The 139,102-nt window shown below is 57.1% G+C and overlaps 3 protein-coding genes and 1 long non-coding RNA gene across 9 annotated transcripts in view; 2 read left to right on the top strand and 2 right to left on the bottom strand.

Annotated features, from left to right (window-relative positions):
- Positions 1–17,225, top strand: part of HTRA3 (HtrA serine peptidase 3) — a 31,314-nt gene extending 14,089 nt beyond the window's left edge. Inside the window, exons 3-9 of one of the 3 annotated variants that reach the window (XR_006408270.2) lie at positions 561–783; positions 3,184–3,378; positions 3,991–4,023; positions 5,344–5,458; positions 6,524–6,975; positions 12,624–12,672; positions 14,518–14,563. Coding sequence is in view for 2 of the 3 variants with exons in the window: in XM_026486057.4 (XP_026341842.2) it covers positions 561–783; positions 3,184–3,378; positions 3,991–4,023; positions 5,344–5,458; positions 12,624–12,672; positions 14,518–14,613; positions 16,068–16,233 (877 nt within the window). In the remaining variant the exon portion in view is untranslated. Of the gene's footprint in view, positions 1–560; positions 784–3,183; positions 3,379–3,990; positions 4,024–5,343; positions 5,459–6,523; positions 7,298–12,623; positions 12,673–14,517; positions 14,614–16,067 lie in introns of those variants that run through there. The other 2 variants (XM_026486057.4, XM_026486059.4) reach the window with 2 other exon arrangements.
- A 9,827-nt stretch (positions 17,226–27,052) lies between these two features.
- LOC130543275 (uncharacterized) lies at positions 27,053–39,264 on the bottom strand. Its single transcript, XR_008958503.1, has 4 exons — positions 39,153–39,264; positions 31,317–31,487; positions 30,833–30,866; positions 27,053–28,871 (listed from the first exon to the last, which is right to left on the bottom strand). It is a non-coding gene; the product is annotated as an uncharacterized LOC130543275 (long non-coding RNA).
- Positions 39,265–61,298: 22,034 nt separating this feature from the next.
- On the bottom strand, positions 61,299–98,340 carry ACOX3 (acyl-CoA oxidase 3, pristanoyl). 4 transcript variants are annotated; one of them, XM_026485894.4, is made up of 19 exons: positions 98,219–98,340; positions 96,405–96,562; positions 95,820–96,053; positions 94,908–94,982; positions 94,437–94,526; positions 91,794–91,937; positions 87,949–88,037; positions 84,941–85,037; positions 83,070–83,252; positions 81,163–81,285; positions 79,520–79,640; positions 76,833–76,955; positions 76,538–76,651; positions 71,582–71,697; positions 68,391–68,565; positions 67,198–67,265; positions 65,178–65,264; positions 62,398–62,544; positions 61,299–61,519 (listed from the first exon to the last, which is right to left on the bottom strand). In XM_026485894.4, exons 2-18 carry the CDS (start codon positions 96,546–96,548, stop codon positions 62,425–62,427), a joined length of 2,103 nt encoding a protein of 700 aa, XP_026341679.1. In that variant the 5' UTR covers positions 96,549–96,562; positions 98,219–98,340; the 3' UTR covers positions 61,299–61,519; positions 62,398–62,424. The 4 variants fall into 4 exon arrangements, with proteins under 4 accessions (XP_026341679.1, XP_057165901.1, XP_044235320.1 ...); XM_057309918.1 differs by having other exon boundaries at positions 61,299–62,544; XM_044379385.3 differs by lacking the exon at positions 81,163–81,285 and having other exon boundaries at positions 98,219–98,321.
- Positions 98,341–104,931: 6,591 nt separating this feature from the next.
- Positions 104,932–127,797, top strand: TRMT44 (tRNA methyltransferase 44 homolog). The gene is made up of 11 exons (XM_026485882.4): positions 104,932–105,559; positions 106,994–107,108; positions 109,401–109,620; positions 111,306–111,374; positions 112,121–112,228; positions 113,450–113,521; positions 115,999–116,105; positions 116,932–117,115; positions 118,886–119,294; positions 121,531–121,647; positions 126,827–127,797. The coding sequence occupies exons 1-11, from the start codon at positions 104,932–104,934 to the stop codon at positions 127,180–127,182; spliced, it is 2,385 nt and encodes a 794-aa protein (XP_026341667.2). The 3' UTR covers positions 127,183–127,797.
- The last annotated feature ends 11,305 nt before the right edge of the window (positions 127,798–139,102 follow it).

The raw sequence follows: 139,102 nt of genomic DNA, 5'->3' as shown, positions 1-139,102 counted from the left end.
CATCTGGAGGTGGTAGAGCTGGGGTTGTCCCTGGGCCCCGGGGACTCCACACCCGTGATCTTTCACCCCACGCTGGGCTCTGCTTCTCACCAGCTGGTGCGTGACTGCAGCCGGCCCTGCGTCTAGCCCCCAGTGTCCAGGCCCTCACGTCCAGGTTCCTACATCCAGCCCCCCACGTCCAGGCCCCTGTGTCCAGCCCCCTGTGTCCAGCCCCTTGCATCCACACCACATCCAGACCCCCATATCCAGGCCCCTGTGTCCAGCCCCCTGCAACCAGGCTCCTGCATCAGGCTCCTGCATCCAGGCCCCTATTTCCAGGCTCCCGTGTCCAGGTCCCCATGTCTAGGCCCCTGTGTCCGGCCCCCTGCATCAGGCCCCTGCATCCAGGCCCCCATTTCCAGGCTCCCACACCCAGGTCCCTGTGTCCAGGCCCCCATGTCCAGCCCCCCGTGTCCAGCCCCTGTGTCCAGCCCCCCATGTCCAGCCCCCGCGTCCAGCCCCTGTGTCCGGGTTCCTGCGTTCAGGTCCCTGACCGCCCGCCCGTGCTCACCTCCCCACAGACACCCTCTGTTTGGTCGTAACGTGCCCCTGTCCAGTGGCTCGGGCTTCATCATGTCGGAGGCCGGCTTAATCATCACCAACGCCCACGTGGTGTCCAGCACCAACGCCATCTCCGGCCGGCAGCAGCTCAAGGTGCAGCTACAGAACGGTGACAGCTACGAGGCCACCATCAAGGACATCGACAAGAAGTCGGACATCGCCACCATCAAGATCCACCCCAAAGTGAGTGGGGGGGGGCACCTTCCCAGACCCCAGATCCCGGAGCGGCGTTGGCCTGCCCTTCGTGTGGGGCGCTTAGAGGAACCAAGGCCTGGGGACCCTGGCAGTTTGCTCCCAGGCTTGGGTCAAGTCAGTCTAGAACTGGGGTGTCCAGACCCCCGTCCCGTGCTTCTGCGAGCTGCCAAGTGCAGACAGAGCTCGGCTGCCGTCCCACAGCCACTCCCACGGGGAGGCCCTCCAAGGCCCAAGGACGCCTGGTGTCCCTCCCGGACCCACTCCAGGAGATGCGGCTGTCCCTGAGCCGCCCACAGAACCTGTGGGGAGCACTGGGACACATGCCCCGGTCCCTCCACATCCGGTCGCCCCAGCTGGCCAGGCAACCCCCAGCGGGGCCGCCATCATGTCCTGTCACTGCCAGTGGCCGTGTCCTGGAGCCTCCCACAGCCCCTGGCAGAAGGGGTGTCAGTGTCCTCCTATTTCAGAGGGGAAACTAAGGCTCGGAGAGATCATGCTGACCTGGGGCAGGGCTTGTCCAGTGTTGTAGTTATGACTGTCACCGAGCGTTGCTGCGGGCCACCCCCACCGTGAGGTCAGCGACCCGTGGGGCCACCTGTGCGGGTGAGGCTGGCTTGGCTGACTCTGAACCGGCTTCTGTTCTTTCTGAATAGAAGCGTGTGGTTTTGGTGATAATGGGTCTGTTGTGAGGAGGCTCCTTCCTGCCCATCGAGGGAGAAGAGATTCACCCCAATGTGGACCCTTCCCCACGCGTGACCCTTTGACAGTAATTACCGAGCCTGGGGACACCACCTCCATTCTACAGATGAGGACACGCAGGCCAGGGGGACAGGGGCTGTGCTCAAGGACAGGGCTTGGCAGTGTTTGCGTGACATTGCGGGTGGTAAATACTTTGGGCTTTGTGGGGCCTGTGCATCCGTGGACACCTCCCCCCACCCGCTACAGCCGCGGGTGATACAAACACGTGGCTGGGTTCCAATAAAACTTTATTTAAAACAGGTGGCAGGGCAGATGTGGCCCGAGGGGTCTCTCCTGTTCCCGGGGCTGCAGCCGGATCCTAGAGCGGGCACACCCCGACGGCCCTCGGGGGCCACGGATACTGGTGGAATCAGTAAGGCCCGTGTGCCTGCGGGCACGGTCGGCACCTGCCGCTTCTCCCCCACAGCAGGAGCTGCCTCTCGGCCCCTGAGTCGTGTGCGTGGCAGCTCCCCCAGCTCTGGGGAGAGCCGCTGCCCCAGGCCGCTCAGGCGCAGTGAGGAAGAGCATCCCCGATGTTGGACGTTGTCATCCCTCCCTCTGTGGCCGGCCAGTGACGGAAATGTCGTCGCTGTGGGTCCTCACCCTCCGCCTGGGACCCTCTGTGCCAGGCGCCCCACCCTCTGACCAACTGGAATCGGGTGGTCAGAGGGTCGGAGGTCGGTCCTTGTCCAGAGCTAGAGTGAGGCCCCCGTGATCGGGGCATGGTGGTCACCAGCACCTTCTTAGAAAGCTTTGTGTCTGTAAGTCATTCCAGACCCCGGGAGCCAGGAGAGGTCGTGCCCCTCACCGGGCCGCCCCAGTGGTGGCAGCGGACATAAGCGGTAAGACACCAAATCCCCACATTCACGGGGATGCTGGCAAGAGAGCCTCGGCTCCCGTCGCCGTCATGGACACTGGCTCGTCCACTCAGCGCCTTACAGCGCTCGGGAGTGCCTGCTCTGAGCGTGCTCCCCACAGCTCCCGGACCATGGAGGCAAAGCCAACACGGCCAGCTCCCAGAGCTCCCATTCTGGCTGCAGAGTGGACAGACAGACGGGCTCCCCGGGCTCCACTGGAAATGGAGCGAGCAGCTGTCTCGGGGCGCAGACGGTGATGGCAGAGCTTGGCTAAGTCGCTTTATTGCTCCGGGCCGCAGTTTCCCTGTGCGTCTACACTGGGAGATCAGGTTGACCTGGATCAAGCTCCAGGCTTCCTGCAAGATTCTCGGCCGTACGCATCAGTTTGCGTGTGATGCATTTCCGATGGTATTCATAGCTCCTGTCAGATTTCAGACGGACCTGTGACTATCAAACCGCTGGGCTCCATGACCTTAGAGGCCATGCCCAGCTGGACCATCTGGGCATCCTCCCTGTGTGTGACCTCTGTAGCCACCTGGGAAACCTGTGTGCTCACAGAGCAGCTGAGCCTCTGTTGCAAGGAGTCCAGCCTGGGTCTCTCTTACTATGGGTTAGCCAGAGGCCAGCCTGGCCTCCATCTGAGTTGGCTACTTGCCTTGGCCTTTGCCCCTGACAGCTCTCTCCAGCTGCTCCTGCCTTCCTGGGACCACCCCGCTAGGGGCCTGGCTTCGATCTGGCTCCAGTCCCACCAAAGGCAGACAGCTGAGCCTCCCTCCCCGTGTTCCCCCTCCAGAAAAAGCTGCCGGCGCTGCTGCTGGGCCGCTCGGCAGACCTGCGGCCCGGCGAGTTCGTGGTGGCCATCGGCAGCCCCTTTGCCCTGCAGAACACCGTGACCACGGGCATCGTCAGCACGGCCCAGCGGGACGGCAGGGAGCTGGGCCTCCGGGACTCGGACATGGACTACATCCAGACAGACGCCATCATCAACGTGAGTCTCTGTCCCCAGAGCCCGCCCCATCACGCAGCACATCCGCTCTCTAGAAGGTTCCTTCTTTATGCTCCACGGAGCCTGGGCTCCCTGTGACTTCTGCACCTGGGTGCCAGGTCTGCCCTGGGGGTTAGAAGCTGCTGCCCTGAGCCGGGACAGCCCTTCAGAGACGCAGAGAGTCTCTCCCCAAGACACCCCTGCCACCAGCATTCCTTTTGCCGCTGTTAGTATTGCTGCTGTAGCAGAGGCCACCTCTCACGCTCGCAGCGCCCACCTTTGTGGGTTTGCCGTGCTTCGGGCCCTCTGGAAATATGAGTCTTTGTAGAGACCCCTCACAGCCGGTGGGATATGACCGAGCCGTGGAACAAGCCTGGAGGGAGCCTGTGGGTCTGTGCGGGGTGCATGGGTCATCCGACAGCCGTCCTTGTGGCCTCTGGGGCCTCAGCTCCCTTACCTGTGAAATGGGGGTACAATGAGGCCTTTCGGTGCCATTGGGGGTGAAGTTTGATGACCCATCTATGTGCTGGTTAGAACGAGGGTCTGAAGACAGATCTTCAGGGACCCTCGGGCGGGCTCAGGGCTCCGCTCACGTCACATCTCCTCCCCTTGCAGTACGGGAACTCCGGGGGACCACTGGTGAACCTGGTAAGTGTCCCCAAGGGCAGAAGTCTCTGGTTTTGGTACAGCCTCGAGGCAGGGATGGAACACCAAAGATGGGCCTTGAATCTTCACACCCGACGGCTGGGCTGACCCCAAGCCCATGCTGCCCTGCCCCCCCCATGCCCCCCAGAGATCCTGGGGAGTCCAAGGAATGAAGATGACCCGGACAGCGGTCAGGCAGGGGCCATGTGCCCAGCAAGGACTTGGGACAGGGGAGACACAGGTCAGGGCTGCTCACTGCTCTGGGTCCCCCATCCTTGCATTTACGTGTGAGGTGAGGGGTATCTTCATCCTCTCCCAGTCCCCTTGGGTCCCCTCCACCCCACGTCTGTCCTGGGACCCAGAGTCAGGCTCATTCTCATCCCAGGTGAGATTTCTAGAATAAACAGGACTTCAGGTCAGAAATCAGTTCAGGGCCCCGAAGTATTGGATGCCGTCCCCACCCTGGGAGCTCCCGTCCATGCTGCAGTGGGTCAGATGTGAGCACGCCCATGTGACATGAGGAGCAGTGAGGGGACTCTGGGGGAACGCAGGCAGGGAGGGCTTCCTGGAGGTGGGAGCATCTCATCTGGGCCATGGAGGCTGCGGGTTTGGGGTCGAGGGGACATGCAGGAGAAAGCTAGTCTGGGGAGAAGGCAGAGCAGAAGCAGGAGGGCTCAGAGGGAGCGTCCCCCCCCCCCCCCGCCCTGAGCAGCCCGGCAGGCGTTCAGCGGGATGGGAGCCACAGCACGTGCATTCATGAAAGCTCACGCGTGCGGGCTTTATGCTGGAGGCTGGAAAAGGAGGGGTACATGCCAGGCTGTGGGGAGGAGCGCCTTCCCAGGACAGTGTCAAGAATGAGGTGTCTGTAGCCCTGACGGGGTGCAGGGCAGGGGCGGGGTGGGAAGCCAGCTCCAGGGGGACAGAGAGGGCGGGGGGGAGCTGGGGAGCTGCCCTGGCCACATGCCCCAGCCCCACTTCTAGGACGGGAGACAGAGGCCCCAGTTCCATAGACCTCATCACCCCCCTCCCCAGGCTCCAGCCTCTCAGGCTGCTGCCGGGTGGGGGCTGTCCTCGGTGGGCAGCTTGAGGGGCAGACCGCGAGCTCCCTGAGCCAGGGGGAGGAGGGGCGGTTTTGGAGGGAGAGGTGGGGGGGTTCCCTGACCCGGAGGTGAACCCCAGAGGGCCTTTCTAGGACAGCTCGGGGCTGCCCTGGGAGCCTCCCCGCTGGGGGCAGTGATGGCCGGTCGGCCCTGGGAGCGGGGGGCGGATGCAGTACTTGGTACTCGGGCTCCCGGGTGACCGTCCTCTGACGGCCCTGCCCAGGATGGTGAGGTCATTGGCATCAACACGCTCAAGGTGGCAGCCGGCATCTCCTTCGCCATCCCCTCAGACCGCATCACGCGCTTCCTCGCCGAGTTCCAGGACAAGCACGTCAAAGGTACAGCGCTGCCCTGGGGGCTGCCAAGGCAGGGGACCCCGTCCTTCTGTCCTTCTCTGCTCACCTGTGCCCATCCTGAAGTCCCCAGAACCCGCACCCCTCAGCTGTGGCCTCTGTCTCCCTCCCCTTACCTCATGGCCACGTGCACCCCCGCCCTTCCTGATGCTGCTCACCCCCCCTCCCCCTCCCCCCCTCCTGCCTCCCCCTCCCCCCTCCTCCCCCCTCCCCCTCCCTCCTCCCCCCTCCCCCCTCCCCCTCCCTCCTCCCCCCTCCCCCCTCCCCCCCTCCCACCTCCCACCTCCAGTGGCTCCGGCCACCAGGCTCCACTTCTCTTGGCTGCTGCAGACAGAACTCACATGTCCTTTCTTCCTTCCTCCCTCTCTCCCTCCCTCCCTTTCTCCTTCCTCCCTTCCCTCCTGCCTCCCTCTCTCCCTCCTCCCTGCCTTCCCTCCTTCCTTCCTTCCATCCACTCACACACCACCTATCTACCCATCTGCCCTTTTATCCACCAGCCATCCACCCATCTACCCTCCCTCTGTCCCTACCATCTGCCCGAACCACCCACCCACCACTCCTCCTTCCTCCTTCCCTCCCAACTGCTCATCCCTAAGGACTCCCCCTTTCAGTCTCCTGGTCCTGTAGCCTGTCCGGGAGCGTAGTTTCTACTCCAGGGGAGTGGAGCCCAAGCCCCTGAGCCTTAGAAGGCACCTTCCTCTCGGCCCCGTCTCCCCATCCACACAGGGATGTCCAGTTCTCCCTAGCCACACCTGGATGGCCATGAGCTCCGACCTGGGGGAGGCCTTGGCCAGGCCCAGCTGACTCTCCCCATGAGGGCCTGCCCATCAGCTTCTTGAAGCTGGTGGTCACAGCTGCCTTCCAAAGGAGGGTCCTATATCTCCTGATCTCGGGAGCTTTCCTGGTACCCTCCGCTTTCCCACCTTTCATTTTAGCCCAAGCGAACGTCTCCCTCCCGCCATTTTGTCTCCCATGCCCCCCTTGCCAATGCCCAGACCTGCCTCGGCCCCACTAGTCACACCTTCAGACTGCTTCCATGTCTCCTCCCAGCCCCCTCACCAGCAGTTCACTGAGAGCAGGGGGATTCCTCATGCTTGCCCGATCCTCCACGATCCCACCAGCCAAGCACACGCAGCCCAGTGCAGCCAAGACTAGTGCCATGAAGACTGGTCACACGAAGAACGGCTGTTGAGGACTCCATTGGGTTCATCGGTGTCCCTCACGTGAAGATGGCCTGGAGCCAGGGCAGAGCCAGTCTTCCCTGGAGAAGCTGGATGCTTCTATTGGACGGGGGGCCGTCTAACCCCACATCTTTTCTCCCTGGCTGCTAGGAAGCTCAGAACTTACCCTGGGGTTGTACCTTCATACTTGTCATAGTCTTGGTCTTTCTCTAGCAGCTGAGCTTTTCTAGTGTGATTATCCTCCGCTCCAAGGGTGCCCTTGACGTTGGCTCCCTTCCTGGAAATGGGTGGATCTGCATCCCGCACAGACTGAGCTGTCAGGTGACTGTTAGAAATCGGATGATCGCGGCCCCTCACCTCTTGCCTCGCTCCCTCTCCTCTCCCAGAACCCACCAGGGGCCAGCAGGGTCCGTTCCTTTGTTGTGCAGAGACTGACGCTGTCAGTGCTGACCTCACCCCAGACACCCTGGGAAACTCTCGGCCCCTGTCCCCAGAGCTGTCACCTCCCCCAGGACATGTGGACTGATCAGAGAGCCCAACATATCCTAGCTGGGTGACTGAATCTATAATTTAAAGCCCTTCTAAAGTTGACTGGTGTTCACTCCTGCTGCTTTTTCTTAATAAAATTATCAAAATACTTAAACCCAGTTAATCTAAAGTTCTTTAAAATAAGGCATCCTTAAATTAAACCAAGGAGACATTAAGGTGCATTTCTTGTTCCTGTCTAGGGTATGGGGTGCAGAGGCCTCTGGGGGGCTCTCAAGGGAAGAGGGGCCACCATGCTGGCCCAAAGGAGCCTCAGCTTCAGGCCCCAGGAGTGTTTGGGGGTCCGGCCAGCCTTAAGACTAGAGCGTACCCCCAGGAGTGTTTGGGTCAGTGGGGCTGTGTGGTTATGGAGGTCGGCCCCTCTATGGACTGTGGGGTCCCATCCGGCCTGGGGAGTGGGAACATCACTCGTCTGCCCCGGGGGTCTCTGTGGCCTGTGCGCCCAGGGAGAGCTGCAAGGAGGCGCTGAGGGTTCCGGCAAGAAGAGACTAGATGCACATTCCCTGGCCTCCAGGTCACAGGCAGACTGGGGACACCTGCGGGCTAGTGTTTGCCCCCTAGACCAGGAGGCAGCCGGAGGCAGGGGTGTGGTGGGACAGCACCCGTGCTCTGGAACCTATTGGCCCTTCTTCAAGGTGCCGGAGGCTGTAGTGTCCCCAAAACCTCAGCTCAGCTCTCCCCAGCCCAGCAGCTAGGACCAGTGCTCAGCGTTCTGGGCTGCAGAGCGGGGCTCAGTGCAGAGGGGACCACAGTGCATGTGTGTCTGCACGGAGCCTGGACTCCTGTGGGCCAAGGGCCAAACACGGGGGCAGCCCTGAGATTTTGTTCCAGCCGGGGCGGTGGGCCACAGGACCCCCCATATGTCCTATGAGGTCAGAGTAGGAAAGCCGGCAGGGGGTAGGGAGAGGCGGTGCAGGGGTTGGGGGACATGCGCTGGCAGGCGGCAAGGGCAGGGAATCCACTGTGGGAAATCAGCAGGGGCCACGCGGCCTTCCTGGTGGCCTGGCTGGAGTGGCGGCGGCTGCAGGGGGAGGTGTGGTCGGGTCCTGGTCAGTGTTGCACTTGGAGCCAACAGGGCTTGCTGGAAGCCGGGATGCAGAGTGTGAGTGGGGTGCAGGGGCATTTCCTGGGATGGGGGTTCAGGGGGCAAATCAGGGACCAGCCCTGATGCCCGTGAATCCCCAGGCGGCAGCATCTCTCTGGCTTGGTTTGGGTTTTGTTGAGGTGAAACTCACGTTCCATACAGAACCCCTTTCAGTGCCCCGTCCAGCGGCATTAGTGTCCTCTCGGTATGGGGGGTTGCAAGTCTCTGAAGGGAGCGCTCCATACCCAAAGCCAGCTCTTTTCCCCTCCCCCCTCCCCCCTCCCCCTCCCTACCATTTCATTACTTTCACTGGCTTTCTTGCTGCACATGTGTCCAGAGTGGTTCCTTAATGTGTTTAGCAGGAAACAAAGTCAGGACCTCCAGCCCACCTCCATGTTCCCAGCACAGCGCACAGGACCCCCCGTATCTGGGTGATCTCCCCATGAAGGAGGAGACACAAAGTTGTCTGCTGACCCAGAAATTCAATCAGGCCACCCTGCACCAGCCCCACGGGCCCGGGTTTCTGGAGAAGCCCCAGCTGGCTGAGCCTACTGGCTCTGGGGTGGGCAGGGGGCTTCCAACCAAGGCCTTCCTCACAGGATGGCCTCTGCCTCTCCAGGGACAGGGTTGCACGCCTCCTCTCACTCAGGGCCACCCATTCCATCAATCTTCTGTGCGGAAATGTCAGTAGAGATATTTCGCCCACTTTAAAAAGTTGGGTTGTTTGTGTTCTTACGAGGTTTTGAGAGGGGCCTGGATGCATCTTGGATGGGAGGCTTTGTCAGAGAGACTAGCTGCAAATGTCTCCTCTTGCTGCTTAACTTTTCATTCCCCTGATGGCTCCTTTAAAGAGCGGACATTTTGTCAATTTTTATGAAGTCTCATTTGCCAATTTTTTTTTTAATGGATCGTCCGTGTGGAATTGTATCTAAGAAATCTTTGCTAACCGGAGGTCAGGTATATCTTCTCCCACATTTTCTTCTAGCAGTTCACTTTCCAAGGTCTTCGCGTTAGGGCAATGATGCATTTTGAATTAATTTTTTAAAAGAGTGCACAGTATGAATCAAAGTTCTTCTTTTTTTCCCCACTTCGGAGAGCCAGTTGTTCCAACATCCTGTGTTTTTCTCTGCTGAATTGCCTTTGCTCCTTTGTTGAAAATAAAATGAGTCCGTTCTGTCCCACTTGTCTGTCTCTCTGTCTACGCCAGTGTCACACTGCAGCTCTGATGCGTCTTCAAGTCAGGCGACGTCAGCCCTCCCGCTTTGTCCCGCCTCCAACGTCCTTCTGGTTTTGGGGGATCCTTTGCGTTTCCGAATGGATTTTAGAATCAGCTTGTCAATTTCTGATTTCATTTTCAATTGTTTCAATTGTTCAATTTTAATGTTCAATTTCTTGATTGTTCGTTACCAGAATATACAAGTAAAGTTGGTTTTCATATGTCGATGTATTACGAGAGATCCCGTGCCCTTGACAGTGGGGTTTCCTGTGGTTTCCACCAGATTTAGCACACAGATGATTCCGCAGTCTGTGCACGGAGTCAGTTTTGCTTCTTTCTCTCCAGCCTGGATGGATGCCTTTTCTTTTGTTCTTGCCTGGCTGGAGCCTCCATAAGGTATTGAATAAAAGTGGTGAGAGTGGAGGGGCTGGCATCGTTCTTGCCCTTGGAGAGAAGAGAAGTCTCCAGTCTCTCACCAGCAAGTAGGGTGCTCACTCAACGTCTCTTTCAGGTGTCCTTCATCAGGTGGAAAAAGTTCCCTTTCATTCGTAGTTTTTATTAGGAACAGATGTTAGAAGATTTTGTGAGATGCTTTTTCCACCTTTTGAGATGACGACTTTCCTTTGTAGTCTGTTCATGTGGTAAATTGTGTTGGCTGATTTTTGAATGGTAAGCCATCCTTGCATTCCTGGGATAAAGCTCCTTCCATCGTGATCCATTATCCTTGATACCAAGGATATCGTTGGATTTGATTTGCTGAAAATGTCTAAGGGTTTTTTGCAGCCATCTTCATGAGGGGTGTTGGTCTTGTTTTCTGTCCTGGTCTTGGTATCAGGATGATGGTTGGGAAGTTTTTAGGAAGAACACACGTCCTCTGCCTCTCGTCTGTCCTCCTTCCTCTGCTACGAGACTGCTTCACTTCTGACACCCCGGTGACCAAATGCGAGGGGCTTCCCCACACCAGCTGGCTGTCCTACCGTTTCACCCAAGTCTGACACTGTCTACGTGGAGATAGTGTGAGAACTCACGGTTAAGGTCGCACAAGATTGCCCCCAACTTCAGATCCTGATCACAAGGCCAGCCTGTCACCTGTGCTTCTGACCCACCGGCTAGAGATTGGGGTTCCCACAGCCCCCCTCCTTGGGTTTGATCATTTGCTGGACCAGTTCATAGAGCTCAGGAAAACAGTTCACCTGCTAGATTATCAGTTTGTATATAAAGAAGTATAATTCAAGAACAACAATAGGAGAGATGCACAGGGTAGGTCTGGGAAAGGATGAAGAGCACCTCCACGTCCACCAGCCTGGACTCCCTGGCCCCCTCTCTTGGAGCCTTCATCATGTAGGCATGACCGGATCAATCACTGCCATTGGTGATTATTTCCACCTCTAGCTCCTCACCTCTCCCCAGAGGTGGCATGGAGGTTGGGGCTGAAAGTTCAACCCCTGAATCACACTGTAGGTTTCCTGGCAACCAGCCACATCCTTAGGGCCTTCTCAAAATTCCCTTGGTAACATACACTTGGGAGTGGTTGAAAGGGGCTTGTGGTATGAGTAACAGAAGACGCCCTTTGCACATTTATCACTGTGAGGCTATTTCAGGGGCTGACAGCAAAAGATGTCCCCAGAGCGCTTGTCACAGGGAATTACAGAAGTTTTAGGGGCCATGTGCTGGGAACCATTAATGAAAAACCAAACCATGTATCTCTTATTATAAATCACAACATCACAGAGGTGTTCACCATTTTCAGTTTTCTAGAAGAGTTTGTGCAAGTTGGTACTATTTCTTTCCTATGCATTAGGTAGAATTCTCCTGTGGGACCATCTGGCCCTGATGTTTTCTTTGTGGGGAGATTTTTAACTACAAGATAGAGGTAGGGCTGCTGTGGTTTCCTGGTTCTTCTTGATGAGATCTGGCAGATGAGATCTTGAAGGAAACTTCAAGAAATGTGTGCATTGTATCAGAGTGGTCAAATGTGTTGGCATCTAGTTGTTCATAATTACATCTTACTACCCTTTCAATACCATAGGGTCTGTGGTGCTGTCCCCTCTCCTCTGACTGGTCCTGATATGGATAATTGTCTTGTCTTTTTCTTTTTCCTACTTTTGGCTGATCAGTCTGGCTGAAAGCTGATCGATTTTATGGATCTAGAAGAATAAGCTTTTGCTCTTCATTTATTTTCTGTATTGAATTTCTGTTTTCTAGTCTTTATTATTCCCTTTCTTCTGCTTACATTGGGTTTCATCTGGTCCTCTCTTTCTGGTTCTTAAGGTGAAAGCTGGAATCAGTGATATGAGACCTTTCTTCTTCTCTGATATTGGCACTCTCACCTGCACCTCGCAAATCCTGATATGCCGTTTTCCCATTTTTATTTAGTTTTAAATACTTTCTAATTTCCTTTTTGATTTCTTCTTTGAAGATGGGGTATTCAGAAGTGTGTTATTTAGTTTCTAAGTTATTGGACATTTTCTAGATACCCTCCTACTACTGATTTCTACTTTAATTCCATTGTGGTCAGAGAGCATGTTTTTATAAGACATTTTAATTGTGCTGAGACTTGTTTTATGGTTCCAAATAAGTAAATGTTATTTCTGGGGCTAAGACACCTTCTAACTCACAGACTGGTGCAGCCAAGAGATAGAGCTGCCACCTTGGCAAGTTGTGTGTTTAAGTCTCCAGCTGGAGGGCCTGGCACATGGCTAGTGCTCACTGGGCATTATTGGCTAATGTAATTTATGGGGAAGGCAGGAGAAGGTAACAAGTTCAGATCTGAGCAGGCCAGTTTGGGGAGACTGCGAGATGGAGGCTGGAGAGGAAAGCCCCATTGGCCATTGGGGTTTGTGTGTGGGGCTCAGTGGCAGAGAAGCTGTAGGAACTGATGTGATTGTATGGGGCCTGAAGGCAATGGTGGGCAAGAAGTCACCAGACTAGGCAGGACATCTCCCAGCTCCTCAACAGCAGCCTGGAGGAGAGAGGCGGCTCTAGGCCTGTGACCACAAGGGATGGATCTTGCTGCTTTTTGCTCCTGGGGGGGGGGGGGGATTTTGGCCCCGCCTGGCCCCTTAGGGAGGGCAGAGGCTTTCATAGTGGCTCTAACGGAGTCCCGTCATGTTTTGTTCCCAGACTGGAAGAAGCGATTCATCGGCATCCGGATGCGGACCATCACACCAAGGTGAGTGTCTGAGGATGCAGCCCTGCTGCCCCTCCATCCTCATACTTCTCCTCACCTCTCCGCCCAGACCCTGCCCAGCTGTGCCCAGTCACCTGCAGGTGTTCCCGAGGGCCAGACACACTCAGAGTCCCAAGCCTCTGCTCAGGCCAGCCCTCTGCCTGCAATGCCTTTACCCCCTCTGTCTGATAGGTTCCTTCAGCACCCTCAGGACTCCATTCAGGTGCCCCCTCCTCCAGGAAACAAGCCTCTGTGGCTACCATAACGAATTACCACAAACTGGGTGGCTTAAGATGATAAGAATCCATTCTCTTGCAGTTCTGGATGCCAGTAGTCCAAATCAGGGTGTCAGCAGGTCTGTGCTCCCACTGGAGGTTCTGTGGGGATGGTCCTTCTTTGCCTCTCCCCACTTCCGGGGGTTCCAGGGATTTCTTGGCTTATAGCCACATGACCTCAATCTCTGCCTCCATCCACATGTGGCCTCTGTGTCCAAATAGCCCTCTTCTTTCTCTTATAAAAACACCAGTCCTTGGATTTGGGTCCCACCCTAAGTTAGGATGACCCTACCTATAGATCCTTAACCAATTAGATCTTCAAAGATGCTATTTCTACACAAAATCACTTTCTGAAGTTCTGGGTGGACATAAATTTTTGGGAGACACTATTATACTCCCCGTGCCACTCAAGTGGGAGGAGTACCACCTCTTCCCCCTGCATAGCTGTGCTTCCCTTCCAAGCATTGCACTGGTCCCATGGGTTGGAATTGCCCGTTTGTGCCCTGCCCCCTCAACGTTGAATCTGAGCTCCTTGGGAGTGAAGACTGTGTTCTGCTCATCAGTACCATGTCTACAACAGAGTGGGTGGCTGAAAACACTGATAGTGAAATAAAGGGTGGAGTGGGTGAGGAAAAGGAGAGAAATGGGGAAGGAAGGGAAGCAGGGAGAGAAAAATATGCAGAGTCAAGTCCAAAGATTTAGAGAAGGAGGAGCATTGGGTGCTCTGAGGAGAGCTAAGGCATGCTCAACCTACTATACCCTCAAACCTGTACAGTCCCTAAAATGATCATTCTTCCCATTTCATCAACTGTTAATCTAGGGATTAAATCTGACAGCCATTTGTAATCAAGACCAATATACCAACTTATCTATTAAATGTGTTCTTTTTTCTGTCTTTTATCCACTCATCCATCACACCACTTGTCCATCCATCTATCACACCATCCACCCATCTATCCATCCATCACACCATCCCTCCCTCCTTCCCTCCATCCATCACACCATCCCTCCATCTATCACATCATCCATCCATCCATCATTCATCCGTTCCTCCTTCCATCCGTCACACCACTCCTCCATCTGTTCCTCACACCGTCCATCCATCCATCCATCCATCCATCCATCCATCCATCCATCCATCCATCACGCCATCTGTCCAGGCTTCTGTCTACTCAGCCCATGACTCACTCATTGCTCATCCTTCATCTATCTATTTATCCATCTTTCCTTCTTTCCATCCATCCATCTATTTGTTCACTTATCCTTCTACCTTCCTTCCTTTCTCTCATCTGTTCTCCCATCCACCCTCCCATCTATCCATCACCCTCCCCTGTCCACACTTCTAACCATCCACCTTCAGTACACTTTCTCTTGCAGAGCCCATGTCAAGTGGAGGACACTGAGAAGAACCAGTGTCAACCCAGAGGGGTCAGTGGTAGGAGAGAGCAGTTTCAGGGTCCAAAGGAGATACCTCTTCTGGCCTGGGTGGTGGGGGGAGTGAGGGCAGCATTGTGCCATGGAGTCAGTTTAGAGGCTCAGAAGAAGTGTGTTAATTGTGGAACTTCCTTTTCAGTTTGGTGGAAGAACTAAAGGCCAGCAACCCAGACTTCCCGTCGGTCAGCAGTGGGATTTACGTGCAAGAGGTTGCTCCAAACTCACCTTCTCAGAGGTACGCTGCACTCCGGGAAGCAGGGGCTGCACAGGAGGCAATCAGACATCCTGGAAGGTGGGGTTGGGTGGGTCACCCTCTCAGAGGTGCGCTGCACGCCGGGAAGCAGGGGGCTGCACAGGAGGACAATCAGACATCCTGGAAGGTGGGGTTGGGTGGGCATGAGGCCTAGGGTGGGCCCACTTCAGTGACCCTGCATGACCTTGAGCACCCCCGCCCCTGGTACATGACATGGCACGGAGTGGCGGGTGGGATTCTGGCCTAGCATCTAAGCCAGGGGCAGGCTGGAGAGATGAGGTACCCCTTAGAGCATTGGCAGTGCCCTTCCTCGGCCCAGTATGTCCTTTCCTTTGGGTCTGGAGAGACAGAGTAGGGGAGACCCCCCCTGAAGCTCAAACCCCAATCCAACCCAGCTCCCATCAGCCCGGTGAGCCAACCGGGGTCTTCCTGGGCCTGTTTCCTCATCTGCAAAATGGACACGATTCGGTCTACTCTTTCTCCCCTGAGGAGGCTTTGTCAAGATCCAATGAGACAAAGCACCGTTTTCTCTGAAACCACCGGGTACGGGAGAGCGGTCGACTGCAGCCCCGTGAGCTGCGGCAGCCTGTATAGCACGGGTGCCATAGGCTTGCACGGCCAGTCCGGGCCCCACAGGGGCTCTGAGCAAGCCCTTCCCTCCTCTGCCCCAGGTCTGGGTCTGAACGGTGGGGGGGCTGCATTCGGTCTGTGGCCTACACAGTAATCCCTGGAGCTGAGGTCGTGCTCAGGGGGTCTGTGAGGGGCAAGGGCAGGGTGTGGAGTGGAGAGGAGCCAGGCAGGCAGGCCTCCAGCCTCGCAGGGCCCCCTCTACCAAACAGGACCCCCTCCCTGTTTTCTGTCATGCTGCTTCACAGGGGCCATGTAGCCAGGTGCTCGGTCCACAGCTGGCCTGCAGTGGAAGTTGTTGAAACATGGGTCCGGGAAGCCAATGAGTAGCTGCCAGATTCAGACCCCTTATTCAGGGTTTCAGCAGTTAGCGGGAGGGGCCGTGGGCAGGCCTCCTCAAGAGCCAGAGCGGTGGGCTCGGTGGCAAGGGTGGCTGCTGCTGACGAGGCTGCCTAGTCAGTCAGACCTCATGCAGCCTGGACTTCGTAATCTGCACACGTGTTCCCACATGGGACTGCAGATGTAGAAACTGAGGCTCAAAGGGGCCTGGCCTGCGGCAGCCCAGCTAAGAAGGCTGCAGCCGGAAGCTGAACCCAGCACTCATCACACAGAGAAGAAGCAGGCTCACAAAGCACTAGCCCATCGCAGGACATCAGTTTCCATCTGGTGTAAGAACCTTGCGGTCAGGACGGTGTTCTTACCTGTCGAAATGATTTTTCTTAAACTACTGCTGTTAGACCGAATCGTCCCCTGAGCAGGGTCTGGGCCTCACAGGGATGTGCGGTGACTGCGTGTTTCTCCATTGGCAGAGGGGGCATCCAAGATGGCGACATCATTGTCAAGGTCAACGGGCGCCCTCTGGCGGACTCAAGCGAGCTGCAGGAGGCGGTCCTGACGGAGTCCCCTCTGCTGCTGGAGGTGCGGCGGGGGAATGATGACCTCCTGTTCAGCATCGCGCCCGAGGTGGTCCTGTGAGGGTGGTGCCCCTCCCCATGTCGCCGAGTACCAGAGCCTACAGCCCGGGACAGGTGCCAGCCGAGAGGTCCCGTCCAGAGCCGCTGCCTCCCACAGGGTCAGGACGAAGGACCACGGACGGTCCTCAGCAGAGCCAGTGGCCTCCTCCTGGCCGTCCAGGGGCAGAGCCACAGGCAGGGCTTGGACAGGGACCCACCTCAGCCTTCAGGAAGGCTGACTTCCACATCACAGTGCCATGGGGGCAGCCAGATGTCCCCCTCGTACAGATGCTTCTGAGGGCCACCTTCTAAGTGCCCGGGATATCCAGAACATTCCTCTGGAGCTCCCCACAGGTCCCACCCTCCCTTCTACAACCCCTGCCTTTACACCTGTCCAACCTCTGTCTAAATGTCCAACCTGCTGCTACCCCACCCTTCCCTCCGACTCTCCCGCTCAGGTCAGTTCCCCAGCCTGTCCACCCCGAGGAATGCCTCCCAGCCCCTGCACCGGATACCACAGTGCCCACCACACAGAATGACCAGGGCTGTGTCTCCACCAGCCTGGAGGCCCTGGAGGGCGGCCACGTCTGACCCCCTTGCAGAGTCAAGTGTGGGGACCTGGCCCAGAACAGGCCCCGAGGGGATGCCCGTGGCTTCCCAGCCACGCCCCGTGGCTGGTGATAGGCTTCACCTTCCCAGGCGGTAGAGAGACCGGCCAGGAGCAGAGTGTCTGACACCGTCTGGAAGGCCGCTTGTCCTCCTGGAGGTGACCATGGGGCTGTGGGCAGAGGACGCCTCCGGGGGGGTGGGTTGCAAGGACTGAGCCGGCTTGTCTCCCCTGTGCCGTTCTGCATGGGGCCATCGACTCACAGAACCGCCCCTAGCGCGGCTGGGGGTGCGCGTGTGTGCTGAGGTGTATTTGTGAGCTTTGCTGTACAATGGATTCCCCGTGTTGCTTGTACTGTATGTTTCTCTACTGTATGGGAATTAAAGTTTACAAGCACATGGTCCTCAGCCAGCAGGGGTGCTCCGGGCAGCCCACCGCACCAGCCACCACTTCTCTCGGGTCCCGAGCTGACCTGCCAGCCTAAGGCCTGGGAAACCACCCTGAGCGCGGGGGCATCGGGCCAGCCCCCCCTCCTCACTTACTCCTGGTCTGTGGTCTCAGGCAAGACGCTTCCCTGCCCCTGCCTTGTCCTCTCTCCGGGTGTAGGAGGGACACTGATACCACAGCTCCGAGGCGAGGGGCGGAGCACTTGGAAAGGTGCCTGGCTTACCGCAAGCCCCAGCTACGCGGAGCTCCGTGTCCCCTAAAGCTTCTCTGTATCGGCTCCAGGTCACCTCAGCACAGACCACCCAGTGATGGGGAAACGAGGCAGGACGAGACAAAGCAGATTGCCCAGGGACACAGCTGGGGCGGGGGCTGCAAGCAGGGCATTGAGAGCCAGGGCAAGCCCCCCGGGTAGCAAGTGGGGGCACCAGGGTGAGGGTGAGGGGCGCCCAGCAGGTCTGAGAGGGAGGGACCCAGACCTGGGTTCTGGACCACCAAACCCAGGAAGATAGAGACCCCTCTGGTCCAAGCCTTGCAGGGCGACAGGGTCTGCGTAACCACTGGCCACCTTCTCCTTAGGGAGAGGTGAACGACTGCAGGACTTCAAGCCTTTCCAAGCTCCGAGAGCCTGAGACTTGACAGGTCCAGATTTAAATGAGCCCCCCACGGGGCGGTTTGAGAAGGTGGCCTCAGCTGGTATGGCAGGGGCGGGGATTCTGTTCCGCACCTGGAGGGACTCCCGGGACATCCCTGGAGACAGGCATACCAGGCATCGGTGACGCTGGGTGCACCAGCTGTGTGCCCTGTGGGCGGCCAGCTAGATGGGGAGAATCAGACCCAAGAGCACCTGGCACCCACACCCAGAAAAGGACCAGAAACTCTCGCAAGTGGCTTTTAATGAGGACGCCGTGCTCTGGTTCAACACCCCAGTTTTGCAATCCTTGGCCTCCGATTACCACGTGCTCTGAGCTCTCCTCCCCACACCCAGGCCACATGTAGGCCACGGGTCTGCCCTGGGGCGAATGAGGTTCTGGCACCCGGCTGGCCTGCATGACGCTGAACTGCCAGAGAAAACCCTTGGGCTGAGGGGCAGAGGGCCACAGGCACCGAGCTACTGCTGATGGCGAGCCCAGAACTGTCACATGCAACTGCAGGAAGCCTCAAAGGTGGTGGGAGTGGGGGGTCATGGGTAGGGCACCCATGGCCCCTGCTGTTGGGGATCTTGGGCATTTCAGGGACTTTGCCCCAAGGTCTGGAACTGGGGCAGACCGCGGCTCCCTGAACATGGCCTCCCATGGCCTTAGTGGCAGCCAAACTGTCAGTATCACCCCTTCCCCTCCACCTCTCCCCCCGGAACCCTTGAGTTTGGAGGGGAGGGAAGGAAGGGGCAGGGGCAGGGCACAGCAAGGGGGTGGCTCCTGCCCAAGACAAGCGTGCTTGGCCGGAAGGCACCTGCGTTGCTGCAGTCAACGTTGAATTAATTGTCACCTAGAGCTCCTCACTCAGTGTCTGGCCCCAACGTGCCCCAAAATGTCACTTCACACTTCTCACTCCCTGCCATCAGCCCCCTGGATGACCAGGGCCATCCCCCCCAGCCTGTTTGTCTATCTGGGAAGTGGGAAGTGGGATGTGGGGTCTCTGAGCTCAGGAGTCAGCCAGGCCTGGGCTGTGGTCTTGGCTTTGCCCCTTTCTGGCTGACCCGTGTTGGGGACTCCAGCTCTGGGCTTCTGCACCCAGGGACGCCTGTGCATGCCGCTCTCCAGGGAGGACGGTGTCTGCTCCCTGACACTGGGGGCTGCAGCAGTGGGAGTGGGCTCTGTGGCGTTCAAGCCCTCTGGCCTCCACCAGCCACCCAGCCCTCTCCCCCACGCCCCCCCCAGCTGGGAGGAGCTGACTCCCCGATGCTCCTCCAGCTGCACCCGTGGAAAAACAACTTTTCCAGGGCCTGCCAGCTGCTGAGAGATGTTGCGTAACCTTCATGCTCCTGACGCAAGCCCCGATGGCTGGGTTTGCAGCCCACCCCTCCGCTATCTGTCCTGGAGCTGTAAACGGGGTGCTGACAAGGGCAGCGCCCTCAGGGAGGAGCACCCTGTTCAGCCCTGTGGGCCCTTGTAAACACCTGGAGTCCGGGAAGGACAGGACCGGAAGGAGCATCACGGGTCCCTGGCTCCAAATGCCCCATTGGATGGGGCGGGAACTGAGGCCCAGAGAGTAGGACCTGGGGTCGCATGTGAGCCCCTGGCTGGCCTCCAGAGGACCAGGGCTGGGCTGGAGCAGACAGCTGCGGCCACAGCTGCAGCAGGACACACATCCGCTGCCTGAGCTCGTGGGGCCGGCCCGGTTCACAGCCTCTTCCTCCTTCCAGGGCCCCTCCTCACCCCCAGGGGATCAGTGGATCCGGAACACAGGTGACCAAAAATGAAAGTTCGGGAATGGGTCAGACACCAGGAAAACAGCAGGGCACCTGCTGCTGTTACCCTGGCTTGAGCACTGCCTGGGGATACCTGCCCCAGCCCTGTGTCTATGTGGACACGCCTGTCCCCCGCTGCTCTGCTCTTGGTCCACATTCTTCAGGTCTTTTGGGCTCCAGCTCTGCACTCTTTCCCTCCAGTCCACCTGCTTCCTCCAGCCTTCGCCTGGACGCTGCCCAGCCTCCCTCATGCCTGCTCTGTTCTCTCTGACCATCTGCATCCTAACCCGGGAACCGCACACACAGCCGAGGAGACCTCGCAGCCAGGTCAAGTGAAGGCTCCCGACACGGGAGGTTGTCCTGGGTGATCCGGGCAGGCCCCGTTCGGAGAGAGGCAGGAGGGTCAAAGTGGAAGACGTAGGGACGGAAGCTAGGCCGGGGGGATATGAGGAAGGGGCTGGGGAACATAGGCAGCTTCTAGAAGCTGGAGGAAAGGGTTCTCCCATGGGGCCTCCGGGAGCCAGCCCTGCCCACAGTCTGACCTCGGCACAGCACACGTGTGTGTGCACACGGCACACATCCACGAAACTGCTCGGCTCTCAGTGGCACCAATTGTTGGCGTGATGCGTACTTGCGGACCTTTCTTTTCACACCACACATCAAGGTTACACCTACTCTTCCTGGATTCAATTTCTTCCTCTTTAATACATTTCTTTTTTCATTTTGGTTGAAATGCTTCCTCCAGGAAACGTTTTCACAAAGAAGTACGGGGGCGGGGTGGTGAGTGAAGCGCTGACATGCTTGAAAATCATTTTTATCGTGAAGTGTGACTCACATGCAGGAAAGTGCCCAAACCTAACACTTCGATGCACAGTTGACCCTTGGACGTTGCGGGCGCTCGGGGCGCTGACTCCCCCTGCAGCGTAACTACTACTAGTCTGCTGTTGACCAGAAGCCTCACCAATGACAAACAACGTTGACTAACACCTACTTTGTACGTTATACGCATCATGTGCTGTATCATACAGGAAGCTAGAGAAAAAAACTGTTACTGAGACAATGACAAGTGAAATGTGTTCACAGAGCTGCTCTGTACCCATCGAAGAAAATCCGCGTCTCGGCGGACCCTCGCAGCTCAGACCCGTGTCGTTAAGGGTCATCTGTATTCTCAGAACGCAAACACGCATCACCACTCCCAAGTCGAGAGCCAGAGCACGACAGCCCCCCACCCTTCTCATCCCCCCCAGGCTCCCGACAACCCCGCTCGGTGGTACCCACCCGTCCCGCTCCTCCGCGGCTCTAGCGCCGGTGGGCGCATCACCGCGCACGAGCTGGGGCTTGCCGCTTCTTTAACGCTGTAGATGGAATCACGCAGCGTGTACTCACTGGGGTCCAGCTTCTGGTGCAGACACGCCTTTGAGGTCCGTCCACGCTGCTGCATGTCGCTGTACCGTGTTGTTTTCATCAACGGTGACCCGTTGACAGACATCAGGCTGCTCCAGCCTGGGCTGTGGCCGCCGTGCAGACGTGTCCCTCTCTGCATGTGTCTCCAGGGGCACGTGTCTCCAGGGGCTTGTGTGAGCATTTCTGTTGGGTGCGTGCCTGGGACTGAAGCTGCCAGATCATTGGGTGTCTGCCTATTCAGTTTTGGTAGAAACACAAGCTTTTCAAAGTGGTTTTACTATCTGGCTGCAAGGTGTGTGGTCAGCCTTGAATTTGAGGGATTCTGTGGGCACGGAGCGGTGCAATTCCATGACCCCTCAGAGCTCGGGCGAGTTTTCAAATACTCATCAACCTGTAGGCATCCTTCCTTGTGCGTACCTTTGAGGTCAAGGTTATTCCCTTGATCGGCCTTTTCCTCATTGCTGGGTAGCTCTCTTACACACCACAGAAATGAGCTCTTCTCTGTTTTATTCACCAAAAATACCTTCCTCTCTACGGCTTCCATTTCACTCTCCAAATGGTGTCCTTTGGTGAACAGAGGGTTGGTTTTCATAGCCCAAAGAACCAATCTTTTCCTTTATAGCTCGTGTCTTCATGTCTGATCTAGAAAATGTCTTCCTGCCCCAGGTCCCTATTTGCCTGTTAGCCTCCTGACACTTGCTTATATCATGTTTTACACTAGGTGACTCTGTGCATGGAGCACAGGAGAGGTCAAGTGTCCCTTGTTCCATGTGGATATATGGGTATCTCATTGTCCCATCATCCATCTATTTGAAAGACACATCCTTCCTCCCATAGGCCTGTAGGTCTGTCTCTGGACTCCTTTTGCCCTGTTGACCTTTCTCTGTGTCCTTGCGCCAACCCCACCCCGTCCTCATCATTTCAGCTTTACAACAGAATTTGTGATCCAATGCAGTAAAGCCACCGTGCTGTACATTTCCTTCAAGGGTGCGTCACTATCCTTGATTCTTTGCTTTTCTGCATACGTTTCCGAACAAATTTACCAAGTTCCACCCCTTGTGAATTTGGTTAGAAATCCATTGGATCTATAGATCAATTCTGAGAGAGGTGATGCTTATGAGATTCAGGCTTCTAATACATGAACTTGGGTGTTCCCCAATTTATTTACATTTTCATTAATTTCTCCAAATGTATAGTTTTCTGTGTAAATAGCTTACATTTGATATTATAAATGGTATCCTTTAATTTTTGTTTTAATTTCCCACTTTGCTGTTATATTGAATTGTTTTTAAGATTTCTTCTTATTTTTCATCATGTTTTATACTGGCCTTAAAGACAACGTTCTTGCCAAAATCACTTGTTAATTCTCATAATTGATTATTTTGGATTTTCCACATAATCACATCACATACAAATAATGAATTTTATTTCTTCCTTTTCAATCCTAATACCTTTTACTTCTTCTTGCCCCACTGAGCTGGCTAAACCTCTAGTTCAATGTCATGCAGAAATAATGAGAACGGACATTTTAATCTTGTTCCTGATCTCAAAGGGAAATCTTTCAACATTTCACCATTAAAAATGACGTTTGCTGTAGGTTTGTTGTAGTTACCCTTTGTCAGCTTAAGAAAGTTCCCTTTCATTCCTAGTTGGCTAATGACTTCTACTATGCATGAATACTGATGTAAACAAAGCCTTTTCTGCTTCTACTAACATGATTAAATAATTTCCTCCCTTGTTCTGTTACTGTAGTGAAATGCATTGATTTAGAAATATTTTACCAACTTTGAATGACTGGACAAAACCGAATTTTATTATGATGTCTTATCCTTTTTTATATTCTTTTTTTTAAGATTTTATTTATTTATTCGACAGAGAGAGAGACAGCCAGTGAGAGAGGGAACACAAGCAGGGGGAGTGGGAGAGGAAGGAGCAGGCTCACAGCGGAGGAGCCTGATGTGGGGCTCGATCCCGGAACGCCAGGATCACGCCCTGAGCTGAAGGCAGATGCCTAACTGCTGTGCCACCCAGGTGCCCCCTTTTTTATATTCTTGCTAATATTTTGCTTGAGATTTTTGTGTTCATAACTGCACTAGGTCTGCAATCTCCCTTTTCCCCAAGGTTCACACTGGAGTTTGCTCCTGAAACAGTCTTATAGCATGACTTGGGCAGTTTCTACTCTCTTTCTCTTCTCTGGGAAAGTTGGCTTAAGATTGGCATTTCTCTCCTAAATGGTGATAGAATTTAAGAATAGGCGTCTATTCTTGGAGCTATGTTTGTGGGAAGGCTTAAATAATGGATTCATTTTCCTTAATAGCTACAGGACTATTTTGATATTCTATTTCTTCTTGTGTCAGCTTAGGTAAGTTGTATTTCTCTGGGAATGTGTTCATTTCCTCTAAATTTTCAAAGCACTGGCATAAAATCATTCATAATTTCCTCTTTTTATTTTTTTAAGTTTTACTTACTTTTTTTTAGTAATCTCTATACCCAACATGGGGCTCAAACTCATGACCGTGAGATCAAGGGTTAGATGCTCCGCCAACTGAGCCAGCCAGGCGCCCCTCCTCTTTTTATTTCTTGAATGTCTTCAGTTTCTACAGTTATGTCCCTATTTTTATTCTTGACATCACTATTTGTGTCTTCTCTCTTTTTCTTGCTTAGTCTTGCCAGGAGAATATAAATTTTATTACTCTTTAAAAAAAAAAAGCAAGATTTGGTTTTGTTGATCCTTTCCATTGTGTATCTGTTCTGTTTCCTACTTCATTCATTTCTGCTCTTACCCTTACTATTTCTTCTACTTTCTTTTCGGGGTTTAATCGACCTCCCTCTTTTTTCAGTATACGCACCGGAAGGTAGAACTCCCCCCACCCCCAACACCACTTCAGCTGCACTACCCAGGGTGTTTTTTCTGGAACTCCTTCTAGATGACGCTGAACATTGCGTTTTGAGGGCAGCCTGGGACCAGACCACCTGCATCTGAATTTCCACTTTACGACTTTCTAGCTGGGCAGCCGTGGCCAGGTGACTTCTCATTCCTCAGTTTTCTCATGTGTAAAATGGGGATAATCATAATTCCCATCTGGGGATTAAATAATTAAAACAGTTTACACAGTGCCTTGCACAGGGTATATACTCAAAACACATTGTTAGCTGTCTCTATTACCTCTATTACCCCCTGCTCTCCTTTTCTTTGTCTTTGGCTACCTGAACTCAGGAAGATCTGTTACTTTTCCTTCTATTTATTATTTTCAGTCTTCCAAAAATGCTTTCTTATTCTCAGATTTACTCTTTTTTTTTTTATAGTAAACAATTCTTATTTTATGGATGTCAAATCCCTCCAAGATAGTAATTACTATGTTTTTAGGTCAACCCGTCTGAAAACAGAGTGAACTCCATTTTCTTTGGCGTCAGCTCTGCTTCTCCTCCTCAATCCTTCTCCTGGTTGCTGCTGCTTCTCCTCTAGTATCAGCTTGTCCTGGTTTGTCCGCTGGAACATGTGACTTAGGGACTTGGCTAATTAATGGAAGTGCATTATAGCTGTGTTTCTCTGCTGAGAGAGAAGCAGGCCATGATCTGTGGGTCCCGGGTGCTGTGCCTCCTGGCAGGCTTCACTGAGGGTGTGCAGGATAGAGCAGTTGGGATCCTCTGCCCACTGACAAAACGAAGAGGCTTTCCTCTGGATTGCCCCCCTGCCCTTGGAGACCTCGCATCTGCAGAGGAGCTGGATGGTTTCCTCTGCCACCAGCTCGGCTCACCAGCAGGCATGGCTCCATCCCCTCACTTCCTCTTCCTCTTCTCTGCAAACCCAGGTGGCTCTCCTGGCACTTCAGGTCTCCCTTGGCCCATTGCCTCAGCTGTGACCCCTCTGCTCTCAGCAGAAATTGGTCTCCCAGAAACTTGTTAGAATCTTCCATCAGTTTGTGGCTACTGCTCGGGCTTAAACAGCTTTTTAAATTGCTTCACTCTGTACCTACCTCCTGTCATTTCACTGGGACTAGGAAACAGGGAGGGGAGTAAATGCACATGTGGGTCCAACACCTTGGATAAAAATGTCTTTAGTTTTGTTTCTAGATTTCTTTACTGAGGCCCCTCCCCAGGACCCCACATGAGACTGTGGGGGTCAGCACAGTGCAGGGAAGGAGCAGACTCCTGCTCAGACCTGGCTGCAAATCTTGATTCTGTCAAGCGTGGAAAACTCTCTGAGCCTCGGCAGATGGAGGCTGTTAATACACATGTCACGGAGTTGTCACAACAGCACCTGACCATTCCTTCCAGCCTCAGTGTGTCCTAGTGGAATTAGGAAAAGACTCCTGATCCTCCAGAAGCTTTACTGCTGCTTCCCAGGAAATACAGCCATAGGTAGACTAGTCGGTTCTGACCTTGGATTTGAGTGGCACTGTCTAGAGGTGGGTTAACCAGGGGAAGGTGTAGCACATAGATGGGTCCCAGAGTCCAGCCCACAGTGCACACCCAGAGCCACCAGTCTCATGTCTGGTTCTGAAAACAAACTTCCCAAATGGACCCAGCTCTGCCCCTCTCTCCTCCTTCTGCCAACAGGGCTCCCAGGAGCTCCTGGTCCCCATGTAGGCACTGGGACAGCATTCCTTCAGGTGGCAAGGGGATGCCTGAGTCTCAGTGGCCGAGCCTAGGCAGGTTCCTCACCACATACCAGTAAACTTGCACACATGGAGAATGGTCCGCACATGGCTTCCTCCCCACCTGCAAGGTCTGAGCTCTGCACAAACCTCTTAATAAAACAGGAGCTTAGTAAACTACAGGACACTCCAGGCAAGGGGGGGCAAACAGGGCCCTTTGTGTATTTTTGCATGCACTGAAATAAAACAGTAAAGACCGCCTTGTAGATAAATAGAATGTCCATGACCCAAATCACAGTGTTACTAAGAAACATAGAGTCTTTACAAACCCTGTCCTTTGTGTCTGCCTTCCCCCCAGCTCACCTGCTCTGCAGCTGGTCACACAGAGACCAGGCCTTCCTCTGTGCTTACTCCTCTGCAACCATCTGATACAGCCTTCCTCACCCCTGCTTCAGGCCCACCTGGGTCCTTGAGGCAATGCATGACTCCAGTGCTTGGGGTGCTGTAGGCAAATTCATCCCACATTTGGGCATCCCCCCCGGGCCTGGGCCCCCCTCCTGCAGCACCATCTGCCCAGTTCCCCTTAGCGCACCTGGAGGAACTGGTAGCTCCAGGACCCGGCTCACCTGCATGCTTCTCAGCCTCCTTGAGCTCTCCTGCAGCTTCCCAGCAAACCCTCTCTACTGCTGCCCTGCCATCAGCTTTACTTCTGAGTTCTGTCCCCACCTGGGACCCCCTTCTTCTACTCATCCTCGATGGTAATGACAGACTTGTCAGATGCCAAAAATTGAAATTATTGTCACTGAGGAACAGGTGTGCAAAAATAAATGCGTATCATGGAATGGTGACAAGAAGAGCTGGCAGGAGGTGAGGGCTGGAGGGACACCTACATGCAAGCATTTACACACCCAGGGCTGAGGCTGGGTCCCCAGAGGTAGGCCCAGAGACAAGGACGTGGGTGTGGGTGCTCTATTTGAGAGGTGACCCCTGGAAGCACTGTGATGAGTGGAGAGTTTAGACAGGGAAGGAAAGGAAGCCAAGGGGCAGTGAGCTGGTCATTGCCGTGGCACTCTGGGAGATAGTGTGAGCCACGCAGCACTGTCCACCGGAGGGGACAGGGAGCTGGGTGACTATGGTCCAGACCCCACTGTCACTGGCTAAGGGCTGCTCTGCAGGCCTGTCCTGGGTGAGCACAGCGGGAAGCACTTGAGCAGAGTGACAGTAGGACACATCTGGGCCCCAGGATGGTCATGAGAAGGGCATGTGAATGGCTATCCAGAGCATCTGTGGCATATGGACCCATCCACGGGATAGGCAGATGCATGAGATGCTGCAGGAGGTTAGAAATTTGGCACCCCTTAAAACATGTTTTAAATCCTTTTTGCTTTGTTGATATTTTTAATATGAAAAAGTTTTTAATTAGGAAATATTTCAAGTGCACAGCAAAGAATAGAAAATCTAATTAAACTGTGAGCCTTTAGCCCAGTGCTGGTACACTGCAGCATCCTGAGACGTGTGTTTCCGGCACTTTCTTCTGCATACATGAAACCCTCCCGTGCACTATAGGCAGCCCCTGCCCTGATTTCTAGTGGCACACGGGTCATCAGCTGGCCTGCAGGTTCTGCTGTTGCTGTGATGGACATGGGGGTCAGTATAGTTGCCACGCCTCCGTGGGTAACTGCCCTTTTCTCTCTAGAGGCTTTACGATCCTCTCTTTGTCTTTGGTCCTTGGGAGGAGGAAGAGGATAGAGGCTATAAATGGTGGGCAGTGTGGAACGCTTGCTGGCTGGCCCTTTGCAGAGGGGTGTGCAGACCCTCACCCTAGGGCTGCATAGACACCGTGATGGCACGTTGCGCGATGACACAGCTGTCTTCCTGTGAAGGCCTCTGGCAAATACCATTTTCTTGCTGTTGTTTCCTTTCCAGTGGTGCTTGAACACCTCTCATGCTTGGTGCCCCTACCTGTTGTCAGCTCGCGTCCACCCTTCTGTCCAGGTCTGTCCCCTCCCATAGACACCCGTACCCACTCCATACACATGCGTGTGCATGTGCGTGAATCTGTGTGCACACAGTTACCAACGCTGGGCCTCCACATGCTCAGTGTGAGCAGCTCCGATGGTGCACGTGCTCGTGGGGCAGGTGCTCAGTAAGTTTGGTGAGTGACCAGAGTCATGTATCATGACCTTTTCATGGATTGTTTCCAAAGTCAGAGGAGTGTTTTTCAGTCTTGACAAGGAAGGACGTTCTGACACCTGCTGCCCCAGGGAGGAACCTGGAGGACATTATGCTCAGTGAGATGAGTGGTCACTGAAGGACAAATCCTGTGTCATTCTGCTTAGAGGAGGCCCCTAGCAGAGTCGAATCCAAGATGTAGAAAGTAGATGGGGGAGGGGCGGGTCTGGCGGGGGGAGGAACGGGGAGGGGATGAGGGTGGGTTGGCTGCACAACACTGTGAATGCACTCAATGCCGCTGACCCGGACACTTGAAATGTAGTTGAGGTGGGCAGTCTTAGGTTACGTGTATTTTGCCTCAATAACATATTTTTAATGGGTAAAATGTTGAATTTTACGTTATATATGTTTTACCCCAATTTTTGAAAGTGAAGAAAGAATCCCCCCTCCCCCTGGCACATTGGTACTTTATGCGGGTAAAACAAGACAGTCTGCTTCCCCTAGCTTGTGTGGAATTGGCGTCTGGCTTTTCACACCAATGAACGTAGTTATCCATGGAGCCTGACCACGGGCCAGCTGCATGCCGGGCATGAGAGGCCTCGCCCACGGTTTGATGCACACACCAACCCCCAACGGGAGCACTGCCATCACCCCAAACACACGCGGGAAACCAAGGCTCCACATCAAATGTTTAAAAAGTGGCAGCACATAAATTAAATCCAGGTCCTTCTGACCAACACTGTCCTGCCCACTGGGCCTCAGCTCCCCACCCTGTGGAAAAGAACAGCTTCATTCATTCACTGCATTCTCCAATCTCTCTTGAGTGAGTTGTCTGGTCTGGGCTCAAGAGATAACAGGGATGATCACAGAGTCCGTGCCCTCCAGGGACGCCCAGTCTGGCCAGAATTGTGTCTCAGTGTGATCCCTGCAGATCAAGCACCCAACCTGGCCTGGTGAGCAAGGCATGCTTCCTTAAGGAGGTGACATTTGAGCTAGGCTTTGGAGATGAGTAGGAGGAGGAAGTTCTGCAAGACAGAGAAACAGTGTCATGGAGAAATTAAACCTGAGATCTTTGTGGTTCAACAGACCTAAATTCAAATCCAAAGCCTCCCACTTACTAGCTAGAAAAGCAAATAACTTACCCTCTCTAAGCCTCAATTTTTTTCATCTACGAAATGGGATAATAGTGCATTCATCATGGGTTGGTGATGTAGATTGAGATCAGACGCAGGTGAAGTATCAAGCATAGCTCCTTCCTATAATGGGCATGTGGTAAGCAAGCTGGGGCTGATACGGTCTCTGTATTACTAAGATGGTCCAAAAGGTCCTTCCAGCTCCCATCCAATGGTTTTCTAACTTAGAAGAGTAATGATAACAACTAACTCTCTCAAGCACGCTCACTTCAAGCAAGTAGGATTTGTACTCTCTCTCCCTGAAGTCGGCTGGCACGCTGGTCTGCCCGAGTAGAAAGCTGCCTTCTTACGAGATTAACATGCTTCTGCGTGCATTTTTATACTGTATTTGGGTAGGAAGCATTGACGTGTCAGGTCATCCAAGGGCTGGGCTGTAGTCTGGCCTCCGTCCGCTGGGAGTCAACACCTCTGCCAACGGTCCATGTCATCCACAAATAGAGCCATTTTCTATTTTGGTATCTCAGAGAGGGCCTGTTCATGGACAGGACCCAAGTTGGCCACTATCTTGACAATGTGTTTGCATTTAGAGCAGAATTGGATCTAAAAATATGTTTTGGAAAGGTAGCTGCTGAGGCCAGTATTCTGCACGGCCAGCAGCAGGTTTGGGGTTCAGGACAGAGCTTCCGCTGAGAATGTGGGGAGAGCATGTACAACCCTGCCTGCTACCTCCATGGGTCTGCTGTTTGAGCATGCCTCCCTGTCTCCAAATGCTGCCTCTTCTGGGAAGCCCTCCAGACCACCTGGCTGAGGGCAGCCTCCTTGCTCCTTCCCTGCTCTCAGTTTCCCTGCTATCAGTTTACTCTCCCAGGAGACTGAGCTCCTCTGATTCATCTTTGCCTTCCTAGCACTGACCTAGGTGCTTAGTGAAATCTTTGAGTTTGAACTGACCGAAGTCCTCACCTTGTCTCTGCTATCCCCAGCTCTCTGACCTCAGGAAAGTCACTCTCCCTCACTGGGACTCTGTTTTTGAACCTGGGAAGCAGAAGAGTAATCCCTCCTCACAGAGGTGATTATGAGGCTCAGAATATCCAGGTGCCCCCTCTCTTGCTGCCCTTAGACTCTTGTACCTACAAGAGAAGATCTTTTACCTAGAGCTACCTAGGCATGGGGTTCACACTGAGAATAAGAAAGGTAAACTTCAAAGAGGATTCATTAGGATTAATGGGATAATTCAGGTCAAATAAAATTAAACTTCTGTCTGGCACTTAGTAAGTGTCCTCAAAATATTAGCAGCCATCACCATCATTATCACCACATCACCATCACCACCATCACCATCACCATCAACAACACCATCATCATCATTATCATCACCATCATCACCACCATTACTACATCATTGGCATCACCACCATCATCATCATCACTACCATCACCACCAAGATCACCATCATCATCACCACCATCACCATCACCATCACCACCATCATCACTACCACCATCACTACAATCATCACCATCATCACCACCATCACCACCATCACCACCACCATCATCACCATCATCACCATCATCATCACTACCACCATTACTACAATCATCACCATCATCACCACCATCACCACTACCATCAGCACCATCACCACCACCATCAGCACCATCAGCACCACCACTACAATCATCACCATCATCACCACCATCACCACCATCACCATCACCATCACCACCATCATCACCACCATCACCACCATCACCATCACCACCATCATCATCACTACCATCATCACTACAATCATCACCACCATCACCACCATTACCACGATTACCACCACCATCACCACCATCATCTTTACCTTCATCAGTGTTCCTCAAGAAGAATCTATTTACCTAATGGTATAAGAGAAAAATGTTGAATTGCTGAAGATTTTCTTGGGAGCAGAGGAGGGAAAGCACATCACAGCTTTACAGTCCCACAGGAGGGTGGGTTCCTCCTGGAGCCCCAGCCCTCCCTGGAGGCAACTTCCCCTCTGACCCCGCTCCACTTGTTCTGTGTATGCTACTCCTTCCCCTTCCCAGGTGTCCCCAAAGAGCAGCAAGTCCCTTGCCCTGTTTTCCTGAGTCTCCCCCAGAGGCACTGGGCCCAGCAGACACCTTGGCCATGAAGGCCTTTCCTGACTCAAACGTGTCGAGGTGTCTTCCTCACAAAGCTTCCCAGGACAGTCAATGGCTTCCATATGTTCCTTCTGCGGTGTTACATAGAATACACATCCAGCCTTGTACTAGCACCTCATCAGAGGTTTCCAAGAAAAAACAGCTTGGAGATGTTCAAGAACTCACTCTGGTCAGGGGCGCCTGGGTGGCTCAGCGGTTAAGCGTCTGCCTTCGGCTCAGGGCGTGATCCCGGCGTTGTGGGATCAAGCCCCACATCGGGCTCCTCCACTGGGAGCCTGCTTCTTCCTCTCCCACTCCCGCTGCTTGTGTTCCCTCGCTCGCTGGCTGTCTCGCTCTCTGTCAAATAAATAAATAAAATCTTAAAAAAAAAAAAAAGAACTCACTCTGGTTACACAGGCCAGCAGTGGTGCTTCCCAGAGGGAAGCATGTGCCTGGCGTGCGCCCACCGTGGATGGCCAGCTCTTACGTGGTCAGTGCTCCTCGCTCAGTGGAACCAGCGTGGGAACGTGCTGTGTGGCCTTGAGCGAGGGACCACCTCTGAGCCTGTTTCTAATTCCCGTAAAATGGGGATCTCTGTCTCCAGTGTTTTGGAAGGAAGTATAACAGGCAGGCTGGAGACCGTGTCTACAAGCTCCTCTGAACAAAGTGGTCCCAGCTCAGATTTGCTGGGAACTGGGGGAAGTTGAGTGACGACAGCCACGAGATACCCTCCTACCCTCAAGGGGCAGACGAGACGGCTGTAGGTCTCCTGCAGGCCGGGGGTGGGGACACCGGCCGCTCACACGCCACGGGTGGGTGACCTTGCAGGGCAGTTTCGCTCCATTTATTAGAGGTTGACACACTCATACCCTTTGGCCCAGCAATGCCACTCCTCAAAACCCATCCTAGAGAAACACACCTTTGTGCAAAGATGTGTGCCCTCACGGAAGTCTCCATGTGGTCCAGGGCTCACAAGCCTCCTGCTGGCCGGGATCAGATTGGGGGGAGTGCAGGGGTGACCTGGGGAAAACTGTTGTTGCCTCCCCTGCCTCTGGCAGGTCACCCCGCTCAGACGCTCTCCCCGGGGACACTTGCCTGGCAGGAAGGCTCCTGGAGGCCCACATGGCGCCCAGTCTGGAATGTGGGCACTTCACCCACCACACTCGCCAAGGGCCAGTGCTCCCGACCCGGCTCCCTGCGCCCTGGTCTGCAAGCGAGCCAAGCAGGTCTGTGCAGGCTCGCACCGGGCTTGGGGGCTGCGCACACCCCTCCCCACCGGAGGTGGAGACACCAGGCTCAGCCAGCCCTCTCCTAAACACCCATCCTCCACTCTCTATCACATGCCCCGGAAGCAGGGGACGGCTAAGGTTGGTGTATCCAGCACCCCCAGGCACCCCTTCAGAGAGGGCTCTTTAGAAGGGGTGAGGAAGCAGCACCCTTTGCTCTCAGATGCACATTCTGGGCAGGGAGAGCCCGATCCAGATCACTGCAGCGCCGCTGCTGACCACGCCCCACGAGGAAGGCATCTGAGCCCCCCAGGATGTCATCTCGTGACTTTGTAAACGAGTCGTTTCCCACTTTGTGCAGACAAGGAGACGTGCTCGGAGAGGATAAGGGCTGTGCCTGGGCCATGCAGCACAAAGGTGGCCGTGCTGAATGTGGGCCTGGATCTATCTGATTTGGAAGCCACGCTGTGAGCTCCGCACGTGCCGCTCGCAAAGTCACCCCCGACCCCAGCCTTTGCCTGTTTTATGGGAACCGGGGGTCCTGCTTTTGAGTCTGGGTCTCTGAGCCACTGCCAGCCTCTGTGACAGGCTCAGGTTCTGGGCCAGGCAGATGCAGGACTGACGACAAGCATTTGTGGAATGAATGCTTTGTCGCACTCCAGGACTGAGTCAGAGCTGGCACGCACCCTCCTTGCTCTGTTTCCTTCATCAAACCTCCCCGAGCACTTGCTCGAGGCCCAAGGTAAGAAGGGCTCAGGGAAGAGGCAGGGGTGTCCCTGGGTCCTGGGCCCCTGCCGCTCACTCGTAGGTTGCTGTGTCTCGGCAGCTCATGGGGGGGCAGCCTCGAAGGTCCTGGCGGCCAGGTGGACACAGGAGTTGTGCGGTGGAGCCCGTCCGCTCACTGTGGCCAGCTCACCTGCAGACCATCCTGTCACTCTAGCCGAGGGCCACCGCTGTCTGCTTCTGCTGATCCCAGGCCAAGGAGCAGCCTGGGTGTGCAGCAGCCCCGTGCCAGAGAGGCCATGCCTGAGAGCAGCCCCCAGCCAGACAGGGACGGCTGCGTGGATAACACCAGCTTCCTTGTGCCTCTGTGGGACCACTCCAGGTGTGCGTCCTCCTTTCCCGGTCCTCTGCCGGGTCTGGCTGGGGTTGTCCAGCTTGGGGACCCGGCACAGGGCAGGTGAAGAGTGTTAGGACGGCAGGTGCGGGAGCAAGCACTGTGGGCCGAGGACATTGGGGAGGGTAGAGTGCTTCCTGGAGGAAGCAGCACCGGAGCCAGGCCTTGAAGGCTGAGCAGAGTGAGGGGCAAGCCTGTAACCGCCCTTGGGCCTCCTCAGGCCCTTCCACCGCGGGCTCTGAGGACGGGACTTGACCATGAGGAACTGCCCTTCATCTGTTTTGAAGGTCTTTTCAAAGGAAGGACCGCAGCTGGAGAAATCATCCCCTCTCGGCCCATCCAGACTGAAGAAAACGGGCTGCTTCCCAGGCGTCCCCCCAAGGCAGCTGTAAGAGCAGAGCGGCCCACACCCAGGCCAGCCGAGTCAGATTTCACGGCGGGCGCATCTCCCCTCGGAGCCTGCGGCCCAGGGCCGCCAGACGCCGGCCGGAGACGTATGACAGCAGGCCCCAGTGGCCTGGGGCCCCGGCCAGCCCGCTCCAGAAGACCCTGCTGCTAAACTCATCTGCGCCGGCCCCTGGTTGTTCCTTCTCTCTGCATTTCTTCCTTCAGAAAAGCAATAAGCCGACTGTCTTTTCCTTATGTTAAAAGTAACACAGTTCATAGCAGAAAAATCCGAAAAGCACAAAGAGAGACAATGCAAAGGCTCCCAGCGTCTCCCCGCAGAGACGGTGTGCACAGCTCTCCCTCTTCTCCCGCGTCCACTGAGGAACCTGCTGGCGGGGGGATGGGCTTGCTCGGAATCTGCAGATCCAGCCAGGGAACCCACATCCCGACAGCTTTGAGGCTACCCAGCCGCGGACACAGACGAGCTCCAATGCCCTGGTGTTCCCGCCGCCGGAGGCTTGCTGCCCTGGACTGTGTCCCGTCGGACCCGCAGGCCTGCTTTCCCACCCAGCCATGGGGAAGCGAAGCCCCTCTCCACACATAGGTGTTGCTTCCGCCTGTTCCAGGGGCGCCCCCCACCCAGCCGCGAGCTGCCCCGGGGCTGCTCCTCCAGGCTCGCTGTTCACTCCTGCAGGCTTATCTTTTGCTCACGAAAGCTCCCCCATCAGTGAGCCCGGTCCTCATTGCACCCCTCCTGATAGTGGTCAAGCCTAGGAGTCATGATGCACGAGCAATGCCACCCCGGTTTAGAGCCTGACACATTGGGGTGACGCTCCCCGGGGGATGGGACAGGTCACCAGGGCCTGATCTTTGTACGGGGCCTGGGTCCTCTCGGAAAATGGGAATGTTCTCTGCTAGAGATGCCATGCCAGCCCCCAAGTCAGGTTCTTGGAGGAGAAGGAGGACAAAGTGTCCCAACCTTGTGGGACAGAACAGCGACAATCCCAAGAGAGGAGGGTGGGAGTGCCTCCCATGCAGTTCTCTCCCACGCCTGGGACCCAGAGACAGACTGGGACTGACTATGCCCCTTCAGGAGCCCCTGCACTGAGACCGACCAGGAAACAGGACAGCTGGTAGACATTGGCACTGGCATTTGCGGCCAGTGGCTGGGGAGCAGCTGCAGGCGGATGGAGAGACAGGCAGAGGATCAGCCTGGGGGGAGGGCAGGAGGACTGGGGAGGCCCAGAGGAATGCGGAGGCACGTCCCATGCCTGAGCGCTCCGGCTGGGTCTGCTCAGGAAATCAGGAGGTTGGACGCAGGCGCTGGGAGGAGGGGTGCACTGGGCCTGGGAAGGTGGGCGTGTGGAACAGGGGCCCTGGCAAGCCCATGGTGTCTGGGTGAGCGGAAAGTCCTGGAAACTGCCCCAAGGCCAGGTGCCCACGGCTGGGTGTCCCCACTGGCGGGGGAGCTCCACGCACACTCACGGCAGACTGGAGGCTGGGCAGAGCAATCAGACCACAGGATGCCCAGTAGCCCAGGCCAGGGGGCTCTGCCCACCCTGGCCCTGCACCCCTGCGGCTCACAGCTGTTGCGACAGTCCCTGCGGGATGGGCATGAGGCAGCACCCCTGATGCCCAACACATGTCCCTGTACTTGCAGACCCCTGAAAGTAGACACCTGGGGAACTCTGTGCCTTGGGACCCACGGGGTCAGCACCTGCTCGGAAACCAGAACGGAGCAGATGGCCTGCCAACCCAGTCGGGCAGGAGAGAGGGTGTGTCTTTCTAGTCCACTGGGGTCTTGCAACAGAGCACCAGGGACGAGGGCTTCACCAACGGACCTCCATTCCTCACAGTTCTGGAGGCTGCCAGGCCGAGACCGAGGGGCCGGCCGGTTGGCTCCTCTGACCCCAGGTGTGCAGACGGCCACCTTCCTGCTGTGTCCCCACATGGCCCAGAGACATCGCCTCTCTCCGTCTCTTCCTATAAGGACACTAATCCCATCCTAGGGTCCCACTCTCATGACCTGATCCCCTCCCAAGGGTGATTCCCCACCTCCTACCACCTCTATGTTGGGGGTTAAGGCTTCGACATATATATTTTAGGGGAAACAATCATTCAGTCCATAGCACCCCTAAAACTCCCTAAAACAAAAACCACATTGAATTCTGGAACTCCGAAGCTTAGGATCTTCAATGTCTCAGGCCCCTCTCCCTGCGGCCTCGTACACAGCTGCACTCAGCTGGGGAGACTGAGGCATAGCATATCCAAAGCCCCACACTTGCTGGTGTCCAAGCCAGGAGAGGGACCGAGTGGCAGCCTCAGCACCCAGGCTCCCATTGATCCAGCGTGTTGGACGAGAATATGCTACTTTTATAATCGGAAAGAAATAAACTGTATTTAACCAAAAATAACAATGTGACAATGTGTCAACAATGCTGCCCGCTAGGGAGACCCACTCTTGGAACCACAGACCAGACTCCCTGGGCGAGGCTGGGTCAGCTCGCGGCGGCCCTCACATTCTGGTCAGGCCCCTACTTCCAGAGTCTTGCCCACCGCCTCTCCCCCAGCTCCCCACGCCCTGCCCCCGCTGCTGAAAACAGGTGGCTGGCCAGGGCCGGGACAGGCCGGGTAGAACGGCCCCGGGACACAGCAGTTAGGGAAGTGTCGGCGTGCCTCCCCCCAGGGCCTCTCTCTGGTCCCCCCTCTCCTCACCCAGCTCTGTCCTGGGCCTTGACCTTGGACTTCAAGACCACAGGAGACAGCTGACCTGAGGGTCACCCCCGGACCTCCTCACCACGCGAGGCTCTGCCAGGTTCCGCACAACCTGAGGCTCGTTGGCGGGGTTCCAGGAAGTCATCAGGTCATCCAGCCCTTAGGAAGTCCGCGTCACCTGGGGACATTGCTTTGCAGCCATATGGGCGTGGCCTGGCAGCCTGACACCCCCAGATCTGTGAGACCCTATGTTGGTCAGCTCACCTCTGGGGTCTCATCTGTCGAATGGGTCCCTGAGTCTCCCCCTCACAGAGTCGTATGAAGGGTCTCCGAGATGGCCAAGGTCACGTGGTCGAGCACTGTAGGAGCCCCTCCCCCTCTCTGCCTGGCGTGAGCAGCAGACATTCTAGAACGTCTGAGATGGGAAGGGCACACACTCACCCGTCCCACAGCCGGCGTGAGGCAGACTTAGGAAGTCCTGTCCCCTCTCCTGGACTGGCCGGCTGGCCATGGCCATGGTCCCACAGCTGGCAGAGCCGGGCGGGTGAGGTAGTGTCTGCCGGCCCCGGTCTGGTGCCCGTGCAGTGAGGCCACAAAAGCAGGGAGCCTGGAGGTGCAGAGAGCAGGCCTATGGGGAGACACTCTGCACAGCGAGCAGGGTGGAGGGCACCGGGCAGCCCTGCGCAGCCCCTTCCCCATTCAGGGCCGAGACCCGACCTGTGCCATGGGAAAGGGACCCTGGGCCATCCTGCTGGGGCTGAGTGAAGCCGGTGGAAGGTCCTCAGGCCCTGATAACACCCCTGGGGCCCCGGTTTGGGGGAGCCAAGGAAAGATGAGGTCACAGGTCAGAGGGCATCCCTTGCTTATAGACAAATGCCTACAGCCAGAGACACTGAGTGGAGGGGGACATGCAGCCCCGTGGATGGGCTGCCCCGGGGAGAGGGGCCTCCCCAGCCGCCCCAGGAGGGCCTAAGGCCCATGTACGCCAAAAGACCATGGCAAGGGGTCTTCGGTCCGAGGCTGGCAAGTGTGCAGAAGGCCCTGGACAGCGAGGACGTGACACACGGCCACGTGTGAGCAGCGGGGCACTGTTTAGGGTTTGAGCCACGTGGCCCCACGCAAGCTGGGGGCTGTGGCCCCCGCGAGGGTGCAGAGGGGGGTGACTTGCCCAGGGAGGCGCACAGGCAAAGGCCAGCCTGAGCTGCCTCCGACCCACAGACAGGGAAACCCCGAGGGCCACAGAGGGTGGGTGCTGAGTCGTGGACCACGGGCCTCTGTCTCCCCGTGGGCACCAAGGGGAGCAGGTAGTAGAGGCATCAACCCCTCCTGTTTTAAAGGCACCACTAACTCATGTTCAGTTGGAATGAGGAGTGGCCGGCAATGTGTCCTGTGGCCTGGGCTCGCCTCACGCCAGGAGAGGGATGGGTGGGGGCGGGGCCGGAGGTCATCCTCGCGTGCGGCCTCGCACACACATCGGGCAAACTCACACGTACACGCCGAGGGAGGAGCGAGCCCGTCTCAGAGCCGCGGAGGGGCCCGGGCCCTGACACCGCCGTCTGAGCCCTGGATCAAGCTGTCCCTGAGTCCTGACCTCACAGCCTGGTCAGTCCCTGAGTCCATCAGTGGCCCTTTTGGACCAGGCTGGTTTGAGTTGTGTTTTGACATCTCGTCACAAGAGGGTCCAGACGAGCCCAGTAAGGGTCTACTGCATCCGAAAGTCATAACCTGACGGCCTGTCTCCCAAGGACGCACGGGGACGCAAAGCTGTCACTACCAGGAAACCACCACCCTGCTACTGGGAATCAGCCCCGCGAGCACCCTGCATCCCCCTCAGCCTGACGCCTACTCTGTCCGTGTGACCCCAGGCCGAAAGGCGACTCCGTGGGCTTTTGGCCTGGTGCTTTCACGGACCACTCCCTCCATTCGAAACAAATCCTTCTTATTGTCTAGCTGTGCTGGGACAGAGGTGGACACGCTCTAGGCCGGATTCACGACTCTCTTCGCTTTTGCTTCTGATTTTAAAAGAACTTAAAGGCAAACGTTTGTAGGGTCCTTGGGCCTGTGTGTGCCCTTGCCTGCTGGAGACGCTGGCCCCAAGCGGGCCAGCCAGAGCCCCCGGCGCTGCCCCCACCCCCACCCCCACCCGCAGCATGCCCCAAATGCTGGGCCAAGTAGTCACTTGGAAAAGTGTTCAGGAAGAGCTGGGAACCTACTCGAACCTCCCGCAAAGGTGTCAGTACCCAAGGACCCTAGTCTAGTTAGACCCGTGGACTGCCCGGGAAGGGGATCCTGACCCAGGAGAGAGTGATCAGAGCACGCCATCATGCCCTGGGGACACAGGGAGCTCTCTTCCCTGCACCTGGCCAGGTGTCCAGTGACCTCCTAGATACCCCTACCCGTCAGCCCCACCTGCTCCTCCCAGCCCCCAGAAGTTGTTCCGACACCCCACCAACCCCACCTCCAGGGAAAGCACACCCTTTGGTGGCCCCTGGAGCCTTAGGGTAAGGGCCAGCTCCCCATCCTGCATCCCAGTCTCTGCCTCTGTCTCGGGGTTCCCCCGGGCCCAGCCATGCTCACCTGTCTACAAGGGAGCCCCCCGACCCAATCCTCACTCAGGTGCGAAGGCCCGCAGCCACCTGGTTCAGCATTCACGGCCTGCCTGGGCCTGGTTCATGGGCCTGCAGGCTGCAGTCTAGCTTTGTCCCACCTCCTTTCTGGAAGGCTCAGGGCCCCTGGCTTGACCCTGGTGAGCTGACGGGACTTGGGCCAAAAGGGTCCCAAGGGGACTGTGAGGAGGGATGCTGCCCAGCAGGGGGGGGGGTGCGTCCTAATGAGAACCAGAGAGAGAGCTGGCAGCCCAGTGCTTCCTGGCAGGAGTCCCTCAGATCCCAGAATGCTGCAGTCCCCGGGCCCCGGCCAAGGGGGCTGCAGTTTGCGTCATACAAGCCTGGGGCCTCTCCAGGCAGAGCCTCTGTGGGTCTGTCATGAGCATTTGAGCCATCCAAGGACCCCCCAGCTTTCTGGAAGACAGTTCTACAGCAAATATGAGTACCTACTGTGTGCTAGGTGTTTGTCAAACCACATCTTGTCACTGCTTTAATTTCCAAAGTAGCCCTCTTCTCCACAGTTTACAGATGGGGAAACTGAGCCCCAGAGGACCAAGCCCTTAACCTCGATTTATACAACTATGAAGCCAGCCCTGTGGTGTTATCCTTCTGACCTATGCTTGTAGCTGAGACAGTCCCACTTCGGCCCAAGGTAGGTGGGAGGAGGGCACAGTCTGCTCCCCCCAGAGGGTCACCCACAGCATGAGAAGCCTCTAGGGCCTGGGTGTCCCCACTCCACCCCGAGGTGGGAAGATGTGTACGGTCAACTCTTGTCAGCCGGGAGGGCTGCGGAGACCAGGGAGGGGCTGATGCAGGGGCAGCCGCGGCAGGTGTGTGCTGGGAAGAGCTCCAGCCCCAGTGGGTGGATGGGAAGCTGCAGGTGCCCTGTGCGGGGCTGATGCTGCTGGAAGCTCCCCATGGCAGGTCAGCTGGCGCCAGGCACACCCCTTGCTGTCCCTCAGCCAGCGTCCACAGCCCACAGAGCTAACGGGCAGGATTCCTGACAACAGTGAGCTGATGGCATTTTTCATTACCCTCCTGTGGCTCCAGGCTTGATGGGCTTGAGGAGAAAACAAAGCCATGATTGACTCCTTGGACTATTTCAGGATGTGCAGTCCTGCTTCCGTGACCGTAAGAAAAACCAAGACGGGCCTTTTTTTGTTTTGTTTTGTTTTCCAATTTGAAGGACACAAGAGTGAGGGCCAAATCAGACTGTTCAACAATGAACTTATTTTTATTTTTATTCTTCAACAGGTAATACAAGAAGGACAGGTCATTCATTCATAAAGAATTAACAATCAGAATGGCTTTGGACTTGACAATGGCTATTCTCACAATGAGGTAATGGAGCAGTTCCCTCACGGTTGGCTTTTGCCCACCCTTTTCTGCAGGAAAATGCTTTCCAAACAAGAATTCTATGCAGTGCTATAGACTGCATGTTTGTGCCCGACCCCCAGGGTCATATGTGGAAACCCTAACCCCCAATGTGATGGCATTAGGAGGTGGGGCCTTCGGTGGGTACTTAGGTCATGAGGGGGGAGCGCCATGAATGGGGACAGTACCCTTACAAAAGAGACCCCAGAGAGCTCCCTCACCCCCTCTACCTTGTGAGAAACAGGGAGAAGGCACCATCTATGAACCAGGAAGCAGGTCCTTACTAGACACTGAATCTGCCGGCACCTTGATCCTGGATTTCCAGCCTTCAGAGCCATGAAAAATAAGTTCCTATTGTCTGTAAGTCCTCTCAATCTGGGTACTGAAATACCCAGCCAAACTACCAACCAAGTGTGAGGACAGGATGGGGCATTTTCAGACAGTTGAGATCACAACATGTTTGCTTCCCCTGCACCCTAATTAGATAAGTCAAGCAGAGAAAGACAAATATCATATGGTTTCATTCATATGTGGAGCATAAGGAATAGCACAGAGGACCTCAGGGGAAGGGATGGAAAACTGAAGGGGGAGAAATCAGAGAGGGAGAAGAACCATGAAAGAGTCTAGACTCCAGCAAACAATCTGAGGGCTTCGGAGGGGAGGGAGGTGGAGGGATGGGGTAGCGAGGTGATGGGCATTAAGGAGGGACGTGTGGTGATGAGAACTGAGTGTTATATGCAACTAACGAATCATTGAACGCTACATCAAAAACTAATGATGTACTATACAGTGGCTACCTGAACATAATAAAAAAATTAAACATAAAAAAAAAAAAAAAGGCCAACAGAGGGCAAGCTCCACCAAACAGTCAGTGCAGCCCAAGCAAGATACAGAACACCTGTTGTGTCCAAAGGTCTGCAGATTTAGACAAGAGGCAAAGAGTTTGTTGTTGAATTAGAAATAAGCACATTAATTAAAAAAAAAAACATAAAATAACACAGCAAGTAATAACTGTAGGAGAAAAAAGGAAAGGCAGGTAAAGTGATCATAGTATATGACCTGGCTCTGCTGTGAGTTCCATTTATATGATGATGTGACTCTAGCTCAAACTACACTCTCTGTGATGGGGGGATGACGGGAAGGAGGTGCGTGGGGCGGGGGCAAGGATTAAGAGAAAGCTAGCGCCTCTCTTCCATAAAGGGAGTCAATAGTATCGACTAAGCTGAAAAAGCTAGAATCAGCAACACAAGAAGGCTATTTAGGAAAACAGACATAAATACCAAAAGAATTAGTTAAAAAAAAAAAAAGGAATCAGTTGCCTCTGGGGAAGAAGAGTTGGAGTGGGTGGGTGGAGGGCAGGGGACTGCTGGTTTTTATAACAGGCCTCGGGAATGATTTAACTCCTTAGATCACTAGCACATACAACTTTGATTTAAAGTGTGGCTTAAAGAAAGTGTTTCTGTGAGCCATGGAAAAAGGACAGCTTGGACAGTGGCCCAAGGGGAGTGTGCCCCAGGAAGGGGATGGAGACCTGTCCTAGCCAGAGGCAGGGAAGAGGGGGAGGCATGAGATCTCATGGCCACAGGCTCCTGGTGGAAGGACATAGACTTCAGTGTCCAGCAGGTGAGTCTGGGGGTTCCCACTGTGTGGTGTTGTGTTCACCTTCCCGTTGTTGCACGTTGCGCGGGAGGAAGGCACTTGGCCTCACGCCCTGAGATGCGCGGGGAAGTCACAGCAGCAGAGGCCATGTGGATGGGGGGCGAGTACCCGCACCTTACGCTTGCCTCCTCTTAGGTCCTTAGACACAGCCCTAGGGACCACCCAGTGCTCCGTGCTGTGAGCCCGTGTGGGCGGCCCTCCTGCCATCCTGGAGCTTCGTCCGCCTGCTTCCGCCACCAGATGGAGAGCCAACACGAATTTTTTTCCCATTTGAGGGACAACGAGTGAGGCCAAGGCTCATTTACATTCTGAGAAAAATACCATGTCTGGTCCCTCTGCCCCCAGTGTGGGAGCAAACAACTCCTCGCTCGGGGGAGAGGAGATCTGGGCCCACGCTCGCAGGCCCCATCTGTCATTTGTGCTTTGGGCCGGTTCTCTCCAGATTCTTGGCGAATTCTGCAGGCTGACAACAGCCATGCATGCTTTGCTTTCTCCCTGCGCACCCCACGCCGACGCAGAGGGTTCGGTCTGCCAATCCCTAAATCTGCCCCGAGCCTGGCGTGCCCGAGCGCCCCGGGCAGTGACATGGGTGGGGCTGGCTCAGGGGCCCCTGTGCTTGGCCCTGTGCCAGTCCTTGCTGCTCAGAGCTTGGGCCGCAGCGGGCAGCTTTGGTGTCCCCGAGAGCTGGGGTTGGGGTGAGTCTCACTGACTTGGGGTCTGCATTCAGTAGCTACGGGGGGGCGGTTATAGTTCAGGCACCACGGCTGACAAGACTGAATTCCCACCCCAGGCACACGAGGTTAGGGGAGCCAGTGAGTAAGGGGAGGCTCAGCGAGGTTGAGTGATTGGCCCCACGTGAGCCCAGGCATGAGTAGACACTCCGACCTCAAACCCAGGGCGGGCTGCGGGGGCTCAGGAAGGCTGCCATCTCCAGTCTGGACACAGCCTCTAAGGACATGCAAGGGATACACTGTCTGGGCCTCAGTTTCCCTCAGCCGGCAAGTGGAGAGAACATCTAATTCTGCACACTGTGATGAGCCCCCACTCCGTTGTGGGCAGACCGAGCTGAGCCTACTGGGGGTCAGAGCCAGCCCTGCCCGGGGCCGTGGGGAAGACAGGTGGGGGGCAGGCAAGGGTAGAAGGCAGTGCGGATGCCAGAGCCCAGCGCCACCCTTGCTGGCTGTGTGACCGCGGGCAAGCTACCTGCCCTCTCTGTGCTTGGGGCTTCCTCTTCCGGGAATGAGAGTGTAGCTGGGGGTGAAGGACGTTCTATCTGCTGGGAGTCTATGACGGGGCCTGTTCCAGGGGGAGCGCTCTAGATTTGTTTGTTGACCAGACATCAGAGAAAACAGAGTGCTAGGCCAGGTTCAGCTGGAGGGAGAAGGAGCAAGGGGTGGGGAAGGGGGCCCAGGGGAGGCTTCCCGGAGGACACTCCAGGCTGAGGGCCCGGTGGGGAGGAAGCAGACCAGGGGACCCTCAGGATGGGGTGCCCAGCACGCAGCTGGTCCCAGCGGGAGGGGTGTGGGGGAGATGCGGGAAGGCAGGGCCTGCTGGACCACCCCCCGCCCCACCTGCTGGACGAGATGGACGAGATGCCAGGTCCTCCACGTCTGAAATGATGCCAGAACCTTGAGGAGATGTTTCCAACCAGCTTATGTTGTCTTCTAGAAAGACCCGCGGGAAGGATGTGGCCGAGAAGTGAAGCCAGGCTTGGGCTCTGGCCGCTGAGGCCTCCAGCCTCATTCTCAGAGCATGGGCAGGATCCCAGGCCACTGCGGACACAGAACATTCCTCCCAGCACCTGTTCCTTACAGACCACCTCCTTCTCACGGGCATCCTGTCCTCAGGGATCAGCCCCTCAGACCCACCCTCACAGCAGTGAGGACCCATGCACAGACGTCCACGTGGACGTGGCCGCAGCTTTGGGATAAAGGGCTGGGGCTGCAGCCCGTGAAGCCCCAGGCAGAGAGGATGTGTGGGAGCCAGTGCGGCCGATGGCACCTGACCTGCCGACCCTGAAAGACTCCTGGGGGCTCCAGGAAGCAGGTGCCCAGGACCGGGGGACGGGCTTGTCTGCGGGAGAAGAGCGGCCACGCTGGACCCCGGAGGGAGGCTTCCTGCGTGCAGGCCAGGCTGCCCTCCCACAGCTGCCTGGTGGGGCTGCATCTGCCTTCCACGGGTGGGAAGCCGGACCAGCGACCTGTCACTTGTCCTGGGTCACGAGGCTTATACACGGCAGAGCGGGGCTCCGGGTCAGGCCCAGAGAGGGCCTTGCCCACTGCCTCCCTGCCACCTTCACAGTCAAACCTGTGCCTGGGGCCTCTGCCCTGGGGACTAGCCCCCACCCTTCCACTGACCACAGCTGTCACTCCTTTCTCCTGGCATGCGGAGCAACCCACCAGCAAGTCCTAAAGGGGCCCCCTCCACAACATCTAGAAAGTTCTCACCGCCTCTGCTGCTCCGAGCCACCAGCAGCTGCTGGGTCTCTGTGGGAGCCTCTGGCCGTCTCCCTGCGTCTGCCCTCGCTGCCCTTGGCCTGACCCTGCTCGTCTCCACTTTCCCCGCACTGCTTCTGCTGTCGGTATCTCACGTATGTGCTCATTGCTTTTCATTGCTGTGTGTTGTCCGAATCTACCTCTCCCACAGGGACGGCAGCACGCAGGAGCAGGGCCGTCTGCTTTGCTCCCTGGACACCCATATCCTAGAGCCGTCAGACAGACAGCAGACGCAGGGCGGGGGGCCACCCCGAGGGGTGCTCTGATGGGGCAAGCACGGAGCAGGGGTGCTGACCCAGGGGCTCAGGAGGGCTCCCTGGAAGAGGTGTGGCTGGGCTGAGTAGGCCTGGGGGTGCACATTCAGAAACCATTCGCTGCAGTGACTTGCACCCGCATGGGCTCTGTCAGGGTGTCTTCCCTCCTGCTGTTGGGATGAAGCTTTAAAGAAGCATTCCAGAGGGCAGAGGCCCTGGCGACACACTGCTGTGCCCCAGGAACCAGCAGGTACCCTGACCATTAAGGCCTTCATGCAACAAGTAGTAACTGGATCCTTGTCATCTGCATGCAAGGCTCTGGAGACCCAGAGGGGAACCACAGAGCCGTGGCCCAGCCCGCATCCACGAGGGAGCATGTCCGTGGACCAGAAGCGGATGAGTCACACAGATGGCTGAGAAGCAGGGAGTGAGGGTTGGTTGGGAACAGGGAGCTGCAGGGAGGACAATGAGGGAACAGTGTTAGAGGTAGGGGGAACTGCCTGTGCAGAGTCTCTGAGCAGAAGGGCCCAGCTGCCCCTCTGTTCTCCAAGGGGCCGGACGGGATCGTGGGTGGATGGTGCTTGGCCCCTCACACAACGACTTCAGCCAGAAGGGACAGAGCTCTTTTCAGCTGACGCTGGCCAGCACAGCTGTGCGTGTTGTTCACGTATCCGACAGCAGCCTGGCAAGCGTGCCACTGAAATCCCATTTCATTGTTTTGGTTTTGATTTGTGTTTTTCTTTTCAAGGAAAAACAGCTGTGAGGCCAAGAGAGAATGGGTATTTTGGAGCAACTTCTGATACCACAAGCCCAACTCCTAAACTTGGGGCCAGGTCCCAAACAACCCCTTCTGGCAGGACTGGCTACAGCGATCCCACGCACAGGCTGAACTGAGCTGACCCACCCAGGGGTCACAATCAGGGTGCAACCCTCACCTTCAGGCCTCAGACTCAGGCCAGCATGGCATCTACCCTCCTCCATCTTCCTATGACAGGAGCACTCCTGGCGGGTGGAGCCCCCAGACCAGCTCGCTCAGTGTCCCCATACACTCGCTCACCAGGCCAGCCTGAGCCTGGGGCCTGTGTGGCACAGCCTACAGCTGTCCCACCTGAGCGTGTGCTTGGCGTGGGGCCGTCCTCCATGTTCCCAGACCCCCGGACAGGACGGCCCTCCTGCTGTGAACCCCAGCAAAAGCAGCAGCCGTGACATCATCCACTGAATATCTAACACGAGCCGGGCCCACCATCTCCTTGATTACGGAAGGAGTCCCGCCGTGTAGCTGATGCCATTTCACAGATGAGGAAACTGAGGTGCCCCAAGTTTGCATCACGGGCCTGAGACCCAGAGCGAGGACCAGAGGCTCTGGACACCAGCACGCGTGTTCTCTTCCCTTTGACACCAACATCCGGCTTAGAAAAGGGCCAGAGGCAGTGGGGTGTGAGGAAGGTTCCCGGACTGGTGGCCTGAGGATGGGATTCCAGGCCAGACTGGGCTCTGAGTCAGGGCAGCCTGGGGAGGCCTGTGATGAGCAGTCCAGTCCCCCACCCCGCTCGGCTCCCAGGGCAGGGTCTAGGGTCCCCACGTGCCTCTTTTTAAGGCCACGTGGAGCAAGAAGGGGCTAGAGTGGGCTGGAGGACAGAGGCAGGGCAGATCCCAGAGCGAAGGCCCGATCTAAGGCTGGCCATGGGCAGCTTAGGTGCCCTGGGCTGTGGGCCGAAGGGGGCAGTGGGGTGTCTAGTGCCAGACCGGGAGGGGACACAGGGAGGTTTCTGGACACCAGCCAGTGACGGGCCCTGAAGGCCAGTCTGAGGAGCTGCTACTTGACCCCCCGGAGCAGCAGAAAGCACGGAGGCTGCAGCAGCTGTGGGAGGCCTGGATGCTGGCTCGGAGGGGAGCAGTGGGGGGGCACAGAGAGGAGCACCCCACCTGAGCCTCGACAGGGCCAGACCCTGGGGCACTGAGGGTCCCCCAGGGAATCCAGCTGGGGGTCCCAAGGATGTGCCCTTCCCTGGGGAGGAGGGGCCGGGATAAGCTCCATTCTTCAGGACCCGGTCCGGGAAGACAGGAACCCGGGGCCCCTGGCACCTGCCCAGCGCTCTCACACGGCCGGAGGCCCTTCCTCCGAGAGTCGGTCACGAGGAGCAGAGAATAAAACTGCCTTTGAGCCCGGCTCGTCTGAGGGGAGAGCTGTCCCTGCTGCCAGGAATCACACACGCCACCGAACTTGCGGGGGATCTCTTTCCAGCCATGAAATGAAAACAGAGCCCAGCACTGGGGGTGAGCTGGCAGCGGCGTCCCCGGGCCTTGGTGTGGACTGTGTCAATTGGGTAATGAGTTCGAAAAGGAAACTTCTATCAGCCATTAAACGACAAAAATGTTCATGGACCAGAACCCAGAAATTCTGCTTCTGGGAATGTATCCTAAAGCAATAACCCCTTAGTAGGGGGGAGAGAAGGACACGCGCGGTCACTCAGCCACTCTCTCCGTGGGCGCGGAATCCGAAAGCCGTCTTCAGTGCAGCCGCGGGGAAGCGCGAACGAGGGGCCCGGCTTGTCTGACGGGATAGTCCTCAGTCTTCCCAAGGTCGGCGGAGACACTTAGAGTCCAACGGGAATGGAAGAAACACGAGAAGGGCATTCTGAGCGCCGGAGTGCGGGTCTGAACAGAAGACCCGCTCCAGGAAGAGGGTCTGCGGTAGAACTCCCCCTCCCTCTCAAGGCACTTGTCTGGGTCCTGTGCTGATTCCTCTCTCTGATCTTAGAATCACATAGAATCTTTTTACACTGCTTTTATGGTTTTCACCAAGGGAAATGCTCTCAGCTGGAAGGTCTATGACAGCTTTGCGTTTGAACCACTCGTTTAGGAGCAGGGAAACTGAGGCACGGACAGGAAGGGTGCCTGAGGCTCCGTGGCAGAAGGGAAGGCTGAGGCCTCCTAACGCACGAGTGCAGCCCCACCCCAGGGTCTACCTTGAGCCCCTGGCTGGGCCCGGAGCTGGGGGGTTCCAGGAAGGACACAACCCTACCCCAGGGGGGACCTCGCAGCAGGGCGAGACAGTTCTCCACCCCCCGGAGAGGATGAAGTGTTGAGATGAGGGCCGGATGTGCAGGTGTGTGGGTTTGTGGGGGTGCGATTGGCGTGGCCGCTCCAAGACCCTCGGGCAGGATGCACTCAGCCCCTGCAGCCGCAGTGCCCCCACCGGCCACTCGGGGTGAGCGCCCCGCACACACACGCCGGGTTCACCCAGAGACCTGACGGCTTCAGAGCAGCTGTGCTCGCAGCGTGTGCATGCACACGGCCGCGCACCCACCCGCGGGGCACGGGTAAACCGAGGTACAGCCACGTGGTGGAAAGTGCAGGGTGGGACATGGGCGATCTACAGCCACACAGATCGGCAGATGCGTCACAGAGGGAACGAAGCCAGACACGGAAAGCCACATCTATACGGAGGCGGAAACCGGCAAACTGAATCTACGCCAAGCGGCCACCTTGGGCGGCCCAGTGAGGCGGCGGGGGGTGGGGGGGGGCGCGGGGAGGGTAGAAAACAAGCCCGGGTTCTGCTCACATGGCCTGGGCAGTATGAGCCGTGGGGAGGCTGCCCAGCTCGGGGCACCCCACTGCATGGCGGTCCCACTTAGAGAGAGAGCCAAGAGCAGGCTGCGGAGAGGGCCGGGGTGCTGTGCGCTGTGGTCCAGGGACCAACGCTGTGCCCTTCCCCTCATCCTCTGGGCTCCCCGTCTCCTCAGGACCCCTGCTGAAGGGGGCAGGGCCTTCTGCGCTCAGACCACTGTCTGCTCTGCTGGGCCCTTCCAGGAGGGCCTGAGGGGTCGGGTCGGCTGGGGTGGCCAGGAGCATTCTGCTCTCTCATCATGGTTAGCTTCCTGTGGGCCAAGAGGTCACAGAAGAAGTGGGGGGCTGAGGACTGAGAGGGAGGAGCCCAGCAGTCAGAGCCCGTGAGGCAGCCCCTGGCAGGAGCACAGCAGAGAGCTGATAGGCTGTGGGGGACCAGCCACGGCCAGATCTCTTTGGCCAAAGCAGTGCGGCGGCCAGCCCCTATAGGGCTCCCACCCCCAAGGACCCCCACACACCGCTTAGAGATGTGTTCCAATGCTCTCCACACAGAGGGCTTTGAGGATAGCAATGGATTTCGCGGCAGAAACAGGGTCAGCCACAGGGAGAGAAGCCCGTGGCGGCAGAGTTCCCTCCCCACGCTCCCCGAGCCCCCTGCACCCCACAGCAGGGCTCGACGAGGCCTGTGTCAGAGTCAGTCCGTGCCCCCACCTCTCCCCTCCTGGCAGCCAGACCCAGCCCACGCTGATCTGGAGCACAGGGGAGGTGATGGAGCTTGAAACCAGCTTGAGATTTAACAATGATTGTGGGATGACTTCCGGCGCCTGAAGGCAAAGGTCATGAATGCAGCCCGGTGCTCAAGTTGGGGAAGGGAGGCTCCCTGAGGCCTCTGACAGCAGGGACAAACAGCCACCCACCCCAGACCCACTGAGTCCACTCACGCCCAACCTCCCACCCACTCCCTCCCACAGGCCTTGGCAAATCTCCCGGATCTCCCACCATTTGCAGATGGGGGAAACTGAGGCGGGAACTCATGTCGGACCCCACAGCAAGGAGCTGGGCCCAGTGTCCTTCTGCTAACACGGAGGTTTCAATGGCAAGCGTTCGAGGCCACGCTTCCCCCAGCCAAGTACAGGGTGGGCAGGGACCGGGCAGCACGGATGTCACAGCCTGGACACCTGCTCAGGTCGGCAGGCAGAAGGGATGGCTGATGACCGGCGAGAAGCAGGAAGGTCCTCTGGATTTGGCTGCCTGGGTGGCCTTGGGTCTGCAGCACAGTGCTGTAGATGGACGGGTAGTCAAGTGCGGGCATGGAGAAGCTGGCCCCTTACGGGGGAGGCCAGGGAGGCCGGAGCCTGTGCTGGTCAGCCAGGAATGCGACCAGGGACAGAAAACCCACCATGCAGTGGCTTCAGCAGGGGGTCTGTCCCACACTAAGCAGCCTGGGATTCACAGAGCCATTCCAGGCCCTTCCTGCTGTTACTGGTTTTCCCATCACTGTCCCTGGCATCCGCACCATCTCCCGGAGGGGAGGGCCAATGGGCTTCCCAGAATCAATCGCTTCCTTAAAACCTTCCCAGAAACCCCAACCCCAACTGCTTCCACCACTGCCCAGACCTAGGAGACACGGCACCCCAGTTTCCTGGGGCCACCATAACAAAGAACCACACGCTGCCATCTGCTCTCACACGGTCCAGAGGCCAGAAGTCTGAGATCCAGGTGTGGGCAGGGCGTGTTCTCCTCCCTCCTGGGCAGGTAGCTGTCCTCTCCCCGTGTCCTCACGTGTGGGCCTACTGTGCGTGTCCGTGTCCCAATCTCCCCTTTCTATAAGGACACTGCAGGATCGAATCAGGGCCCTGGTGACCTCAGTTTACCTTAGTCACCTCTTTAAAAACCCCGTTTATAAACACATCACCCCTGAAGTCACAGGGGTTGGGGGACACAGCTCAGCCATCGCGCATGGCCACCGCAGCCTTTCAGTGCCCGCCCGAGGCTGCTCAAACCAAACCTCCAGAGCCCGCTGTCTGTGTCACCCTCTGTTCTCGAGGCTTCTTATTTCCTTGTTTAGTCTCAGGTGTTGGCAGCAATGTGCTGACCTCACTGGAAAATACACTGGTCTGCTTCTGCCCTGGTGGAAAGTCTGTGCAAAGGGACCAGGTCCTGAAATTCCCTCGTCTCCCTTCACTGGGGGGCCTGAGCCAGCTGGAGCGTCTGAACCCCACTGCCTGCATGGAGCACCCACCATGGCCCCAGCAGGGCGACAGGCGCCTGGCACGCAGAGCAAGGCTGAGTGGCTTCCCAGGGGGTCCCGGATGCTGAGTGGACGCTCTGGGCTGGTGGTAGGAAGGGCGGTCCAGGTGCGGGAGCAGCTGTGCCAAGGCCTAGCTGTCTGCAGAGGGGCTGCGGGCAGCAGCGGGAGGGAAGCCGGAAGTTCAGGCTCTTGCCCCAGGGCAGAGGGCGCCCTGGAAGCCTCTGGGTTGGGACAGGGTTAAGGTTGTGTTGGACTGAGCCCCGGAGAGACTCGGAGGAGGGATGGGCTCTGAACAGAGGGGCAGTGGTGACTGAGGTGTGGATCTGGGACAGAGGGCACTCAGGAAGAAGTGACAGCAGCTGAGAGGGCAGGGACGCAGGAAGGACACGCCTGCACATCTGGCATGAGCGAAGAGATAGTCATCCCTGCTCCGTGGATGTGGGGGTGCTGGGTAAATGGGGAGGAGAGGCCAGGGGAGGGGGGGGAGGGGGTGCTGGGTGGTGTGGGAGGGGCTGGTGGACGTGGGAGGGGCTGATGGATGTGGGTCTGGGCGGACGTGGGAGGGGATGGAAGAAGGTGGGGGGGATGGAGTTGGGGAGGGGCGAGATGGATGTGGGAGGGGCTGGTGTTATGGGACAGGGGTGGGATGGAGTTGGGGAGGGGCTGGGTGGATGAAGGGGGTGGATCTGGATGGATATAGGTGGAGTTGAGTGAAGCTGGGGAGGGGCCGAGTGGATAAGTAGGGATGGGACAGGGTGGATGAGGGGAGTGGGGCTGGCGGATCTCGGGTCTCCGAGGAGCTGAGTGGATGTGGGAGGGGCTGGTGGATGTGGGAGGGGTTGGTGGATGTGGGAGGGGCTAGTAGATGTGGGAGGAGCTGAGTGGATATGGGAGGGGCTGAGGGATGTGGGTCCTGATGGGTGCTGGCTGCAGCAGCCTCTCATGCCTCCCGGAGCTCATATACAACCGGTAGTTTTCAAGGTGGCCTCGGGAAGCGTGGTACCTGGCCGGAGGCCGGCATCTGTGGAAACCACAGTGGTCCTGAAGCGCAGCAGGGAAAGGAAATGATCCCTCCTTGGCAGCCGGTGAAGGAGGCACTTCTCCAGCCTGGCTGCGGAAGACAGGGAGCAAACACAGATCAGACGCCTGTCTGATGCCAGCAGGTGGGCAAGACGCCCGCCCTGCTTCCCTCCTGTCCCCACAAGGGGCTGTGTGTCCCCCTGGCTGGGCGAGTGTCATGGCTTTCTGAGCAAAGCCATGTCTCGGCTGCCTGAGCCGCGTGGGGCAGCCAGGCAGGGGTGGGGCCGGGCTCCATCCGCAGAGCTGTCATCCCCATCATCACAGTCACTGTGGCTGCAGACAGGAAGTAGGAGGGGTGCAGAGGTGAGGCTTCTGTGGCCTCCTGTCCCCGAGTGCCCTGTCCCAGCACTGCCTGCCTCTCTGGGAGGAGGGTTTGCCTGGCTGTAAACCCAGGTCCTCGCACCCCCCACGGCTTACCTGACTGCAAGTGCGTGAGCGCACCTGGGGGCCACCAACTGGACGCCCTGTTCTTCAGGGGCCCTATGAGGACTGGATATCCCAAAGTCTCGTGCTTTCTATTCTGTAACAGAGTCTTCCACGAATCTTTAACACCCCCCTGCCCACCCCCAAACCCTCCAGAAAAAACCACCAGCTTGTGTTCTGTGGCCCCTGGTACGTCCCGGTATCTCCATGGACTTCAGAAATGTGCCTGGAAGGGCCTGGGGGCTGGGGGAGGGGAATGAACCTTCTAGAGAGAAGAGCTTCCCACAGAGCACTCAGACGAACACAAGGCGGCAATTGTCCTTTTGCTCTTTCTGGCACACGGGGGTCCCGGTGCCACCTCCGGACTAGGAGAACGTCTGCCCCGAGGGGCCCTGGCCCATGGGAGCCCCTCCCAAGGGGACTGTGGGGGCACCTGGGGCTGCAGGCTTGTCACTCAGGCTCTCCAAATATCAGTATCGTCATCTGGAGAATGGGGACGGTCACTACTTCCTGGACCTGGTGACGTGTGGGTGGTGAACAGCCGGCAGCCCAGTGCGCTCTGGAGCAGGGGGACCTGAGTTTGCACCCAGCTCCTGACCCTGGGCTGCTGCCTGACTCAGGGCCCACTTCCTCACTCTGACACTGGCTGTGCAGCAGGCGCCGAGTGGACGCTGATTCTCCAGCCAGCCCGCCTCCCTGTGGACATCCACATTATCCAGTGTCCACAGGCCCCATGCCTTCCCCGGACACACGCATTTCCCTTTATTTCCCTAGCCTTTTCCCTCTGGGCAGCTGAACCGGAAGCCGGAATCCACATCCCTGCGTGCCTGTGCCCCACAGCCAGAGGGACACTGGGCCAGCCCCCAAGCCACTCAGTGCCTCAGTTTCCTTATCTGAAATGGGTAGAACTGTCCAGCTGTTGGCTGGGACCCACAGAGATCACACAAGGAATGAATGCTTGTGCCCTGGCTTGCTCAGGCTTCCAGACCCACAGAACAGAACCTGAACAACAGAAACTTCTCTCCTCACGCTCCCGGAGGCTGGAAGTCCGAGTTCCAGGCGTGAGCAAGTTGGTTTCCCCCGAGGCCTCTCTGTCTGGCGTGTGGACGGCTGTCCTCTCCCCGGGTCCTCACATGGTTGTTCCTCCGCATGTCTGTGTCCCAGTCTCCTCTTCTTACAGGGACACCTGTCGCTCTGGATCAGGACCCCCCCCCCAGGACTTCATTTTACTGTCATCGCCTCTGTAAAGGCCCCACCTGCAAATATGGTCACATTTTGAGGTGCTGGTGGTGAGGGCTTCGCATATGGATTTGGGGGAAACAGTTCAGCCGTAACACCGTGTGGCTGTTTCTTCGGGGAAGGAGGACATAAAAGCTGAGATTGGAAGCACTATGCCACAAGAGAAGACCTGGGACTTTTCGGAGTCCTTCTTGCCGAGCTCCCCTCCTCCACCCCTTCCTGGATCCGCTCATCCGCAGGTCCCCTCCTGCACGTGTCACCATGGAAGGCCAGCATGCTGCGCCGCGTGACGAAGGCCGAGCATGGGCGACGGCAGCTTCCTCAGCCTGTTGTGACGTTTGTGCTCACAAAACCTTTATCCCGCGTTCAGTCATACTGTGCGTGACATTCTTTTTTCTTTTTTTAAGATTTTATTTATTTATTTGACAGAGATAGAGACAGCCAGCGAGAGAGGGAACAGAAGCAGGGGGAGTGGGAGAGGAAGAAGCAGGCTCATAGTGGAGGAGCCTGATGTGGGGCTCGATCCCATAACGCCGGGATCACGCCCTGAGCTGAAGGCAGACGCTTAACCGCTGTGCCACCCAGGTGCCCCTGTGCGTGACATTCTATACGGAGTAGACACACGTGCCTTAAACAATCCCCAGTCACTGAAGCTGGCAAGTGAGCATCGCTGGAAATATTTGTTCATGTAACAGGACTGGCTCATGCTTTTTTTCCTTGTGATGATTTTTAAAGAATTTCAACTGCAATGATATTGCAAAATGAAAAATGGGTCTCTCACTGGCCCCCGAGCTCTGTCTAGTCTTACCGCTCCACATTAGTTTGGAGGCTGTCCACATGGTGTGCCTGCTAGACATGGGACTCCAGCCATCCTCAGGGCGAAGGATGCATCTGTCCCTCTGCTCACTGCTCCCTCCACCCAGCACCGCACAGGCGGGGGCCTAGAAGGGGCTCAACACGACTCCTGTCCCTGGTCACAGGGGTGCAGAGGGGAGGCAGGCCCACCACGGAGGGTTGGGGGGGGCTAACCAGGAGCTGCAGCCAGCAGTGGAGCTGGAAGGGTCCCAGGGGCGGGAAGGGAGCTAACATCAGGGTTGAGGCAACAGCACAAGCCCAGGGTGGTGACAGGAAAGACAATGTCTCATATGGTGAGCAGCCCCACTTGATGGAGTGATGAGACAATGGCTCTCAAAGCTGTCACTAAGGAACTTGGGGCCAAATTGGTCCTCCTTCCCTCTGCAATATCTAGACCCACCCAAACCTTTCCTTTACTCATTCATTAATTCATTTCTTCACATGTATTTGCTCATTTATCTTTTTCATTTAACTCACTCATTCATCTGTCCATCCATTCACCCACCCATCTACCCACCCACTCATCCATCCATCCATCCATCCATCCACCCATCCACCCATCCATCCATCCACCCACCCACTCATCCATCCACCCATCCATCCACCCACCCACCCATCCATCCACCCACCCATCCATCCATCCATCCACCCACCCATCCATCCACCCACCCACCCACCCACCCATCCACCCACCCATCCACCCACCCACCCACCCACCCACTCATCCACCCACCCATCCACCCACCCACCCACCCACCCATCCACCCACCCATCCATCCACCCACCCACCCACCCACCCATCCATCCATCCACCCATCCATCCATCCACCCACCCATCCATCCACCCACCCACCCACCCATCCAGCCATCCACCCATCCATCCATCCACCCACCCATCCATGCCTCCCTCCAGTGCTTGCCAAGCACTTCCCATGAGTGGCCTTGTGCTTCAGAGCTAAAGACAACAGAGGATTCAGGCCCCATCCCTGACTTCAACAAGGTTCCAGACTGGTGGGAAGACTGACCACAAACCAAGCAGTGCTATCCAGGGAATTTGGGCTATGACATGTTGGAGGAGGAATGTCATGAAATTCCTTCTGGCAAAAGGCTGATAGCTGGGCAGGGAAAGTGACGGGCCACTGTGACGCCAGTGGGAAGTACATCTCCTGCCAACTCTACGCCCACGTCCACACAGAAGCACCAAGGAATGACACAGAGAGAGCCAGGCTTGGGTGTGGTGCCCAGCGGCCATCCTGGGGTTGGAAAGCCATGCGGGCAGCCAGCCGCGGGCAGCACTCGGGGGGAGTGAAGCATGCACCCAGGCCAGGTGGACAGTGGATGGCTGGGTGTCGAGGGGTACCCACACAGAGACAAAGAGCCAGGCCCAGGAGCCACAGAGAAGGGCCCGCCTGGAGCCGCAGGGAGCTCCTGCTACGGGCAGCCTGGTCCCCGACAAAGACCCTCTTTTGAGGCAGGAGGGCTGGAGGCCAAGAGCAGAGCTGGCCTCTGGGCGCATGTGGGCATCTGGTGGGAACACATGGTCATTCCTCATCTTGGCATCTTTACAGGGGCCATGGGGTGGATCCTCCCCGTCCCCAGGGCCACGGACCCGCCTCCGTTCTCCCCGGAACTCAGGCCCCTAACAGAGGTGCTGGTCTTCAGACTCTGCACGTCGCAATTGCCCACAGTGCCGACAGAAGTGCAGATTCCCAGGCCCGGCCACAAGGGTCCAGGCCAGCGAGCCGTGGATTCCCTCAATCAGCCCCTGCAACCCGGCAAACAGGTGTCTCGACTTAAGAAGGTGCAAACACCTTTAGGGAAGTTGAGAAATGGGCCCAAGGCCTCACAGCCGGTGACCAACCCCACAGGACTTGCACCTGGTCCTAACTCCGAAGCTGGTCGTCTGCAGATGCTGCCGCCCACCTCTCCCGGCTGCCAGAAAGAACACCAGGCCGGGGTTTTTAAGGATGATGACCTAAGAAAACGTTCCTGAAAACTTATTTTGTTTTTACAAGCCTTGCTCTGGAGTAAAGATGAAGACTTTCGAGAGATGCGAGCAATGTTTGCAAACGGCGTTAGCGCACCTGGAACACACATCCAGGGCGAGCCTCATGTCTGGTTTTCACACCCCAAGCCTCTGGCCTCTGTCAGACTATAGTCAAGTTTTCTCTTACAAACAGCGTGGGCCTCCTTGCTCAAGAGACTGGCAACCCTACTCCTGTGAGCAAGTGTGTGAAGGGTACCCGTGCTCACGCGCCATCTCACGGACCAGCACTGCCTTCCTCTGGCCATCACAAAGCCGAGCCTCCTCCCTGGGCCACTGGGCGGTCTGGTGGGACAGGAACTAGCTGAGGTCAGTCCTTGCACCGGAAGGGATGGGATGGGGCGGTTTCCGGGCAGCTGTTAGGAACCTGGGACCTTCTGAGCCTTCCAGACCTCCTGGACTGAGGATCAACGCCCACAGCCCAGGAAAAGTCCCCGGATATCAGCTTCAGGGATGGCAAGTGGCTGTAAGCAAACCAGGGGCTGCGTGGGATTGCTGGGCTGCACCACGTGGCCAGGAGTCCCCCATCCGGAGGGGGGACGCCTTCCTGCTCCCCATGGAGAGTGGACCTCCCGTGGGTGCAGCAGGAGCTGCCTGGCTGAGCTGTTGTGGGGTGCCAGGGGGCCGGTCTGGCACTGGTGCTCCGGGTCGGCAGGGGGTCTGTTGGCATAGCTTGCATGTCGGGAGCGGTTAGGCAGCTGGTGGCTCACGCACCCTGAGGCCGCTGCCTACAGCTGTGTGGCGTCCTGTTGTCTTCTGACGGGGCCCGCCGTCTGGCAGGACACATTCCCCGTGGAGTCTGGCCAATGTCCAAACAGCGGCGTGAGCCCCGTCACACAGAAAGGACTCTTGCAAGTAGGATGCACAGCCTTGCGTGGTTCCCGGGTAGCTGGGTGCTGGGGAGACGCTGACTGCGTGGAAGGGGTGGTCCCAAGGGCAAGACGACCTTCAATCTTTCGTGGGGGATAAAACAGACCAGGGGAAACGTGATTAGAGCTGAGGCCAGGCTATCGGAAGCACATCAAAAGGGATGGTCCCCAAATGTCAATGACACGGCCCCTGATAACGGAGGGCCCAACTGCCATCAAGAACCTTAGTGGCCACAAGGCAGTCCTCAATCCCAAAATGTTAATGGGCTCTCAAGAATGATGACGGGGTTTGGGCAGGTTTTTATTGTATTCTTGATGCTCTGGTGGTTTCCATTTGCATCCGCTCAGCCGGCCCCACAGAGCCACCGGAGGCTGGCTCCTAGTCGGCACCCAGGGGCGAAGACTCCCACTCCACAGCCTGTGGCCTCGGGGAGTCGGATTTCCAGCCATAAGCACACGCCTGGGTGTCGGCCCAGAGAGAAGGTCCCTGGCTTGGTCGTCTGCCTTTGTCCGTCTTCGCGATCCCTCCCCCACGCAGCGTCGCACCAGTGCAAACCACGGAAGGCAAAGTCTGAACGTCTGAGGCCGGACAGTGGCGCCCACCGTCACCTGTAAGGAGACTGTTCCGGTGGGACAAGCAGACGCTAGCCAGAAGGCTAAATGACCGGTAAAAGTTTTGGAAGGACAATGGCCAAACCATCTGGCCAATGACATAGAAGGAAAACCAAAGAGAATCAATATAAGACGATTATAACTAAGGTTTTTTAAAAAGTGACTAGTTACAAAGTGAATATACCAAAGCAAGATAGTTTTTTACTAAAAACAAAATGAAAAAATGGTCTCAGATGGAAAGACGACTCCCATGAAGATATAAATTCTCCTGATAGTAATCCATAGATGAAACAAAACCCCCCAATTCCAAAGAATCTTTCATTAATCTTGGGAAGGGAGAGCACCAAATTTGACAAAATAATACCAAAGTTCACATGTCTAAGACTTTTTTTTTAAGAGATGAGAGAGGTTTTGGCTGCTCCAAAGGTTACTGAAAGTATGAAAGCCACGATAATGGAAACCGTAGCAGCCGATGTGAGAAAAGACAATAAAATAGAAAAGGGTAGAAATGGGCCCAGAACATCCGTGATTCTGCATTTCCTGCAGGTGGTACTTCTGGGTAGGGCAGTGCCGAGGGGCCAGCCATCTGGGATCCCTTCTACACACCGTATCTCAAAGTCAATTCCCGGTCGACTGAGTACTGCTGATACAGTCTGAGAGAAACAGAGGAGAGTAGAAATAATCTTGGTGTGGGAGAGAACATTCCAAGCATGACCTCAAAGGATGAAGCAGGGAAGAGTCTTAGTTTTCTATATATAAGATTTCACATTTTATTTTCAACTTTATGTTAAATCAAAAAGAAAAAAATTAGGGGCGCCTGGGTGGCGCAGTCGTTAAAGCATCTGCCTTCGGCTCAGGGCGTGATCCCGGCGTTCCGGGATCGAGTCCCACATCGGGCTCCTCTGCTGGGAGCCTGCTTCTTCCTCTCCCACTCCCCCTGCTTGTGTTCCCTCTCTCGCTGGCTGTCTCTATCTCTGTCAAATAAATAAAATCTTTAAAAAAAAAAAAACAAAAAGAAAAAAATTAGGGGCGCCTGGGTGGCACAGTCGTTAAGCGTCTGCCTTCAGCTCAGGGCGTGATCCCAGTGTTCTGGGATCGAGCCCCACATCGGGCTCCTCCTCTGGGAGCCTGCTTCTTCCTCTCCCACTCCTCCTGCTTGTGTTCCCTCTCTCGCTGGCTGTCGCTGTCAAATAAAGAAGTAAAATCTTTAAAAAAAAAAAAAAGAAAAAATTAATACAATCAAAAGGCAAAGGATGAATGAGGAAAACTAATAGATAAACGTAGGTCCCAGGTTTATTGTTCTTAATATGTAAAGAGTATTTTTAAAATCAGCAGAATACTGTGAAAACTACAGGCTCTGTTAGACAAAAATCGAGAGTGGCAATCATCACAGAGCACGCAGAGATAGCCTGCAAGTAGTTGGGAAGACGTGCTCACCCTCAGTAGGGAGCAGGGAGAGCGCACCTGCCCTGGCGTCGCCTGTGTTCCTTCACCACCCAGACCGGAACCAGGAGGACACGGCTGGGACGGGCGACGGAGCGGGAAAGGCAGGTGTCTTCCTGCGAATGGTGTGAGAACTCTCCAGCACTGGCGGTCTGCGGGCCAGGCCTTCCTTGTTAGCCCATTTCAACGCTGACAAGTGCGGATCGAAGTGGATTCTGTCGTTCGTGCTGTTTCATCGGGGGCGCCTCCTGGCCCTCCCCGGCTCTCACACTGTGCTTGCCCACGCTGGCTGTACCACCTCTGACTCGTGGCGGTATCACAAGTCCCACCCTCAAGGCGCTGGTCCTGGCCAGCCGCCGGCCAGGAGCTGACTGTGCACAGAGCTGCTCCAAGCAGAGTCTCTCTACGTCCCTCGGGAGGCTTGTTAATCTCGTAGGTCCGTGCTGCGCGACAGGGCAATGCCTGAGAAATGCCCTTCAGCTAGAAAAGGAGACTAGAGGATGGCCCCATGCTCTGTTAGGAAAATCACTCTCTCTCTCTCTCTCTAACACACACACACACACACACACTCACGCACGAGTGCCCGACACACAGAGGGCCTCAGGACTGGGGTGCACCAGGACGCCACCAGAAGATGGGATGAACTGTCCACTGGGCCCCAAGCAGGGGGCACAAGGCAGTCAACGTTCCGGCCTGAGCGGCATGGGGCAAACCCGGCAGGAACCCGAGACCACAGTGAACCCAATTCTGTGTCCTCTGGCCCCAGAGAACATGATGTGTAAGCAGTGGTTATCGCTGAGAGTGGAGCTGTGACATTTTCCTCTTTGACACATTCTACATTCCTGAAATAGAGCCCGACGGCCGCGTGCCGGCTTCACCGCCGGCGTCTGCAGGCTGTGGGGCGTGCCAGCCGCTGTCCGTGGTTCCCGAAGGACGGGCGCAACAATGCAACAATTCCTCCGAGAACCTGCACGCGGGACGCTAACAGCACCATGAGCTGTGTCCCCCGGTGCAGCTCGCTGGACCCGGGGCAGCTGCTTGCTGCTGCTGGTGGAACCACCCGCCCCGCGGAGCATTACACTAGGGTGGGACTGTCCCCAGTAAAAGCTACGACCCTGATACCAGCACCTGCCTGCTCTGAGCTGGCCCCGTGCTGGGCCCAGAACATCAGGACGGCTGCTCGTGCCTGCACTCTGGGCCAGACCACTTCCTGGCCGTGTTTGGGTCACGGTGGTGACCGAGGCTTTCAGGGTCAGTTTTCTCACCTGTAAAATGGGCGTGCCTGTCCGACTCCTCCCACCCGGCTGTCTATGGGTCCAGGAATGGTGACGACAAGGTCCCTGCATAGAGTAGGTGCTCAATAAAAGCAGCCCCTCTTACCCACTCACTCGCTCCTGGCCACCCTGCAGGGTCCAGGGTGGGGTCAGGTTCCCCTTTTCTAGGCGTGCTGAGGCTTTAGAAGTGAAGGAACTACTCCGGTAGTTCCCAAAGCTGGAAATTCAGTCTTTAAAAACAGGTCCTGCCCCCGCCCTTCCCGTGCTCAGTGGCACTCGGAGCTATTTGGAGATAAGCCTTCCCCGGTCCCTGGGCACCACCTGCGCTCCTCGGGGGGCCTGGGTCCCGTCTGCCTGCTGCGCTCCGAGGCGACAGAGTGGCTGCTGATGACAGAGGAACCCGCGAGCTGGTCGTGCTGAGCGGGGACCCATGAGCGACCGGGTGGGTGTTCGTCCCCCTCTGACCTGGCCTCCACCGGATGGCAGGCGCACTCGCCCACGGGGCCGGGAGCCGCCGAGCAGCGCTGGGCACCCTGCTGACGGCCGAACAGCCGGATCCGAGCTGCAAACCGGAATGAAGGGCTGCGCGCGGCCGGCAGCTCAGGACCTTAAACTGACCAGACCCGTGTGACGCATTTATTTTCTTTGGAAACATTTCCTTGATGGAAACTGCGATTTCCACACAAAATAGATTTTATTCTCCTTAGAAATCTCAAATTACATCATTCAGGTAGGATTTAATTACATGATAAAGTCAAACTAGTTAACAAAGAATCAGATTGGCATCGTGAAGCACTTAGCGAAGCAGGGCTTTGTAAGGAATCTTGGGACTGGAAAGCCCTGGTTGTGAGCATGTGGCCTCCTCTCTGGCCTGTGCACACAGCACGGGCAGAGTCCTAATTATCAGAAGAAAGACAGTCCTTCAGGAAAAGGTGATCATACTATTTTCTTTGCACGCAGCAAATGTGGCGGAGGCGTCCGCCCTGTGCCTTGTGGGGGGAGCCCTCCCTGTGCGGCTGGGGAGAGGCCGAGGAGAGGCCGGGGGAGAGGCCGGGGAGAGGCCAGGGGAGAGGCCGGGGGAGAGGCCGGGGAGAGGCCGGGGGAGAGGCCGGGGAGAGGCCGGGGGAGAGGCCGGGGAGATGCCGGGGAGAGGCCGGGGGAGAGGCCAAGGAGAGGCCGGGAGAAGCCGGGGGAGAGGCCGGGGAGAGGCCGGGGGAGAGGACGGGGAGAGGCCGGGGGAGAGGCCGGGGGAGAGGCCGGGGAGAGGCCGGGGGAGAGGCCAAGGAGAGGCCAGGAGAGGCCAGGAGAAGCCGGGGGAGAGGCCGGGGAGAGGCCGGAGAGAGGCCGGGGGAGAGGCCGGGGAGAGGCCGGGGGAGAGGCCGGGGGAGAGGCCGGGAGAGGCCGAGGAGAGGCCGGGGAGAGGCCGAGGAGAGGCCGAGGAGAGGCCGGGAGAGGCCGGGGGAGAGGCCGGGGGAGATGCCGGGGGAGAGGCCGGGGAGAGGCCGGGAGAAGCCGGGGAGAGGCCGGGAGAGGCCGGGGGAGAGGCCGGGGGAGAGGCCGGGGAGAGGCTGGGAGAAGCCGGGGAGAGGCCGGGGAGAGGCCGAGGAGAGGCCAGGGGAGAGGCCGGGGAGAGGCCGGGAGAGGCCGGGGCAGAGGCCGGGGAGAGGCCGGGGAGAGGCCGGCGCGGGACGGACAGAGGTGTGCTTGGAAAGCGGCAGCATTTCCCATATCGCCCGGAACAAGGCTGTGAGGTCAAAGTCTTCCTCGGCCTCACCTAGACTGCGCTGGACGAGCCGTGTGGCTACAGCTTTGATTTCAAACTTCCTACACGAGGCTTATTGACGGAAAACTCCGACCACCACGACGGCCTCTCCAGCACTTTGCTTTCCAGAAGGACAGCGGTCCAGAGGTTTTTATAGAGCTATGGAAAATAAGCACATACGTGAATAAACAAGGCCCCTCACACAGCCGAGGGGACAGACGCAGATCCCCTCACAAGCTTTTGTTCAAAACAGAAAATCCACTTGTCACTTTTTAGAAATTTTTAAGATGATTTAATTTACATCAATCTTTTTTTCTAACAGAAAACAACTGGAAACACGTAATACTTTAAAACACGTTTATGACAACAGCTCTGTACGTGTTCTTTTCTCCGGGAACTCTCATTGGGGGAGGCCCGCGCGGGCTCTGCAGGTGAGCGCTAGCTGTCTGCTCGGAAACGAGCCCTCTCCCCTGCCCGGCAGGGTGGGCACCCGCACACCGGCCCCGTCGCCTGCCCCTCTGGGCCAGCTCCAGCACGCTCACACCGAACCCTTCCCGCCGGGCTGCCCCGCGGGAAAGGAGAGCAGCTTCTCCCCTAGAAGGAGGCCGTGCACATCACAGGAGCTGCTGACCAGTTCTTCATCCACCCCAAACACGGAGCCCAGGCTGACAGGTCTCCAGTCCACGAGACAGGGAACGGCGTCCTGTGTACCCACCTGGCCTTGACAAGTTTTATTTTATTTTTTTTAAGCAAGCTCCACACCCAACGCGGAGCTTGAACTTACAACCTGAGATCAAGAGTTGCGTGCTGGACCACTGAGCCAGTCACGTGCTCCTTACTTGAAGAAGCCACTGTCCCTGCACGTGCTGAGTGGGCTCCTGGGCCCTCCCACACGGCTCTGCGCACTCCCACAGGGACATCAGGCTCACTCTCTCCCCACAGGTTACGAATCGCAATTCAGAGCACGACGCCGCAGGGAATGGTCGCTTACATAACCGCGGGCAGCCGTGTTTGCTCACTTACAATGCACTTCTGATCTAGCAGCAGCTGGCTGACACGCGTGCCACACACACCTGCCTGCCGGGTGAGGCTCTGGGGTTCCATGGTGGAATCCGGAGCCACGAAGAGCCCGCGGCACAGGCACGGGCTCTTGCGAACCGGCCGCTCTCCTGCCGGGAGCCGGGCTGCCTCTGCGGGGCACGCACGCACAGGGCTCCAGTATGCCAGCTGCTCTGGCTCCTTCCACACCCACTAACCCTCCCGGGGGCTCGGGGCCACGCATGAAGCCATGTCCGGGTCCTCCTCGAGTGCCTGCCAGCCTGGAGCCTGCTAAGCGCCCCCATGGGCAGAGGCCAGCCCCTCTCCCACGGCCTTATTGGCACGTCCTCCTGCGTGCGCCCACTGGGGCCCTGGACACACTGGGGACCGAGGTCCAGTCTCCTGTCTTCTCTCCAGGTGGTAGATCTCTACCCACATCCTTGCCTTGCTGCTTCCTGGCTGGGCAGCTGTGGGCAGGCCACCCGGCTTCTCCGGATGTTGGGTTTCTCCCTGGCAAAGTGGGTGTGTAACAGACATCGTGTGGGAGGGGGCCAGAGGACAGCGGGCCTCCACAGATGGAACTGTCCCCATGCCGGCCTGGGGACTTCTGTCCTGCCCACTCCAGGGCCCAGTACATCATCCCAACCCCAGGTGTGGCCTGGGCTGGGCCACAGTCGGGGCTCCTGCCCCCTTACGTTCAATCTCCACCGAAACAGAGCCTGAGTTGAAAGCGGTGTTTCGGCACAAGGAACGTGGCCTTGGGGGCCGGGGAGGAGGGGGGGGTCCCAGTCTGTGAGACCTCAGGCCAGTGGTAACACAGCAACAAGAACCTGCAGGGGGCGCACTGCTGGAAGGTGGGGAGCAGCCCCCTGAGTGTCCCGCAGCACGTAGGGAGAGGAGTGGGCTCAGGAATGAGACCGCAATGGTCCCACGGCAGGACTAGGTGGGGGCACCCGCCTCAGAGAAGAGCTAGGAGGCAGCGTTCTGCTGAGATGCAATGGAAAGAAGTGCTCCAGGCAGCAGGAACAGCAGATACAAAGGCCCTGTGGTGGGAAAGCCTAGCGTAATAGAAGAACAGAGGGGGACGGTGCAGCTGGAGTCCAGCAGGAAAGAGGAGCTCAGCATAAAACGACCCTGGAGAGCCAGGCAGACAGAGGTCAGGCCGCCCGGGCTGGGGGTCTGGGAAGGGGTGTGTGTGCAGGTTCGGGGATGAGGGATGTTGGTGGAGGGCTCTACAGAGGAGCGGCCTGGCGAGACCACTTGAAGAAATCATCCTGGAGCACGGCGGGGCAAGAGAGATCGGGGGAGAGCCAAGTGGGGGCTGCTGGGAAGTGAAAGTACCAGGGGTGAGTGGGCGGTTGATGGAAAGGGTCAGGAACCAGCACTAAGACGTCAGGAAGACCCAGCACTGGGAAGGGTCCCTGGGGGTGTGCGAGCAGGGGGACCGCCGCAGGGCCGCACTCAGCAGGGGCTTATGCTGACCGCAGCACGCCGGCCCTACGAGGGTGTTGCCGCCAGCCCACATCTCAGAGGAAGACAGGCTGGGGTGCGGCTAACTCGCCCCAGACCACCCCAACCTCCCCTGGCCGCTCCCTCCACTGCTGCCCGAGCGTGACAACGTTCCGGAAGGCGCCAGGGCGCTCCTGGCCCACGCCATCATCTCAGGCTCGGCAGCAACCACCGGCAGCCCCCAGAGCAGCCCCCGCTGGCGCTCGGACGTGCAGCGTTTCCCACCCGGCCATAGGGGGACTCACCTCGCCGTCGGCTCTGCCAATCGGTGAGTCCAGGACAAAGTCGGGAGGGGCGATCACGTCCACCAGGGCAACCGCATCATCTTTCAGCTGTTGGAAAACAAAGTCCATTCGCTTGGCAACCCCCAGAAATCTCCATGGCGACCGCTGAGAAACAGAGCGCCGGCCGTCTGTTGCTACACCCCGCTAGCAATGGTAGCGTGCGTGGCTTGATTACTAACCCATTATCTTCTCATGGGCCCACGTCACACATTCCCTTGGTGTGTGTCTGAATATTTTCTCCATGTCGCTAATCACTCAAGACTGGCTGTGCATTAACTGTTTTTCAGTAAGGTAGGGGCTGCTCGTCAAGAGTGGCTCAGCAGCTCGCTAGCCGGCTAGCGTCCTCAGATTTGTGTCTGAACCCTGCCTGACCTGGGCAGCTGCCTTTCCAGCGGAGGAAAACATGTCCGGAAACAATGTGCCGGGGAAGGTGTTTATGGGCGCCTAGGAAAGCTGTCCTACAAAGGCTGTCTGGTGCGCGATGGTTTTATGACTCCCCATCCCCTTGTGCAAGCGGCTCTTCACTACGACACGTGGACTTTATATGAGAAGACTCCCAAGAACTTTCTGGATGCAAAAACATTCTTTTTTCTTAAAATAATTGTGACGTGCCCTGGCTGCACCGACCAGAGCCCTGGAGTGGGATGGTTTCAGCGACGCAGACAGAAAGCACCTGGCCGGCTCGGAACAACCAAGTCCACATGAGAGAGGAGAGGAGCACAGCTTCGTGGCTGGGGGCCTGCTCGTTAGCACACGCGCTCCTCGCTCCATGGCCACGCACCCTCTGGCCCTTGGCTCGCAGATGAACGAGCCCACCCACTTCGGATGGAACCATTGGCAGAGCAAGGCCCCTTGTCTAGACAGGGGTCGGCACACCTGCTACGTGACAGCAGGAAACGGTCCGGCTCAGTGGCCCCCTCTGCGGAGGCCACGCCAACACGCCCACAGACAACGCACAAGTGAACCGCTGGACGGGGCGGGCGCTCCCTCCACCTGTCTGACTGAGGCCTCCCAGAGTGACAACAAGGACCTGGGACTCCCCAGTGGTGGAGGGAGACGAGGCGTCCGCTGCATGACTGTGCACGTGCCCACCTGCCTGCCTGGGCCACAGCCGCGATGCGTGGGTTCTGGAGGACGCAGGTGTTTGAGAGCAAGGGGAACACACCTAGGAAACCCTGTGATCACTGGTTTTACTGGACAGAAAGTACACGTGGCCACACCCGGGAGCGGTGCCGTCACAGACGCACACCGATCCAGAACCCCTGGAGACCGAGGGCTCGCCACTGAGTCTGGGGAGAGGTTTAAAACCAATCACCGAGGTGCTGCCTGGAACCACATCGACTCTGAGCACCAAGAGGGAGAAATGGAGTGGCATGTCACCAGTCATTTCAGACAGCTGATAAAACGATTTCTCACTACCAAGAGGAGCCACGACTCTGCTAAGGACAGTCACCCAATCTGGCTGCACCAGCACGTGCGGCCCTTTACGTGTGTGTTCGTCAAAATCAAAGATAAACACCCTCGGTCACATGGACACACTTCCACGGCCAACAGCTGCGGGGCACAGTGACTGATGGGACGGCACGGCTCCGGGATACGTCCACCCCACAGAAGGGCCCACTGGACAGAGCGTACAGTGGGGGTTCAGCTCACGTGACCTTTCTGGGTGACAAAGGTAAAAGAATACACAAGAAAAATACCATGAAATGAATTTAAGCTGGAGGCTGAGTCCCTTGGAAAGCTGGAGAGAATCACCACGGCAGCTGTAAAATGTGTATTACAGAGTATGGACCGGAAGACATTCCCTGAAACTCACTCTTCGCCTAAGATTTCTGACTTGGGCATATTTTCTTGTAATCTTCCTGTTCTTGCTCAGCGTTGCACACACAAGAATGTGTGCGAGGCGAAGGTGTGTGTCACTACATTGCGGCTACATATAACACGGGGGAACCGTGGTGACATGGGAGTGATCGCAGCTCACCTGTGAGCACAGGTCCAGGATGGCGCTCTGGATCATTTTACCTGCTTGCTCGCCAGCAAAGTAGCCCCCTGTAAGCAAAGCACTGGTCACACTGGGTCTGGCACCCTAAGTCCACACTGGCCCCCCAAGTGCTTTACGTGAGGTCTCCCCTCTGCAGGAACACGCTGGCTGGGGCCAGGGCCCCCGTGTCTCTTTCCCATCACTGTGTATGTGCCAGGAGGTCAGAGCGAGGTCAGGAGACTCCCACCAGCCCCACTCCTACCACCATCATCATCATCACCACCTCCACCTCCACCACCACCACCACCACCACCACAGTAGGCTTGCCGTGGCGTCTCGTGGGGCACATGGTCTGTGCATTTGAGAGCACATTTGCTGCAGAATCTTTTGATTTTTGTGAAGGAAACTGTCCATCCCTCAGGCTTGTCATGTCAACACACAGTCCCCTGCCCCGCATCCCGCCACTCCTGGGTTCGAAGCCCGCTCTCCCCTCACAAACCTAGCCACGTGCTCTCACTGCCTCCGTGGGGGCAACACCAGCCCTGAGGGGGAAACCTGGTTCCTGGCAAGGGGAGTAGGACAGTCTTCCTCTTCAGAAAGCCAAGATACATGAACAGATATACAGGCTGTCATAACATTAACATGTCCGGGGTAGGGGGCGGAGATTAGGGAAAAGGTCTAAAAATACTCCTTAGAAGGACAAGAATGAAAACAGATTCAGGCTTATACCGTTTTCACCAATCTTCTGGGAATCAGCCCCCACACCACCTCCTCCAGGAAGCCCTCCTGGGTCCACAGGCTGGGCATTCCTGAGGGTGCCTCCCAGCAGCCTGGGCTTGTGTTTATCTGGGCCCCATGGGCCTGGAGGCGTGGCCTTCAGCTCACTATAGACCAGCTCCCTGACTGGCTAATGTGCACCTCCTGGAAATATTCTCTGAACTGAACTGGAAACAGACTTCCAAACAGGACCCTGGACAAAAGGGAAACGTCCTGTCCTGATGCCGCTTTTCTTACCGTGGAATCTGGGCTCCTCATCTGCCCACAGATCCCCAGCCCGTGAGAACCGCTCAGTGAGTGCACGTGGAGGTAATGCCTCACGAGAAGGCCAAGTCTCCGGATAGGATGCGGCTGGACTCCCGCGCGGGAGGGGCGGGACAGGGCGGGGAGGCAGGTGCCCACCACAGGGGCCTCACCTTGGTAGAGCAGGGCCGTGTGCTGGCTCAGGGACCACAGCGCGTAGAGGGCACCGAGCCGCCCCAGCACTGCCCGCAGCGGGGGCGGCACGCTGCGCTGGTGCGTGTACTCGTGGAACTTCCGCACCACCGTGAGCTCCAGGAACGCCAGGGCCAAGGGACGGCAGTAGTACACCTTAAAACAAAACACAGCACAGAGCCGCCAATCCCCGTGAGCCGGCAGCTGGAGCCCCGTTACAGCCTGGGGGGGGAGGGGCGGTGGAAGAAACCGTCGGGAGCACGGACCAAGGTGGGAGCTCTAGCGCACGTCGCTGGGCAGGACAGTGACACCAGGGGAAGCCGTGCACGGAGGGGGCACGGCATGGGGATCACGTGTGCAAACACCGCGGGAAGGCCAGGACTGCTGTTGGCATCTTTGTGGGCAGCGCACAGGACGGGCCCCCCAGGAATTGTCCGTGGATGGGTCCGGCTGGAGCCTCTGCTCCCTCAAGCTCACTAGGCGGGGACAGGCAGCGAGGCCCCAGCTCTGCCCTTCGGCTCCTGCCCAACCCGCTGACCCCCCAGCACTGTGCTGTTCAACTGTCCCCGTGGGGAGTCTAACTGGGGGTCAGTCGCTCTGCAGCAGCGAACCTGGGGCTCGTTAGTGCCGGCGAAGCGTGAGCGCTCAGGGGGTCGTCACACGTGACGAGCCCGGAGGGCCTGCCCCGGCCCCCAGCCCTTTCCCCTCTCCCTCGAGCCCCCACCCCCACGAAGCCCTAACCCATCAGATCCAACTATTCATTTCTGCTGCGCCCTAATTCCTGAGGGTGTCGCACATCAGCGAATCATGGGTACTTCAGGCAAAAAACGAACTCCTCATTGTCCACGTCCAGGCATCAGTTCAGGGGAAAGAGCCAGGCCCTGCGGATGGCACTGGGTTCCAGGCCGGGCCCAGCACAGCTGAGCCGGGTAACCCAGGGCATCTCTCTTGGCCCCAGCTGCCTGATCCATCAGAGAAGACGGCAGGAAGTGACCCGCGTCGGGAGCCCCGGGTGTGGTGGGGGGAGGAGAACACAGCTCATGGGCGTTCTGATGGCAGACAGGCAGCTCCGGACAGGGACTGGCTCCGGCAGGAGGGGCACCCCACCGCCCACCTTCTCACATGTTCTCACTTTGAACATGGGAGGGTACTACTCGGCCAAAAAAGGCAATAAATGCATCTTTTTTTAAAAAGAACCTACTGTGTGTGTCTGGCTTGCAGTAGGTGCATGGGGGGGCAGCTGTTTCGGGGGTGGGGGGCGAGGAGGGGACAAGAGATAAATACACCCCCCCCCAAGTCAGAGTCAGCACGCTCTGTATTTTCAGGGAAGTAGCCACTAACTGCCCCAGAGGACACAGCAGCTCACGCCCCCAAGCCCGCCGGACACCGTCCTTCGCCTGACCGGCCCCGGGCCGTGCTCAGTGACCTCTGTGCCTGCAGCTGGCTCCCTGGCCAACTCTTCCCCACCGGGACATCCTGCCAGTCCCACCACACGTGCGTCCCCAGCCTGCAGCCTGTCTCCTGACTTTGTTTATAGAAATGGTGAGCGTTTACACAGTCAGATCTGACCACTTTCTCTCTTTTATGGCTTCTGGTTTCCTGTCTCAAGAAGGCGCGTCCCACACCGAGCCTCCAGGTAACACACCGTATGGGAAAGAGCCAGGCTGTGAGGGCTGACCCAGTACCAGGTCTTCGCAGGCTCCGGGATCCAGACCGGCCGTGGAAAATGCAAGAGCGCACTTGGGTCATCACCTCCCCTCCAGGCCTCACAGCCGCTCCGTGCGGCTGCACCCAGCCGATGAGTGCGGTCCGCTCAGCAGTCCTCCCGGGGACCCCACCTCTGCCGGACCCAGGGCCCAGGCTGGCTCGGCTGGCCTCTCCCTTCCTTTTGTGCCGTGCGACTCACCGAAACGGTGCCACGCAGTGCTTTAACGAAGGTCTAAAGGTGAATTATTTCTAAAACGGCTGAGCCCCTGCTTGATGTCTGTTGTCAGGGTGCTCGGCATGGGCCAGCTGGCAGGGGTGAAGGGGGATGGCGCAGAGACCCACAGCCACCTCCAGGCAGCTCTCCGGGATTCGGACACAGCAGGAATGGGTGCCTCTCGTGCCCTCCATCTCTTTGGGGCTTTGGCTTGTGACTCTGGGGAGGCCCTCCACTTCCACAGTGACGGCCTGACGGGCAGGGAAAGGGGTGACATGGGACAGGCTAATCCATTCCTGGCAGTGTCCAAAAGAATAAGCATGCTGTGGCCCCAGCCATTCCGGAAGGATCATTTCGATGCCCCCTACTTTTGGTCGCTGGGGTACTGAAGTCAAGTTTACTGATGGGGGCCACCTGCTGAACTGCTGTAAGCCCTGGGTTCACGTTATCCACCCAGGCCTTTCCAGTCAAGACGCCATCCTGTTCTCTCACCCCCACACCTCCAGCAGGTTGCTGGAGACACCGCTGGCTTTGATACTGGCCGCGCTGAAGCTGCCACCACAGCACAGTGGGAGGGCTCAGGGTTCATTCAGAGGAGATGGCCAGATGTGGACACTGAATTCTCAAAGGACATGAAACGAGCCTCACAAAACAAGGCCAAGGAGAAGGAACGACACCACGTCTAGAAACTTTTTATGTTTTTTTTATCTGTAGGCTCCCAAATGACAGCTGTCACTCCAGATAGAATGGATGTATGGGTCACAGCAGGCCAGACCCTGGTGCCAGGAGGCACTTGAGAGCGGGCTGCCTTTACACGGTGGGTTCCGGAACGTGAGAGCCAGCCCCGTCCAAGCATGAGAACCAAAGCCACCCTGGGACCATTCCCACCAAGGCTCCCCAAGAAGGGCAGTAATGACCTCAGAGAAAGCAAGTATGACCTCGCGTGAGTCACCAAGGTGCCACCGGTCAGCTGGGAGGGACCAGGGCTGGGGTCTGGCCCCACAAGCCAGTGTCTCCGCTCCCACAGTGACAGTTCCGGCTGCGGCCAGACACCGCCGGGCACTTTGAACACAACGCCCACAGTCCAGCAAGGTCCCTGGCAGCAAACCAAGGTGCAGAGAGGCCACGCTCCTGAGGTCACAGGGGCCAGAGGGCTCGGCCACCACCACCAGGACAGTCAGCTTACCAAGGCCACGGCAGTGCAAGAATTCAAAGTGAATTAGAAAAGCGATTTTTAAAACAGACAGATACCTGACTGTTGTTTCTTGCTTCGAAGTCATTGCTTCCTGATCTTTTCTCTTGATTGAATTTCTGGTAACTCTCGCGGAGCAGGTAACACACCAACCACTCGTATGCCGCCAGGGGGACTTCAAAACAAGAAACAGAAAACACAGTAACACTAGTGCATCTACCATCAGCAGGGCGTTCACGCGGGGTGGGCAGCTCGCGAGCATGGGGCCTTCTCCGGGATGAGGGTGCGAGACACAGATGTGGAGGCATGGGGAGGGCACCCCACGTTCCACACTGTTCCAGCAACCAGAGGCCAGGGGGCCGCAGGGCCACCTTTGGGGTGAGCTCCTTGTTTGGGAGGGCGGCAAATTCTGGCCAGGGCTCACGTGCTTTACCTGGCCGGACATGTGCATCTCCAAATATCCTACAGGCCAGGCAGGTTCCAAACTCTCAGAACACCCTGCCACCCAGAGCTGTTACCACCCCTCCCGAGGAGGCGCCTGGGCGCAGAGGGAGTGGGCAGGAGTCGTCTGAGCTGGCCACGTGGCCCTGAGTCCACACTTTCACGCCCCCGCAGCCCTGGCACAGAGTCGGGCGCCCTTCTGCTCAGCAGCTACTTTAGGCTCAGAGCCCCCAGGAGGGGCCGTGGGGACCTGACCACACTGGGTCTGGGCCCAAAGCCTGGGCGAAGGGTCCTTGGGATTCCTCCTGCGTCACACTCTCGGGAAGAAGACGGGCAGTGCTCTCTGGGGTCCTGTGGCGGACCCTTGACCGTCTCAGCACAACTGAGACATCCGTGAATGAGCAAACTGTCTCACGGGCTGCAGCTTGTCTGAGGCCTCCTCTAGCAGCTGTCCTCAGTCCAGAGTGCTGCCATGTATGGTAGCTCCAAAGGGGGCCCCCAAAAGACATGCCCACGTCCTGGCCCCAAACCTGCGAATGGCTTTCTCCGGAAAAGGCAGATGAGGAGATCCCCCAGGAGTGGGTGGGCCCTAAATCCAACAAGTGTCCTACCGGGATCAGAGGGGACATACACATGTGGGCAAGGCCATGGGAGGTACAGGGTGATGGAGTGACATGACCACGAGCCCAGGATGCCCGGGGCCCTGACTGGCCGCCCCACCAAGCCTCTGGAGGGAGCACAGCCTGGCCCACACCTTCTGTCCAGAGCTGCCAGGGAGAAAACGTCTGTTGTTTCCGGCCCCTCCCACACTCCCAGAGGTCACTGCCACAGCATTCCCGTGGTCCTTAGACCTGCCGCCCCTGCCCCAGCTCCCAGTCCCGGGGCTCCTGAGCACGTCTGCCAGACACTCGACTCCATGAGTGACACTGACCTCACAGCATCATCACACCTCCTCTCCCTGGCCCCCAAGGACTTCATTCTCACCCAGCCGTCCACCCAGTGAGCCCCTCAAGGCCAGCCAGCCACCTTCCAACCACCTCCCTGGCCTCCCGACCTGCCCCTCTCCTCTCCCAGGCAGCCTCTGCCTGGGTCCCCCTTTCTTGGCTGATCTCCCCTTCTGAGGTGGGGCTCCGACCTTGGTGTACCCAAAAAGCAAGGCATGGATGACTGGCCCCAGCTCCCCGGCTGGCACGGCCCAGGTCTGGGTGTTGCCTGCTGTCGGTCTGCGTTCCCACACCCTAGCGCTCCTGTGGGGCTGGATGTCCCCATACAACCTCCCCTAAAGGTGTGAGACCCGCCACGGAGCCGGCTGCTGGGGAAACAGCTAAGCTCCCTCTGCAGGGCTCCCCCTGCATCGGTCGCACCCGTGGGGGTGCTCAGAGTGGCAGCCCCCAGCACCTGGCAGCCAGCCCCCAGCGAGACTGAACCACAGCCCAGGCCCTACTAGGCTCCACATGTGGATGACCACATCCCCCGTGTACTACAGGGGAAACTGAGGCTCGGAGAGGTTAAGTGTCCAGCCCTAGGTCACGCTGCCTTCAGAGCCTGAGGTCCCACGACTGTACCACCGGACCCCACGGAACAGGATGCGGTGTGAGCCCACTGCGGCACACACGCACAGCTGTCAGAAGCACACAGCTGAACCACAGCCAACTTGAGAAAAACAAATGGGCCTCATATTGCCAAGTCACAGCACACATCCTCAAATGCACAGGAACGTTTGTGAGGCCGTCCTCGGCACGCACGCCTGCGTGTGAATCGGAGGAAGCAGGCAGACATCTGGGGACACGAGCCGTGCCTGCCCCTCCCTCTCGAGAGAGGGACTTGTCCTGAGGGAAAACTCTGGGACCTTCCCGACAGGCTACACTCAGTACTGAGAGATCTGTGTCTCTGGTCCTACAGAGCGCGAGGCTCAAAAAGATTTCACGTCATCTTTGCCGCGGATCCCGCCAGCCGAGGCCAGGGCCGACATGGAGGATGGGAGGACCACGGGCCCCAGAAACGAGGGGCCGGCCACGTGCCACAGGCTCCCTCCTCTGCGTGGACGGTGATGTCAGCACTCAGGGTCACTTTCACCAAATGAATTTTGGTTCCATTTTTTTCCTCCAGAAGATGTTTTCAGTTTGTTGGATCTTGCAATAACCACGGCACTCACAGGAAAAACAGATGACGCGGCCTGGCACGTTTCCTGCTGCAGACGCGCACACGCGCAGGAGGGGCCCCACGTGCACGGTGTCTGCGAGGGAGGGGCTGGAGCAGAGTGCCCGGCGTGGCGAGAAGCTGCCAGACCGCTTGTTTACTATTTGGTTTACGACGGGTGATGGTTTTAAAGAAAAAAATTCTGGTTGGGTTGATGTTAGGAGAGGCATTAGCTCATTTTCTAATGTTTTCTGTAGCAACTGTTGGCTGGGGCGCTCTGAAACCGTCTGAAATAGACCTTCACGCGTGTCCCACTTCCTACCGGCACTTTATGAAGGCAGGTGAAGACCTGTCAGGTAGGTTATCATCAGGAAAATTGTGACAAAATGTGGTGACCACCAAGAAAGCAAGCACTTAGGAACAGAAGCTTTCTGCATAATGATGATCATGACGACAGTGATGAAGGAAGCAGCTGGGGCGTCAGCCCAGCCTGGGTTCTACTCTTGGCTCCGAACGCTGGCGTGGACTGGGGTGGACCGGTTGGTGCCACCTGGCCCAGTCTCCTCCAGGGAAGATGGAAGCAGCACAGGTGACCCTGCGGGGCCGAGCGGAGAGAGAGGCAGGCGCCCTCAGCACCCACAGTGCCCCCAGCCCCAGGGGACACTCGCTCTGGGGTCTCCTGATGCAAGGCCAGGTGCCCTTGTCCCACGCCAAAGGCGCTCTGCTAACAGCATGTGGTGGAACGAAGGGCGTGTCCTTGGCGGCTTCTGCGATGGGCAGGACAGCGCACACGGTTGTGTGCACCACGGAGGCCGGTGCTTCCCGGGCTCGCACGCGGGACCAAGCACGACGCTGGGCGCTCCTCCACCTTAGCGCCCGCGTCCCCATAAGAGCCTGACGGAGCGGGTGCGGCTCTTCCCCGCTGCAGCCAGCAGGCTGAGGCAGGGAAGGGGCGCCCCCTCGCTCTCCTGGCAGGCGGGCTCAGCACAAGGGCAGCTCCTGCCCGGCCCATGAGGATGCGCGCCCACAGGGGCGGTCTCTGAGGGGCATGGAAACCAGCGTTTCCGGTGGCAGCGCGAAGCATGTGCTCTCGGTGCTGACGGGTCAGAGGACGGTGAGATTAGTGGCGTCAGTGTGGCTTCAAGTGCTCGGGGGAGGCAGGGATACAGGCTCGGGGCAGGAGCTCCGTCCCTGCTCCTTCCGCAGGTCTCACCTCCACGCTCATTAGGAGGCCCCCAGGGGCTGTCAGGGAGGACGCTGAGCTTCGGAGCACAACAGGCTCGGCCGGACCGGGCTCTGTGCTGGCACCGCGGACATGCCGCCAGTCCTCCCTGAGCCCGGGCGCCGGGGCAGGAGGAGAGGGACATGACCCCAGGACGGGACCAGTGCCTCAGCAAGGCCCCTCCACCAGAGCCACTCCACCTGAGTCCTGGCGGCTCTGGTCCGCCCCCTCCATCCCCATCGTCACCGCCCAGTCCAGGACACCCCTTGTCTCATGTCCCCCTGTTCCCACAGCGGCCGGAGCAGCCTTTGCTCTGGTGCAACATTTTGAGTGAATCGTCGCAACGAACACACAGACCCAAGTCAGGGAGCGGCTCTCTGGCTCAGTCGAGTGTCTCCCACAGCCCTGGAAAGACACGTGCACTCCAGAGGGCACATCCTTCCCGCGGCGCCCCTGTGGCCACCACGTCCTTGTCACTGAGACCCCAGACAGGCTGTCCTGCGCGGGCCACCGCCACACAGCCCCTGCTCCCCGCGCCAGGCCCACCCCCCATTGGACTGCAAAGCCGCGTGAGAGCAGGAACCTGGGTCTCGTGGGCTCTGCCTCCCAGCCAGGCTCACACCAATACTTGTAGATCAAAGGGGCGACCAGCATAAGAGCACATGCCATCCTTAGATCGAGTACATTCTGCGTTGAAAACGCGTTTGCTTGCCACATGCTGCCTATAGCCGGGCGCTCATTTCTCTGAGGACAGACCCCGTGGGGGAGAAGCAGGGCCTCCGCCGCTCCCCACTGAGCATGGCGGCGGTACCCCAGGGTTAGGGTTAGGCGCTCAACAATCACAGCCAAGCGTGATGAGCACGGAGCCCAGTGCTGACCGCAGCTGAGAAGGCTGAACGTGCCGCAGGGCAGGGGCCACAGAGTGAGGCCAGCGAGGCCAGCACGTGCAAAGGCCCTGAGTGGGAGGGCCCCAGGTTCCCATGAAGGAGGCTCAGTCACAGGGGCGGCCAATGGGCAGGAGCCCAGCCGCCCGGAGAGGCAGGGACAGGACCCAGAGCCTCTCCCTCTTCATCCTTAGGGAGAGTCAGCGCCTGACCCAGCATCACACCCAGCGAGGTGCTGGATGAACGCAGGGCCCGCCACAGCCCACCCCTGCTACACAGTGGGCCCCAGGGATCATGACGGGAGGGAAACAGGGAGACGATGTGCTCACCTGAGGAGTCCAAGCAGCTGTTGACACTGGGGCACGTGAACCTCTGGCCAAGGATGTCAGGATAGGCTTCCAGAAAGTCCACAGTCTTCAGAGGGCTCTCAAAGCGAGCGCCACCTACGAGCACACCCAGGACCGGAGTGACCGCTCCCGCCCCACCTCGCTGAGCACCCCGGAAGCTGGTCAGTCACGTTTAGTAACACATTTCCTTCCTGCAGACACAGGGACTGCCTTGTGGGGACAGCTCTCCTGGCGGGGCTGGGACGGCTCACCTGCGTGAGCGAGGGCGGGGGCTCACCGTGGACGTGGCGGGCCAGCAGTCTGAGCAGATAGGTGCTGGTCTGCTGCAGCAGGACGTTGTTGTCCCCTTCATACGTGCAGTTTGGGTCGTTGTCGTTCCTGAGGTCACCCAGGCGGTTCACTGCAAGGAAGCCGCGGGCTTCGTCAGCAAGTGCTTGTGTGCGGCGGGATCATCGCCGCTCCCTGGGAACCCGAAGGTCCTGGCCGGCCTGACCGAGACAAGGCCCTCCGAGGCTGCCCGGCCCTGACCACGCCTCCTCCTCGGCTGGGTCCATCCACCCTCCCACCCAGCTGCTCCGTCTTGAGGGAGACACGAGTAGCCACGCAGTCGAGCCCGTGACCCCCGCAGCGTTGACGAGCACGAGCGCCCGAGAGACGTCCAGAGTCGCTGCATCTCCCTCTCCCCTGCGGACACTGAGCCTTGCGCGGTCAGCCGGCAGAGCCCCGGCATGGGGGTCACTGACGGACGCTTCAGGGGAGCTGCCTACCCTGTGGGGAACCCATCTTTTTACACAAGAAATTTCAAGTATCTTGGGGTGCGTGGGTGGTGCTGTCAGTTGAGTGTTGGACTCTTGATTTCGGCTCAGATCACAATCTCAGGGTTATGCAATCGAGCCCTGCCTCGGGCTCTATGCTCAGCACAGATTCTGCCTGGGATTGTCTCTCTCCTTCTCCCTCTGCCCCTCCCGCTTGTGGGCTCGTGCGTGCGCGTGCGCGCTCTCTCTCTCTCTCAAAATAAATAAATAAATCTTAAAAAAAAAAAAAGAAAGAAAGAAAGAAATTTCAAATACCTCAAAACAAGTCTCAGTTTTCTTTTGTTGTCTCTCCTGCCAGTGAAGGGACCTGATTCCTTCACATATTTTATGAGGTATGCTTGCTAGACCCTCTCATGTGGGTCTCCCTCCTCTGATGGAGAATATTCTCCACATGTGAGGCTGGGTGGGACAGGCCGAGCCAGAGGGAAGAGGAGTGGGATTCCCACGCTCACACACTGCTGGGAACAGAGCCAGAGAGGGTGTGAGACATTCTGCAGCAGCCATGGGGCTTGTGGTCACCTGGGACAGGCTGATCGTTTTCCCCCGACCTGCTGTCCCATGCCATAGACCACTCTGCTGAAACAGCTGGGCGCGACCACAAAAAAACAACTCGCAGTTGATATTAAACCTCGACCGAGCCCATTCCATCTGCCCCACTGAGCTCGGCCTCGCTGGTTCCAGCCCAGTGTTTGTACCCACGCCACCTGCCTCGGTTGTCTATGCTGTCTGCGGGGCTGCACGATTCCATTTCATTATTCTATTTAAAGGCTGACAAAATGAACTATAGTGTCTCTCTGAGCTGTGACAACAAAGAAAACTATAGAACGTGGCACAGAGGATGAGACGTGTAAGTGACATGGGCACAGCCACGGTCACCCGTCGTCGCGTGGGTAGCGGGGAGGCACAGTGTGGCGGGAGCCGAGGCACCACTGCTGGCCGCCCGCATGACAAGTGCCTGGGGCAGGTCCTCGCTGAAAGCACGTAATTATCCACAGACCATCCCTGAAGTGATCAAAGCTGGCAAGAGCCTAAAATTCCTGTGGAGCTATCAAGTAAAAACAAGGTTCTGTCGATTCTGTTGTTTGGACAGAATGTGGTCTGCTTGGCCTGACTAGAGTTTACCGATCGTTGGACATCGGCACACGGGACCTTCGCACGGAATAGTGGCCAACTCCAATAATACTAAAAGCTCCAACAACAACCACAGATAGAAGCTACTGGCCACGTGCCACGTGCCCAACACTGCGATGACCACTTTATGCGTAGTAACGCACGCGATCACGGCAGGAACCTGTGATGCGGTACACTATGATCGTCCCCATTTTACAGATGAGGAGACCAAGGCACAGCGAGGCTGGCTAGCTGGCCAAACTGTAGAGCGGGAGTTGGTCATGGGCTGTCGGCTGCCCACACACCAGCTGCCCAAACAAGAGCCGGTGCCAATAAAAATCAACTCTCTTTTTCTAAGTTTAAGAATTTTTCACTGGGACAAAACCTGGTGCCCGTTTACTGCCAAGTCATTAAGCAAAGAGTTACAATTCAAATGAGCAGACTACCTACTTTCTGCTGGGGCGTTGGTGGGCTCCTTCACACAGCCTCCCCACCGCTCCTTACCCCAAAAGCAGACCACGGAGCAGGAGGCAGCAGCGAGTGGAGGCGCCTGTCGAGGGTAGGGGGGTCGACAAAGCTGCTTGGGGAAAGGCCAGCCAGTGACGATTTTAGGCTTGACAGAGACAACTAGACCCTGGTTGTCATGCAAACACGGCCACAGAAAATTCATGAACGAATGGGTGTGGCCATGTTCCAATAAAACTTTATTTGCAAAAACTTATGACTTTGGCTCATAAGCAGTAGTTTGCTGACCCCGAGTCAAAAGTAGGGCTATAGACAGAAAACCATCACATGCTTCAGGGGCACCTGGGTGGCGCAGCGGTTAAGCGTCTGCCTTCGGCTCAGGGCGTGATCCCGGCGTTCTGGGATCGAGCCCCACATCAGGCTCCACCGCTGGGAGCCTGCTTCTTCCTCTCCCATTCCCCCTGCCTGTGTTCCCTCTCTCGCTGGCTGTCTCTATCTCTGTCAAATGAATAAATAAAATCTTTAAAAAAAAAAAAAAAAAAAAAAGAAAACCATCACATGCTTCAAAACCTACCGGCCAGATAGCCATGTCCTCCGCACGCCTCCCGGCATTCCTGAATTCCCCGCTGGGTGGTCCATGAGGCCAGGGGCTTGCCCGCCGACGCCAAGGCATGGATCTCACGTCCAAGCTCTGCCTTGGGAGAGGAAATCCAAAAAGAACAGGTGAAAAGAGGCTCCGACACCAGAGGTCAGGGGTCACTTCACCCCTAGCGTCAAAGGCTTGTGTCCCCTCTAGTCTAATCCAAGCACCCGACAACTGCAGGAGAAAGAAAGAAACCCATTTTAGCTTAAAAAGGGGGATTCATCTCAGAGTGGATACGCTGTGGTACAAATGGTCTCACAGCCATGAAAACAGATGGGCCAGAGCTCCGTGCAGCAAATAAACACCAGGGGCATAAAGATGATCGCGGAGGCACAGCACGGAAGCAGCTAGGGCGTTTCGACTCAGTTTATGGGCGCTCATGAGCCTGAAACCAAGCAGCATGCTGCGGCAGAAAGAAAAGCAAGAAATCAAACAGGAGGCAGGGACAGGTCTCCCCTCTGAGGAGGGGGCGGGCAGAGACCGGGTCCCAGGAGACAGCGCAGGTGACGATGACGTCCAGTCGACTCTCCAAGGCCATGCCCGGCCAGCGTCTCTGGGCCTTATGTGTCCTACAGATATCCTTTCGCGTCTGTCTAACGTTTCATAGAAATAATTAAGAGAAAGAGACAAACACGTGCCTGCTAAACAAGATGACCCCTTTTACCAGTGTTTTCAACTTGAAATAAGTAAGGGCCACTTTTAGGTCCCACCATGCCTCAGAGAAACCACTGCGTTCAGAGAGAATAAAGCCCGCTTACGCTTTACAACATTATTAACCGGAGAATGACTCCAATGTCAGCTGGCAGAACTTTGAGTGACTCACGCTGGGGAAAAACATGTTGAACCCCGACGTTCACGGACCCGTGCGTTGCTGAGCAGTGCACCCTGCTGGCCGTCTCCACACCCCCCACTGCCGCCTGACTCCGGTTGTTTGTGCTGAATATTCCAAAATGTGCTAATTTGATACAGGCTTTTTAGGGTGTTGTACATAATACCAATCTGCAGTATTTCTAATCTGTTTTCAAACGCATTCCTCGTGATTCACATTTTATTCACGCCCAGGAGGCAACATGAGGGGCCATGGAAAGGCGGCTGTAAACCGTTTACGCAGAGATCAACCAAGGATGACTTTACGTAGTGGCTGAGCTCAGCGGACACTCACTTGTGGCATAAATCCTTGACTGTCAATTCAGATCCCGTCAGCTGGACTCAGACCTTCACGGGGCTGTTTACAAAATGATCAGAACCATGAAGTTTGCTGAGGGGCCGGGAATGCGGACTCTGCACAATCATCATGTTCTCAAAAGGAGGACAGCTGAACTCACAGACTGGAATTAGAGGCATGTCAGCACATCCTTGAGAACCGGGAATACGGACAGTGCCCAAACTGTCCAAATCTCAGCGAAGACTCCAAGAGGCCCGAGTGGGCGGACAGGACGAAGGGAGCGTCTCAGAACCCCACGGGGCCGCCATGGACCAACAGATGCTGTTTTGAGAGACAGGCTGAGTCTGTGCTGTTCAGCCTCAGTGACAGTAACAATAAACCCTGCAGAGAAGAGTGGGTCGCCTCTCACCTGCCTGGTGCTTTGGTCTGCTCCCATGAGGCCTTGCTGCAGCTCGGCCAAGTCCAGGAAGAGCGATTTGGAGAAGTGGTCTAAGGCATACGCGGCGGCCAGGTAGGGAAGCAAGCGCCATTGCTGCGGCCAACAAGACGCTCACGTTAACACGTCGCACGTCCTCATGGGGAGCCCGCCCCCCCCAGGCGGAGAACACCGTCCCCCACCCTGCAGAGAACCAAGCCGTCCAGACGGCCGATGGATATGATGCCCAGAGAAGAGACCAGGGGCCATGGGTCAGGAACGGCAGGACCCTGCTGCCGCAGCCACACTTAACGGGCAGGCCCCCCACCCAATGCGCTTCCCACCCAGCCGATCCATCCCCACCAGCCCACGGTCTCGCCCGCAGGTGCCACGTCCCGCGCACCCTGCTCACCGTCTCAGCACACAGACGACTGGTACGGGGACCATCAGCCCACCGACAACTAGGGAAACCAGCCTACTGCTCTGGCATGCAGGGCTGGACAGGTGACAGCTTCTGCTTTATGTGCCTACCAGGGCTCAAGCAATCACCCTTCAGCCAGGTGGGGAAACTGAGGCTCAAAGGGCGCTGGCAGTCCCCCCAAGGCAGGGAGGGGTTCTCTCTCACATCCACTGCTGCATGGATGGAAGGTTGGGTTGAGCAAAAAGCAGGAAAGGGCGCGGGAAGCTGTCACCACCACCAGCGACACGGTCACCATCTATCGCTCACTGAGTGCCAAGCCCCAGACACCCCGCCGACTGCTTTCCATGGACTAATGTATTTAACCCTCACAACCAGCCCACAGGGAGGTATTATCAGCTCCACTTTATTAATAAGATGGCCAGAACACAGAGAGGTTAGGTACCCTGCCCAAGGGCACACAGACAGTGGTCGGGAGTGCCAGGGCTCTGGCTCGAGCAGGCTCTCTGACTGCTGAGCCACCCTTGACACCCAGGCAGTCAGGGGGACTGACCTCACAGAGGCCACGGGATCCGTGGTGGAGGGGACAATGTGTGCCACATGGTCATGAACCAGATATTCTACTTCTCCTCATCTACTTGTTAGTAAAATAGGCTCGCAGCCGTGGTAAGAACTGTTAGAAGAAACTGGGATTCTGTTATGATTCCCTCAAGCTCTCACTCAAACGCACCTGTGCTTACACAGAGCTTGGCCCAAGCCCGGGTCAGACTTGCTGCTGAACTCAGACAGGAACCCCTGTTTGACCCTCAATGCCCCCTCACCCCCAGGGAACTGGGAACGGCCACCCCAGCCCACCTGGTGAAAGCCAAGCGTGTGAGGAGGTGTGAGGACCAGGCCTGTGTGGCAGGAGTGTCGGGAAGTCTTGACGTCCAGGAGGCGTGGAGGCCAGCGTGTGATGAAAGGCTCGCATATAAGCACTGTGAGCATCGCCCAGGATAGAATGCCTCTCCCTTTGCTGTGAGCTAAGCAGCTTTTCCGTGTTGCCGCCCGGGCTTCCCTCCGTCATCCCAGGGGGCCTCTCCCAACAACTGGCAGGACGAGTGTCCCTCCTGCTGCTCTGAATGACGTCACAGCAAACAGCTTGCAGGCCCAGCTGCTGCGGCTGGTTATTCCCATGAGGGTCATGTCTTAGGGACACTGAGTGGTCAGACAACGTGGCCCTGGACGTGCGAAGCCACCGCAGGCGCCCACAGTGTCCTCACACACAAACGGAGCGAGCGCCCCAGAATGTGCCTCCTCCGACGCCCTTACTTGGGCTACAGCACACACTCCTTTTCACGGAGCCCCGCTGCTAAGCTCCCCAGTCAGCTGGTCCGTGGTGGCTGGGGGTCCGACTGGCCCCCAGGAAGCCCCGCGCAGCCCCCAGCGCAGCGTGTGTGTGTCCCGACAGACCGCGCGGCGGCCGGACGTGCCAGACCCGTACCTGCATCTGGTACTCCAGCACCGGTACTTCCTCCACGTCTGACGGTCCAAACTGACAGCGGGTGGCAGAGAAACGGAGTGCGATGGAGACGGCCAGCTTTAAGTTCGCAGTAGACATGCCCATAATGACGACCCGGCCGATGGACAAGGTGCCCAGGGTTGCGCTGAACCGCTGCCTGTCATCCTGTGGAGGAAAGGAAGGTGGTGAGTGCGAGTGGGGAACGGCCTTGGGGATGGAAGCTCAGAGTGGAGCCAGATCACTCCTGCAGGGCCACCCAGCTCAGCTGCCCAGCCGTCCCCAGGGCAACCCCGACCCAGACCTCCAGGCCAGGGCTGCCCAGGCAGGCCGAGCTGCAGCGCTGTGGGGGGTTGAGTCATGGACGGTGATGGCAGGTGGCACCCAGTGGTGCTCTGCTACAGAGGCAGGGGCTCCGGACGGAGGGGACTGGGCTGTGCGGAGCGTGCAGGCAGGGGCCCCAGGGCCAAGGGGCCCCCGCTGGTGCCAACGTCTTGTTTCCACGACCCCCATCCCCCCGGAACTCCTCCCTCCCCATGGAAGACAACCTTCCTGAGGGCTGTGATGGTCAATGGCTGTGCCCTTTTACGGCGGACAGCGGCCTCATGTGCATCTGTGTGAACCCCCTGTTGCCGGCCTCAGGGCCCCGGGGGTGATTTTCTGCGGTCGGGCCCTGGCTACAGCCGCCTTAACTCATCCGGCCGTCCTGACCTCCCCACCTCTTGCTGCCTCTCCTGCCTTCATTTCTTTTATTATCTGGACTCTTCTTCCCTAGTTATGTGCCCTGTGCTATCTGTGCGGTGACCTTGCCAATGCCGGCACGCGGAGAACAGTCCCAACGCCCCACACGGCACAACGGTGTGTTGTGTCGTCACTGAGGAAATCCGAAGGCTCAGCAAGTTCCACCCTGGAGGAGTCTGAGCCGCACCCCGTCTCTGGAAGATCTCAGGTGTCTCTCTGGAATGTTTTCGTTTCCCTACAGCGTGTCTGAAGCGTGCGCTCATGGGCCCTCCATCGGGGCTTGCTCCCTCCTTCGTGAGACATTCCTCACCTGTGCTGCTGCCTCTCCCCCTCTCCCTTTGCTTCAGTCTCCCCTGTGCCGCTGAGGACCCCTCACTCAGGCTTCCCAGCCTACAGCCCGACCCCTGTGATGCTCACCCCCTCTATCGTGTGTCTTCTGCTCCCTCATTTCCCTACCAGCTTCTAATGAATGGCTGATGCTACTATTCCCATTGGTAAGAGACCCAGGCTCCATGTTGCTGCCCTCTCTCCTCATCCCTAGCGTCCCTATCATGTTTGCTCCCAACCCTGCTGTTCTGGCTCCAGTCAGGCTGTGCATGTCCTCCGAAAGAGTCCTGTAAGGCTCATGTACTCCTGGGGATGTGGCCACCCTAGCCGTGAACTCAGGAGCTAGGAGGCGACCGCCTGTTCCAATGTGGGCCATGGCCATCCTAGGTCTACCCCTCTAAAGAATTCAGGGATACGGTGAGCACCAGACACGAGAGAACACGGTTATCCCCATTTGGGATGGTCTGCCACGCAACCCAGTCCCTAAGCCCTTTGGGGGAAATAGCACCAGCAAAGGGCAGCCTCCCTAAGTAACCCCGGAGAGCTGGGGGGTGGGCAGAGGAGTGGCCATCCATGGGCAGTTGGCGGCCAGCATCTGTCGTCATGCCCAGGGCCCTGGGGTGCAGCTGACCCAAGTGCCAGCTTCCTTGTTGGTGGCACTGGAAGCTGAACCAAGAGAGGTCTGCCACCGGCCAGCCCAGCGTGGGCGGCGGGTCTCTGCACAAGCCCAGGGAGCGTCTCGTGCGGCACCTTCCTCCTACCAATGTCCCACCCGCAGATACCTGTACCTTAAAGGGGGTGACGTAGGTACCCTCGGGGGTGACGTCTCCGGTCCGGTTCAGGAGGTCTTGGCGAGGAACCCGAACCTTGTGGAACATGGCAAATCTGTTCGGAGATACGGCAGGACTTCTGCTTAAACAGGGCTCTGGCCCTGGGACTTCTCTCCCTCCAGAAACCCAGCCAAGTAAAAACAAGGGAAAGATAAAAGGGTGACAATCCCCCTCAAAGAAAGAAAATGGGAGAAGACACCAAAGACAGGAAATGTCAACACATTTTTCTATCTAAAGAGTAGGTTCAGGAAAACAACGTGGCGTGCATGTGGCGGGGCTCTGCGCCGAAGCGAATGGCCGCGTGCTGGTAGCCATGGGGCCAGGAGCCTCATGCCACTGGGACTAAGCTGGGAAGCCAACAGAAAAGGAGGAAATGGATTTCTTTAAAGATCAGAATCTCTGGTTCTCGCCCTTCAGTCTCATACCAGGATCCACGATGTGAAAAAACAGCAAACTGAGGTTTGAAAACTCTCACGTCCAACAAAAGAACCGAGTTCTTGTATTGGTGCTCCGAAGGCACACAAGTTGTTTATTCTGAAAAGCTAAGAAGACTAGAGGCTCACTCAACGCCATTACCGATCTCCTGTGTGTTAGCAATCGAAGGTATTTGTCGGGGTTGTGAGCTTGGGAAAACCTATTTCATAACAGTCTAAGGGACAAGGTTACACAAAGCAATGGATGGTACATAAACGGAGCAAAAACCCCAAACCATGTTAGGAATATTGACAGTTCCCGCAGCAACTGATCTGATTACCAAGAGCACTTTCAATGTCGCCCAGAATGTTCTTCTAGCCCATAGGAGGCCACGGTTGAAAGCATAGCATCCCCCTGCCCGAGAGGGGAGCAGCCCCTCTTTGCTCACACCAGCTCCTGCTCGAATTGCGGTTACCCCCAAGAGGGGCCAAGCACCCCATCCAAGCCAGGTATCAGCTCTGTGCGAGCAGGGTCCTGACTGCCGCCTCCCCTCCATCTGTGTTCATTCAGCCCCCCGTCCTCTGGTCTGGTTCACTGTGACCATCACCCCTGGGCTCTGTGCAGACCCACCTCTTTAGCCCATTCTGCACACAGCAGCACGGGCCCTTCCAAATTGCGGACCAGAATGGTGACACTTGCACAAGTCCCTTCGACCCCCCCAGCCCCACGCTCCTCCCAGCCTCCAGCCACGTGGCACATGCCGTGACCCTCAGCAGGCCCGGGTCTCCCGTGATCCCTGCGCACACAGCCCTCAGAGCGCCACCACCTCCCCCAGAGGCCCATTGTGACTCTCCTCTCACCCGGCCTGCAGCAGTACCAGCGGCCCCCAGACACCACTACAGGGTGGCCCCGTTCTGTGGCGACAGCCCACTGTCCACATTCTCACTGAGCCACCTCCTTCTCCTTGGAAGTCTGTGGGTCTTACTGACCCTTGTAATGGGGCCACCGGGCCCGACACCTGGAAGGTGCTTCCTAAGAGCCGTGCGGTGGGTGGACAGCAGGCGTGACAATGTCCCCTGGGTGCCGCCGATGTCTGCACCACAGCCTGTGTCTGGGCAGCCGTGGAGGAGAGATGCAGCGCACCACCCAGGACCCCCAGGAAGAGAGCAGACCAGGGCTGGGCGCAAGGCCGGCTGGAGCAGCCCCTCCCAAATTCCTTGGTGAGCACCCAGGGGATCTGCCAGTGAGGAATGCGCGGCTGGCCGCCAGGCCCCTGCCAGCATGCAGGCAAGAGACCAGGCTCTGCGGGTCACCCTCCCAAGGATGAAACGAAGGTCAGCAATAGACCGGCTCCTCTGTAGGCCCCGCCGGGAGCATCTGAGGCCCTGCCCGGGAGCAGCCGCTGCGCTTGGACCTCTGTGGAGCTGTTCTGACGGGCCGCCGTGGAGGCGCAGGCCTGGCGGAGGCCCCCCCAGGCAGTGAGTTCAGATATCCACTTTTTAAGAACAGACTGGGTGCCAGCACCCCCGGAGTGTTCCAGCTTTATTACTGGAAAGCTGAGCAATGCTTTCCCAAGCACAGCCCTATAAACTCAAAGTGCCCTTTTTAAGGAATGGAAAATCTTCACCCGTTCTTGCCACACAGAGACAGAACAAGTCTGAATGTATTTATACTTGTGAAAATATTCACGTGAGTTTAACTGAAAGCAAAACTTCACATACCTCTTTTGAGCACATGCAGACCACAAAAGCTGTTCCAGAAACAGTCAGATGGTGGCCAGGCCAGTGGATGTGTGTGATGCGATGTATGTGAGACATGGGGGTGTGTGTGACACAGTGTGTGTGCCATGGGGTGTGTGAGTGACACGGGCTGTGTGACACAGGGTGGGCGTGACACAGTGTGTGTGCCATGGGGTGTGTGAGTGACACGGGCTGTGTGACACAGGGTGGGCGTGACACAGTGTGTGTGCCATGGGGTGTGTGAGTGACACGGGCTGTGTGACACAGGGTGGGCGTGACACAGTGTGTGTGACATGGGGTGTGTGAGTGACACGGGCTGTGTGACACAGGGTGGGCGTGACACAGTGTGTGTGACATGGGGTGTGTGAGTGACACGGGCTGTGTGACACAGGGTGGGCGTGACAGTGTGTGTGACATGGGGTGTGTGAGTGACACGGGCTGTGTGACACAGGGTGGGCGTGACACAGTGTGTGTGACATGGGGTGTGTGAGTGACACGGGCTGTGTGACACAGGGTGGGCGTGACACAGGGTGTGGGTGTGACACAGGGTGGGTGTGACACGGTGTGTGTGACATGGGGTGTGTGAGTGACACGGGCTGTGTGATGCGGGGGGGGGTGTGTGTGTGTGACACAGCTCTCAAGGGGCAGGTGAGGCGTGTGTCCCTGCCATGCATTACAGGCCCCACAGGCCTCTAGGAGGGCCAGAACAGCCCACGGGCTGGCATCAGCGGGGATGTAAGTCCTGAGCAAGCAGCCTCAAGTAGTGACCCCACAGAGAACACTGTGACCACCAAGGTCAGGGGACACACTCACCCGTTGTCCATACCGTTCAGCCCCAGCTTCTTCCCCATGTCGCCAACCATCACCCCTGGCATGGGAAGAAGGGTCTTGGGGTTCCGAATCTGCACAACGCATGGAAAACAATAAACAGCAGCCATTAGGACCTCACGGGAATGAAAACGAATGTGTTAAACCCCCCAGTGACTGAGCCCGGGCTCCCTTCCTGTATGTGGGAAACGACGTCCTGCAAAAACATGATCTTATTTGGAGATGGGGTGTTTGCAACCATAATTAAGCAAAGGATCTGGAGACGAGGTCCTCCCAGATGACCTGGGTGGGCCCCAAGTCCAATGACAAGTGTCTTATCAGAGACAGAGAGGATGCAGCCGCTGGTCCAGTGACTCGGTGGCCACCAGGGGCTGGACGAGGCAGGAGCGGACTGTCCCCTGGAGCCTGGGTATGGGGGGGGGCTGCCACACTGAGGTCAGACGTCCGGCCTCCAGCTTTGTGGTGCTGTGTCACGGCGGCAGTGCCGGGCGGCCGGCACGGGAGCTGAGGGGTACTGCAGCCTCGAGGCCCGCGGCAACGTCACCTTTGTGTTTCCGCGCCGGGCTGCCGCCGGACTGTGCCGAACGGACAACACGGCCGTGTGCACGCGTGCCAGAGGAGACGCAGCCTGAGCTTAGTCCTGTAGATCTCTGCTCCCAAAGCGGGTTTCTGTGAATACGCTTTCCCAGACACTACAGATGTAGCTAACAGATGGTTCCTCACCGTGGGAGCTCTACGCCAGGGCCACGGGCTGCACCCCAGACCGCCAGTACGGTAGCGACTCCCACCAGGTGTGAACCCGCACCGCCCCTCTCTGCCAGGGCCGGGTGTCATGTCTGAGACCCTCCGTCTGTCCTTACTGGAGGGTACCCTGGGCACGTAGCCGTGAAGCATGGCGCGCCGTGGGCAGCTCGGCCCCACAAGAGGCTCACCCAGCCCAAAGGTCCACGGCGCAGGGCAAGAAACTCTGCTTTAAGGAAGAAGTGAGTTTGCGCTATCGGGAGTTTAGTAATTTGAAGAATGGCTTGCTTTCATTTATTTTGGGGGAACAACCATCTGATTTGATTGAATGTCACGATAATGGTATTTCAGAGAAAAACAAAGGCTGAAGTCCAAACATAAATGCTCTTCCCCCTTCCTCATCTTTCAGTAAGTCCCAGTGAAGATTTGGATGCTAACTTTTCATAACGGTTTGGAATTTTTTTTAAAAAGTTGGAAAGGAAGTGCACACGGAGAGAAGACGCACTAAAAGAAAACAGGCTGGCGCTTTTCGAGGAATCGCAGAGAAAAACAGCGCGGGGGCGAGTCCCGGTTCACGTGGAAATCAGTGACCACCCAGTTGCCACAAATCCCGCACTGACCTCCCAGGCAAGGAAAGGGAGCGGACCGATGCACAGAGCGGAACTAGGGAACGTCATACTTATCGCAAACGAACGTGACCGTGTCCATTTACAATTTGTGAGGCCTGCCTACCCGACGTGAGGAAACAAACCTGTGATAAAGCACAGCTCTCCACCGGATCGGCTACGACCTGTAGTGTACACCGCGACGCCGACAAGCTCGCTGAGGCCTCGTTTCGTGCTCTCGTCCTCGACGAGGACGGGGACGCACCCGCGAGCCCTTGCTTGGCGCACACGAGGCGCGCAGAAATGCCCCGCTGGATGGCGAGGTGGCATGGGCCCGCCAGAGGGTGAAACCCCAAGGCTCCCTCGACCACCGGGCCGGAGCCCCTGAGCGAAGCTGAATGCCAGCCCAGTCTCCACAAGAAAGTCACTTCGTGTACACGCCGTGCTCAGAGCAGCAGCGCGTGGCCGCCTGAGGTAATGGAGAGCGACAGCAAGTCCTCCAGGGCTCAAATGTGAATTGAAAATAAGGACACAAGCGACAAGGGGGAAAGGGACCAACCAGACTTCACTGAAGTGAAAACCCTTCGTGCTCAAAGGACACACACAACCTGTGAAAAGACAACCTGTGGAATGAGAGAAAATCATCTATGAGTCTCCAGGACACGTGAAGAGCTCTCAGAACTGAACAGTAAGAAGACAAAGCACCCCATTCAGAGCCGGACGGAGAGGCACTGAGGGACGGCGCCCGGCCACGCGACGGCAGGACCGTGAGCCACAGCCCTCAGCGAGCAGCTCCAGAAGGCCAGCAAGCCCCCGTGGCCATGGGCCAGGGCTCGGTGGGTGCCTGACAGCGCCCCTCATCTGTCCTGCTGTCCACGGGGGCCAACCTGACAAAGCCCAGCCCACTCCCCTGACCAGGCTCAGCAACTGCCCCCGCCTCCCCAGGGATGGCAGCCGCCCCCCGCTACAGCCAGCCCTGAGCAAACAGCCTCTGCCTTTCCCGTGGGGGTGGGGGGACCAGCGCGGGTCTTCGTGTGGCTGCACCGGGCAAAGGACTTGAACAGACATTTGTCCAGGACAATACACCAGCGGCCAACTGGCGCACGAAGAGAACTCGCCATCAGACGTCATGATGAAAGCGCGAATCAAAAGCACAGCAGATACGAACTCGTGCCCACTAGCAAATGGGAAGGAAAACACGTACCGGTGAGGGTCCGAAGAACCGGGGCCCCTCATACGCCACGGATGGGACTACAGATTGGCGGGAACTGTGCAAAGCAGGGTGGCGAGTCCTCAAAGAGCCAAGCGTGGTGTTACCACAGGACTCAGCAAGTCCACCCCTGGGCGAACACCCGGAAGAACGGAAACGGGTTCAAACAGACACCTGCCCGTGAGCACGCACAGCACTGCTCAGCACAGCCACAAGGCAAAAGCCAGCCAACACCCATAAAGAGGCAAGTGCATACACACATTGTGGGCCAATTCATACAATGAGTTATTCAGCCTTAAAAAGTAAGGAAAGTCTGCGGGTGGACTTCAAAACTCTACCACGGGAAAGCAGCCCGACAGAAAAGGCCACGCTGTAGGGTTCCTTCCACAGGAAACGTCCAGCAGGCAAAGCCGCCACCAAGGCAGAGCGCAGATCAGCCATTGCCAGGGGCTGGGGGGCGGGGTGGGAAGCCAACGTGGGCACGGGGTGTTCCCCTAGACATGAAAACGTTGTAACTAGAGGCAGCACTGGGAACGCGCCAAATGCCACTGGACTGTTCACTTCAAAATGGTTCATTGTATGTTATATGAATTTCACCTCAATTAGGGGGAAAAAAGACGTGGCTGACTTTCTTCTCTCATAAGAACCCCTCACCAGGAAGGTCTTAACAAAAGTGCCGAAATGGGGTCGGGGTGTGGGGAAGCAGGGTTCCCATTCAGTATCCAGTCGGCCAAGACAGAAAGGTCCTGGACAAGCTTCCAGAAGCTCAGGGTTCGGGGACACTGCAGCAGCCCTGGGCAGTTGGGAAACGGGCCTCACCAGGAAGGCAGGGAGCCCGGGCCTGGCCGTCGGTTCGGGGCACCCCCTTGGCGGCAGCTTCCTGCCGTGACTCAGGAACAGGCTACATCAAGGGCCCCGAGTCGGACTTCACATCAGCACTGGAGCCCACCTCACACCTGCTGGGTGAGAACCACAGGAGGGTGGGGGTGGGAAGCCTAGGTTTGTGATGAGCAGCTGAAAACATGGCGACGTGGCCACCAAAGGGACAGAAAGACTCTTCCTCAGGTGATCTCAGGTCTAGACCGGGTTTATTGACCCCAGCACCCCTGACACTCGAGACTGGATAATCCCCTTTTGGGGTGGGTGGTCTGTCCTTAGCATGCCGGATGGTTCACCTTTCCCTTGGTCCACGCTCACTAGAAGCCAGGAGCGCCCCCACCCCCAGACGATGCTGCACGTGCAGGGCTGAAGCCGCCCGCCGGGAGCCACCTCACCTGTACCATGAAGGCGTGCAGGCCGTGGCACTGGCCCCCCGGCGTGTACAACTGAGCGAACACCACGGCGTGGGTAGCCGTCTTGCCCATATTGCCAATCCAGAATTTGGCAGCTTCAAAGTCGGGGGAATGTATGATGAATTCCTGCACAAAAAAAAATAATAATAAAGTTATAATCAAAGTTATAATGAACAACTGAAACACACACAGAATTCCTGTCCCTTTTAGACAGATTCACCATTCTCTGTTCAAAATGCCCGAGGAAGAGTAGAAGTGCCTGAATGTCTTAGCTCCTGTCTGGTGCAGGGAGCCCTGTTTTTAAACACAGCATATCCCTGGGTCCCATGACTTAATGAAGACACGTCTATGGAAAGTGAGGACTCACGTCATGCAATAAAATATACGCCCGATTCTCCGGCAGCCGGCCAGTGCCCAGGTGCTGCTTACAGCGATGCCTCACCCCCTCGGGGCGCCTTCCCTGGCCACAGCCTTTAAGTGGAGCCCCTCCTCTGCTGTGCTCCTCCCTCACCCCTCACAGGCTCCAACCAACATACTGTTTCTCTTTCCACAGTGTCCCCCACCTGCAACCCGCACGAGGGCCACGTGCCCAGGAGCACAAGGTGGACCCTGGAAATGGAGTGAATGAGCCTGTGGGTCAAGGGAGGAGCTGGGAGGCTTGATCAGTGAGGTGGGAGATGAGCCGCACAGGGGGCCGGGCTGGGAGTACAGTGGGGTGGGGAAGGAGGGGAGCTACCCACGGTTGGCGGGGGAGGGCTGAGTAGCTGGGCAAGGCCAGCATCTGACAGTGGGTCGTCTCCTGCGTAAGCTACAGGCCACTGCGGGCAAATGCTGGGCAGGTCTCCTTCTCCCTGAAGGCGGGAAGCTGGGAAGAGTGCACAGGGAACATCCTTGCCCCGCCTGGCAGTGTGTATGGGATAATCAACTCCCAGTGCCCCGGGGACTACCCTCCAGATGCTAAGACCCCAATAAGGAAAAGCAGGGGCAGGGGTAGGCCTGCCAGTCCTGCCTTGGCTCACCTCTCCGTGGGGCCACTATCCGTCACTGTCCCTCAGCCAGCCACTGCTCGGGGGGCGGTGACACCTGCCACCTGTCCTCTGCAGGAGTCACCAAGCAGTGGGCTCCCTCAGGGCCGCGGCACCGCCACTCTCTCTGCCCATGTCTGCCCACAGCCTTCACGGGGTCCCAGCCCATCACATCTACAGATGCCCTCCTGCGCGGCACACTGCTCCACCCCCTCAGTGTCTCCGTGGTCCCCGGCACACCCAACTTCCCCTTGCTGCCGTCCGTTGTCTCCCCTCCAGCACAGGCGACCCCCAGAGCAGAGACTGATCTGTTGTGCTCCCCGCCAGGTGCCCCTGGCACTTGCTGCTCAGCAAACACCTGCAGTCTGCATGGGCGCCTGACCAGCGGCCCACAGCGGGGCCCCAGGCCACCGATCTCACTGCTCTGACTTGGGTGCAGGTGCCAGCTGGCAGTGGGTCAGAAGCAGGCTGCCCCACGGACGGCCAGGCTTCACCCCACCTCCCCGCTCAGCCCAGAGAGCCCACAGCGCCAGAGCGCAGAGCAAAGAGATGAGGCCAGGCCTTTCAGAGAATGGTATCTGGTGGCTGGACAGCCAAAGGGGGCTGTGGCTGAGCAGCTGCCCCCCCCCCGCCAACTCCGGTATGGAGGGCCATCAGCGCCGGGCTGCCACCACCTCTCCCTCGGCCCCACCCTGCCCGCCGGGGGCTCCCCTCAGGTCTGCGGTTCTGTGCACCCCTGGCAGGCAGCACACAGGTGCCCAGCGCACACTCGGCCCACGTTGTGGAAGACTGAATGAGTGATGAGCGAACACACAGCACAGGGCTTCACTTTCTGTTACAGAGACTCTTCCAAACTGCTCTACCAACACGGGGGAGGCGGAGGGTTCCTGAGACACCAGACCAGGTGCGGAAAGAGCCGCGGAGGGCGCGGTCCTCACAGAAGTGGAGGAAACTGGCCCCAGCGACGGGAGCGACACAGCACAGAAGTCACGGGGAGAGGAGGCCACCCCAACCCATGAACCCCATCCTCTCCCCGCCCTCCCTTCCCACCGCAGCACCGACCACCACACCACCACATAAACCATGACTCTATTAGCTAAAATCTTTCTCCCCCGACTACAGCCCAGAGCGTCTGCTCCCCGAGAGCAAGGACACAGCCTGTGAGTGCCCAGTGTTGAGAACGACACCTGCTCCACAGATGTGCTGGCGGAACGCACGACGCAGTGGCCAACGATGCTCACCGGCCACGCAGTCCCAGGGGCCAGATGTGAAGCAGGAGTGGACAGGGCAGACCCCTGGCTGGGGGAGCCTAGCCACAGATGGGGACCAGGCAGCTAGAAAGGGACGGGGGTCAAGGAGAACCTTCTTCGCACTGTTTGTTTTGGGAAGTGGGCAGCCTGAACATTTACGAACCCAACACCAACAGGCTGCCTCGGGAACAAAGAAAGAAACTCTCTATGTCCCAAGTGGCCACTTGGCAGGGTGCCGATGTCAGCGAGATCAGTGAGAAGTACACGTGTACGAGGACAGATTTCTGAGCGTAGGGACCCCACTTTACACATGCTCGAAGCCCCGAGACCGACAGGGACGTAATACCTACCTCGGTGGTGGGGTCATAGTGCGCAGTTGTCCGGATGGCCTTGGCGTTACTCCCGTGACTGAGCTCAGTCACGGCAAAGCATCCAAAGATCTAACAGCAAAGCACAAAATGGTGTAAGACAAGAGAGGCTCTTTCTGCGCGCTCCTGGAGGGCCGCCACCATCTTTCCAGAAGGACTGAACTAGAGGTCAAAGCACTGTCTGGGGTCTTAGTGGGTCACAGGGTCCTGCAGGACGCCATGGCCCCAGCCTGCGAGGAGAGCGGGCTGGGCGAGCTGACAGCGGCCTCACCAGGGCAGCACGGAGCCAGGAACTGCTCCCGGGAGCAGAAGAAAACTGGAGGTTTGGCCTTGAGAGCCACAGGCTAAACCCACTGAGTGCCGGGGAATATGTGGCCCCCGGGGACCCCGTCCTGCACCCTGAGGTATGCGGGGAGAACACGGGCTCACGGCTCACCGTGGCTCTCAACTCACCTCCATGTTGAAGATCTTTGGAAGGTATTTTAAATGTCTTTCAGAACCAGAGCTGTAAATCGCTGATGCAAAAATCTGAAAATACAAAATCCTCATGCAAGGAGGTGCAAGTTAAGGAGTCCTGCTGTTCGGGGGCGTCGGGAGCGGCATGTGCTGTAACGCCCATGGCCGGGGTGAGACCCACATCGCGGCCCGAGCAGTTCACATAACTCAAGCAGCAGTACCTCACCCCTAAGATGCCCGAGGGGAGAACTGAGGGGACGGACAGGCAGGGAGACGGGAGTGGAGGGGGAATGGAGGGGGAGAGGGGGGGAGCAGATGGAGAAGTGTGCGGGATGGGCAGGTGAGCCCAGCTTTCCATCAGAGCCCCACAGGCATGCCGCGTATCTGAAGAGGCCGTGGGCACATCCTCGCCTGTGCCCATGTACTGGCTGTGGGAGCCCCAGTGTCCCCTCTGACCTGTTTCCCCTTCCCTGCTGGTTTTGCTTTTTGTGCGTTTTTTTGGGGGAGGGTTGGTATAAAGCAAAAAAGTCCCAAATCTCCTCTTCGTATGGGGCTTTCACTCGCACGGTGGTCTTGTGAAGGGCTCGTGTGTGCAAATCTGAACGGACAGCTGAGAAAGCAGGACTTCTCCCTCAAGCATCACAAGATCTGCCCCCTTGCTCTCATCTCCACTTTTGCTTCCTATATTATTTTTTAGAACTCTTTTAAAAGAAACATATCCCCAAACACTCGCATCCCCAAGAAGCTCTACAAGCCAGCAAAGGCAGACCACCAGCACAGCCCGCGGGCACCGTCCGCGTCCACGGGCTGCATGTCATGTACATAAACGAGGACCTGCTCTCTCAGCGCCTTGGCCTCCTGCCAGGGCCGGGGTGGCGCACTCCCCCGCCCTCCTCGCTGCCCACTTACCAGCATGTGCAGATGTAACTTGATAGCCAGGGACCAGTCATACATGCCCAGACAGGTGATGAGCGTCTGGACCAACAGAGGGTTCGCCACTATGGATTCCACGGGGAGGAGGTTGTACTCCATGGCCCGTTTACAGCGGAGGAAGTTCAACTCCCGGTACTTCTCCAAGGAGAGGTCTTCCCCGTGTGGACGAGCGAAGAGCGGGTCATTCTCCAGAGCCGAGAAGATGGCTTTCTGGAAATGCAGGAGACGGGGAGTGGCCCACTTGGAGGCAAAGACAGACCCGCACTCGATCTATGTCTTTTCTCAAGGCCGCTGGCTTCACGGGACACGGTCTAGCCCAGAAACCCAGGGACAGATGGAAGTCCCTCCAGTCACAAGCACAGGGACCCGAGGCCTCAGAAGCTGAACCAGCCTGTGCTCCTTCCCGGGTGGCAGAGAGGCTCGCCCAGAGGGCTCCCAGGACACAGACCACACCAGGGACTAGCTGGGCCCTTCAGGGGTCAGACGGTCCGCCCGCGCCCACGAACCAAACACCCAGCACAGCCGCGGGGCCCAGCCCGGCCCACTGCCAGCTCGCCTCACCTTCAGACGCAGCACGTCCTCGCCTTCCAGGAACAGGGCCAGCTCCTGCCAGCAGAAGGAGGCACGGGCACGGTAAGCCTGCAGGGGTCCCTTGGGGAGATCTGGTAGCAGGGTGTCAGTGCCAACTTCTGACGGGGGCGCCATCACTGGGCATCAGCCTGCAGGAGACAGACGACCTGAGTCAGTAACCTGGCCTGTTTACCCACCAAGCCTAGGAAAGTCAACAGACTCCCAAAGGGCTGGCAAAAGAGAATGACCATAGAAGACCTCACGTGTCCCTTCCCCAAAGACAAGGTGGCCAATGGCAGTGGGCAATCCTGGGCAGCTGAGGCCAGAGGCTCCGAGGGCTACAGCCTGGCCCGAGGACACCTCGCCCTCTCGGGGCCACCAGACCCATCCCCTGAGGCCCAGCCAGACCTTACGGCCCAGGAAGCCTCTCCCTGGAGTCCAGCCTATGCTGGCTGGTCCACTCTGGCCACACAGGACAGGACCGAAGGTCCCTTTCCAGCCCTCCTGGATGGGGGACATCTGCCAGAGAGCCTTTGAACACAGACTTTTTTTTTTTTAAGATTTTATTTATTTATTCGACAGGATAGAGACAGCCAGCTAGAGAGGGAACACAAGCAGGGGGAGTGGGAGAGGAAGAAGCAGGCTCATAGCGGAGGAGCCTGATGTGGGGCTCGATCCCATAATGCCAGGATCACGCCCTGAGCTGAAGGCAGACGCTTAACCGCTGTGCCACCCAGGCGCCCCTGAACACAGACTTTTATCCTGAACTCTCTTGAAAAACAGACATCTGGCTTCCTACCAACAAAACAGGCAACCTGCAGCCCAGCCCTCTTGACCACAGGATCATTCTGAAATTTTCTGAGAGGACTGCCTCCTTTTCCACAGTGCCCCGGCTCATCAAGGCCCGGGACAGGAGAGGCTGGTGAACCCAGACCTAGAGGAACAGCAGGAGAGTGGGGTCCTGAGCATGGATACCCCCCGCCAAAGCTGACTCTTTGAGGCCTCCAGGAACCTGTGCCTATTTCCACTGAGTGTGGAAACAGTCTGGGACGTGGGGCTCTGAGTTCAGCTGCTCAGCTGATAAGCAATGGGAATGTGATCTCTTGACAAAAGAACTTGCATGTGTCTGTGTGAGAGGGGAAAGGCGCAGAGGGGACGCGCTCCCCCACAAGTGAGTGTGAGGGGGTAGGAAATGTGAACAGACCTACAGTGGACATGGACGCTGGGTAAGGATCAACAAACTGCCCGCAAAGACAAGCCACGGGGCTTCCACTGTGAATTCAACCAAACATTTAAAGAGACCCCTAGGACCCCACGCCACCCGAGGTCACCTACGTGACCGCATGATGGCACCGCCGTGGGGACCAAGGATTCTGAAGCCAGAATGCCCGGCGTGAGACGCCAACATGAACACTTGTGAGCTGGTGAACTTAGCCTGTCCCTTCACCGCTCCGTGCGTCAGGGTGACCACACGGTGATGCCAGTCTAGTGCCAAGTGTTCCGCTGCTGCAGGTCACGGGTGGCACTGGAGCAGTTTTCCTCTCTGCGGCAGAAGAGGTGACTCTGAAATACCAACTGTTCATGCTCCCTCGAGGCGACAGCTGTGTGGCGACCTCAGAGAACAATGTCTGACCTCCTCATACTGTCTCTCCAGTTGACCTAACCGTCCCGGCGCTCGCAGTCTCCCTCCGCCAACAACTCTCCACCAGGGAGAGTGGGCCTTTGTACAAGTCGTCCCTACTCCGGCCCGGCGCCCCATCCCCACGCCACCCGCGCCGCCAGGGTCCCCGGCCCGTGGACCCGACCTTGGATTTCGCCTGCTCTCCTTATCGTTGGGTCCCCACACCGTCCAGCGCACACAGCAGGCACCCAACGAACGTCCTTTGGGGCACGACAGACACGCGATGGCTCCGCCCCTGACGTCATCACAGCGCGCCCCGGCTCGTTGCCAAGGAGACGCGAGACGCGCGCCAGAGGGGAACGCTTCCTGGTCCTCCCCGTGGGTCTCCCTGCGCACTGTGCGTTCGTATCTTGGGATGTTTGCTTAATGTGCAGATTGCTGGGGCTTCCTCCAGAGCCCGGGCATCGGAGCCCCTGGGTCGGAGCCCGGGCAGCTTCCATTGATCCGCTGCACCGCGTGCTCAGGAACGTTTGCGAACCAGGCTCCTACCCAGTTCTGCCCAGGGCCCCCAGGGGGATCTACGCCCTACCCCGCCCCGGGCAGTCACCGACCCCGCAGTCCAACCCGACTAGAGGAACTGCCCGCTGCCTCGCTGCCGAGCCCCTGCCTGGTGGGGGCTGGGGGGCAGCTGCATACCTAAACACCTGCTCCCAAACCCCGTCTTAGGCTGTGTGTGGGGCTCCAGACTGAGATGGGCCCTCACGGGAAATGTGCAGGGGTCAAAGGAAATGTAGATGAAAGTAGATGTCCTTACCGCCTGCAGCCCCCTTGCAGATACTTGAGGCAGGCAGGGTACACCTTCCTCCAGGAGCTCCAGATCTTAAGGTTAACGGCCTGCTAGAGGGGTAAACAACCGTAGCTCTACCAGAGCCCGGCCTCCAGGACCCTGAAGATCTTCATCATCTTCTTCCTCTCCCTCTCCCTCTCCCTCCCCCTCCCCTCCCCCCTTCTTCTTTCTTCTTCATTTTTTAAAGATTTTATTTATTTGTCAGAGAACTAGGGACAGAGAGAGAGCACAAGCAGGGGGAGAGGCAGGCAGAGGGAGAAGCAGGCTCCCCGCTGAGCAGGGAGCCTGATTTTGTGGGACTCTATCCCAGGACCCTGAGATCATGACCTGAGCCAAAGGCAGACGCTTAACCAACTGAGCCACCCAGGCAATCCCCCGACTGTCTTCTTTAGCATGTGAAAATCCTGTTGGAAACGTGCTTTATGTCTGCCCCTTCCAACTTCGAGCTGTATAATCAATCACTCCTCACTACCCCAGGGCAGCTCTTTCTGCCCGTGGGTCCTGTCCCCATGCTTTAGTAAAGCCACCTTTTTTCTTTTTCCAAAACATCTCAAGAATTCTTTCTTGACCGCTCGCTCTGCACATCACATCAAATCACATCAGAAGCAACTGGATTTGGTAATTTACCACATGAAGACCAAGAAAGACGGACAAATCAGGTTTCCATATAAAGGGAGCTGAGAGATGGACACTGTGGTTGGGGGAAGACAAGTTCAGTTTTTGAGATGCATGAAGTTTAAGATGCCTCTTGATGGGGGCGCCTGGGTGGCGCAGTCGTTAAGCGTCTGCCTTTGGCTCAGGGCGTGATCCCAGCATTATGGGATCGAGCCCCACATCAGGCTCCTCCACTAGGAGACTGCTTCTTCCTCTCCTACTCCCCCTGCTTGTGTTCCCTCTCTCGCTGGCTGTCTCTATCTCTGTCAAATAAGTAAATAAAATCTTTTTTAAAAAAAGATGCCTCCTGATGAAATTTGGAAGTTTAGGGCTCATGAGTGAGCAGCTAAGAAAGAATTCTTGAGGGGTCTTTGGTGCAAAAAGGTGTTTTTATTAAAGCACGGGGACAGGACCTGTGTGCAGCAAGAGCTGCACTTGGGTCGTGAGGAGTGGGTGATTATACAAGTTTTACTCTCCTGTGGAAGGGAGGATGATGTTAGGGTTCCAGGAAATTGAGTCTGTAGGTTTCTGGAGGCCTGGCTATTGATAAGATTGCTTTTTTTCTTATAAATCATTAAGATAGTTGCAAAGTCATGGAGACTCATGTCTGGCATGACTGTGATCTGTATCAGTTAACCATTTGGGATTTTCCCCTTCCCTTGTTCCTGGGCAGCCAGGAGTGCCTGAGAAATGTCACACATGCCGCACCTGGGGGAGGTTTGCCCTCAGCTTGCCTTTTGCTCCCTCAGCACCAGTGAGAGAACTGTGTGGAGATGCTCAGCTGTGAAGTATCTTCTCCTTTGTTCCATGACACTGCCTTGTCACAGTGTGATTCTCATTGAAAACAGACTTACAATTGGGAATACTGAGGTAGGGGAGCTGACGGGACTCCATTTTAGAAAGGCTCCCTCTCTGCTGTTTCTCTGCTAGGCCCTGTTTACTCATGTTCCATATTTTGCCTCTGAATAAGCCAGCGAAGCCTTGTTCCCACTTCAAGGGGGAAGCAAGAAAGTGAATCATTCTCTGAGTTTTGTCCTAGGCCCCCAACACCTGACAACATCGAAGAAGAGCCAGATTCCAAACATCTCCCAGGATGCTAGCTTCAAGCTAACCTCTGCTGATACTCCCACCTTTGGTAATTTAGGGAATAACACCTGTTGTTCACCCAACACTCACCTTTGATTGGCCTCTACCCCGGATTCCTGGAGGAACAGGTACCCTAGGCCCTTTTCCAATATAAACCCCTAACCCAAAGCGTGGAAGAGACTCATTCTCATTTCTTTTCTGTGTTGCCCAGACACTCTGTCTGCTATTCTCTGTCACTCATGCTATTCAATAAACTCTTATTTTCACCTTCTCTGGCTTGCCTTTGATTTCTGTCCTGCGTGAAGCCAAGGACCCTCGTGGCTGGTCCTGTATAACCTTTCCATGTGTTCTCAGACTCAGCCTGCCTGCATCAGTATCAGGGGGACCTTCCTGTTGCAAAAGCAGAAGGAAGAGTCTGAATGACCGGCCAGGGCCCTGAACCTACCATGCTAAACCATCAGAATTAATTCTCCACCAGGCAATGTTTCTAGCCATGGGTATGTGGCATCATTACAAGGGGTCCCTAAATCCATAGGAGCAGCCAGGAATGCCTGCAAATCAAATAAAAAATAATGGTCTAATAAAGTGGTGCCTGGGTGGCATAGTTGGTTGAGCAACTGACTCTTGGTTTTGGTTCAGGTGGTGATTTCAAGGTTATGAGATCGAGTCCCACATCTGTCTCTGCTCAGTGCAGAGTCTGTTTGAGACTCTCTCTCCCTCTCACCCTGCCCTCCTGCTCATTCTCACTGTCTCTCAAATAAATACATCTTTATAAAAATTAATGGCCTAATAAAAAATAAATGCCACTGTTTTTCAGAGGGATATACTTTTGAGAGTAATAAAATAAGATATAGAGTAGGAATTCACACCTTTAGATCAGTTTGTTCCAAAATTACAACTACTAGAAAGTAAGACAGGTTCCCATGTTTTACTGATACCAGATAAACGTCTTTCCACTTGGAAATCTTTGGTGTCCAGTGCCGAGTGACAGGGAGAGAGCAGGCACAGGCAGGCAGGCTAGAAGTGAAGACAGAGGAACAGGTGAACTGGTACATGGGAGAGGTGGGAAGGCCTGTGGCAGGGCAGGTATCGGGTGCGGGGGGGAAGGTTACTTTGTGCTGTTAGTTCTATATCTCATGGGGTGTCAAGCACACACGAAGCAGAGGCTCCCAGCCTTTCGAATATCAGTGGGCTCCTTTCCCTTCTCCACCTTTCTCTCTCTCTCTCTCTCTGTCTCCTTCCACACCTCTGTTTCTCAGGTCAGTGCACCTCCACACACCCCCCCCCCCGGGGCTGCTCGGGGCTGCGTCGTAGCCAGCTTCAGTCTCATTATTTCATCTCTCCACCTAGATCCCTGCACTGGTGACTGGGTTCAGGACTACGGTTCCCAGCTCTGACCCCGGCTTTCCTGCACACCCCACCATCTGGTCTCTGATTGCCAGCCCTCCAGGACCCCACAGTCGGTCCCCTCCCTGGCCTTAGGACACTGCTTGACCTGAGTCTGACAGGAAGTGTGCTTTGGACAGCTCTGGGTAGAACTAGGGGGACCCTGAAACGTCTTGGATGGTGGTGAGGTAGGAAGATAGGAAGGGGTCACACATGTGTCTGGGTTGTCCTGCTGGGACCTGGGTGGATGGAGATGCCTCTGAGACCAGGATAGGGGGAGCAACTTTGGGGGGAAGGAAAGAGAGTTCGGTTTTGTGAGCTAGTTCCCGGTATAAGACTTCCAGGAGAGGCAGTGGAGGTGGTACAAACTGGTCTTGCAGTGGCGCGGCTGACAATGAGCTGGCAGTCCTCTGCTGTGGTTCCGACCAGCTGCCTCTTGATCATTTTGACATCTCTCCACTCCACCCCGTTTGGCCCACCCATGCCTTGCTCATCTTTAGCCATTGCTCTATTGGCCGTCATTGGTAAGTGCAATTATTTGAACACGTTGTTAATACTAAAGTTTCCTCCCTGACTCTGGCCATTTGTCTCTATCCCCATCCTTCCTTTCTCGCTCACCCCACACTCCCTTTGCTCACAGACCTTTACACTCAGTAATTATTAATTGGGTAGCTCCTATGTGCCAGAAACTACGCTAGGGCTCTTGTGACAAATAAGCCAGACTTTGGAGGTATGAGCCAAGAGGTGGGTAAACTGTGTTCTTTGTTCTAGCAAGGAGCTGACAAGGCCTTACACAAGGATTCCCTCCCACTGCCACCTGGAAATTTCCACCTCCCTCTAAACATTGATTTCTGGCTTCATGACCTCTCCCCCCAGAGCCCGAGGCCTCCAGGCTTCTGCTGGGTCATCTCTCTCTGCTGCGCTCCTGTGACATGCAGCAGGGCAGCAGGGACCCGTCAGCCGATGCCAGGACAAAGTAAAGCCTCACGGCCCCTAAAGGGTCTGGACACCTGGGGCACAGAGCCTGAAAAACTCCCCTTTTTGTAACCTCTGAACCGTGAACCTTCTGAACCCACAACACTGTGCTGAATGTTGCTGTTTTCATGTTTCATAACCATCGTCTTAGATGTCTGCGTCCACCATCGGCCTGAAGTGCGGGACTATTTTCAGCTCTGCATTCTCCATGCTTGGCTCAGGCTTGCCCCATGTATGACAACGGGTAAGATTGTCATTACTCATCTTCTGGCTGCTCCAACCAGGCTACGCCCCTTTGGACAGAGTTGGGGGTTGAATTCTGTCCCCCCCGCCACTCAAAAAACAGCTCAAAATCCTAACCCACTGTACCCGTGGTCTTATTTGGAAATAGGGGCTTTGCAGAAGAGGCACGGAGAAAGCGTGTGACCACGGAGGCAGAGTGATGGGGCCTCGGTCCAGGGTGCTAACAATTGCTGGCGACCATCGGAAACCAAAGAGGCAAGAATTATTCTCTCTCAGGGTCTCCAGAACTGTGAGAGAATGAATTTCTGTTGTTTTAAGCCACCCAGTTTGTGGTGATTTGTCCTAACAGCCCCCAGGGAAAAAAAAGAGGAGAAAGAAAGCTTCATTTAAAATGAAGTCAGGGGAGGGGCGGGGCACCTGGGTGGCTCCCTGAGTTAAGTGTCCAACTCTTGAGTTAGCTCAGGTCATGATGTCAGGGTGGTGATACTGAGCACTGTATCAGGCTCCACACTAGGCGTGGCGTCTGCTTGAGATTCTCTCTCTCTGCCCCTCCTGCTCACGTGTGCGTGTGCGCTCTCTCTCTCTCAAATAAATAAATAAATAAATAAATAAATAAATAAATAAAAGTTGGGAAGTCCTGAGGGGGGAGCACTCACATAAGTACCACTCACTGCAGCGGGCATCACCAGCAGAAAGAATTATTTGGGACAAGAGAGGACATTTTCCACATAGGAATACCATCTCCTACTTTTAAGAAAAAGAAGGAAGATCCCTGTCCCCCCAGCAACAGCGCATTAAGCAGGCTTGCAGCCAAGGAGAAACTGTCCAACCTCGAACTCATATTGTTCTCCACTCAACGTTTGTTTAAAACACCTCTCCCCGATTTCCTAAAAACTAACAGAAGCTGACCTTTCCTTGTCTCCAGACTTGCCTACCGCTCGCGGCAGCTTGCACGGCAGAACCGCAATCTCTCTTGCCTTTCCTGAATAAACTTGTTTTGCTAGTAAAGTAACTGGCTCTTTACTTTTTAGGGTTGACAACACAGACGGCATAAAAATGAACATGTCCCTGTGGCGCCAACAGGTGTGTCTGAGGTTACATCACCCGTTTATGCCTCACTGAATTCCACAGGCCCTGGTGCACGTTCTTCGCCCCTATAAATCACACGCTTGAGTTCGTGCTTCTCCTGGACTCCGCAGCGACTCTGCAGGGAGCAATAAAAGCCCCCAAACAGGGACGAAGGCACCAAGAGAATAGACTCCCCGGGGTGTTTTGGCATAGCACCAGATTCTGCAGATTGTGCTGGACAAGGGCCCGACCTGGCAGAGCCCGCCCTTCCCCCGGTCCTCCAAGGGACACGCAGGTGACGGCCGGCGGCCAGCCGGCACGCACTCGGCGGGCCCGCACTCCTCTGACCTCGGCCAGCATCCGCGCCCGCCACAGGCGCCCCGGCCCGGCCGAGCCCGACGCAGAGTCCACACGCCACCGCCAGGGCTGTTCCCCAAGCGCAGCGGGGACACGCCCCGGCAGGGAGCACGCGGGGCCAGCCCCGGAGACGCAAGCGTGGGTAACACTCCGCAGCTAAAACCGCCGACGGGAGCGACCGGGAGCAGCTGGCCGCCCCGCCCCCGTGACGTCACAGACCGCGCCGCCGGTTGCGTCATCGCGGCGCGCCGTTGCCGTGGAGCGCTGGACGCTGGTCGACCATGGCTGAGGTGGGCCGGGCGGCTGTGCGCGACCCCGGTGCGCTACTCCCGGGGGGCTTCTGGGCGGCGGTGGCCGTGTGGCTGGAGAGGCCTCAGGTGGCCAACAAACGTCTGTGTGGCGTCCGCCTGGAGGCCCGGCGGAGTGTTGGTGTGCCCCGGGCGGAGGCCTGCGGCCACAGTCCCAACACTGGCCCCGAGCAGGAGGAGCGGGCCGCGGCCGGACCCGCTCTGCGCTCCCCCGAAGGGGGCCTGGGCCCCGGGCCGAGCACAGGCCCCGAGCTGGGCACAGAGGGTCGCGGGCCCGAGGAGTCGCAGCCCCGGCGTCGGCAAGGGGAGGACCCCAGGGAAGCAGCCGCCGCGGCTCAGCTCGCAGGGGGCCCCGGGCAGCCCGGCAAGGCCCAAGTCGGGGAGGGCGAGTTCCCTGCCCCGGATCTGGATTCTCTCTGGGACGCTTTCTCTCGGAGCCTCTACGACGGCAATCTGGAGATGCTGGCCTTCCTCACCGGGTCCCGGGCCGGATCGCAGCCGGAGGCGCCGAGCGGGTTCGACGTGGTTCTCAGAACCGTCATCCCAAAAACAGGCCCTCATTGCCCGCTTGCAGCTCCGAGGAGAGATATAGTCGTGCAAGGTAGGAGTGTTTCTCGGTGAGAGGTAGAGTGAGGGAAGCGAAAATGAACCAAAAGGGGGTTTGGTCCTTGTGACTCGTTTCTGGATTTTTCTTCACCCTCCTGGAAGTTAAGTTAGGCTCCTCGCCCCGGAGGCAGGGACACAGGGGCCCACCTTCAGGTAAGGGCTGGGACCGTCCTGGCAGCTTTGAGGGGGCCTGCGGTCATTCTAGGGATGCAGCCTTGGGCTGTTAGGATCCGTGCCAGTGTTGAAGTTTCTATGCCAAGCTGAAGCCTAGTTGAGACAGGGCGCAGAGGAGCCTGGCTGGAGTTTGGTCAGGGAGAGAATCTTTGAGACAGGGTGCAGTTAGATTAAAAAGTATTATTTAAACCTCAGGTCAGAGAAAAGGCACTAACAGTTACTACGTCAGTACCTTTGCAATGTCCTAGGGAGGCTGTAATTTATTTATTTATTTATTTATTTACTTACTGTCTTTTGAGGGGACATGTAGAAATGTGTATTTCTAGTACAGAGAATGGGGTTACTGTCGAGGGGGGAGTGTCTGGAATGCTTGAGGGAGAAGGTGAAGGAGCTCCAGATGTTGAATGATGAATAGGAGTTTAGCAGGTGAAGAGATTAGTGGAAGGCCGGCTCGTGGAGCAGCTGGTGGAGGCCTCCCTCAGGTTCTTGGGTTTCAGAGCTGGCAGTGGTGTCCAGTCCTTCTCGTGCTTGCAACCTCTTCTTCTGCCTCCAGCTGGAGAAAGTTCTCCTCTTTTCTGGGCCCCTGTGACTGGCCTGAGCCCACCTGCCTAATCCTGGGTACTCCCTTTCCCAAGGTCTGTAGCCTTGTCACATGGCACAGACGCAGGCTGTGGGTATTGGGGAAGATCGCCTTCGAGAGGCTGTGGTACCACATGCAGCAATGCCAAATCGCTGTAGGTGCCTTCCCTCCCAACCCCGCTTCCCCACACTGTCCGCCTCTATGCCCCTGCAAGACTCTTGCCATGTGTCCCCTCTGCCAGGAGACTCTCCGTGATCCTGTCATGTCCAGACAAATTTAGGAGCTCTTCCAGCTTCTATTACCAGTGTTTGGTTACCTTTTACATTTCCCCTCTACCAGACAGATGTTGGTGAGTCAGTGCCCCAAGGCCTTCAGATATGGACGTCGGCATTCCCACATCGGCTTCCCTGCAGGGGAGAGGCAGTGCCCCTCTACAAGGGCTTTCTGCCTTCAGCTCCTGCTGAGTGTGCCTGCTGCGTGAGCCTGGCACCCTGCAGGCTCGGGATGCAGCAGTGGATAGGACATGAAACATGTCTGTCCTCCTGGGCGCTGTGGTAAAGGGGTGGGGAAAGCCCCAGGGGAGCAAAGTCAGGCTGAGTCATGGCTATGTTTAGTATTGCTTCTGATGAAACGGTGAACCAAGCAGTTTTGATTATCCCTGTCTTTTTTCCCCAGATGTCCTCAACGGTACTGTAACTTTTTTACCTTTGGAAGAAGATGACAGAGGGAATGTAAAGGTTGAGACGAGCAACGTGTATCAAATCCGGCTCAGTCAGAGCCAGGGAGAATGGTAAGAGCTAAAGAATGGAGTCCTCTTCCAGGGCTGTATGGTTTCCATCGCACGTCCGGGTAGCTGCCGAATTCAGGGTCATTGAAGAGCTGATGGTGCCTTTTGGCAGCTAAGTTGTGTGAGAACGTGTTTCCTGTTTCTGGTGTCATGACGTGTCATTGTTCCTGTTGGCACGGGGCCTGAGTCTGTATTCTTTACAGCCCACGTAGCCGGGATGATGAGTAGCACCTAGGTTTAGCCGAATCAGGTAATTGCAAATCCTTTTATTATTTTCTTTCTTACCACTTGGGAGTGGGGAGTGAGGATAGCTTCCTTTTTTATTTCCTGCCGAGGCTCACGTGGTTTTGGGTGTCACAGGTATTCAGTGGTGCTTATCACGAAAGCAGCAGTTCAGTATCCCCCTCACTTCCATGTGGCACTGGGGCTTGTAGCGTAAATGTGAAGTTTGGTATTTTTAAATGGAAAAGTCAGAGGAAGGTAGATTCACTTAATCACCCTGCTGCTGCTGTTTTCCTGAGAGCCACGTCTGGTGTGTACTTTGCAAAACAGCCTTGGGAACTGTGTCTGTTTAATCAGACTGGGCGTGGCACGTGGCTTTGTGTAACGCAGAGCAGTACAGTTGCGCCGTCACATAGACCTGGGTTTGCCCACTGGCAGTGTGACCGTGGGTATGTCACCTCTGTGGCCCTCAGTCTTCTCACCTATGTGATGGCTTTAATGATTCTTGAGCCTCTGAGGAGGGGCTAGGCTTCGTAGGGACCTGTTGCAGGCATAGGAGCTTGATGGCAATACTTAGGGCCTGGCTGAAGCCTCTTAGAATTGTCTAGAGACTGCCCGAGGAACTGGCCCCAGGCCCTTCCCCCGCATGCTGCTGTTGGAGAGTGGGGCCTGGGAGCAGGCCCCTGGGGGAAGGCGTGTCTCCCGTGGTCACCTGGGGGGCGCCGGTGACAGAGCTGGTAGGTGGCCACTGCAGGCATGTGCTCGCGGCTGCTGTGCAGGCGCCCAGCGTGGCGTGGCCGTAGCAGCGCACAGTACGTTCCATGTGTGGCGGTCACCTTCTTTGCTGATGGACTGAGGGCTCGGACTCGGCTGCCTGCTCCCACCTTTCCAGGTTGGCATTTCCTGTCCTTGCACCCCCGGGGAGCTGTCCTTTACGTCCCCTTAGGCATTCGGGCCAGATACTGAGTGCAAGTTAAATGGGGGTTGACTGGGCTGCGCTGTAGCGCACGGCACTCCTCGTGGGCTCCAGTCATCGCAGCAGTGTTGGTGTGCGCCCACCCCTCTCATGCTCCTCGAGGCACAGCGCGACACATAGATACACGCTCCGCCACCCCGGAGTGCTGCGTACCGTGAAGTGCCAGAAAACAGGTGAAATGCGTCTCTGTTCCCACGTCCCCTCAGTAGCAAAGGCAAAGGTGTTGTGTCAGGTCCGCGCAGAGGGGTGGGCAATGCCTCTGAGGAGGGGGCATCCCAGGTGAGGCCTGAGTGGATGAGGAGTAGGCCATGGGGACTCCGGGGGACACCTGGGAGAAGAGCATGAGACCCAGGGATGAGCAGGGGAAGGGCCTGACAGGGTGTGCCAGCCCCAGCAGGAAAGCGTCCAAGGTGAAGGGACTGGAAAGGGGAGCAGCCCAAGTCCTTCCCAGGCTCCTCCCACATTGTGAACTCCCCGGGGTGCCTGTTACTTAGGGGATGAGTTGTGTTCCTCTGATGCTCATGGTGGCGAAAAGCCTGACCATCCTAGCTGTGCCCCTCTTGCCCAGTTGCCCATGCCTCCACTTGTCCCTGGGGCCCCTGTTGAACGCCACTTTTTTTGTAGCCTTCTTTCTCCGCCCAACAAACTGGGTGTTCTCCCCTGTGCGCGTCCTTAGCCGTGGGGCTGGGCGCTCCACTTTCTGACCAGGAAGTATTTGGTGAGCCAGTATGCTCACACTTGAGTTGCACGTGTGAAAATAGAATGTTAGATCCTGAGACATCTGGAAGCTGGCTAATCAGTGTGTGAAGCAAACGGTAGGAGGAGCTTTGTTACACGTCCATCCTTCTGATGGTCTTCATAGCATAAGTAAACGCATTTTTAACAGCGTTTGTAAGAGAAGGATTCTTTCTGCTTTTGAAAAATGTGTTTTTCTCTATCTGTTGAAAGTTCTGCAACTCGTTCCCGGTTTTTGAGGTTTCAAGTCAAATATTTTGTGATTATAGCTGCCTTAACCTGTGCTCTCTCCTTTTGGTAAGTGATTTAAGAATGAGAATTGAAACTAGCTCTGCTTATTCATATCTCTCTTATTTTTAAAGGTTCATATCTATTTTAATTTTCTGTCCAGAAAACTGGCATTCAGATGGCATTGTTTACCCCAGACCCACCTGGCTGGGAGAGGTGCTGCTGGCCAGGCTGGCCCGGTGGTCTGTGGAAAGCAGGAGGAGCGGATTTAAAAGCAGCCTGTCCCTCATTTCCATCGTCAAGTATAGCAAGATGTACCAGATGCTTAAGGAGAAGCACAAAGACATGGTCAAGGTAACTGGGGAAACATCCATGGTTCCCTTGTTTTGATGAGGGGACATTGGCCAAACTATGCCAGATAAAATCATTTTCCAGTAAACTTTCTGGTGTATGCAGACACAGACATCAGGTCCAAACACAGCCACATAAGGGCCCACATTGCAGGAGTATTTTGACATACATAGGGCTGCAAACTGCAAAACTGTTGACAGATGATAAAGGATCTTTTTCTTTTCTTTTTGCACATTGCTACTTTTTTTCCAGGCAAATAAAAGGAAAGTATTTAATTGAAAATAATTGGATATTAGTTATGAAATTGCCACATTTCCTTATAAAAACTTGAGGATGTTTAAAGGAAATATATGAAAAATTAAAGTACAAAAGCATATACTTCCAGAAAGAAGATAAATATCAGAACATGTCCTTAACTTTATATTTAAGATGTGAAGGGACAGTAACAGCAAACCTCTGTGCTCACACCCAGAGGAGGAAATAAAGCTTCCCTAATGTGGGCAAACTTCTTTTGTAGTCTTCCTAGCATATGGCCCTCTTTGTGGAAGGAACCATGATTTGTCATTTCTATATGTGGTTTTTGGTTTTGTTTTGTTTTGAGGGGGGTCGCAGAGGGAGAGAATCTTAAGCAGGCCCCGTGCTCAGTGCAGAGCCTGACGTGGGGCTCAATCCCACGACCCTGAGATCATGACCTAAGCGAAATCAAGAGTCAGATGCTCAACCGACTGAGCCACCCAGGCGCGCATATGTGGTGTTTTTGTTTTGTTTTGTTTTTTTTAATCAGTTACCTATCGTTTTGTAACAGAGCACCCCAAAGGTCACAGGCTGGAGACAGTGCCCTTTCATTCTTGCTGAAGTGTGAGTCCTAGGCCTGGCTGACCTAAGCTAGGGGCCCCTTCTCTTCCAGATTCTGGCCTGAGAGGCCTTCATTATCTTATTAACTATTCAGTTCCTTCCGGAAAGGACTTTATCTATTATTCCAGTCTTTGAAATTGTCCTTAGTGAGACAGCCGACCTGTCTAATCCCCCACGACTAGAAATGGAAATCTGAGTGTGTAGCCTTGTCGTGGGTTTTTCCTCTTCTGGCAGCTGTCCGTTCTGCGTGTGACCTGTGCGGGCAGTGAGGCGTCACGCTTGTGCAGCCAGTGTGGTGCAGCTTTCGGAGCACTTGTTGGTTGTCCCGTGTGGCAGCGAAGCCTTTAGCTTTCCGGAGAGGGAGATGGGGACCACCTCCTGAGTGCTGCCCCTCACAGGTGACAGCCAGGTGCCAGCAGACCAGAGGGCTGGAGCCCCGGCCTCCTGACCCTTTGCTTTCCTCATCTGGGTTTCCTTGTTCATTTTCCTCGTCTAGATGAACGATGGGACAGGAGAGCTGAGCGTTCTCCTCGATGTCCAGTTGCTTCATCTAAATAGCTTACATATGTCATTTTTGTTGCAAAATCTTGCAGTGGACTGTAAGGCTCTTGACGTGTCCCGTTACACACATATGCGGTAAACGTTTTGTGTGTTTTCGTGCCGCTCTCTTACCGTGAGAGATTTATCATCAATGTCTGCCTTTGGAATGAGCTTTTTTAAAAATTTTACTGCCCGGTTAGTCTCGTTGGACTTATGCTGATGGGGCTACTTTAAGTGTAGTGAAATGGTGGCTGATGAGCAAACAATTACATGTGCCCTGGAAAATGTTTTAGATGTGGCCTGAAGTGACCGATCCCGAAAAGTTCGTGTATGAAGACGTGGCTATCGCTGCCTACCTGCTGGTAAGTGCGTGTCCCATCCCTAAGCCCCTGTGGGGTGGGGCAAGGTTGCTACCGCCGGCACTACCAGCGGTTAGCAGCAGTCATCCAGTCCTAACTTAGCGTACCGTTTGGTAGCACGTGCACGGGTTTGTGTGTGAGGAACACGTCTGCGCCCTGAATTCTAACCGCAGGGGCTCCAGCTCAGCCGGGGCTTTCCTGACGAACGCTCACCTTGGAGGCACCGTGTCGCTCGTGCCGCCGATGGGACCCCTGTGACAGGCACTTGCCCTCCAGTCCTGGCTCTGTCCTTAGCTAGCTTGCTAGTCCCCAAATTTGGGTGTGCCCTTGACTTAATAGTCTTGATTTTCTTATCTAAAAAATGTTTAGGCCAGATCATTTCTGATTTCCTTTCATCTGTGATTCTCAGAGCCTTTTTAGAAATCGCATATTTTGCTTTATCAGAGTAAACAGCCTAGAAGAACTGAGAGGAGGCATGAGGCACTAACAGTAATCTGTGAAGCTCTTGCCCAGAGAGGACCACTTTCAGGTGGACTCTCGCTGGGAGGAGAAAGCTTCAATGCCCCCACGGCATTAGGCGAAGGCAGCTCCTTCTGCTCACTTGTGCGTCACCTGCGTAACCCTAGGGCCGCAGAGCAGGCCTGTCCGCCCGTCCTGGAAATGCGATTTGTAATCCCATGCAGAGTTTGTGTCTGAATTATTCTTGGAGGGAGTGAATCAGGAACTGATTTTTTTTTTTTTTAACTTAGATTTTATGGGAAGAAGAAAGAGCTGAGCGGGGCTTGACGGCCAAGCAGTCCTTTGTTGACTTAGGATGCGGGAACGGTCTCCTGGTCCACATCCTGAGCACTGAGGGGGTGAGGTCCGCTTCCAAAGCCATTTCTAGTGCTTTTTCCAAGTGTCTTTGAGTCTGGCACAAGGTCCTTAAGGTCTTTCACTGCCGGTACCAGCTGGATCCAGAGCCTGCCTGGCTGTCGGGCTGGGACCGAGGAGAGCAGGCGGCCTGTGTGGATGGGGGCGCGGACAGCCATCCCGCTGGAGAGAGCGGGGCGCCTGTGGACGACAGACTTTGCACAGTATGGTTGCTGTGGCCGCCAGGCGCTTTTTAGGGAATGCAGCACGTCAGGGCCCCGGGAGGGGAGTGAGAGGCAGTAGGTTCTGCCCTCCAGAAGCTGGAATCCCCACTCAGAGGCCAGCTGCGCTCCCGCCGTGATGTACACTGGCGACACTGGTGTGTGCGCCGTTTTCTGGATCCGTGAAGTGAAGGCGGGACGTGCTTAGAACAGCCCTTGTCGCTCGGAGCAGTTCAGTGTGAGCCCCGAGCTTCCCCAGCCGGTGCCTCTGGCCGGCGTCCAGCCTTCCTGCGGAGTCACTGTCACCGGTGACCCCGGCTGACTTCTGACTGTAGCATTCTGCCCTGTGGGAGAGGCACTCCATCCATAGCTGTAGGAGCTTGAAATGGGGTTCTTAGAATGTACTTTTTATTTGCTTTATTAAAAAATGAGTTTGTAACGGTAATACCTGTAAACAAGGTGTCTGGTGGGTGTCAGCACATCGGGTGGTGACCTGCAGATAGGTGAGGGTACCTCACCCCAGGACACGGTACCTCGTGCACCCCTTCTCTCTCCCCGACTTGGAAATGAGCACGGTTGCCCCATGAGAGCCGGCGGGCACGGGCACACATCCTAGGGAAGAAGCAGACGCAGAGGAGGGGCCTTGTCTGCTGGCAAGCTGGAGGGGTGGACGGGCTGGGGCCTGGGCTTGACTCGGGGTCACAAGAGAGGCTCTGTGTCCAGATGTGTCTCCTGGGCCACTGGCCTTGTACATGTTTCCACACCTGGACTCCATTTCCCCTTTGTGAAGACTCCTGGTGACCCTTAGTGGAGTGTGGGCCCTGACCTGGGCCTTGTGGGGGTATGAGTGTCTGTGTGAGTTGCTGAGAAACCGCAGGTGCCACTGGTGAATGTGAAGGGTCTCTTGCATTCCACGCTGGTGGCAGTCCTTGCAGAGTTTAATTTGTTCTTGCTCATTTATTATAATGTATTGATGTTGACCTGTGAATTCTGAAATTCTTTTAGCATCCAGGCAGAGGGATCGATGTCCGAAGAAGAAAAATCTGGGACATGTATGGACCACAAACTTGCTTAGAGGTACTGACCTTGTTTGTTTGCTTTTGGCACGGTTGTCCCCTAGGGGTCCTTGTTTTCACAAGTGTGCCCAGTGCCAACCTTTCTAGGTTGTGTTATCTAGTCCTCACGCGGTACCAGCTGTTGGTCCCCTGTCACGCCCACTGTTCCCGGAGGGCAGGGCACACGCGCACTGCTCGCCATGAAGGCCCCTTAGCCTCTCGGCTCACGTCCTGTTCTTGACCGTGTTTTCAGATGACGAGTTTCACTACATAAATCCTCCTGCATCAATCTTAGTCCCCTTAAAAGAAGTCTGTCATAGGCCAAACTTGAGAAGGTTTGGATGATATTATCACAATGGTTTTCAGAAAGGTTTTACTTCAAATACACTTTCAGGAAGAGTTTTGAATGCCCTAAGGGATGCATCCAAAAACCAGGAGAAAAAGTAGAGATTTGCATATTTACCAAATCTTTGCATGCCTTCAGCCTGCCAGGCGTTCTCAAGTGCTGGTGGTTCAGCAGTGACAAAAGGCTCCTGCCCTGTGGGGGTGGGGCCCCCCACGATACACCGTGGGCACGGGGTCGTTGGTGTGGTACATGCTGAGGAGGGTGAGGGGGCCGCTGTAGGGCCAGGTCGTGCTGTGTATCTGGGGTGGCCGGGAGGGCCTCCCAGCAAGAGGGCAGGTGGCGAGGAGTCCGGGAGAGGAAGGTAAAATGCTCGGCCGGGCTGGGGCGGGGCCGCAGGTGTGCAGGTGCTCCGTGGGGCTGTGTAAGTGGGCCACACATTTGCTCTGAGCCGTCTAGTGGCCCGGCCTCCGGAGCCCATGACCATGGGGCCACAGTGAACCCAGGTCCCTGAAGCCTTGCTCAGGAATAGCTCACTTGTCCTGGTACCAGTCAGAGAGGAGTGTCTCCCCAAGGGAGAAAGTGACCGGCCCCCTGAGCAGCAGTCCCACGTCAGGTCTGGTGTCCAGTGTTTACGGCTTTGCTGTCGGTTCGAGGCCTCCGAGCCAGGCAGAGTGCTGACGGGACTTCTCATGTTCACTTTTTGCTGTGGCCAGCACAAGGGTGCACGGGTGTCAGGAAGAGCGTGACCGTCCCGGAAGCTCACGGGCGTCACCGTTACTCTCGTGACCCCACTCGGCCTGCTGCTCTGGTGAAACAGATCTCAGCTCTGCCATTTCATCTGTAAATAGTAAGGCTCTGAGACTTTTTATACTTTCTGCCTCACTTTCTTTTAAAGTGGAGAATAATATTGCAAAAAATAAAGATTAGTGGAAGGGAGTTCAGGGCTGCCTCTGTGGGCTCGTTTTCTTTATCTGCTGGGCAAAAGCTGAACATGAGTTTACAGCCTCTTTCAAAATCCTCGTTTGATTGTAAGCAAGGGGCTGCTGAAATCAAAACCACTGTCTTAAATAACATCAACTGTAAATTATGTTTTTATTCATGCAGGCCATTTAAAGGGAAATAGGCAACTTTAAATCTAGACTGGGTGGGAATAGAGAATAATATCACAGTTTTGTTTTTCCTGTTTTTAAGTCATGTATGTATCCGTTGAGCGGTACTGTTTTCGGTATTTTAATATATGTGTAAGTAGAAATCCATATGCTTATTTAAGAACCAGAAAGACTGTAGAGTTTAAATTCTTTTGTATACATCACGTCTGCAAAACACCCCCAGTTTTGTTGTGCTACAGAACAGCCTTGAAAGTGAGGGTGTCATAATGGCCTCCCAGTTTGTTTTGATCAAGGAGTAGAGCCGCACTTACTTCCCTTGGGGGTTCGTTCTTCAGTTTTAAAATTAGGAGGATTTTGAGTGGTCGTATAGTATCTTTTCTCTCTGTCTTTCCGGTTCTTACCAACAGACCCATTGTTGGGGCCTGACATCAGTCATTCATGATGGCCATTCTTAAATCATGAAATCAAGCTGTTTTCGGCTTAATTACGGGAATTATCGGAATGGTTAACCTGCCTGTGGAGTGGGTTTTCACTTGGTGTCTGAGTGTTTACATGAGATCGCACGACCGCAAAGGCTTATTCTGCCAAATTTAAACTGCTCCCATCTTATCTTTCCTTGTGCTGTCGTGGGTCTGCTTCATCACGTAGGTGGACAGACGTGAGGTTGCGTGATGCACTATGTGACACACTTGAGTCAACTTCAGACCTGCTTGCGTTCCACTCACTTGCTCCGACTTTCTGGAGCGTGGAAACCGTTGCTTTGTCCCACCTCCCGTGGCTCGTGTATGCTGCTGTGCAGAACCACGTTTGTACAGCTTAGGAAACGATGAGCACTCAGAGAGCATCGTTGGTTTCTTAGCGATGACACCAGAAGCTGCCGTATTTCACACCCGTGTAGACGCGGCCCTACGTTCAGGTGCCTGCCCAGCATCCACGAGGCCCCGGGGGCTGAGACCACGCCCAGCAAGCCGAGGTTCCGCGGGGCCTCAGCAGCTCTGGGCTGCTTTACTGAGCACCCGGTTTTGTTTTGTGTTTTTCTTTTAGGAAGGTGCAATCACCCCAAATGATAAGACCCTTTTCCCTGACGTCGACTGGTTAATTGGTAACCATTCCGATGAACTGACGCCGTGGATACCTGTCATTGCGGCCCGGTGAGCAGGTGGTCGGGGCAGTAGGGCGGATGGCGGGGAATGTTTTGGTGCCTGAACCTCGCGGTCCAAATCTCGCCGCCGGTGGCTGTCGAACACTGCAATGGAGCTGGTTGAGATTGTTGAGAGGACAGTGTGCCGAGCATGTCGGGTCAGGGTTAAAGTCTGCAGACGTGCTTCACGGCATTCTTGTGTTGAACGGCGCTCATGAAAACTGATGACTTCTGCTGCGGGGTTTACAGCCAGAGCTGAGAGACAGGGCACGTTGGTGGAAGTTTTCTCCCTGACAACAACAGGGTCGGTCTTCAAAGGAAAAGTGTGTGACAGTAGTGACACTTGTAGCGGTATTTATCTCCCAGCCCAGGGGCTGTATGCGGGGCGGTGGTGCTCCTAGGTCAGGAGGAGGCGTCGCGAGGATGCAGGTGACGTTGCTGCCCTGATGTCTTGTGGCTGCGGCTTCTCATCCAGGGTCTTTTGAACTGTCCTGGCTCTCGAAGAATCACATAGGTCAAGGCACAAGTACTTAGCCTTTGCTGTGTCTGCCTCCGAGGTCCGTCCCTCCCAGCCGAAGTCTTAAGCGCTTCAGGAAGTCTTATGTTTCAGTTGACGAGAACAACTGCAGTAGGGAAGGTTTTTATAAAAGTAACTAGATTCATGTTTTATGCCATGCTGCATTGTTTCTAGAAATTGAATTAGGGAGAGGTGTTACTCGTTTTCTCATCTAGAAAACATGGGCAGCCACCAGCACACGTGTGTGTTACCCCAGTGCTCGATAGCCATGCGGCTTCCCGCTGAATTTTCTTTTGGTTTTTGTGGGTTGATTTCGAAGGTCGTCCTACGGCTGCCGTTTCTTTGTCCTTCCCTGCTGCTTCTTTGACTTCACTGGAAAGTACTCCCGGAGGCAGAGCAGGAAGACTCAGTACCGAGAGTACCTTGATTTCGTCACGGAAGTGGGGCTGGCCTGCGGGTTTCACATCGAGGAGGACTGCCTGCGCATTCCCTCAACCAAAAGGGTGCGTCCTGGTCACCGTGGGCTCACCGTCCTCGGTGAGGTGCTGGCGTCTGGATGGGGGGCTCAGGGCTGTGTCATAGAACCACAGGGGACACTGGCGTTCGGCACTGGGTGCGTTCCAGAAGCTGCCTGTGCTGATCTCAGCATCTCATCCACGGGTGGCGTTTGGAGGGCTTAATCTGCCCCCACGGCCCCTCCCGTGGCAGCTTTGCAGGACCCTCGCGGAGTCTTCATTTCCTTCCCAGAAACTGCGTGTGACTCTCGGGGACCTGCCCAGAGTGGACGTCAGCCTGACTTGTGTAGCAGTGGCCCAAGTGTCATCTAAGGCTGCCCGCTCTAAGTTCCGACTCCTGGGGTTCCCCAGTGATTGGCCGAAATTGAAGTTTGGTTCAGAAGTTCAGAATGATTCCCGTTTTCTCCTTACGTGCTTCATGGCCGACTCGGCAGCGTTCCCGCTCACCCTCTGAGCCATCGGTTTGTGGTGGTCTCTGATGGCTTCCTTTTGTCAGACCCCATGGCCGTCAGTGTGCTTTTTTTGAGCAGCAAAACACAAAAACCGATCATATCCAAATTATAGGCTCGATTGCTTGACGTGGCAAAAAGGATCCAAGACAGGTGTGAGGTGAACTCTTGGCTTTGCCACCTGCTAGCCGAGAACTCTCGGGAACATTGCATACTGTGCTGTGTCCTCATGTGTCCAGCAGGGAGGAGATAACGCGGCGTCTTCATCGTAGGCATTCAGTGGTGGTGGTGACTGGGGCCCACGTGGCCTCAGGTACATCCTTGCTGCCCATGCAGTCACTGCTCAAATCACTCTGAAAGCTTCCTTTAGGACTCCGCTTTGGAGCCATGGTGTCATTCTCGTAAATGCCCTCATGTTGGCAAGTCACTCCGCTGAAGCTTGAATTGAGTCAGGGAACCCCTGGGATTTGGGTCATGTGGGTACAAGGCTCCCACAGTTTGGGATTTCCCTTGTCTTTCCGTTGTCTTGCTGAAGAGCACGTACCAGTCCTTAATCTCTCCGAGCCTCAGCTTTCTTGTAACTCGGTGGTTTGGGGGGCAAATGCAAGAGCAGATGTCCACACAGCAGCGATCCCCACACAGAGGGCTGATGACGCCCGGCACGCTTTTTCCCAGGCAGGACATTACATCACCTGCCCGGGATCACTCATGGAGCCAGTGGCACAGCTGGAGTGTGGTGAGGGGTGGCTCTGATGCAATTAGAGCCGCTTTCTTTCATTGCCTGTAACATGGCTTTGTGGCTCACGCCCAGGAAGGAAGTCGAGACACTGTGCTCGGGGCGGTGTTGCTGGACCAGCCTTGCTTGCCCCGGGGACACCTGTGCGGCAGCCTTCACCCAGATGTACAGAGGAGGAGAGCACGGAATGGGCATCCGTGCTGCACTGGGTCCAAAGAAGGACGTCTCGTTGTGAGAGCTCGGGCCTACTGTCAGTGTCTGCACTTGCGGGTCACACAAAGGGTCCCACAGGTCAGGTGTTCAGAGTGGGCATGGCCGTGAGCTCGGCAGATGTGCACTCGTGATTTGTACCCATGTGTTAGGGCTCTGAAAGTCCGAGCCATGAGATTCTTCATGGGCTTTTGCTCTTGGCTTATTTTGGACGTTTTTATTGGTATTGGTTTTTAAAATAAGCATTTCTTGCATGATAAATGTCTAAAACTTTAATTTGTGCTGCAGAACAAGAGAATTGAATGGAAACCATTGACATGCTGTAGGAGCCTGGTAAAATACTCTGCTGTTTTTCACATGCAGGTTTGTCTCATTGGGAAATCCAGAACATACTCGCCTGCTGGAGAAGTTTCCATGGATGAGCAGAGAACCCAGTACATTAACAGCAGGCGGGGCCGCCCTGTGAGCCCACATGGCGAGGCGCCTGCCCCTTCTCCATCCCAGGCCGCTGAGGGATGTGCGGGTCACCCCCACGGGCACCAGGCTCTGGACTCCGGGGCTGCCGAGGGAGGGGCAGAGGCCCAGGCCGACCAACTCTGGCTGTCTGGATTTCAGCCTAGAGAAAAAGCTGAGCGCGTGAGGAATTGTGCCACTCTTCCTCGGGATTTTATTGACCAAGTGGTTTTGCAAGTGGCACATTTGCTGTTGGATGGAGAGCAGTTAAACCCAGGAAGTGCTCCACGCGGCGGCTCGAAGGCCTGGAACCGAGGAGGTAGGCCCCCAGCCCCCAGCCCCCAGACCCCCAGCAGCTGCGTGCCTGCTGGCTTTCAGGCAGTATCTCGGCTCTCCTTTAGGACCAACTTAAAATTGTGTGGTTGTTTTTAATTATGTTTATTTTAAAGAGACATCGATGGTGAATAGGCCACTTATACACTTGTTGAAGTTTTCCTTGTAGTTCCCGTTAACGTGCAGGACTCGGTTCCCTTAGAGGAAGGCGCTGAGGGCAGAAGGGTAGCATTCGGGTCCTTAATTAACCTCTACAGAATTGTCCAGGCTTCAGGGTGTGGAGCCCTTTATTTTCAATTTAAAGGAGTTATCCAAACTGAACACAGAGTCCTGAATGCCAGGAAAGTGCACTGTTCCCTTGACAATAAGGTAACATTTTGGAGATGTAGTCTGAGAACATGGTTCTCTTTGAAATCCCCAAAGTGCAAGACTCAGACGTGATGAAAGGGAGAAAATTATATCTGATTGTTCTCATAGGATGGGTAATGTGCTGAAATCAGTGGCATTCAAGAGAGATAGGGACCAAAGTGTGGGCTTCAATGATTTTGTAAGGTGAGTGTTTCAAGTCCTAGGCGGCTAGGCTGGTCCAGGCTGGTTTCTTTCCCGCCCGGCGGCGCCAGAGGGCGCTGTGCAGCTGGCTGGGTCAGGCAGCACCAGCGACTTTCCTCTGAGTTTTTGGGGTCACTGGAGGAGCTGGGGGAGCCCTCCCTCAGCCTGTCAGGGGCTGCTGCCTGGCTGGCCCGTGAGTAGAGGGCGCAGGAGGAGCGGTGAGCCTGACCTCCCCCACCCGTGAGGTTGTCCTGCTCTGAGCCTCCACGGCTCTTGTGTACTTGCCATGGGGCAGCGCCGGGGAGCATCTCCCCTTCTCTGCGAATCACCCTGGTGGCGTCGATTGGAGGGCCTCTCTAGGGATGTGGTGGCAGCTGTGGCCAGAGCCCCCGCTGCAGGTGGCTGACCATCCGTGTAACTGGGCGCCAGCCCTGAGGCCTGTGGGCGGCTCTGTGGGTGGGCACTGCACTTCCTGGTGCACCCTGCTGAGGCGGGGCCCGAGTGAAGAGGAGGGCGAGCTGGGTGGGGTCTTCCAGTGGGGCTTCGAAGGTGGGGTCTTCCAGTGGGGCTTCGAAGGGCCCGGGAGCCCACAGCAGGTGGGCAGGCACCTCAGAGAGGTTTGGGTGAGTCTGAAAACGTGGAGTTGGACCTTCAGACCCAGGAATGATTGCGCTCAGGAGGTGCTTGCCGGTGCCTGGGACGGACTCTGGCCGCAGCAGACGGAGTCCTCTCCTAGGCTCAGACGTAGAGAGCGGGTGGCTCTGATCGTCGGGTCTCGGGTCCCAGGTGGCCCGCCCAGCGGAAACAGTGGAGCTGGTGGGTCATTCTCCCCGCGTGGGTCTCAGTGTCTGGGCCTGGCCTGTGGTGCTCCCGTGACGTGGACCTGCGCCCTGGGCCTCTCAGCCCACAGGTTCCTGCCCTCGGGTGGTCTTCCCACCTTTGGGTTGCTGGGATTTAGTGGCCCCTCCGCAGCCTGCCCCTGTGTGGCGTACGCGCGGGTCCGTCCCCAGGCCCTGCAGTGATCTCGGCAGGGGAGCACAGGACAGGAGGGGTGCTCCTTGCCCTCACAACTGCGGCAAGACGTGCACATGGCCGAGGATGAGCAGCCGGGAGTGGCGTGTGGAGCTGTGCGTGTGAGCGCCGCGTCAGGAGCTTGCGCGGGGCCAGAGTCACGAGGGGCAGGGAAGGCTGTGTGGGCCTGTTGCGGCCTTCTCCTTGGGCATCCTGCGTGCTCTCGGAACGGGTTTGAGGCCGCGGAGAGGTGCATCTTGAAGGTCGGCCGGGCCTGGGTGGATGGACTCCCAGCCACAGGGCGGCTGCTCCCCGGGGCATCCGGGGCCGGGCCACACAGCCGCGCTGATTTTCTGTCTGGGAGGCAGGCCTGTGTCCGCCGGCCTGCAGAGTCGTTGGGTGGGCGTGGGGGAGACCCCCGGTGCAGGGCTGGCAGGCGGGAAGTCCCTGGCATTGCAGGTGGTGGGGGCTCGGCCCGTGCGTTCCAGCTCCGTGGTGCGTGGCACGGACTTGGGGCGAAGGTCATTCTCAGCGCCCGTCCCGCTGCCGCGGGTGAGGGCCAGATGTGACGGAGCTAGCACGTCCCTGGGGCCGTGAGCCTGACTGTTTAACAGCGTCCAGCAGTCTTGATGGTGTCGTTGGGCAAACACGGTTTTCCGCAGGAAGCCTCTCCTTGGAGGAGGTCGCCCAGGAGCTGGACAGGGAGACGCTGCGGCGCCTGAAGCGGGAGTGCGGCGGCCTGCAGACGCTGCTCAGAAACAGCCACCAGGTGTTTGAAGGTAAGGGCACCGAGCCTGCCAACGCACTCGTTTCTCAGGTCGGGGGACGCGCTCCACCATCCCTGAGTCAGAATGCTCTTCTCCACAGACTGCCATCACTGCCCCCGCTTCTCCTATGAAGTAAAGATTGCTTTATTCTTTTAAAAAATGTTTAAAAATGTATCTATTTTAGAAAGAGTGCACGCACGCACACACAAGTGATCAGAGGGGAGGGGCAGAGGGAGAGAGAATCTCTAGCAGGCTCCCTGCTGAGGGCCGAGCCTGATGTGGGGCTCAATCCCCGGACCCTGAGATCCTGCCCTGAGCTGAAACCAAGAGTCGCACCGCCCAGGGACCCTGGAGTAAAGTTTGCTCTGGAGGAGATTTAGACTGCCAGGAAAGGGGGAGGGAGAGGATCGCGTCCCCTGCCCAGGCCCAGCTTCTGCCCGCTGAGCATCTTCCACCAGGAGGGACGTTGGCCACACCTCTTCTCTGAATTTCTCTAGCCCCTCAAGGCATGACCCCCCACCCCGGTCTGGCCTTACCCCTGTCCAGGATGTGCTCACGCCTCACATGGAAGGAAGGGCAAGTCTGAAAGCCTCCTGGTGGGGTGTCGCTGGAGGACTTTGTGGGCGGGCGGTTGTTATTTCCGTTGGCTCTGGGCTCCTGCAGACTGGAAGCATCCTGAGCTCCCAGCTGGGGCCTGGGCAGTTAGAGGAGGGAGCCCTGATTCCTGTCCCCTTCCCTGCCCTGCTTGCCTGCCCCACGCTCCAGGCTTCTGGGATGGCCAGGAACCTGTGCCCTTTCACTCGGTCTGCCCCTGGCCTCCCGGGACGTCCGGGCTGGTGGGGAGGGGACGTGGAAGCAGTGCTCACATGGGGACCTGGGCTGGAAAGAAGCTTCCCTCGTTTACAGTGTTCAAGCATACACCCACTGTCCAGATGTTCGGTCATTTGTCATATGTGGTTCTTGAAGCTCTTTTCCCCCTTTTCTTTGTGGGTGTATTTTAGAGTGAATCCCAGCCTATCTTCTCTGTCACCCCTGAGTGCTTCAGCGAGGGGCGTCGGGTATCACCGTATCACTGTAGTGCCATAGGCACGTTTCCCCCAGAGTCTTGCTGTGCAGTGAAGCCTACCCTCCTCCCAGGAAGGAGGCAGGAGGGCCATGGTGGGGACATGATATCTGGGCTGGGACTCTGTAAAGGGGATGAAGAACAGCATTCCTGAAGGATCTGGGCTGGGGAGGAGCAGGATGGGGCCATGATGGTTGTGGGTGGCCTGCAGCCCCCCAGGCTGTGAGGAGGGTTTGGGCCTCTGTGATGGGAAGCAGGTGCAGGGCAGGTACAGGGTGTGCAGATGGTAGGTTCTGGGTGATCAGGCACGAAGATGGGCTGACAAGTGGGGTCCAGAGAAGACCAGGCCAGCAGGGACTGCGCAGCTGCTGAGGTGAGCTCCTGCGAGCGTGTGCTGCCTGCTGGCCTCGTACCCGGCCTAGCCGCACCCACTGCTGCCAGGCTTTGGCCTCCAGGTTGCCGTGTGTGGCCCCCTGGCTTGTGTTCCACTCACTATGCTGCTTCCTGTCCTGCAGGCTGCCGCAGCTGGCTCCCTGCCCCCATCCCTGTGCCCTGGGCCCTCTGGTGGTGTTGCCGTAGTGCTAGACCACAACCTAGACACCTTTCCTAAGCTGCTTCCCATCTGCCCCCACCCGGCCCTGCCTCGCTGGGCCCCAGGGTCTTGTGTGCTTCTGTCACTCGGCCTCCTGCATTTGGTCACATCACTGCCTCAGCTAGACGTGCGCTCCCTGCAGGTGGGGCTGGGCTTGAGCCCGAGAGGAGCCCGTGTCACAGGATGAAGGCAGTAGCCCCTCGAGGAGGGCACACTTCCCTGACCCCTCCTCACAGGGAGATGGTGATTGGTGCGAGACCATGGGAGACCAGGCCATGAGGTGCCCCCTGTGAGCAGAGCCTAGGAGGAGGGGGAGGCCCACACGCCTTGTCTAGGGATGCGGGCAGTTATCTCAGCCCCAGGATTTGGGTCAGTCCCCACACCCCCACTCTTGTGCCAGTGACTCAGGGCAGGTGGCCAGGGCTGATGGAAGCGCATCTATCTGTCCATTCCCAGCCTGTAAAGCTAAGGGGGTTGGGCGCTGTCACCTTCTCTTCCCTGCGCATGTGTGCACATGAGACATGAGAGCTTGGGTGAGCGTGGCCCCCACGCATGCACGGGAGAGCTTGGGTGCATGCGGGCCCCCCCACATGCACGGCAGAGCTTGGGTGCACACGGCCCCCCACGTGTGCACAGGAGAGCTCTGGGCTGTGCGCGGGTGTGCGTGGCCCCCACGCGTGCATGGGAGAGCTCGGGTGCGCAGGCTTACAGTGCCTTTGGGTGGCCCGGGTACCCTTGTGGAGCTAGACTTTGTTTTCGATTAAACCTGGTTTTGCTCTGAGAAATGCTTGTGATGGCATTGAGGGCTGTACGCGGAACCGGAGTCTCCATGTTTGGGGTGGCTGCAAAGGCCGGGGCGTGGGCGGGCAGGACCCCCGCCGTGGGGTGGAGCCACGGGGAGGAGGGCGGCCTTCCCGACCTGAACCCTAACCCGGCCAAGCTCTGGCACAGCTGCCTGGGCCCTGCTCTCCATGTCACAAGGCCTTTGTCAGGGAATACGCCCACTGCAACCCAGAAGGGCTGCGCTTCTGTTTTTCCCAGCGTGGCTTTTTGTTTAACTTCTTGAAAGCATACCTTTTTTTTACCACTATAAATATGCACGTATGTGATTGCTTTTCTATGCAGTTCACATGGGGGGGGCACATTTATTTTTGGAAACACTTCTGAGGAGGCGGCTTGGGAACTGAGCTCTGAGTAAACATTGCGCTCACAGTCATGCAAGAACCATGCGGGAGGCTGCTCTGATCTGTGAGGCTGTTTTCAACGAGAGCGGCTAGTCTCTGGTCATGTTTACAGGGCGGAGGAGATAAGATGGATTTTGGATGCCCTCCGTTCCGCCAGCGCTGAGCACCTTGTGAGGGACTGGCTGGTGCCCGGGCGGGCGTGTGCTGAGGTCAGGGGCCGGGGGGTGCGGTGGGGGGTGTGGTGGGGGCGGCCCTGGCCGAGTGGTCTGTGCCTGCGGTGCCGTCACCCCCTGTGCTGGCTGTGGTGAACGTGTGGCTGCCGCTGACAGGTGGGGGCTTGCCCAAAGTCTCTCCTGAATGGAGAGGCTGGCCTGGCAACCCAGGCCACGTCTGATCAGAACATGAGCATGGTGCACTGTTCCGGTAAACTGTCCATAGTGGTTTTCCAGAATAGCCTGCCGCCAGTTCCTCAGAGCGCTTTGGCTGTGGTAACGTCTGCTGTCAGAAGCGGGTGGGGAACGGCCCAGCAGGTCCTGTGGGCTGTGTTCAGCAGGTCCGAGCCAGTGCGTACTTCTGGGAGGAAACGGAACGTCAGATCAGGGACATTTGGTAGAATGTATTGTGTTCCTGCGATTCCATTTTAGAATCAGGAGCATATTTCCCAGTGGGGACAGTCCACCGGTACTCTGACCCATGAGCTGGCTGGAGTGGGTACAGGTGCCCAGGCCTACCTGGGATGGGAGCTGGGGTGTCAGGAGGGGCCCAGAGGGAGCTGCCCTGGGAGCTGCAGGCGGGAGCACGTCACCGTCTCTGCCAGGGCCGGTCCTCTGTCATTGGTGCCCAGGCCCCCTTTCTCCTGACCCTGCAGGTGTTGCTCCAGAAACATGGTGAGGTGCCCTCTGGACTCACAAAACCACTGTGGAGGGAGGGCCTGCTGAGGGCCAGCCTCTCTTCAGGGGAGAGGACCCCTGTGGAGGCTTTGGCCCCCACCCCGCCCTTTCCCCCAGGTTTCTCTTGAACACGTCCAGGCCTCTGGCCAGACTGAGGGCTCCTTGCCTTTTTGGGGCACATACCCCAGGTCCCTGGTGGTAGTCTCGCCTCGGGGCTCCTTCGGGACACACTTCAGGGCCATGTCCTTCTGCTGCGGGGACATCCAGTGAAACCCTGACCTGAGCTCTCACATGAGGAAGCGAGGCATCAGCCTTGTGGAGAGCAGGGCAGAAGGCCAGGCCAGCTCTGAGGGGGGACAGCCGTGCCAGGCTCTGAGTAGGTGATTCTTGACCGCCGTGACAGATTCCTCCGATGTGGCCTCTCTGCAGCTCCTTTCTCTGATTTAAGGGAAAATGTTTAATAAATGGCAGTCTACAGAGACAAACAGTCTCATTATGGCCATGACACGAGGTCATTTGAAAGCAAACTCCAAGCTTTAATTTGTGCTTTCAAGTTCTCATTAGAAATTAGAGAGCCAAATTTACTCAATAGGCTTCCTTTGTTTCTCTCTGAGCCGGTCTGTCTCCGGGTGGTTTGTAGCTTCTGGGGAAAACCAGGATGGATTTGGCTGCTTTGGACACGTTTCTGTGCAGTTGCTGGCTTCTGGGGATCAAGTGGCCAGGTGAACGCTTGGGGGGAGTGTTGGCTCAAATGGGGGTGACTGGTTCAGGAGGCAGCTCAGTGGGGGGCCCGGCCAGCTGCTGGGGCCATACCCCCCAGTTCCCATGTCCTGCGGTGGCCCCCAGCCCTGCTGACGGGGCTGCTGTACCCCTTCCCACTGTTTGCATTTGGGTGCTCTGGCTGTGCAGGGTGCCGGTAAACCCTCATCTTTGCTTGTTTTCTGTTTGATACGGAGGTGAGCTTCCCCAGGACAGATGTCACTGCAGCTTCCCAAGTTGTACCCGAATCTGGGACCACACGTGGCTCTTACGCCCTGGTCTCCCAGGCCCTCAACATGTTGCCCACAGGCCCATCCTGGTGTGGCCCCAGCCACTCATCCGTGGTCAGGTGGACCCTCAGTTTCCCTACGGTTCTTCACCCCGGCTTCTGGTGTCCAGTGCACGCCTCCTGACAGCCCCTGACCCCTGACGCTGGCCCCTCCAGGCTCCCCACCCTGCTCTTTGCCTGTTCCCTCTGGCCCTCCCTCCCACCCCCCTGCCTGCCCTGCCAGGCTTAGGCTCTGGGCTCAGCCTCCACCCGCGCTCGCCCTGCAGGTGTGGACGGCCAGTGTCGGGGGCTGCAGTCCCTCGTCTCCGTCCTGCTGGGGCACTGGTGCCCCATAGTTGGGGCTTCCCAGGCCCTGGTGAGTCGGTGGACTTGGAAGATAACACCTGGGCCGTCTTCTCTTTGTTCCGAACACAGTTCTGAATGGGAGGGTTCACATTCGCGACTGGAGGGAAGAGAAGCTGCAGAGGCAGCGGCACCCAGAAGCAAAGCGGAAACTCTTCTCGGAAACTTTCAAGACCCGCGCCTGCTGGTTCTTCAGTCACCACCCTGACGGCTGTGTGCTGCCTGCAGACAGCTGCCCGTTTGCCCACGGGCCCGCAGAGCTGCGGCCGCCCCAGACCCCCAGGAGGAAGAAGCAGGTTCTGGGAGCTGCTTCCGCCCCGCGAGTGGAGGCCGGCTGTGGGAGGCCAAGACGGGAGGAGCACGCCCCGGCTCCTCTGGGGACCGCAGACTCTGCTGGCTGGGGTGACTTCCTCCGGGTCCCCCCGTAACGTGACCCGTCAGTTACACCCACACCGGACACCGCGGAAGCTGACGTCCCTCCCGCCCCATCGGAGTGCAGCGTCTATGTGTAAGTGAGGTCACACCTGTGGTCAGCGTCTGTATTCCAGAAAGAGCACGGGACTTCTTGCAGCATCTCGTCGTTGTGAAGGTGGAGGAAGTGCCCGGACTGTCCAGCCCCTCTCGGGGACCTGGCTCTGGCTCGCCTGGCTCATGTGTGAGAGCGGGCTCACCCCCAGGGGCGCAGCCGGTCCCGCCAACTCCAGGCTGTACTGGAAACCCAGCTGCTCCGGTGCCCATCCCTAGATGGGTGTTGTGTCAAGGCTGTAACACTTACACGTGCAGGTTACTTTTAGTTACAGAGAATAAAACACCCGTGAGCTCTTACAGCCAGGTCACTCTAGGGGACGTGAAAAAAATCCTGTGATACACAACAAGGCCAGGAAATCTAAATATCACAGCGAAAACCCCTCCTGCCCCTTCCTACTAGATCTTCTCCCCAGAAGTGCTGTTAGCAAATCTTTTGCTTCTGGGGGAAAAAAAATCCTCTGTGTTTCTGTTTGAGATTATTTTTTTCAGTTTTACATAAAAGGTCACGTTGTGCACTGTCCTGCCCTTCATGTTCCGCATGGCGTCCCCCGGTGACTTCTGTAGTGCAGTATTCTGTGGTGTGGGTATTCTTGGTTCGCTCGTGGCAATGGGAATGAACTCATCCCTTTCCCTGAGAGGCGACTCCGCTCGGTGCAGCCCAGGGGTGTCTGGCCAGCCCTGCTGCCCGGGTGGGGCCGGGGGCCGTGCCTGCCTCCCTAGCCCCGTGTGGTGGGAGTGTTGCTCCCCACTCCACCCCCAGCCTCTCCCTTGAAGGAGGCTCCTGGGAGGAAGGCCTGTTTGGTGCCAGCGGCCGTAGTGGTGCCCCTTGGGCTACGATTGGCTTGGCCAGTGCGGATGGAGCTGCTCTGACCTGCGAGGCGTGAGGAGCCCCGTCCTGCCGTGTTTGCAGGGGATGCCTGGTGTAGGCAGCTGTGGCTGGCCAAGCAGAAGGAGAAAGGCCCGGCTTCCCGTGGTAGCCGTGAGCTAGGTTAGCCCGGGCCGGGGCCGCGGCCTCCCTGCCTCTGACCTCAGCTACAGAGATCAGGGGTCTTCGTCGGCGCGACGCCAGTGAGTGAAGGTTTCCTCTGCACTTGCTGCCTCGCGTATCCGGGATGATTCCCTGCAAGACAAGACCCCTGGTCTCTGCCTTGGGATCAGAGCTGGGGCAGCCTCCCTTTCCCTCCTCTCGAAAGAGAGCACCTCCTAAGGAGTGAAGTGTGAGCCCTGGGACTGCCCTTCAAGGGCGCGCGGCCCCAGCCAGGCCAGGGCAGCTCCTAGGTGGCCGGGCTTTGTGAGCCTGCGAGCAGCCACTTCAGTTCTCAACTGAGGGAGGGCTACTGTGGTGACCACGGCAGCCTGGATCTGCGGGCTGTGCTCCTGGGCCTGGTCCCCAGCTCTGGAGCTGCCTGTCCCAGAGCAGGTGGGCTGGCCCTCGGGAAAATGAGCCACCCTGCAAAGTCTTGGGACGACGGCTTGCCCTGAAGAACACAGATCTTGGTTGGGGTCAGGAGGCGTGTTGGATGACCTCAGGTCTCCTGGGTGCCCCTGCGTGACACCTATGCCGACGTGGGTGGCCGTGGTCCTGCCAGGCTGGGTGCTATGCTGCAAGGAGACTTGCCACACCTTGGAGACTCCCTGCACGCCACTCAGAACAGCAGAAATGGCCTGGATTGGCTATGTCACCCGTATCCGACCTCTTGGTTCCAGGTACCAGTTCTTAACGGCCACCAGCACCACTGTGCCCCTGCCCAGAGGTCACTGTCATGTCTGGCGTTACGCTCAGGTGGCATCACACCATGCACGTGTCCACAGGAGTGTGTGGCCAGAGGGTTGCTGACCACTGTGACCTGGCTGAGGTCAGAGTGTTCAGGGCTGGGAGTGGGGAAGGGTTCCAGAGGAGAGGGTCCTGGGGGGTGGGCAGGGGATTGGCCTCCAGTCTCTCCGTCCTCTTCCACCTGCTGTGTCCCTGGCCAGCAGGGGTCCCCTCCTGCCTCAGAGATGATCCCCACCCACCTCTCCCCATTAAAGACCTGTCACCCCCTCAAAGGGGATTAGAAGGTGATACTGTGCTTCTCCTTCCCTCTCAGCTCTGCTCCTGGGGTGACTGCCTACTGAGGGTCACCATGGAGGGGCACAGCTGCCACAGCAGACCGGGCCAGGGCCCCCGCAGGAGGACCCCTGGAGAGGCAGCTCAGTTCTGGCCGGCACCTCCTGGAGCGGGGGAGGGGGGGAAGTGGTTTCCAGTGGGCTCTGTCGTCAGGAAGAGGCAGCTCACAAGAAACACATTAAAATCGGGTGAATGGTGGGCTTCCCAGCTCCTGGCTGACTTCTTGTCGCCTGGGCTCTAACTCAAGAAACAGTTTCCGTGGCTGTTTGGAACAACCTAGCGCACCCTCCACGCAGCTCTGGGTCCAGAGGGGGAGACAACCTGGGCAAGGCCCAGGGTTGGGAGAGGCTGGCTGGCCCGCTGAGGCTGCCCCCTTGTTCTCTCAAGTCCCGTTGGGCTTGACGACAGAGATACCCATTGTCATGTTTATGGCGCATCAGCAGCCTGGTGCCACGGAGAGCAAGCTCTCCCTCCAAGAGCTGGGTGACTTGCCCAAAGTCACAGTTAACAGCTGCCAGGGTCGGGGTTCAAACTTGGCTCCGCCTCCTCCCAGGAGGCTCTTCCCTGGCAAGGTCCTTGACTGGAGGGGACACCTGGGGGCCTAATCGGTCAGGCATTGGCTTCACACCTGCCACTTAGGACTCATGGTGCTGGCCTCCCCTTGTCGGTGCTGAAGCTGCTTTCAACATCCATTTCTATCAAGAGCAAGTCAGTATAATACAAAATTTGAAATAGGTGTTGGTTTGGTAGGTACATGGATGGGGCCAATGGCACAAGGGTGGTCCCCAAATGGTCTCAGTTTGGAGACCACTGCCCTGTAACTTCCTCCAGAATCACAGCTGGGCAGCATCCATGTCTCGCCGTTTTGCACACAGACACCACAGACCTCCTTGTTCTCATCCTGCCCTAAGCTGTGGTGGCGGTCCCTCAGCATCCTTGTCTGCGAGACCTCACGGACGCAGCAGAAGAAACAAGAGCAGGTGTTGAAGCCTCAGCCAGCCGCACCCGGGGCAAGAGCTCGGCCGTGCAGCTCACATGGTGGTGGTTGTGGAAGCACGTCAAACCCCAGACCTTTGGGCCGTTCATCTTGGCGGCTCCTCTAATGAGCGGAGGTGAATCACTTAGGACCACAGAGCTAGGAGGTTAGTTGAAACCACACAGCAATCCATCTGGCCTTTGTTGCTCCCAGAGGACCTGGCCTCCAGGGCTCCTTGGGTAATTAGCAGTCTGGGGAATTTTAATCCAAAGAGGCCGCAGCGGACTTTGTGGCAGGGCTTCAGCCACCTGTCGCTCGATGATTGATCCAGGTGAGGGCCCGCCGAGCATTTGCCCCCCTGTGCTATTCCTCTGTCTACCCCCAAGCCGTCTGCACCGTGTGGGGAACGGGAGACCTGTAGGCCAGGATGGCTGCGGTGCTGCTGGATGGCTGGGGCACACTGCGGTTGGGGGGAAGGAACTGCACTCTTGGTGGGTGCTCAAAGTGTCGCCCTGGGCCAGGGGTCCCACAAACACATACAGAGCACTGCTGGTGGGCCACGCCCTGTGCTGGTGCTGGAAATGGGGATGGGGGCTCCCCAGAATGGCCAGGGGTGCTGGACGGGCAGGAGTGCTGGAGCAGGGCCCCGCATCCTGGTGGTGCCAGGCTGGATTCCAGGGAGAGAGGCCGTCCTGGGTGGCTGGGCTGGGGGGATGAGGGGCAGCATGGCACCTGGAGCAGTCACAAGCCATGGCGTGCACTCTGCCCTCCTTCCTCATTGCATGTCTAGTGGTTGCTTAGGATTTACAGTTCTTGTCCTTCACATGTCAGTGTCCACCTTCAATCAATACTAAATCCTTCCAGAGCAGGCAGAAGCCTCCCAGTGATGTCGTTCCATTTACGTGCCTCCTGTTCTTTGTGCTACTGCTGTCATGCATTTTAGTTCTTGTCAGCCTCGGAGCACAGTGTTACTGCTGTTGCCTGAAATGGTCCATTGACTTTTAAATGTTAAAAGAGAAAAGTTTCATGTTTACCCACATACTTACATTTCTTGTACTTCACATTCTTTCCTGTCCATACGAATTTCCATCTGGTATCCCTTGCAGCCTGAAGACTTCCCTTTAGCATTTCTTGTAGTACGAGTCTGCTGGTGATCTATCTTTGGTTTGCCTGAAAAATGTCTTTTTTTTTCGGTCCTCATTTTGGAAAGATATTTTAGTTGCATATAACATTCTGGCTTGACAGTATTTTTCTTTCAGCTCTTTAAAGATGTCTTTCCATTTTTTCCTGGCCTGGGCTTCTGAGAAGAGGTTAACCATGGTTTTCATTGTTGTACCCCTGTATGCGATGGATGCTCAGTGACCGATTTTAAGAATTTTTTCCTATCTGTGGTTTTCAGCAGTTTTGTATAATGTGCATAAGATGTGATTTTTTAAAAATTTATCTTGCTTGAGTTTGTTGAACTTTGTAAATCCCTGGGTTGCTGTTTTTTATCAAATTTTTGGGAAAAATCAGCCAATATTCTGTACAATTTTTTCCTTTTCCTTTCTCTGTCTGATACTAGAACTCCAGTGTCTGTTTTGTTGATTACTTGACGCCACCTCCCCCAGTCCCTGAGTCTTTTATTTTTTAACCTTTTTCTAGCATGTATCTCAGTTTGGATGATTTCTATCTTCACTAGTCTCTAAGTCATTGGTCCTTGCTTCTGTTGCAGCTAATATACTGTTGATCCCATTCAATGATACATATTTTTTCAAAATTTCAGATAATACAGTTTTTGTTTTTACAAGTAACTTCTCCTGAAGTTTCCCGTTCCTTTAGCCTTTATCCATCAGGTTTAAAGTCCTTTTCTGCCAGTCCCAACATTTGGGCCATCTGTGGGTCTGTTTTTATTGACTATTTTTTCTCTTGACCATGAGTCACATTTTCCTATTTCTCACATGACAAGATTTTGTTGTTGTTGTATGATGGATACTGTGGGTGATACGTTGTAGAGACTCTGTTATCTTTCTGTGAAGATGCTGAGTTTTGTTTTAGTGCCTGTTTAATTTATCAGTGAATTGTTTTGACTTGGCATCAGGCTCTATTAAGGGAGGTCTGTTTCTGGTTTGCTCATCTTCCAAATCCCTGCAGTCCTGGGACTGGTCTTACTGCTAAGATGGGCCTTTCTGGGGTTTCATGGGGGAACTTGCAGGACTTGAATCCCGCACGGGGTCCCCTCTGGCATGCTGCCGCATGAGCCTTGCTCAACTGCACTTCAAGCTCCTGTCCAGACCCTTTAGCCTCTTGGCCTGCTCCTGAGCAATTCAGGAGGCAGCCAGGGTTTCAGGGGAGCTCGTATTCAGGTTGTGGGGTGATTGCCCCTCAATTTCCAGGTGTTTTGGCAGCCCTAAACCTCATGCATGGACTCCTTGGTGTGGTGAGACCACAGCTTTCTGGCTGATCTCTGCGCCCATGCACTGTACGATCCAGGTGGTGTCCTCAGTGCACACATACCCACGTGCACCCCTTCCATCAGGGATAGCCCCCACAAACCCATCACACTCGGTTCCGGTCACTCTCCAGTGCCTTCGGGCATTTGCTGTTTGCACCCAGGTTTATCGTTGTTATTAACAGAAGAGTTGGCCCTGCGTGGACTACTCCATGGTCACTCTCCAGTGCCTTCGGGCATTTGCTGTTTGCACCCAGGTTTATCGTTGTTATTAACAGAAGAGTTGGCCCTGCGTGGACTACTCCATGGTCACCGGAGGTCAGAACCCTGTGCTATGAGCTCTGAAGGAAACAATTACACATCTGTCCTCCCATTCTGGTGGCCAGCTTCCACTGCTGGAAACCTGAAAATCATCCTCGGGCCCATGGATGAAGCCCACGCTGCTTCCTCTGCCTGGCCTGTGGAGTGCCCTCTACACCAGGCCAGCCCTCAAGCTCACACCCCGACTCGGTCCTGCCCCTGAGGACTCCAGCCGGGACAACTCCTTACTCTCCCCTGAGCTCTCTAGACTGTGCTGCCCAATGGGACCTTCTGCAATGGTGGGGACACTCCCAATCTATACTGTCCGGGGTGCTGGCCTGGTCACTAGCCACTTGACGTGTGGCCATTGTGACTGAGGAATGGAACCTCCAGCTTTATGCAGTTGTGATTCAAGTTTAATTAGCCGCATGTGGCTAGAGGCTAATGCACTGGGCAGAGAGCTCCAGTCCTTTCTTTGATGCTCTAAGGGTGGTCTGACACACAGGATGGGCCTGGCCTGGGAGTCTCTTGGAAATGCAGAATTGTGGGGCTGCCGCAGGCAGGGGGGTCCGGCAAGCTCAGCAGCTGCAATCTACTTGCTGTCCAGGTGGTGTGTGGGGGGGGGGGGATGCTGCTCCTCTGTGCCTTTTCACATGCTGTTCCCTCTGTGTGGAGAAGCTCCTCCCTCTTCTCTGCTTGGCGAGTTCCCGCTCCTCCAAACCCAGATGGATCCAGCCCTCTGGGAAGCTGCTGCCCCTCAGCTCCCTTGCTGAACTGACCGTGGCAGCTCTGGGGGGCCCTCTGAGGGCTGGGGAGGGGCTGGCGTGGCAGCCGTGCCAAGGAGGAGTGGGGCTGAGTGGAAGAGCTCGGCTCGGGGAGAGAGGCAGTCCCAGGGGCCTCGGGTGGAGGATGGAACTACATGTTCTGTGCCACCCTCCATGGTGAGACCACCTGGAGTGCGGGAACCAGACTGGGGGCAGATTTCTGCTCAGGCCATAAAACACTTTTGGGCCTGCACCGCTGACGCGAGTACAACACGCTGCCTTTGGGTAGTGAGCACCCTGTCAGCAGGGGTGTGTAAGTGGAAGCTGCAGGGCTATCTGGCAGGGATGCTGGATGCTGGTTTTCCCTGCTGACAGTTTTTGGGGGTGTGAAGTCCAGCGCGCCTCTTAACTTGGATAGTGTGTGTCTGGGAATGGAAGTGTCTCCATGGAACTGCAGGCCGTGTGGAGCCGTGTGGAGACCTGGCCTGGCCTCCCTGTCGTGCTTCCAATCTGCTGTGTGATCTCAGGCAAAGCCCTGCCCCATCCTGGGCTCTGCAGCCACATGGGTGATGCCCCCTGCCCAGGGTCTGGGCACCGGTGGGGCAGTCCTGAGCCCGCCGGCCGGCCGGGTCTCCCGCCTCTCCCAGAGGGAAGCAGCCCTGGGGCTTTACACAGCGGCTGAATGTGCTGACACAGGGGCTCTTGACATTTTCTTCAGAGAGGGCATGTGTTTGTTTTGATGAGTCTGGACGTGGCCTTCTCCAAAATGGTTCAACCTGCAAAATTCAGAGTCCTGTCCGTTGGCAAGGACCCCGCACGAGTCCCGAGTGGATCCACGGAGCAGCCCTCATGAGGGGCAGGCCCTGACCTCGGAAGGCCAGCCTGACTTCTGTCTGTGGCGCTGGTTCACCGCGCCTGCATGCTGCCCACAGACTGGTCGGGTGCGCGGAAGGGCCCTTCCGTGTATCTGTACCTGCGGCTCCACGACACGGAGCCGTGAACCGAATGGCCTAGAGCAGCACTTCTGTGTCACCTCCCGGGAGCCCCGGGTCAGGAGCCCCCGAGCACAGCGGGGCGGGGTCCTCCCCTCGGGGCCACCCCAGGCTGTACAAGGAGTCGGCCGGGGCTGGGGTCTCCGCTCAGGCTCGGCTGGAGAAGAACCTGCTTGTCCGAGCACAAGATCGTTGGCAGCACCCAGTTCCTCACTGGCTGTCGGCCGGAGGCTGCCCTTGGCTCGCAGCCATGTGGCCCCTGCCGGAGGCCCGTTCTGGAGATGGCCACTTGCTTCTTCAGAGCCAGCAAGGGGGAGAGCCCAGCTTGACCCTTACAGTCCCGTCCCACATGAGCACGGATGCCGCGGACCATCAGCCCTGCTGGGTCCTGCTGGCGAGAAGTCAGGGGCAGGTCCTGCCCACACTCAGGGAAGGACGGGGGCCTTGGGGCTGCCGGTCTGTGCGCCCCGGTCTGGATTGGCCCAAGCCTTTTGTCCTCATCCTTGCAGACACACGCCCAGGCCTGTATTGGTCAGGACGAGGCCGAGCGGCCGGACGCCCCTCACCTGCACGCAGGGGGCTGGAGAGCTGGCTTTGCTTCCCCTACTGTGTGACCCTTGGCTGGCTGCCTCCCGTGGGTCTCTGCTCCCTCATCCTTCGGTGGCGGTGGGGCTTGACCTGGGTCTCAGATGCCGTAGGTGTGTCCCCCTGCCCCAGGCAGCGGGCTGCCCCCCACAGATCCCTTCTGTAGGTTGACACGAACACCCACTCCACCCACCTCCCAGGGTGACCAGTGGAGGTTTCGTTTCCCACACTACCAACCAATTACCTCAATTCTCCATGGAACTGGCTGAGTGTCCCCCAAATCTAACTCAGTCCCCACATGCTCCTGGAGGTGGTGTCAGATCCCACAGGCAAGGGCTCAGTCCTGCAAGGCCGCCCCCCCCCACTTCAGACCCCCCCCCCCAGTCACCTGCACTCTGACCGTCTGCCTGTGCATGCAGGGGTCCCACGGCCCCCTCCTCGGGTTCGACCGTTTGTGGGAGCGGCTCGCGGAGCCCGGGCGAGCGTGTTGTGCGCTGGGTCACTGGTTCAGGATAAAAGGGTGTCGCTCAGAGCAGCCGGATGGGAGAGATGCTCTCTAGGGACACGCCCTCCTGCACCTGCCCCTCCGCGGTCACCGGCCTGGACGCTCTCCCACGCGCCCTCTCGGGGTTTTCTGGAGGCTTCACTACACTGGCCTGACGGATCTGATCAGGAGGCCTTGCTCCTGGGTCTCAGTCTCCAGCCCCTGTTCCCTCGAGGCGAGGGGGTGGGCTGGTTGATTCCCCTGGCAACCAGCCCTCAGCTCCAGGCGTCAGGGGGCTTTCCAAAGGTCACTTCATTCACAGGAGACACTTTCATCACTGTCATCACTTAAGAGATCCCAAGAGTTTTGCGAGCTCTGTACCAGGATGGACGAAGACCAAATATATATTGCTTATTATAAATCAGAATATGGGTCCTGCCGGCCCACAGGCCCCGGAAGGGTGGCGCTCCTGCCCTGATGGCGGCCGATGAGACCCGGCCTGAGGATCTGACCCAGGGAGCGGCCCAAAGCACCAGACTCACTCAGGTGGGGATCTGAGCCCAGACATGCAGAGTTTGTGGTCAGCTGGAGGGTCCGTGAGCAGAAGGGACGTGTAGGGCCACCAGCGAGGAGCAGAGAATGTGCCCTGGGAGTGACCTCTGCGGCCCGTGCTCGCCCGCCAGCACATGCGGACCGTGGGCTGCTCTTCCAGGTGGAGGACTGCTTGGTGCTTTCTCGCCTATATAACTGGGGGTGGATGGAGCCCCTCCACAGTTTTCTTTGTGGGCCTGGAGAGGCAGTGGAGGGAGGAACAGAGGGAGGCGGGCTGAGGTCGCGGGGTCAGAGAGGCAGGAAATGCATCGGCTGTCCCCTGCCCCGTGTTACCTTTCATCCTCACACAACCCCCAGGGGAGGGTGTCCTCATCCGCACTCTTCAGACTGATGAGGAATCGGAGACACAGAGAGGTTGAAACTCTTGCCCGAGGCCACACAGTGTCTGGCAGCACCCGAGCTGGAACCCGGGCCATCCAGCTCAGGTGCCCACGGGACAAGGAAGAACGCGCGCTCGCTGCTCTTGTGGGTCCTGGACCAGGAGATGGAGCCCTCGTGATGTCCTATGGCATCCCTGAGACCTGGAGCCACAGGGGGTGTCCCACAGCTCCAGGTGGGCCACCCCTGACGGTGGACCCAGCCGAGAGAGCTCAGCACGCAGAAGTCCTTCCAACAGAGGGGTGAAGCACACCGTCCCCCCTCCCCCCAGAGAGCGTTGCCTGGAGATCCCCATTTCTTAAATGACCTGTTTAATCACCAGACCTTGACGCTGGCAGCAGAACCCGCAGCCCCACTGCCCAGGCTGGAAGGGAGTCGGGACGGTTCTTCCGAGCCAGCCGGGTCTCGGCCAGGGCACGGCTCCAGACGCAGCGCCGACTCACCCGACATAACCTCGGAGCCTGGCTGTGCTCCATCCTGGGGTCCCTCCCTCGGCCCCGGGGGTCCCCACAGGCCGGGAAGCCAGGACTACTCGCGGCCCCGGCCAAGTGCTGCGTGTGCACTTCTGTGGATCCTCGCCTCCTTGGCGCCCGTCCCGCTGAGGCTCCGCAGAGGCCCAGCATGGAGGGCTGGGAGCCGCTTCTTGGCAGGGATACAAACCACAGCTCAGGCTCCCTCTTGCTCCAAGGGAAAAATGCTGCTTGGTTAGCCGGGCAGCCCGTGCTCCGTCTAGGCTCACCGCGGGCCTGGCTGCAGCTGGGGGCCCGGGGGCCTCGTCCGTGGAGCGCCCCATGAGACTGGCCAGAGGAGGCTACCCCGTCGGAACCCACTTCATAACCAGCTCCTGTGCCCACGCCGGCTCCCCCAACCTGCCTGGGCCCCCCGCCCCTGCCCCCCGCCCCACGGAGCGGTGCCCTCCCAGGAGCATGGCCGGCTCTGGGCCCCAGCGCTACTCTCTCCAGGCCACGCCTCGCCTGCACGGTCACAGCAGAGGGACCGTCTCTACGCCCTGTGAGCCCCAACCGGGCCTGGCCTGTCAGAAACCCCGGGGGCACGTGCCCTGTGATTCCAGCGAGAATGAACCAGGCCAAACCCTGAGAGGAACATAAGTGATAAAGAGTCCCACAGGGCCTGGTTCTAAAAGGTTCCTGAGCTCCCAAGCCATCCTTGGCTGTGGGTTCTGTGACACCTTCTTCCTCCCTCCCTCCTTCCCTTCTCTCTCTCTATTTTTTGGCTGAACTAGAGTTGATGTCTGTTACTTGCATCCAGAAAGAGTTAATTTGGGGTGTGTGAGGTGCCCCCTGCCTGGGGGTCTGGGGCCCTGCCCTTGGCCACTCCACCCAGAACCTGGAGCAGGACTGTTGGTCAGTGTTCGGAACCATCCAGGCCCCAAGGGCCCGAGAACCAGCCTGCGTGTCCACGGCTTGCACGGGCCCCTCCTCCCCACACCACCGGCCCCTGGTTAGGGATCCACCAAGAGGCGGAGGCCTAGCTCTGGAAACGCCCGGCCCAGCATGCTCTTGGAAGTCGGGGGCATCTGTTCTGTCCATGAGGGGCCCCGAGGCAGCCCGAGAGCGAGAATTTGGGGCTGCGAGGGGTGGGGTGGGGGAAGTCCCAACAGTTGTGCCGTTTCGAGCCAGCTGGGGGCCGCTGGCCCTGCCTGTGGCTCTTGGTCATTGTTGGGCTCATGGGGCAGATGGGAGTCCCCGGCTGCATCCACCCGACTCCCCAGCCAGAGGCCTCTGACCAAGCTAAGGGCTGCTCTGAGTCACCTCTGCATGCAGGCAGCTGGCCGACCCTGGTTGGCCGTGCGGTTGCAGCGACACGGGGATAGCGGCTCTACCATGAGGTGCTGGCCGTGCATGTCGGATGACATGCCCCCACGGTCCCGTTCACCATGGGTCCTGAGACTGGTCTGCTGGGCTCCAGGGTAACTTCTCCTCCCTGAGCCTCAGTTCATTCGCCTGTAAAGTGGGGGTAGCCCCCTGAGTGAGTGACGTCCATGTCCTTGGGCTGACATCTGCTTTGGGACCCTTTCCCTGCCCAGCCTCTCCCTGGCCCACGCTGCCCTGAAGGGCTGGCAGGGGCAGGGCCTGGGGGCGCCCAGCCAGCCACTCCTCCCCAGAGCTGATGACAGAGAACATGAGGCGTTTCCACAGAAACTGGAAAACAGAGCACAGATAAATCTGAG

The sequence above is a fragment of the Ursus arctos genome, unplaced genomic scaffold (assembly GCF_023065955.2).
Source record: "Ursus arctos isolate Adak ecotype North America unplaced genomic scaffold, UrsArc2.0 scaffold_9, whole genome shotgun sequence".
Taxonomy (NCBI): domain Eukaryota; kingdom Metazoa; phylum Chordata; class Mammalia; order Carnivora; family Ursidae; genus Ursus; species Ursus arctos.
The sequence above is the reverse complement of the archived record's forward strand: the minus strand, read 5'-3'. Positions and strand labels throughout refer to the sequence as shown.

Excerpts from the sequence above, each read along its gene's own strand:
- TRMT44 (XM_026485882.4), top strand. The coding sequence starts at position 104,932 with ATGGCTGAGGTGGGCCGGGCGGCTGTGCGCGACCCCGGTGCGCTACTC. Across the intron at positions 117,116-118,885 it reads GCATTCCCTCAACCAAAAGG|GTTTGTCTCATTGGGAAATC; the intron begins GTGCGTCCTGGT and ends TTTCACATGCAG. Across the intron at positions 121,648-126,826 it reads CAGCCACCAGGTGTTTGAAG|TTCTGAATGGGAGGGTTCAC; the intron begins GTAAGGGCACCG and ends TTCCGAACACAG.
- ACOX3 (XM_057309918.1), bottom strand. The coding sequence starts at position 96,548 with ATGGCGCCCCCGTCAGAAGTTGGCACTGACACCCTGCTACCAGATCTC. Across the intron at positions 85,038-87,948 it reads CTGAACGGTATGGACAACGG|ATTTGCCATGTTCCACAAGG; the intron begins GTGAGTGTGTCC and ends ATCTCCGAACAG. Across the intron at positions 83,253-84,940 it reads CCTACGTCACCCCCTTTAAG|GATGACAGGCAGCGGTTCAG; the intron begins GTACAGGTATCT and ends TTTCCTCCACAG.